The 144,179-nt window shown below is 33.8% G+C and overlaps 1 pseudogene; it reads left to right on the top strand.

Moving 5' to 3' along the window:
* Window positions 1-28,648: 28,648 nt before the first annotated feature.
* Window positions 28,649-127,044, top strand: LOC141540681 (myb/SANT-like DNA-binding domain-containing protein 3 pseudogene; annotated as a pseudogene).
* Window positions 127,045-144,179: the final 17,135 nt, after the last annotated feature.

The following is a 144,179-nucleotide window of genomic DNA, read 5'->3' as shown; positions in this document are numbered from 1 at the left end:
GATTAGTGAGGGTTTGCTAATGATGATAATATCTTTTTCCCCTCAGTAGTATTTTCCCCCAAATATGTCAAGATTCATTTTTGTGAAACTTTGTGTTCCAAATTTTTTCCTCTCCTTTCCCTACCTTCCCCCTCCTTAAGACAGCAAGTAATCTGATATAATTTTAAAATGTGCAATACTTTTAAACATATTTCCATATTCTTCATGTTGTGCAAGAAAAATCTGACTCAAAGGGAAACAACCATGAGAAAGAAAAAAAAATAGTTCTCTCTCTGGACATTATCCATCCCAAGTCAATTGGAATGGTCTTAAAACACGGCAATATTGTGAAGAGCCAAATCCAGCACAACTGATCAGCACATAATCTTTATTGTAACTGTGTGCAATGTTCTCCGGTTCTGCTCATTGCACTCAATATCAGTTCATGTAAATCTCTCCAGGCTTTTCTGAAATCAGCCAGATTTCAGAATAGCATTATTCTGAAACTTCTCCATAGGAATAAATGTGTAAACTAAAGAAAGAAAATAAAACCACTTAAATAGCACAAAGAAAATAAGATTCAATAGAGAAAAATAACATGAAATGATAAAGAGATTAGCGGAAACTTTATTTTAAATGCGCTAGAATCATATAAAGAGTACAGGAATAGGAAATTTAGATTTGTCCTACTCATTTTCTCTTCTAACAAAGTAACTTCTAACTCTTCATTTCTCCCATGAGTTTAAGGCTGATTTTCCTCTTTTATATTTAATCTCACATAAAAATGAATAAGGGAACCTGATTAAAGAAAGAGGTCTATTCTTTTCAATAATAAATAAAAGGAGATCTTCCTTGTGATTTGTTGTATTGGAGATCTACTAAAACATTAATCTCAATTATCTGATTTCTGGTTCTACTCCAAAAATTTCATTGTTTGAACTACAAGATTTACTATGCCTCAGTGCATTATCCTTTTCTTATAAATCAGTTTTCCATAGAATAAATCCAATTCTGTGGGAATCTGCATTCAAAATTAATTTGTTTCATAGCTGACCCTCTGAGTCTTACCCCTGTTCTTGGTATCATTTTAGTCACTCTGACCATACCCATAAATCTGGGTCTATGCTCCATATGTAAAAGGATATATTCCACACTCCTTAAATATTCAGGGTTTTGGAGCAGCTAGGTAGTACAGTGGACAGAGTACCAGCCCTGAAGTCAGGAGGACTCAAATTCAAATTTAGCTTCAGACAACTTAACACTGCCTATCTATGTGATCTTGGGCAAGTCACTTATCCCCAATTGCCTCAGGAAAAAATTAGTCAGGGTCCAGATTCTGAATCTTCATATCAAAAACAAAGTAAGAAAAAAACCAGATGAAGGAAAGAAACAGAAGAAAGGAGAAAAACAAAGGATAGAATGAAGGAAAGAAGGAAGGAAGGGAGAGAGGGAGGGAGAGAAAGAGGAAGAAAGGGAGAGAAAAGAGGAAAGGAGAAAGGAAGAAAAACAAGCCCCAAAATAACAATAATGCAATACTAGTTAATGGGTTACAACTCCCCTTACCCCAAAAAAGTATCATTGATGAAAACTTAAACAAGGGATAAATGATTAATTATTGTTATATATGCTCTATCTTTCCTTTCTTTTTCCTTGCACTGCCTACCTGCCTATCTCCCTTTAATTGAGATGCCTAATATACTTCTTATTAATATTAATTTTCTCTAAAATGCACCTATACCATTGCCTTCTACATGAGGCTTTTTAAATATCCCAAAGGTAATACTTTCCCTCATTAACTAATTGCTTTTATCTCCTATGTATATATTTATATTTCTTGGTCTTGTATTTAGATGATTAGATAGATAGATAGATAGAAATGGATATTTTTAGGATTGGGGTTAGAACTTTTATAGAAATCAAAAATATCACATAAAATTTAAGAAAGATATCGTATAGGTATGTGTGCTGATGAGAGAGGAGAGAGAGAGAGAGAGAGAGAGAGAGAGAGAGAGAGAGAGAGAGGAGAGAGGATACAGACAGATGAGAGTCAGACACAGAGAGACAGAGACACAGAAAGAAAGAGAGAGAAGAGAGAGAGTGTGTGTTCTTGTTTTCTCTTCCATCAGAATATGAGTCTTGTGAGTGGAGATTTTCATGCTGTGTATTTCTGTTCTAATGACTAATCAGGATTTACCAATTCTGAAAGCATCTTTCTGGAACTTTCTCCATAGGAGGGAAATATATATATATATATATATATATATATATATGTATATATATATACCACAGAAATAAAAGAAAGCACAAGGGTAAAAAACAATGACCAGTACCTAGCAGTAAATGCTTGTTGATTGGTTCACAGATCATTTTTTGTTTATATACAATCATTCATGGCAATAAATCTTAGAATCTAACATTATAAGTATCATTACTGTTACCTACATATATATGTACATACAGTAGGGCCAAGAATAAGTTTTTGCTAATTATGTTAAATATGAGGGGCAGAGATACTACTTTTTCATAGCACTACCTTTCTTCATTTCAACTCATAAATCCTGGAGCCTCATGCAGGGTTTTATGCAGGTCATTTCTAATCATAAATTTATTTCTCAACCACACAAGAAATAAATTGACTTTGTTATGGATAACCTTCTTAACTGCTTCATCTGAAAGAAATGAAACATCCTAGATTTAACCTTGCCATCAGGACTGTCACATTCCAAATTGTTAATTTTTTTCTTATAATGAATATTCTATGTGAATGATGTTTCTGCTTTTTAAAAGCACATCACATAGTTATGATGACACAATGTGCTTATAAGAGATTCTTCTCTGTATTACCTTTAATATAACATTTTTTTCAAATACTTTTTCAAAAAAGAATTAAAATTGTATCACACTTGAAAATTTTGGTGTAAAATTATTTGGTCATGTAATAACATAATATCCATTCATGTAATGGATATTTTAAAAATGGAACATAGCTACTATAAATAAATAACAAAGCAAATTGGTCTATCGTTAGCAAAATTGAGGTCCATATTAGTCATAAGATTGTCTCTACATATCATTTCTGGAAACACAGTAGCATTTTATCATGCCTACCATCCAAGTTTTAAGTGAAAAGTTTGATGAATAGTCAATATTTTTATTAAAAATTTTAGTATGTAATTTCCTACCTGCTTCTTCTCAGAGGCAGCAGTAATAAGATTAACCCATATTTGGCTGCATTATTCCTTCTTATTCAATGGCACAGAAACCTTGTAGTATCCTAGGGCACACTCTGTACTTCACTTTCTAGTCCTCTGTCTCTGCTATCACTTAATTGTGAGAACTTGTATGAGTCACTTTCAATTCTCTAGGTCTCGCTTTTTTATATGTAAACTAAAGACATCAGTCAAATATTTTTTCTGCCCAAAGTCCTATGATAATCCCAGTAATCTTGAATCATATTTCACTTATTATATCCTACTGTATAACAATTGATCTTCTGATATTGATAGATGTGTTCTGACGCCCTCTGCTAAACTATAAACACACTAAAATTCATTTATATTTATTTTGTATTTAATTTTCAATGCATGCTTTTCCCCATACTACTCCCCAATAGGCTATAAATTTCTTGAGAACAAGAGGCAGTGTCCCACAACCTCTTAGAAGAGTAATTAACTTTTCAAAGATACTTAGTAAGTGATTGTTAAATAACTTAAAATTATTTGCTCAAAACATTTATATCTATATCTATATTTAGATATAAACATCTATATCTATATAGAGATATAAATATGGGGTGAGGCCCCCTTTTGGTTCATGGATCTTTGGGTTATCTTATTTGCTATTCCTAATCCAAATTTTCTAGGGTTTTTTGTTTTTGTTTTTGTTTTTAACCAGCATCTTCTATTCTCAACTTTGCCCTGAAGTCACCAAGAATCAGTATAGAAAGTGAATTAATTTAGAGAACTGAATTGATTTCTTCACAAATTTCCCCTACCTCTTCAACCTCTGTTACAAATGTTGATTCATAAGTGGCAATGATTTTCATGATTATCTTTTTGTCAATACTTATCATGAGCACTGCAAAGGAAAGTGGGCAAATGTCACATGAAATGGTGTTTCTTGTACATTATAAAACCAACTCTAGCTATTCCATTAATGTCTTCTATAAGGAAGACAAATGAGTCAATGCTTCTTTTTATCTATGACTTCTTTCTCTTGGTTTGTTTATAGTGAGATTGTCAAGATTTGATTTCTAAAAGTATGTCTACTCATTGCTCATTTTACAAGAAACTTGCATTTAGAATACTAACAGCTAAGACAGAGTTCATCCAAAAGTTTGAGGGCAGTTAGGTAGTACAGTGGTTAGAGCACTGACCCTAGAATAGGAGGACCTGAGTTCAAATTTGGCTTCAGTCACCAGTCACATGACTCTAGGCAAATCACTTAACCCCAATTACCTCACCCCACCCAACCCCCAAAAAAGTCTAAAATATGTGATTCTTGATTTTTTCTGCTTTTTCCATCAGTTGGTCAAACAATAAACATGGACTATTATAGTAATCTCCTAATTATTCTACTTTCCTCACTTTCTTCCACCTTAATTCAGTTGATGCCCATATGTAGTTGAAAAAATAATTTTCTATTCCACAGTCCCCACTCCACCACTGTTCAAGAAATATCATAAAGACCCAGTGAATTCTAAGACAAAATTCAAGTTCAGTTTTCTTTTATAAACTCCTTATAATGTGACTTCAGATGATTTTCGCCTGCTTGTAAGACAGTTATTAGATTGTCTTATTCTTCATGACCACACAGACCTTTGTCTGTGAGATTTTCTTGGGAAAGATAATGAAGTGGTTTGCCATTTCCTTCTCCAATGATTCACTGAACCAGAGGCAAACAGGAGTTATATAATTTGTGCAAGGCCACAAATGTAGGTAGTTTCTGAGGGTGGATTCAAAGTTAGTAATTCTAGACTGAGGTCAGCTTTTTATCCACTGTACCACATAGCATTTGAACATTACTCTTCCTTAATTTCAGTCAAAGTGACCTATATGTTGGTTCTTATACACAACATTTCTTCTTCCATCTCCAGAGATAGCTAGGTGGCATGAGGTTTGGATCTAGAGTCAGGAATAATCTGAACTCAAATTCAGTTTGAAACATATTTTGTGACCTCAGACAAGTCAATTAACCTCTGTTTACCTTCAATTCCTTCAACAGTAAAATAAAAATAATAATAGCATTTCCCTTAAAGATTGTAAGAGTGGAACAAAAATATTTGTAGAAGTCTTTATCATGGTGCATTAATCAATCCTTGTTTATTCCCTTCCTATATGTTTCATTGGAGTCCTTCCGGGCTCAGCTCAGGTACTGTCTCCTTCATTATACTTATTATATTACATCAAATTGTCAATATTCTCCCAATTCTGCCAGTCTAGAAATTATCTTGAATTTACTTTGTAAACATGTTATCCTTATGTTTATATATTGCTATATATACCCAATTGAGTATAATTGAAGTCAGGAATTATTATATTAATTAATTTTTATAACAATATTAAGCATCTTGTCTGATGCATAATGGACCCTAAATAAATGTCTATTGATCAAATAAAATATATTATTTATTTTGAAATTTTAACTTAGATTTCCAAGTTATAAAATTTTACATTAAGAATACAAGAGATGGTACAAGATTCTTTTTTTTTCGAATCATTCTTAAACACTAAATACAGCAAAACAGCACTAATGAATTAATCATTAATTTATTAAGTGATAACTTTGAGTCAGAAACTAAATACTACTGATAGAAAAAAAAAAAAGAAAAGAAAAGCAAGTGTAGTCTCTGACCTCCAGAAATTCATATTTTAACAGATATAGCAGCTTAGGACTAAAATTTTAATTCACATTTGAATAGGCTCATTTGGACTTGGAGTCAAAAAGAAGTTAATTCAAATATAGCTCAGAAACTAGCTGTGTGACTCTGGGCAAGTCACTTATTTGGTCTTTGATTTATTTTACTCATCCATAAAATAAAGATAATAATAACATCTATTTCCTAGTAATTTTTTGAGGATAAAATGAGATATTTTAAGTGATTTGATAATCTTTATTCACTATATAAATACTAGCTATTATAATAATTATTATTTTGTATTTAAAGAAGCTTCAGAAATCATCACCTAATCCAACCTCCTAATTTTACATAATAAGAAATTGTTGCTCATAGGACCAAAATAATAAAGAGGCTTAGTATAGAGATTACAGAAAGAATTATGTTCTCTGATTCCTAATCTAGAATTTAAAATAAGGAATAAAATTCAACAGATGTTCGCTGTCTTCATATTATTTTATGTAAAAGAGAATACTAGTGCACATGACAAAAATGCCTCATATGCTTAGACTTACTAGAAATATGACATATTGTCTATTGTGACGCCAGGTAATAAATTGAATTCTCTATAATGATTCAAGTAAAATAGGTCCAAGTTATTTTTATTATATTTATTTATTTACATATATATTATATTAACCTAGATATTTCAGTTTCCCTTCTTTACAGGTGAGCCAGAAAATGGAATTACATAATAACTAGCCAATCAGAAATTGAGACATTGATCTGTTTGCCATATTACTGATACTATTCAACTGACTTTAGCCTATTTTGAAGATTCCTGTAACTACTAAAAACCACAGAATCAACTTTAATCAGCTCAAAAACAATTTTGAGTAGCAGCTATAGAGCTGACACCTTCCTCAGAATTTTCCAAAGATGTTGCTCCCTGTCTTACTGTGTCTACATGTGTTTTCTCCCTTAACCTACATTCCCCACCTGAAAGCTTTTAGAAACTATCATTTCTCACCCCTTTTCCAATCCCCTTTAAATAGCAGAGAACTCCCTTTCTCTCTATTTTGCTTAAGCAAGCTCTTCTCACACAATAAATGCTTTTGTAATTTTTGCAATCTGTGGAGATTCTAGCTCATTTCAAGATGTTCTTTCTGGACCCAGTGGGTCCTTCTTTTAACACTACTAAAATATTACCTCAGCTTTGTCAGAGAAAATCATTTTTGTCATTGCATATTAGAAGAAGTCACAGAACATAGCAAACTTAGAAAGAATTGACATCTGATAAACTGAAATGAAGAGCTCAGCAAACAAGACCAATAATCACTCAACTGGCTGCTCTATAAATTGGAAATGTGAGTTACTCTGAACTCATGAGTGTCTTAGCTGACATGTAAAGAACAAATTAATACATGCATTATATGTATACATGTATTATGCATATATATGTATATATATGCAAATATGTATATGTATATAGGAATACATTCTGAATATGCAATTTTATGTTGATCTGCACATATAAACATGTGGTTTGTATATTACATAAATAAGATGGATGTATGTGCATGTGTATGTATGTGTATACATGCACATGCACATATACGTGTTTATGCAAACATGCACAGATAGATGATCAGGATACATTCAGATTTACCAGTGAATTACAAAGGTATTCTCTTAGCCCATTGTTAAGAAGGCCTTCTCCAACTCTTCCCTTTCCTTGTTTCTTACATTCATAATGTATCTTTATTTTTCTTTTTTTTTTAATTTTATTTATAATTTTTGACAGTATATATGCATGAGTAATTTTTTATAGCATTATCCCTTGTATTCCTTTTTCCAAATTATCCCCTCCCTCCCTCTACTCCCTCCCCTTGATGACAGAAATCCCATATATTTTACATGTGTTACAATATAACCTAGATACAATATATGTGTGTAAATACTATTTTCTTGTTGCACATTAAGTATTAGATTCCGAAGGTATAAGTAGCTTGGGTAGATAGACAGTAGTGCTAACAATTTATATTCACTTCCCAGTGTTCCTTCTCTGGGTGTAGTTGTTTCTGTCCATCATTGATCAACTGGAAGTGAGTTGGATCTTCTTTATGTTGAAGATATCCACTTCCATCAGAATACATCTTCATACAACATTGAAGTGTACAGCGAACTTCTGGCTCTATTCATTTCACTCAGCATCAGTTGATCTAAGTCTCTCCATACATCTCTGTATTCCTCGTGCTGGTTATTTCTTACAGAGCAATAATATTCCATAACCTTCATATACCATAATTTACCCAACCATTCTCCAATTGATGGGCATCCATTCATCTTCCAGTTTCTAGCCACTACAAAAAGAGCTGCTACAAACATATTGGCACATACAGGTCCCTTTCACCTCCTAAGTATTTCTTTAAGGTATAAGCCCAGTAGTAGCACTGCTGGATCAAAGGGTATGCACAGTTTGATAACTTTTTGGGCGTAGTTCCATATTGCTCTCCAGAATGGCTGGATTCTTTCACAACTCCACCAACATTCTATTAGGGTGCCAGTATTCCCACATCCCCTCCAACATTCATCATTATTTGTTCCTGTCATCTTAGCCAACGCGACAGGTGTGTAGTGGTATCTCAGAGTTGTCTTAATTTGCATATCTCTGATCAGTAGTGATTTGGAACACTCTTTCATATGAGTGGATATAATTTCAATTTTATCATCTTTCATCAATTGTCTATTCATATCCTTTGACCAATTATCAATTGGAGATTGGTTTGATTTCTTATAAATTAGGGTTGGTTCTCTTTATATTTTGGAAATGAGACCTTTATAAGAACCTTTAACTGTAAAAATATTTTCCCAATTTGTTACTTCCCTTCTAATCTTGTTTGTATTAGTATTGTTTGTACTCTAGTTCTCCTCTCCTCCTAAATTCCTTCCTTCTCCACAGGTCTGAGAGGTAGACTATTCTCTGTTCCTCTAATCTATTTATGATCTCATTCTTTATGCCTAAATCATGGACCCATTTTGATCTTATCTTGGTATAGGGAGTTAACTGTGGATCCATACCTAATTTCTGCCATACTAATTTCCAGTTTTCCCAACAATTTTTTCCAAATAATGAATTTTTATCCCTAATGTTGGTATCTTTGGGTTTGTCAAAGACTAGATTGCTATAGATGTACTCTTTTTTGTCCTTTGTATCTAATCTGTTCCACTGATCGACTAGTCTATTTCTTAGCCAATACCAAATGGTTTTGGTGACTGCTGCTATATAATATATTTTTAGATCAGGTACACCTAGACCACCTTCATCTGCCTTTTTTTTTTTCATTAGTTCCCTTGCAATTCTCGACCTTTTATTCTTCCATATGAATTTTGTTGTTATTTTTTCTAGGTCATTGAAATAGTTTCTTGGGAGTCTGATTGGTATAGCACTAAATAAATAGATTGGTTTGGGGAGTATTGTCATCTTTATTATGTTCGCTCGGCCTATCCCAGAGCACTGAATGTCTTTCCAAATTATTTAAATCTGACTTTATTTTTGTGGCAAGTGTTTCATAATTTTTCTCATATAATTCCTGACTATTCTTTGGTAGATGGATTCCCAAATATTTTATACTGTCAATATTTGTTTGGAATGGAATTTCTCTTTGTATCTCTTGTTGTTGCATTTTGTTGGTGATATATAAAAATTCTAAGGATTTATGTGGATTTATTTTGTATCCTGCAACTTTGCTAAAATTCTGAATTATTTCTAATAGCTTTTTAGCAGAGTCTTTGGGGTTCTCTAAGTATACCATCATGCCATCTGCAAAGAGTGATAGTTTTATTTCCTCATTTCCTACTCTAATTCCTTGAATCTCTTTCTTGGCTCTTATTTCAGAGGCTAGCGTTTCTAGTATTATATTGAATAGTAATGGTGATAGTGGGCAACCTTGTTTCACTCCTGATCTTACTGGGAAAGGTTCCAGTTTATTTCTATTGCATATTATGCTTACTGACGGTTGTAAATATATGCTCCTGATTATTCTAAGGAATACTCCATTTATTCCTATACTCTCAAGCGTTTTAATAGGAATACATGTTGGATTTTATCAAATGCTTTTTCTGCATCTATTGAGATTATCATATGGTTTTTATTAATTTGATTATTAATATGGTCAATTATACTAATAGTTTTCCTAATTGTTCTTTAAATGTTTGGTAGAATTCACATGTAAATCCATCTGGTCCTGGGGATTTTTTATTCCTGGCGAGTTGATTAATAGCTTGTCCCATTTCTTTATGAAATGGGACTATTTAAGCAATTTAACTCCTCCTCTGTTAATCTAGGAAGCCTATATTTTTGGAGGTAGTCATCCATTTCACCTAAGTTATCAAATTTATTGGCATAAAGTTGGGCAAGGTAACTCATTATTTCTCTAATTTCCTCTTCATTGGCGGAAAGATCCCTCTTTTAATTTGTAAAACTAACAATTTGATTTTCCTCTTTCCTTTTTTTTTATAAGATTTACCAAAGGTTTATCTATTTTATTGATTTTTTTATAAAATCAACTCTTGGTTTTATTTACTAATTCAATAGTTTTTTACTTTCAATACTATTGATTTCTCCTTTTAATTTTAGTATTTAAAGTTTAGTTTTGGTTTGGAGGTTTCTAATTTGGTCTTTTTCTAGCTTTTTAAGTTGCAGGCCCAGTACATTAAACTTCTCTTTCTCTATTTTGTTCAAATAAGCCTCTAAAGATATAAAATTTCCTCTTATTACCACTTTAGCTGCATCCCACAAATTTTGGTATGATGTCTCATCATTGTCATTATCTTGGGTGAAATTATTAATTGTTTCTATAATTTGCTGTTTCACCCAGTCATTCTTTAAGATGAGATTATTCAGTTTCCAATTACTTTTTGGTCTATTTACCCCTAACTTCTTATTGAAGTAGTTTTTATTGCATTGTGATCTGAGAAGAAGGCACTTACTATTTCTGCCTTCCTGAATTTAATTTTGAGATCTTTATGTCCTAATATATGGTCAGTTTTTGTATAGGATCCTTGAACTGCTGAGAAGAAAGTATACTCCTTTTTATCACCATTCAGTTTTCTCCAAAGGTCTATCATACCTAGTTTTTCTAATGTTCTATTTACCTCTTTAATGTCTTTCTTATTTGTTTTGTGGTTTGATTTATCTAATTCTGAGAGTACAAGGTTCAGATCTCCCACTATTATAGTTTTGCTGTCTTATTTCTTCTTGCAACTCTCTTAATTTTTCCTTTAGAAAGTTAGATGCTATACCACTTGGTGCATATAGGTTTAGTATTAATATGGCTTCATTGTCTATGCTACCTTTTAGCAGGATATAGTTTCCTTCCTTATCTCGTTTAATTATATCAATTCCTGCTTTTACTTGATCTGAGATAAGGATTGCAACCCCTGCTTTTTTGCTTTTACATGAAGCATAATAGATTCTGCTCCAACCTTTTAACTTTTCTCTATATGTATCTACCTGCTTTAAGTGTGTTTCCTGTAAACAACATATTGTAGGGTTCTGAATTTTGATTCAGTCTGCTATCCGCCTCCATTTAATGGGAGAGTTCATACCATTCATATTTACAGTTAAGATTACTAATTCTGTATTTCCTGCCATCATATTATCTCCTGATTATGCTTTTATTATTTATTTATTTTATTATCCCTTGACCCCCCCTGAACTCTTTCCTCAATATTTAATTTATAGACCCCACTTGTGATGCTCAGCTCTCCCTTTTTAGTATCCCTCTCACTCCTGTTAAGTCCCTTCCCCTTTCTTGTACCATTCCCTTATTCCCCTTTTCCTTTTCCCTTTTCTTCTCCCTCTTTTTAATGAGGTGAGAGAGGATTCTCTAAAAAACAAATAAGTCAATTACTTACTCTTTCAGCCTACTCTGATGAGAGTAAGATTCACCCAATGTTTCTCCCCCTCTCTAAATTCCCTCAGATGTGGTAGATTTTCTATGCCTCTTCCTGGGAAGTTTTCCTCTTTTTTATCTCTCCTTCCCCTTTTTCTGATACTATCCCCTTCCCTTTACTACTTCCTTTTTTAAAAAATATTATATCAGTAAAATCAAATTATCCATGCGGACTTTCTGTATATCCACAACAGAGATACAGTTCTCAAGAGTTCTTTTTATCTTTTTCTGCTTCTCTTCAGTCTTGTGCATGTAAATCAAATTTTTGTTTAAATCTCATTTTTTTCTTAGAAACAAATGGAATTCCTCTGTTTCACTAAATTTTCTTCCATGGAAGAAAATGCTAACCTTAGCTGAGTAGTTTATTCTTGGTTGCAATCCTTGTTCTTTTGCCTTTAGGAATATCAGATTTCAGGCCCTTTGATCCTTTAATGTGGAGGCAGCCAGATCTTGCATGGCACTCATTGTGGCACCTTCATATTTGAATTGTTTTATTGTAGCTGCTTGCAATATTTTTCCTTAGTTTGGTAGTTCTGCAGCTTAGCCACAATGTTCCATGGAGTTCTTTTTTTAGGGTCTTTTTCAGGTGTTCAATGAATTATTTTAATTTCTATTTTCCCTTCTGTTTCTATTATCTCTGGACAGTTCTCTTTGATGATTTCCTGTAAAATAGAATCTAGGCTCTTTTTTTGATCATCGTTTTCAGAAAGTGCAATGATCCTCAGATTATCTCTCCTCGATCTATTTTCCAGGGCTATAGATTTCCTTAGTAAGTATTTGATGTTATTCTCCAGCTTTTCATTTTGTTTTGTTTTGTTTTGTTTTGTTTGATTGATTCTTGTTTTCTCAATGAATCATTCATTTCTATTTGTTCAGTCCTGATTTTTAATGAGTTATTTTCTTCATTCACATTTTTTAGTTCTTTTTGTATATGCCCAATTGAGTTTTTAAATGAATTATTTTGCTCTGTTGATTTTTTTTCCATTTCACTATTTTTAGTGAGTTATTTTATCTTTTCCAATTCAGAAATCCTACTTTCCTGTGATATTTTAACCTTTTCTAATTCACAAAGTTTGTTTCCCTGCACCTCCTGTGAATTCTTTATTTTTTCCATCTCAAATTTCAGGCCATTGTTATTCTCTATCATAGCTTCTCTTTCCTTTCCCCATTTTTCTTCAAACTCTCTTAAATTTTTAATAGTCTCTTCTAGGATAGAGTTATGTGATGGGGGAGCAGGTATTATTCCCCCTTAGGGTGTTATCTGGAGACTGTCAGCTGTTAGGTTCCTTGGAGTTGGATACCTGCTCTTTCTCTGTCTAGAAGGTGTCAAGCGTTCTCTTCAGCTTCTTACTCATTGTTAAAAATCTGTTGGGGTTTGCCCTCGGGGTAAGAAGTTTATTTATTTACCAGCTTCCTCCCAGATGGGATGGATGCAGCGAGTCCTGTGCCTGAGCTAAGAGAAAGCTCTGGGAAAGAGTTCCCTTCCCCCCTCCCCAGAAATAACTCAGAGGTGGTTAACACTGCTGCAGCTTCAAGGAGTGCCCAGTGAAGGACTCTGCTGTGTGGCCTAGCGACTGCCCTGAGGTTTAAGACTGAACAATGAAAGGGTCACAAACCCCAGCCAATGCCTCCCGTGGGGCCGTGGATATTAGCAGCTGACATGAAAAGCCCCTGCACTCAAACCGGAAGTGTCTGCCCGAAAACCTTGGTCCCTACTTCAAAGGTTCTACTTCTCTGGGAATTCTGCTGCTGCTAGAATTCCATTGCCTCAGGCTGAGACCCATACTATGTGGATTAGAGGCTGCCTTGGGCTGTGTCCCCATTGTTCAGGCTCTCCATTATCCCAAGGAGAAGCCACAGGCAGCAGAAGGCATCTGCACAGCTGTACAGAGATTGGTGTTAGTTCACTTACAGATTGGGGTGGATTTACGATTTAGCTTTATATTTTAAAGTGGCTTTGATTTCTCTTTTGAACTGCTCTTTTATAAGCAGAGACGAGCTAACAGCCTATGCCAGATTCCTCTATCTCAGTGGCTTTTCTGATCCCATAGTTCTCCCTAGTCCAATCGGCACAGTGTGTTAGCACCTAACCCTGTCTGTACTGATCTTTTTTTTCCTCCCCTCAGAACCAACCTTTTCTTTTGAAATTCCAGATTCTCTCCATCTGGTAAGTTGTGCTTCTAATACTTGTGGTTTTTATCAGTCCAGTGTTATTTTTGAGGCTGATTTAACTAATTGGTATTGAGGGAAGAAGGGAGCTTACAAATTTGTGCTTATCTTCTCTGCCATCTTGGCTCCGCCCCCAACTTGCAGGATTCTTTAAGGCCAATTGTATTATGTTGTATATATAGAATTCTTCCATGGAAATTGAATAGGGACCTTTATCATTGTAGTATTTACATAGTTTATTTCCTACTAGTTTCCAGTTATATAGTCCTATTTCTTCTTCCTCTAAGAACCAAGGGGATGTGTGTTCTAATGTACCCAAGAGTCTAGCAATCTGTTCCCAAGTTATTATTAAGCCTTGCCCTTTAATCAACTTAAGCATTTCCTTAAGCATCCTTTGTATAGTTCCCCTTCAGTGTGGGGATGGGGGTGGGGCTGGAGACAGGGGAGAATCTTTTCCTAACATCTGCCCCATTTCAGCTAGAAAAGGTTATTAGTTTAGCCCTTAATAAAGTAAGTTCCCTGTTTGTCTATTAAAATATTCACCTAATTTCCTGGTCATCAGGGGAATTTTTCAGTGAAAGTAGGATCCTTGGTTCACACATATGCCAAAGGTGAAGAGCAAGTTAGCACCCTGGATACCAGAGTCAGGATAAGCAAAAGTCTTTGATCTTTATTGTTGGTCTTTTGGGGTCACAGTCAGGGGAATAGATAGAGGAATCTCCACCTTCTTACTCTCTATACACCGCCAAAATAGTTTTCTGTTTCTTACCACTACAAAAAAGTCTACCATAAAAATTTTTCTTTGCATGTACTTGGAAAATTAAAAAAAAAATAAAAAGAATTTCTGGATTGTGAAGAAGAATTTGGTATTATATATTTTATTATGTTCCTGGTTTGAAAAGAAAATGTAGAAGGAAGAATGAGCTTTCATCTTCATATAAAATGGAGCAGAATGTTTCTCTATTTATTCTCCAAGTTTTTACAACTTCATATATTATACAACTTGTCAACATATTTCTAGATAAAATACCTACCAATCAATTTGACTTTAACACTAAAAAAATGGAAAATGGATAATAGAAATTACATCAATACAGATTTAACAACTATATATAGAAGTTTAATTGAAATAAATTAATTGCTATAAGAACACCAAAAAGTCAAAAAACTTATTTGAGAAGTGAAAAACAATCATGGTTAAAGGCAATACAGATTATAAAATGAAGTACATTAAATATTATAAAAAAGAATGGTAGTTAAAATATGAACACTATTAACTCAAGAAGTTGAGAGAATTAGTAAATGGTAAAATGAACATAAACAAAGCTTGTCATGATAGTCCACTAAATAAAAGCATCATAAATGCATACATGAATGGAAATATGATGGTAAAAACGAAGTAAAATTTTAAAAGATCTGCAAAAAAATACTATAGCAAACTATTTTCATCAATAAATGGAGTCACTTAGCTATATTAATTGGGGAAACTAGAATTGCCCCTGAGGATAATAGAAACATCATTTAAATTGGAAAGAGGTTATATAAGAAAAATATATGTGGAAATTGAGAAATTATTAAAAGATTTTATAGACAACATCTGAAGAATGGAAAATATCAATAGAAAGAAAAAATCTTGGACATTATGGACACACACACACATACACACACACACACACACACACACACACACACACACACACACACAATCCAGACATCAGTAAAAATTACCGACCAGTATGAACACAAAGTGAATATGTGAACACAATGTGAACACAATGTTCATGATAATTTTTATTGGTCAGAATCCTGGTCCAAACTCATTTAGTCATTGTTTGAGTGCTGTTTGACTCAGATTGAATATAATCATAATCATTTCTGCTTTTGCTAGAAAATCTGAGGGTTTGGCTCTCCCAGATTCATTCATTCATTTAGATTATTTTGGACTAGTTGCTCAGTTGCTACCTAACCTTAATCACTTAGAGGGTATTGCCTCAGTCAAACTGAGACCTGTTGAAGAAATTAACTTTAAACGTCCAAGGTCTTCCATTTCATCCAGAGCCACTTTCAGTTGTCTTAATCTATATGTATTCCAATGGTCTGGAAGAGAAAGTGAGGCTGGTGACCTTGCACAACCCTTACTTACTTAAATCCAGTTCAATTGCATACCATGGCAACAGCTCCTCGATCTCATAGTTCTCTTCAAGAATGAAGATCAAATAGCAATTAATAAAGAATAAATAAGTTTCCATGCAAAATATTTAATTTTTATAGACTAACATGATCTCATAGATAGTGATGTATGATTATTGTTCATTGATTATAAAAATAAAAATTTAGAACAAAGTGGTTCCTTACAAGCTCTTTAAGAAAGATTCCCCTGAAATTGAAATAGCAAAAGGAAGTAAAAGTGGTTTTCATCTTAGCACCAGATTTAAAACTGATTGGTTAAAAACAAGAAAAATTAACTGTCATTTTCTATTCCAGGTAAACAGAGGGAAATGGAAAATTTTGTTGACACTGAGGATAGGATTAAGTCAGGTGTCTGTTATGCTGATCATCCCAACTCAGGGAAACACTACATCAGGGCAAGGATAAAAGTTTCAGGATCCAGAATAGAATCTAAATTTGGCTCAGGTACTGGAAAATGTGCAAACTGTCAGCTCATTGAAAAATGTGCATAATGTCAGCTCCACCGATCACTAACCAATTCTAAATCACATAGTTAGGAATGACTAAAGTAAAACCTTCATGTAAGAGTGACATTTCTGGGTTATAAGAGGCTATGGGACCTAAACTGTATAGCCAGTATGAAGTCAGAAGTAAGAGCCACTATGTGAATCAAATCCTAGAAACAATGGAGAATCTCAGTTCCAGTTTCCAGCCCTGTCTGCAACTGACAGAAAAAAAAAAAAATTAACCACAGCAAGAACATCAGAGAAGCCTTTAGCTCTGTCAATATGAAGGATCAACAGACCCTTCTAGCTGGTTGATAATAGTTGAGTATAGCAGCAATCTACTAGAACTCTAAATGATTCAAACCCATAGGCTTGTTGCTCAAAACCAACCAAGTTGGGAGCATGAAACTCAGCATAGGTGATCAGAAAAGGTGATCAGAAATCAGACATTGTACTGGATCTGACCACTTTGTCAGGACTAAAAGAATGCAAGTCCCAAGCAAGAGTTCTTTGTGTGATTAGGGAATAACATAATATTCAACATACCAAAAAATAATAACAGAATAAGCCAAAATCTTCCTACCAGAATTATGAAGAGATTGACTCTAATATAAATCATGAAGTTAGGAAGTTCAGTGGAAGATAAAACAAATGAAAAAATTTTTTCATAAATTTTAAAAAAGTTATTGTGATGACAGGAGTTCTCAAAATACAAACTTAAAAGAAAAAAAATTTTAGAAGAATTTTCAAAAAGAAAAGAACAGCTCCAACACAACTTCACCAGGAATTCTTAGAAGACATGAAGTAATTTTTTTTAATGAGCTTAAAAGAATTTTTGTTTAGTTGGATTTTTTAAAAAATAAATAATGTAAGAATAATAAATAAATAAACAAACAAACAAATAAATAAATAAGAATAGAGATGAGATTTGTGGAAGTAGATTCAAAATGTATCTAAGCAACAAAGTCCCTGGAAATTGAAATGATTCAAATAAAAATTACTAACTTCTTGAGAAAATAAGACAGATTAGACAAACAGAAGACAACGTAAGAAATATTATGAAAAAAGGAAGGAAGGAAGGAAGGAAGGAAGGAAGGAAGGAAGGAAGGAAGGAAGGAAGGAAGGAAGGAAGGAAGGAAGGAAGGAAGGAAGGAAGGAAGGAAGGGAGGAAGGAAGGAAGGGAGGAAGGAAGGAAGGGAGGAAGGAAGGAAGGAAGGAAGGAAGAAGGAAAGAAAGAAAGAAAGAAAGAAAGAAAGAAAGAAAGAAAGAAAGAAAGAAAGAAAGAAAGAAAGAAAGAAAGAAAGAAAGAAAGAAAGAAAGAAAGAAAGAAAGAAAGAAAGAAAGAAAGAAAGAAAGAAAGAAAGAAAGAAAGAAAGAAAGAAAGAAAGAAAGAAAGGAAGGAAGGAAGGAAGGAAGGAAGGAAGGAAGGAAGGAAGGAAGGAAGGAAGGAAGGAAGGAAGGAAGGAAGGAAGGAAGGAAGGAAGGAAGAGGGAGAGGAAGAAAGGAAGAAAGAAAGAGACAGAAAGAGGAAGAAAGGAAAGAAGGAAGGAAGGAAGGAAGGAAGGAAGGAAGGAAGGAAGGAAGGAAGGAAGGAAGGAAGGAAGGAAGGAAGGAAAGAAGGAAGCAAGGAAGGAAGAAAAAAAAAATAAACCAAGGAGAGATGATTTAAGTGTCAGTGAACTAGTTATTGAACCAAAAAAATTATTAGGGGAAAAAAAAAAAAAAGAGCCCAACATCTTCCTTCAAAAAACCACAAAATAAAACCATTCAGAGTTCTTGGAACCAGAAGGCAAAGCAGAAATAGGAAGAATAGCACTGCTTATCTCCTGAAACAAACACCAAATGAAAAATCCCAGTAAGACTATTGCCAAAATTCAAGGACGCCAGATCAAAAAGTAAACACTGAAACTAATCAGAGGGAAAATAGATTTAGAAACTGAGGAGCCACAATCAGGATTGCAACAGATTTAGCAGTTACCAATAAATATAAAGGAGTAGATAGCATGGAATTTGATATTCTTGGAGTCAAAACATAAAGACTTGCAACCAAGAATAATTTACCTAACAAAATTGACTTTAATCCTATGGGAGGGGAATAAATATTTAACAGAACAGAGGAGTTGCAAGCATTCCTAAATGCCATCCTTATTTAGAAGCATCATTCTAGAAAATGTCTTTGAAGATAATCATGAGCAAATTATCAGAAGAGATTAAACAAGAAGATACTGTTTACATTCTATGTAGGAAATGATACATGTACTCCTATTGACATCAAGGGTCATGGAGAGAATCTAAACAGAAAACTTGAGAGTGACTTTTTTATCAGAAAGAAAATAAGGGCTAAGGAAAAAAGAAGATGATACACTAAAGTTAAGGAAAGGTAGAATAAGTTAAAAAAATATCTCACATAAATATGGTATATAAGTAGAAGTTCAAACAAGAAGACTGAGAGAATGGTTGATATTTGAATTCTCATCTGAATTGGTCAAAGGAGGAAAGAATTCACATATACATAAAATTACATACAGAAATACTTTTCATTTATCAAGGAAATAGGAGGAAAAGGAGAATAGGAAGCAGGTAAAAGAAGGAGGAAGATAGATGAAGATAGTGATTAAGCCAACATAAAACATACTCTAATTAAAGATGTATAAAAACATTAATAGCAGCAACAAGAATAAGAAACTAGGGAACACCTTTGAATTGGGAATAGCTGGTATATAATTGTAATAGGACAAAATTGTGCTGTAAGAAATTATGAAGAACAGATTCTAGAGAAAGTTAGGAGGCCTTACACCAATATATAAGACTAAAGCAAATAGAATCAAAAGAACTGATACATTGACAACAATGTTGTAAAAAAAAAAAAAAAAAAACTTTGAAAGACTTAGAGAATTTAATCAGCATAATGACCAACTTGGATTCCAAAGAAGTCATAATAAAATGTACTCAGAATGTAGAATATGTAGGTGTATGTGTATGTATATTACATCAAGTATATAAATACTACATGTACACACACACACATACACACACACACACACACACACACACACACATATATATATATATATATATATATATATATATATATATATATATATATATACATTCACGTAGATATTTTACACACATACATATCATGGAAAACAGCATAAGAAGGTAAGACTTGCTAAGGTTCTTGAATAATAGTTTGTAGAAAGAAACAAAATATATGTGTTTATATGTATATATATATATATTACACCAAATATATACATATATGTGTGTAATGTGTAACAAACATGTTATGACATGATGCACAGCACATGTACCTATGTATTGCACACATAAGTATGTATGAACATATTGTTTTACTCATATATATTTTGGTTATACACATATATATGAGAGTTTGCATTGAAATATTAAATTGCCTTTTTAAAAACCTAGAAAAAATGAGACCAAAAGGAGTTCAAAGTTTGTTGTTGAAATTATCAGGGAAAACAGAGTAGAGAAGATAGGACTTAGGGCCTTGAATAATGACTTCTAGAGAGAACCAGATAAAAATGTAACTATAATAAATAATAGAGACTGAGTCAAGTAATTAAATAATGTTAGTTCTTCATGTGGGTCTTATAAAAACAAGGAACAGTGAAAAAGTACTCCCTAAGAGTCAGAGATTTTATTTTAGAACCCTAATTCTGATATTTATTACTCTCCTGCCATCAGGCAAGTAACTTCACCTTCCCAGCTGCAGTTTCTCCATCTGTAAAATAGGGTAAAGAGTATATGTATTAGATGACCTCCAGATCTTTTGTAATTATAATCTAGGAAAGTATTTAGTAAACCTTAAGTCACTTAATTACTATTATTGTTAATATTATTAATATTGTAATTCCTTCCTAAGTTCTCTATTGCACACTTGTTTGAATATTTTTATAATGCTTTTATTTATTAATGATCTTCCTTGTAATTTAATACTCAAATGTCCTAAAGTGTGTTTTTTCAAATTTTTAAAAACTTCATATTTTCAGTGGGAAAAAATTAAAGCTTATTAAATACAAATATTTAGATCAATATAAACAAAATAAGACAAGGCTAGGATTTCCTGATGCATAGAAATTATTTAATAAAGTACTTGTTGAATTGAATTAAGTAAAAACAACAACAAAATAGCTTAATTTTCAAAGTCTTCCAAATTCTTACATAATTCAAGTAACACACTAGAAACAATTTTAACTCAGCCTTAAGTGTTTCTACAGATGCCTTTAAAAAGTATTCCTCACTGTCTACCATTATGGCAAGTGCTCAGCATCACTAGCTTGCTTTGGATGGCACTGAATTTGCAATGGGATAGGTTTAATTTAAATTAAAAAATCATTGTTATCAGTTCCTGCAGATGTAGGGAAAGTTTACTGTGCCTAAGTGACACCCATAAAGTGCAACTGAATAATTCAACAATAAAAATGAAGGCTGTTTAATTAAAACGTAACCAATGAAAAAATTTCAAATGGAAAGATCCTATTTCTTATCAGAGTCAATTGCTTTTCTTCTTTCTCTATTTCCAAATTCAAAAAATTAAAATGAAATATTTTGTGTTATTTAAATTGCAAATGTAGTTATTTTTATCAATGTCTCCAATGCAGTTTGGCAGCTTTGAATAAATGATGAAAGTAACACCCCCCTTTTCCCCCACTGTTATCAACAGTTTAGACAGTGCAATTAATTATTCCTAGGTGGATATAGGTTTTTTCCTCTTCAAAATTTTGGCAGTTGTTTTTATGTTCAATGTTTCCATCTACTTCCTGGTAGATCTGATTATTTCATAAAAGATAGTGTCCACATGGGGGGGGAGCACAGAGAAGCAAGATTAGTACTGAGAAAATAATGAATTTATATAGAGAATTCATCAACATACCTTTTTCTATCTTTTCCCTCATTGTACAATGAATAATATTTTAAGCTCATAAAGAACATTTTACCCTCCATGCAGATTAATTTGAAATTGAAAGTAATTAAAATTATTTTTAATACAAAATATTACTAAATTAGCACCACTTTTTACTACATGGGACTTTGAAGTCAAAGAACTGTTATCTGAACAAGTCACTTAACATGTCTCAGTCTCAGTTTCTTTATCTGTAATGTGGAAATAATAATATCTTCCCTTTCATGGAGCTGTTATGAGGAAAATGTTTCACATATTGTGAAGTGTTTTATAGATGTGAGTTATTATAATTTGTTAGTGTTCTTTCTTATCACTCCACTCAGAGGGCACATGTCTTTCTATACAACCAGCATTGTCAGTCCTTCTCCATGCAGATTTGCAAAAATAAGCTTCAGGTTTCAGTTATAAGAGAAAAAACACTTTTATCTTGGGTATGTAGTCACTTCACTTTTCTGGTCCTCATTTTTCCTTATCTGCAAAATGAGGCAGTCCAACTGGAGCATCTCTTGGACTCTTTCCAGCTTTGTAGTTTCTGTGATTCTATAATGAAATTTGCATAGCACCACAGATTTGAAGCTAAAAAGAATCCCAGAAGCCATTTAGTCTAGCTTTCCAATTTTTCCAATAAAGAATTTGAAGACCAGAGAGTTGAATAACTTGCCCAAAATCATATAGGTAATGAATATCCTAGAATCTTGTCTTAATTTTTTGTGAGAATATTATTTTATTTCCATTGGGCCCCACTTGAGTTCTAAATCCTGGGCTGTTGTGTCCAGACTAGTTCTCTAGTGAATCTTAGTACCAGTCCTTGGTCTTAGAAGAGGAGTAATGAGGTAGAACTCACATCAATGGTCAAACATGGAGTCAATTTATTGCAAATTCTCTTTTATGCCCTAATACACTTATATAAATCATAGCACACTGCACATGCACTAACTGTACACTGCACAGGTGGGACCAAATAAACAACTTGCTATTGTGTGTAGATGATTCCTTTCCACTTGGTGTGCCACATCCCACACTGCTTTAATTACAACACAGGTTGTCATGACTCCTGATTTCTGAGGAAGATGGAAAGCCCTTAGGGAAGATGGGGAGCTGAACCAGACACTGTCAGCAGGTTCCCTCTAGGCTGAAGGGTCTTATACCTCACCCAGAGTTTCCCCTCTATCTGTGGCCCTCTACACTAGGCTAGTAGATCAATACTTAATTTCTTTTTTAAGATAGATTTTTTTCTTGATAGTGTTTATTTCACAACAACTAGATATTCTTCCATATCCATCCTTTTTGCTTCTTCCAGAAAAAAAAAAAAACACAAAACATCCCAATATTCAATTTCAATGCTGATTAAATTATTTTTACCTGTGAAGGTAGACTTACTCCATTTATTATGTTCCTTTGTCCCTGTACAAACCCTATCTCTGATACATTATACTTTTCCCACTCAATTTCACTAAGTCATTCCTCTCTGTTACAAAGAGAAAAGGTGCACTAGTTAGTATTTCAGATCCCTTCCAATGACAGATGGATTGCCATGTGATCCTAAGCTTCCTTCAACATCTTAGCCTGATGTGACCTCTCTTTCTCTCCTGCAGTAACACTTACCTCCTAAATTTTTTTTGGAAGTGATTAGCATATTATATCCTTTATCTTATTGATATAAATTGTTATTTAAAATAACTTTTTGGTGTACACATATTCTTCAACTAAATTGTAATATTTTTGAGGGCAAAAATTATGTCCTGTACTTCATATTCTCTATAGCACTTGCCCCAGAGTTCTACATGCCATAGATATTGAATCTTTATTGCTTGAACTGATACTTGTGAGAGCTCACAGATATATGTGCCCAATATTACATAAAAAGTAAACATCATGGCAGATATTCAAACCTATGTCCTAAGATTCTGATTTGAATTTTTCCATTTACCTTCTTTCAGGCTGCTATTTGTGAAGGGTTAGCTGGGAAAGCTATCATAACCCACTTACATAGCAAAGATAACTATGCTTCCATCCCACATGAAGACTAAGCTAAGCTTCAATGATCAGGAAATGTTCTTATTGTTTGACCTTAACAGAAAAGGCCATTGGTAAATAGACTTGCTAAAGACTGTTTCATTCACCACAACAGTCATTTCAAGCTTTAAACAAGATTTACCATATGTTCTATGATGAATACATTTATGAAGGTCAAATAAACAGAGACATTTTTAATACTTGTTTTATGGCCTTTTATTTCACTATTTGGATTCCAATGTGTTGACCTTTCACAAAATTTCCAGAACATTTTTAGCCATATATTTAATTTAGATGTAATACAAACCCACAGAGTTATAAAATTGTTTCCCTCTGTGATTAATTTCATTCTTTAATCTGCTTAGTATGACTTTTTAAAACATAATTCAGCAAAGGATGAGAGAGAGTGCTATTGACATATTTAAAATAATGTTAGATTCTTTACTCTTTAGGTCATTTTTAAAGAATAGTTTCTACTTTCCATACTTCCCATTTATGTTTGACATTGAAATGTCATGAATTATTGCAAATGAACAGATGAAGTTAAAAATAGTCTATTCATAATCCAGTAATTTGAAGGAATCATGATTTCATTTTGTGCATACCAATTCCACTAATATAGATAGCAATCCCTCCTTACAAAAATAAGTCTTTATAATAAAATAAATAGCCTTCTGGTAGTGAGCCTCTGTTCATTTAGCAAGGCTGATCCTAGCATATCCAATTGGGTTGGAAATGATAGAACTTACAACTTATTATTAGTATAATCTTTGAGAACCTAGTGAATGACCTCAGTTCCTAATGATAGGAATCAATTCATCAATTAGCAAATTCATTCATTAATTTATTTATTTACTGAATAAATATTTACTAAGCTTAGTAAATATTTATTCAGTAAATAAATAAATTAATTACTTGCCTTATTAATCATTTTGTCTCTTTTGTCTCCAGATAATTATCATTATATCTAAAAGCAAAGCTATCAATAGAATTTTTATTTAAATTAAAAATTCTTGAAAGATAACTTGACATCATATAGAGCAGGGCTTCTTAAACTTTTTCCATTCATTACTACTTTTCCTCCAAGAAATGTGTACATGATCCTGAGAATATATATATATATATATATATATACATATATATATATATATATATATATATATATGTATATATATATATATATATATAATAAGTATACAAATCAAAGATTTACTGATAATAAATCAATCTTGTGACTCCTCACTTCAGTTACATGATTCCATATGGATATCAAATCACAGATTAAGAAGCTGTGATATAGGTAATTGACCTTTGAATCAGAAATACCTGTTTTAAAATTTTTTGTTTTTTTTTTCTTGGACACAAACTAGCTGTGTGACCATTGATAAACTATTTAAAACCTCAATCTCCACTTCCCACTTACATAAAAAAAATTTCCAAGACTGTCATGCTGTGAGTTACAAAGAAGACTCTCAGAGACAGAGAAAAAGAAAAAGGGAGAGCCACACAGGTACAGACAAAGAGAAATAGAGAGACATATAAACACCAAGACAAAGAGATAAACCGAAGAAACAGAAAGAACTAAAAGAACAAAGATCTCTTCCCTTCTCTTATCCTCCCCTCCACCAAAAAAGTAAATCTTGATAAAGTTGATAGTCATTGCTCAAACCATTGGGATTGTGAAAGACAATGGAATTTGGATGTCACAATAATTGAGGAAAACTACAACTAGAAAATTTCTAGCTCTTCTTCACTTTACAATTTAGCAAACAAACCAATCCACCAAGCACTCAGTACTGCCCTTTAAACATTCCATTACACAGTGGAACTAACTTAAGGATAGGGATACTCTTTTAGAACCCCTCAGTGAGCATTATACCCTGAGGATGTATTGTTTTAAGAAAATGTAAGCCAGCACTAAAAAAATCAAAGTACTAAAATCGGAATCTTTTAGAGACATACCATTTTTTTTTTCAGCTCTTGAAATAAGAAGATTTTAAAAACAGCATTCTACTGATATAGATGATGCAAGTGTGTTGTTACCTTACAAAGAAAACAAAACTCTACTCAACTTCATGGTTCATTTGCTTATCAAAAACAGTATTCATGAACATTTATGAATGTTTTTGTACATTCAGGCTTCTGGGAAGAAAAACTGTAAAGTAGAAGTACTGTATATTCGAAAAAGGGGTCTTTTCTCCTTAACTGATCAAAGTTAAATCCAGCCAACATGAATAACACCACATTGTGGAATATTTCCTTAACAACTTAGGCCTCTGAATTTCTCTTTCTGGATGCATGCCCAACTGTCTCAAATTGGTTTTATTATTCTTGTTTCTCTTGAAATCTTTGACATTCAGTTTCATATTTTAACTCTGCTTTGTGTCAAGAAACGATACCTGAATTTCTTATAAGCTGCTTAACTCTCTCAACATCAATTCATGACTTTGTTTGAGGACAGCTGACAGTTTCAGTGATAAACAGCACAATCTATCTGACTCACTTCTCTTCATTTATCCCTTTGAAATAAAATAATCAGTCTAGCCCACTGTGAATCTCTGGAAATGTACATCAGCAGTTTAAATAGAAAGGAATGAGGAAAGAGATTTTCTTGCCCTCAAAGTCATGTTTTCCTAACTGTATACTTAGATTTTTTAAATACATAGAATCCATAATAAAACTTTCCAAGCTTGATGTGAAATGCCATAGAATTGGTTTAGAAGATTAAGGTCAAATCTAATGTGTCACTTTGAAAGTGAAAGGAAGAATAGGGCCAAGCTGCTCAATAGGGGGAAAAAATCTTTCTAACATCATCAGGATTTTGTTCAAGAAAATGTACAGTTGTGCTCAAAGACACTCTTTAAAGTTGATGGATTTCAGTACTAAGCAGTAACTACTTAGACTGTCCTTTCTAAATGTGCCATATGGGTTATCTATCTATTCATGGTTTCTCCCATTTTAATTGTTTTATAAGCTTTCAGTGTTTTGTTTCGTTTTTTTTTTTTTAATTCTTTTGCCCTCTCCCAATCACAGTCACATACTTTTCCTCCCAAGACTTAACTCTATGCCCCAAATTAGTGGGGTTTTTTTAATTGTTTCAATTTATTTGTTTTTATAATTGGATGACTTCTTGAAATTTGAAATTGTATCTGGGGGTTTCCAGAAATATGGAGAAATAGAAAATGTCTTTTCTGAATATAAATCTAATGGAACTTGGGATCTTTTCACTTCTTTTTATCAGCTTTTTAAGGGACAACAATGCAGAAACATTAAAAAGAGGAAGGAAATGTTCCACCAACCTCATAGCTCCACTTCTTCTTATGTGCTCCCAAATATATAACCAATTTCAAGTAAAGGATTGTTCATTTGTTGCCAAGTAGCCCATGTGTTCAATTAAGATGGTGTGCCAAGAATCACATCTTCATCATGAGTATGTATGAATCCTGATTCATACTAATGTTTTGTTTGTTTGTTTTGTTTTTTCAGGGTAAGTGGCCCAAAATATGCCTGTGGCAAAAATCACTAAATTCCCCTCAATTTCTTTGAGTTTGTAATGGAGACCCCGAAGCTATTGCAGAGAAGGATATTTTAGGGGAAGAGTTTACCTGAATTGCAGCAGATGAAAAAGGAAACTGCCATCTGGTAAATTTCAAGTTTATTTTTTAATCTTAACTTTGTTTTTATATCACCTTCATTTCAAATATATCCCTCAGTCATCCACTTACATAATGTCATCTCTTTGAATAACTATTTTAAACAATTATTTTTGCTAAGTGCTAAATTTAGTTGCTTCTATGCTACTGCATAAGTAAAACTACTTAAATTATTCCTCTTAATTTCTGTGGCCTGAATCAAAGCCTCAGTTGTCTTTAAATAACACTTCAATTATGGCTATATAAATCCTTATTTTTTTAAGTGAACATATCATACTCACCATAATCATAATGATATCATGCAAAGTATAGTGCTATTGAAGTCAAATGCAGAGAAAGCCAAAAGTAAGAATAAATGCCATTTTCCTGAAAGCACTGGGCATAGAATCAGGAAGACTCATCTTCCTGAGTTCAAATCTGGCCTCAGTCATTTACTAACTGTGTATTCCTGAGGAAGTCACAGCCCTGTTTGCCTGATTTCCTCAACTATAAAATGAGCTGAAGAAGGAAATGGTAAACTGAACAATTATCTGACAAGAAAATTCCAAATGGATTTTTTAAAAGTCAAACACTACTAAAACAACTTGACAACAAAAACTTTCTCCAAAGTGAACTTTCACAGAGCATTCTCAATAGTACAAAAGCCTTACTTCTGTGTTATAGACTAACCTTGTGTTTTTTACTAGAAACAGCTTGGTGGCATAGATCTAGAGCCAGGAAGTTCTGAATTTAAATTGAGCCCCATATACTTACTAGCTGTTTGTTTGAATCATCTTTGTTTGCCTCAGTTTCCTCAAAGATAAAATGGAAGTAATTAAAGTGTCTATCTCAAGGTGGTTCGTTACAAAAATCAAATGTAACAAAACAACAGTTGTAAAGCACCTACCAAAGTGGTGCCTGCCATATAAGAGGCACTTAATGCTTGTTTCCTTACTTTTCATTCATTCATAAATTCTCATAGTTCTTTATTTTTTTTACTCTAAAATGTATAAAGTAAAATTCATATAAGCTTTTTGCTCTTCTATCAACTTAATATTTTTTTAAGCAGTGGGAATCCCATATATAAAAAGAAAAGCTGTATATAACAATTCTTGAAGTGAGGCAAGGGGGCAAGGAGGAGAGGTGTTGTGAAGACAGATTAGGACAGGAATTATTTAGGATTTTCTTTCTTGCTTAAACAAATTTAGTTCAGGAAAAGAAAGTTCTACTACCTGGAATTATCCAGTCTCTGAGATAAGCCAGCCTAATGGTAATCATCCCTTGACTAATTAATTAATGGATCACCAATAATAGGTCCTAGGTCAAGTCCCATTTGCTCATTGCCTGGGTCCACATTGACTCAGATTGAATGTAAATAGCAACCATTTCTGCTTTGGCCAGAAGTTCCTCTCTTCCCAAATTTATTTATTTAGATTTTTTTTTATTTGGACTTGATGACAGAGGGGATTCTTTGCCTCAATTACTACCTGAATGAGTGTGGTCTAAGACCTGTTGAAGACCTTAAAAAGACCAAGGTTCCCCATTTCATCCGGGATCATTTTGCCACTGGATCAGAGCCAGATGGCTCTGAAGGGAAAAGTGAGGTAAGAAATCTTGTACAGCACTCACCACTTAAATTTATTTCACTTTAATGTCATGGTAGCAACTCCCTGATGGCATGGTCCTCTTTGAGCATGAACAAACAGCAATAACAGCAGCACCAATTGGTTTAGCATTTAGATAGAGGAGCTAGAACTGGAAGGCAGACACACAAGCAAGAGAAAAGTGATGCAATTGAGCTGAGCTAGAGCAGTTAATCCTGATCCACTTTTTTTTTTCTTTTCACTCAATCTAGCAGGAAATATTCAGAGTTTCCTTTCATTTAACCTACTTTTGCCCTGGTGAGGCCAAAGCATAGTCTTCTTTATATGAAGAGTGTTCTATAATGGAAGAACTGGGTTATAACAAAAGAAAGGATTGTGTGACTATAAATCACTTGGTCTCCTGCTGGAAAACTTATTGTTATATCTTAAACCCCAGAGGATGCTCTCCCCCCCAGCTATATTTACTGTTTCAGAGTGGGAACAAAAAAGCATGGCAAGGAGAGAAGGAAAGGAGGATAGGAATGTGCCGGGAAAATCTTTTTCTTGATTCCTCTATCACAATGTTAAAGTGAGGGTAGAGGAATTAAAAGGGGAATATAGGATTTTTTGCATGCTACAGGGGCTCCAACCTTCTTTTTCATGTTGTAAAGAAGTAATTTATGCAGTTTCAGATTATACCTCTGTAACCAGTAGAAGGGAAAATTTTCTGGTGTTCTGATTGCTTTTGGAAAATTGCAGGCTACTTTGACCAGATTTCCCCTTGAAACAAAGTTCCATCTTCAAAAGATAATGTAAAAATATATGCGTGTTTGCATGTATGTGTGTATACATACATTAGTGTTTTTGACATATAAGTGCTCACAATGAAAATTGTGAAATAGGATTTCACAAGCCAATATGAGTTGTTTGAGCACAATACTAGAAAATTATTCCAGCTACTTATCCATTCCACTAAGACTGCATATACTGTGTGTCTTCCTATGTATATGTATGTGTGTATATATATATATATATATATATATATATATATATATATATGCATATATGTATGTACAACCTATGTTCCATATATTATAAAGAAATACATAGAACCTTGGGACAAATATGAACTTGAACAAGGTCAAATCATCATCCTTAGATGGTAGATTTAGGATCTACAAAGAGGAAAAGCTGTTGTGTGGAAATTAATTGCATTTAAAGTTGGTCTGAATATGGACTAATTTACTAATTCATTAATGATATCAACTGGTACTAAGCACTTTATCACTCTGAGTCAGTGTACTCAATGGGGAAATGGGGACATTTGAACACTTCAACATACAGGAATATAGTGAATATTACATGGCAATATGAATGTAAATGTATTATGATCTTAAAGTGTCATAAAAATAAAAATAGGGAATATATTCTCAGTCATTATGTTGGGTCCACATCGTTCTAAATTGTAAAGGGATGAGTCTTTGCTCTGCAATTATAGGTGTTTCTATACATGTGGTGGAAACATAAACATCAGCAAAAAATATGAATATGATTAATTGAGTTAAGCCTGGGTCTAGTCCATATATGCCTTTAAACATAAATTTTAAAAAGAAGAAGGGGCAAGTAAAAACAGAGACTGAGAGATGCAGATAGGAAAGGTGCTACAGAGAGAGATTCAGATTTAATTCTTCCAGGGGGAATCCTCCAAATTGATGAAGTTTGAAGTACATACGCTATTAGGCATTCCATGGAATGTATGTTTTCTTAGGGAAAGAATCATGAGTCTCCTAAGGCGGCAGTGATCAGAAGCAGTAAGAGTATCATGAAAGTTTTTAATTAAGCTGTGAACTGCAAAAACTCATGTCAATTGTAGGAATTCTGGTAAGAAGGCTTCTGGATATTAAGGAAGCATTCCTAGACAATAATCCCTAGACAAAGGGGCCAAAACCTCCTGAAAACTAAGGGAACAGTCAACAATTGAGGGAAGGTTGAATAAATTATGATATATGAATATGTTTCATTACTACTATGTAAGAAATAAGGAATTAAGTGAATCAAAAATCTAGATTCATTTATGGAGAATTCTCAAATGTCAGTCTTTCTCATGACTCTAGTCAAAGTTTTCCTTGGGAATATCAATCAGACTTTTCCTTTTGCATCCTCAGCTATCATGTGATCATAGTTTTAGAGCTGTGATGTTTTCCAACCCCCCGCCATTTTTACAGATGAGGAATCTGAGGTCCACAGATGTTAAATGATTTGTCCAATATTACACAGTTGCTAAATGACCAAGCCAAGATGTGAACACAGATCATCAGACTTGAAATATAGCACTTACTTCATTTGCACTACAATGCTTCTTTAGGACAGAGCTCCTGATTAGGTGTCTAGAGAAAAGGTAAAAAGATCCTGAGCTACTATTGCAAGCTTTAAGATCAACAATACACCAAATGGAAAATAAAGTTATTTTACCCTTAGAGAAAACATAAACACAAAAACCCTTATCCTTGAGCTCATAAAGTCAAAACAGTTCTTTCCTCTCTGTTGGCTTCTTACTCTCCTAAGCATCTGATAGAATCCTACAGATCCATGATACCTCACTAGAGAATTATTCCTTCTTCTTCTTGTGAATCCCATCATGCCATAAACATATATGATCACTTATAATATTACCTTTATGCCCCCTTTCCCCCTCCCCTAGAGAAAATAATTTAGGACTGTTAGAAATTTAAATTGAAACTCCTTTCCTTAGACATTTTCAATACACATAACTCAGATTGCTAGTGTAAAGTCAAAGTTTACCCCATCATGTTCATGTTGAAACTGCTTCCCTTGCTTCTTCTTGGATCAGACTCTTGCTTAGTCCTTGAACTACTAAATTCAATCTATTCCTTATTAATGAGTCTTATTGTAATAGAGAGACAGAAAGAGGCAGAGATAGCGACAGAGACAGAGAAAGGCAGAGATAGAGACAGGGACAGAGACACTCAGAGAGAAAAATACAGAGACCAAGACATAGAAACAGAGACAAATAGATTGACAGAAAGATAGAGGCACACTAAGACAGAAAAGCACATAGAGGCAAAGATACATTAACATATAGATGAATGATCTCTAGACAGAGCATTTGTAGTGTTTACTATATGCCAAGCACTGTGCTAAATTCTGAGGTTAGAAATGTAAGAAAACAAGGCTGTCTCTTTCCTCAGGGAGTTTATTTTCTAATACAAAAATACAAATTGGAAGGGAGAGTTGAAAATGGGGCAAGAGGTAGGAGGAGGAAGAAGAATATAAACATTAGACAAGGTTGCCAGTAAGAAAGCACAATGGTCAATAAGATAGGTTGAGTTAGGAATAAGTAAGGGTGGCTGGAGTCCCTTATAAATTATATTTATATTTATGATATTTACCAGTAGTCATTTGAGACGGGTAACATAAATATTATTACCAGTCTTAGAGATTAAATAGTCACCCATTTTTACTGGGTTGGTAGCACAGTGCTCTAGGGTCTAAGAATATATGATCAAAATGTGACAATGCTAGAAATGCATGGTATAATGTTGGGGACTAGGTCTATCAACACATGATATAATTTCTTCATCAAAGTTTCTTTGCATATATTCATGCATGTGCTTTCAGCCAATGAATATTTACTTAGAAATTACTACATAACTTAAAGAAGGCACCACTTAGCATTGTATTATCACCCAGGAATCTAAAACCTCTTATTAGGGCATATGTTTTGTAATTCTCAGGAAAGTATTTTGGAGATGTTTCATATTCTTGCCACTTCTCTCTACTTTATCCTCTGTTGAAAAACTATAACAATGTTATAGGTATATGATATCTGCCAGTGTGGGAGAATCCATTCTCACAAATACATTTGTTACAACAATTTGTGCAGTTATCCTGCTAAAGTTGGCTAAAGTTAGCACTAAGTAGAAATTAGTTAGCACACTAACTGCTAAAGCAGAAAAAATTACCAGATGTAGTAGAAGGTTGCAAAAAAATCAATTGGAATTTAATTTTTTTCAGATGTTTGAGTAGATTAATTAGTTTCAAGCAGCCAATTGTGGAGCTGCTTTACCACTAAAACTTTTCGTGAATATCATTGGATTTCTTTAAGACTCCAATTCACATCTCTCTTTTTTGCAGCTTACTTTTGTTTTTTTCTTTTGTTTTGTTTTTTTAATACAGTATCCAAAAGCATATGTTTTGATGAAGCAGAAAATCTATTAAAATGTCAATTTGATAAAATGATAGTTATTTTTTATCTAGATGGCTAAAGTATCTTAACACAAAATTTCATAATTATATTACTATAAACTTACATTCATATAATGTGAGTATGTTTACAGGAAGGTAAAAATAATCAATTCAGTTCAGAACAAGTCTATTCTTAAAATATCACATAATCTCTTGGATAAGCTCTTTAATTTTTTAAAAATATAAAATATGGTCCAGTATCTGAAAAGTATAATATTTCCTCAGCCAAATTGATACACTAAAGACATATGTAATGGAATGCTCATGGAAACACTGAAAACTTTCAAAATAAAATTTACTTTGGGTAATATAAATATCCTCCTCCTACTGTTTTTGTAGCAACTTTAGTGATAGCAATCAGTTTTTGTTAATTGCATCACATTGAATTAGTGTCATGATTTTTATCAAGGAGGAATGCCACAGGTGAAACACAATACAATGTGAAGTCAGATACTAAAAAGCAAATATTCAATTGCAGATCCAAGCAAATTGTAGGGAATTTGAGCTAATGTTAAATAGAAATTATGGTGAAATCAATGGGTGAACTTTTTCTTAAGTCGCTTGATAATATTAAAAAATCAGAAACTACTGGTGCATCACTAATCAGGAGTTACTAAGGGATTCAAAAGAACTAAGAGAGTGAGGCAAATTTGCACGCTAAATAATAAGTATGAAATTATTTATGTATGATTTCAATCTTAATTGGTTCTGAGAATTAATTGGCTGGTAGAAAAAGCTGGCATCATGTTTTACATTTGAAAATGACAATTAAAAACCCAAAATGTTTAGAGTTGATGATAACTGCCATTTATTAGATTTATTCCTGAGGAAATTTAGAGGTTTTGTTTTGTTTTGTTTTTTGAAATATTGATTCGTGTTCCAATAACTACTGTAAGTTATCTAGCTGTCTACATTTATCCTTTAAAATTCACTTTCATTTGAGTAAGCTAAATTTTTGTACAAGTTTTATACAATCATGATTAATTTTCAGTATTAGTGATTTTTTAATTGAAAGGAGGCAATTATATAAAAATAAAAATCATCCTCCAATATCTACCCCATTACTGAAATATTAGGTTTACTATATATTATAAGCATAAGACCATAAGTTCTCTGTAAGTAGTCATTTGTTAGGATTACAAGGTGAGAACTCAGGTTGTCTGGACAGTTCTCTGGCTCAGAATTCACACTTTTGGTTTGGGCGTTAAAGGGGGTTTACACCTTTGGAATTCTGAGGGAGAGAGTTCATTGGTTGAAGTGTTTCTCACAAGCCCCGTTGAGTTCTCACTACAGTCTCTGTGAGGATAAAAAAGGGCAGCATTGGGTCTGGAAAGTAGTCTAGTCTGGGATTGAGTTGAGATGGCAATTCCCAAGGACAACTTAGAGAGGACTGGATCTTTATAATCATTGTTTTATTCCTTGCTTTTATATTCATGTGTCTGACACATAATAGGGCTGGTGGAAAGTCAGCAAATGGGTATATTGCACCAAAATTGTTTATACAAGAAACCTGAATGTACACTTTTTTTAGGTAATCACATATATTGTTCTATTTATTCCAGTGAGCTTTTCCATTTTATTAGGCAAATATTGTTTTGGTAAAAATTTAGACAATTATGAAACACAAATAAAAATGAGAGAAACAAGACTTAGGACATTATAGAAAGCATGATAGGAGAACAAATTTAATTTTCTGCCTATACTCCAGATTTATTTAATACAAGAATGAACTCTATCCTTTTGTTTGAATGCTCCTGCTCAGTAGATTTCAGAAAAACCTAAAAAGACTTACATGAACTTATGCTAAGTAAAGTAAGAAGAAGAACACACATTAACTATGATAGATTTAGTTCTTTTCAGCAACATAGTGATTATAGACTGTTCTAATAAACTTGTGTTGGGAGGTGCCATATGTAATCAGAAAACTAAAGAGATTGAATGCAGATCAAAACATAGTATTTTCATTTTCCCCCTTTTTTTCTTTCTCATGTTTTCCCCCATTTCTTCTGAGTCTTCTTTTACAACATGACTAATATGGAAATATGTTTTTAAAAATACTCCTGTTCACTTGACTGTGCCAAGAGCAAGCTCAGAGTAACAAGCTCTAGAAATTGCTTTCTTCCAAAAATAAAATATGTATTTTATCCATGATTTTTTTTTGAAAGGGGACGGAGAAAAGGAATGGAAGGCACCTTTATGAAAACATATCAATTCTCAGACTCCATAATTGTGATCTTCCCAGCATATGCATATGGTTTAAAATTTTTCAATGGACATACTCTCTTTCCATGTACATGTTGCCCTTGCTTTACCTATCTCTTTGGGTGGTTTAAGTCAATTCAACAATCATTTATTAAACAACCACTCCTATATGCCAGTCATTGTACTGGGTGCTCAGGAAATAGACACTTTCCTCCAACATCAAAAATTAGCTCAAACACTTTTATCAATCTTCCCTTTCAATCTAGTGGAGGGAGAATTATGGGACATATACAAGAAATTTGTAAGGTATCATCAAAGATAAATCCAGCAAAATTCTCAAAAAAAATTAAAGAGAAAAAAGAACACTTTCATCTGAGCCAGGGATTCTTAACCTGAGGTCTATGAAGTTTTAAAAAGAAAAATATGCATCTTTGTTTTAATAATTTTTAAAAATTATTCTGATAAAGAGTATATACTGTTCAACAGACTGCTAAAAAGCTTTATTGCCACAAAAAAAAAATGTAAAGAACTCCTAATCTAAGGGAATCTGGAGAGATCCATAAGGAAATTAGCAAATAGAATTAGTCTTGAACACTGAAAGGATTTCCATTAACTGAAAAAAATCCCCATAGTCCTGGGACTAGTACCACAATGACATGCAAATGCTATGAGTTATTTTTATGACATATTAAATACACATTTTAAGAAAAATTATATTTTTGTTATTAACTAATGTCACATCTATTCTTCTTAATGAACTTTCTTTGATTCTCACTAGTTGTCTATATTTATTATTAGCAAAATAGATGTTTGCAAAATATGTTACACTTTTAAACTTCACAGGAACCCTATGAGGCTCTTTACAACAGGTAACATTTTCCTTTAACTTATCAACAAACTAGCATTCTGAAGGGTAAAGCAATCACATGCCTAGTTACTACTAAAGGCCAAAAATCAAACCCAGATTTTTAGAACTACAAATTAGCTCTCGTTTATATAGACATCAGATCCCTCTCCCAGCTTGGAAATTCTATGAAAGTGAGCACTCTATCTTGTCTAAATTTTCTTTGTCTCCCAATTTTCTATCCTGGTAAGAAGATAATATATATTTATTCAATTTGATATGAAAAGTTAGCATATAAAAAGTGACAAACACATGAAGCTTGTTCAGCCTCTACACCCTTCTGAATTTAAAAGAAGTTAAATATATGGCATCTGTTCACTAATATCTAAATTGAAATTATCAAACAAATACCTATAATAGATACTCCTTGGTGTTAGAAAAAAATCAGACTACGTTTAAGTTAGCAATTGAATGCAGAAAACTCAGTTAACCCTCACCCCCTGGCTGAGCTGTTCAAATTCTACTGCTCTTTTATATCTTAATTTAATCCCCTTACAGGTTATTTGTTCACATAACTGGCATTTTAATCTCCTTCTCCAGTTCCATAGTAGGTATTTTCACTGTCTCCTAAGTCTTAATGTTTTTAAGGAGGTATGTATATAAAGACTAGTTTGCATAATATTTTGAAATAACAGACTAAAGTCCTCTTCAGAAATGTTCAGGGTTTTTTTCTTTTCTTTTTGTATTGAGTGTGTGTGTGTGCTTGTGTGTGTGTGTGTGTGTGTGTGTATGTGTGCGCGCATTTGCTAAACAGGCAGATATATATTCATTCTTTTGAATATCTTTTCACTCTTATGGAAAAGGCTGTTCTAGGAAATGAAAATACATGGATGAATTATTTTTTCAATGTTCCCTCAGCTTGACTTCCTTCAAGAGAGGGCAGAGAACACACCTCTAGGTATTCCATATAGCTTCTGCAGAAGTGGGTGAGTTTCATGATCCCACAGGGCTCTCAATAAGTAGTTATTTATTCATGAGGATTATACTAAGCAAAGCAGACACTGCTGATAAAATTGTGATAATTTACTCATAATCAAATGGCATGAGGATAGAAAAGGATGCTTTGAATGTACACAATTTTCTTATCCAGATATAAACATATGTCTTTTGTTTAAAGCACTGTATGAAGCTGATATTTGGCAAGAAAAATAGGGAGAAGGGAAAGGAAGGACATTGTTGCCTATTGAGCACATGTGAGAAAACCCCTGTTGTTTTCAAGATGGAACATTAAAAAGAAAATTCTCTAGTCTACAGATGAAACATTGATAAATGCAAACACATCCAATTTACCATTCTTGACTTGCCCATTGCGAGGCAGCCGATGGGAATAAGTCTCTGTGGCTAATCTTGGATAAGTCACAAAAAATGTATAGGTTTACCATAAGGTATGTTTCCTTTAAGGCTAAAGGCAAAGTCTCTTGATTTTGTTTGGCCAGATGACATTTGGATCTAACTGATCAGAAAAAGATGGCTAGTAAAGCCCTCTAAAGACTTTTTTTTTGGGGGTGGAAGTTTGCCACTCTTCAGTGGCAAATACTGCCTAACAGCAGGTGCCTTATCAGGCTGGCTGCCTCTAGCTATTTTTAAGTGTCAGGAAAAATGCTAGAGGTGCAGAATTGTAGCTCCCATCTGCTATTGTTGATCTTGTTATTTTATACTGCAAGCTCAAATTTTGGTCCCCTAAAAAAGAGAGAAGAAAAAAACATCGTAAAAGCCTCTTGTAGACTGTCATTCCAAGAACTACCTTGGCTTTTCTATATCTAATTAATTAATTCATCAGTCCATATGGATTTTATATCTACTATGTGTCAGTTTCTGTGCTAGATTCTGAGGATAGAAATGAAAAAAATAAGTAAAGTTGCTGTTTTCAAGAAGTTTATATTCTATGAGAAGAATATACATTCACTTGAATGTATACAGGAACAATATACTCATATACCAACATATATATATATACATATATATAAACACAGACAACTACATACATTTGAATATATTTGCATATGCAAATATACAAATCTGTATATGTTACGATCTGCAATAGTGGAAGCAGTATACATGCTGACAAGTTCACGAATATATTGACTTTTGTTGTTTATTTAGTATTAATAAGTGAACCAGCAATTTATTCAAAAATTTCTCCATACAAGTGAGGGTAAGAAGGCAACCATAGAAGTACTTGTTGGTTTAAGTATCTAGAAATTAAATAAAATCAAGATGGATCTAGATTTGTAACTTCATTAGTATAGGGACATCCTAGTTGGGGAAAATATCTTTGAAAAATTGGCACCTTCTATGTAATTTCTAGCCTGTTTCTCAGGAAACTGAGAATTTAAATGACTTATTCAGGGTTATACTCCCATTGTAAGTAAGAGTAGGATTTCAACGCATGTCTTATTTTGTCAAGATTTCATTTACTGTATTCATGTATATCTAGCTTAGATTGATGTTATTGCCAAGAAGAGGAGAAAGGGTCCCAGGATAGAGAAATGAGATATATCAGATAATAAGAAGAGGAAGGGAGACAAACAATAAGAAAGAGAGAAAGAAAGTGACAGAGACAGAGAGAGAAAGGAGACAGAGACAGAGACAGAAAAACAAAAGAGATAGAGATGGAGATAATAGACAGATAGATAGATAGATAGATAATAGATAGATAGATAATGGAATAGTTACTAAGCATTATTGTGCTTCAGACCCTGTACAAAATAATGAGAATTATATAAACAAGAAAGAAAATCTCTACCTTCAAGAAGAGCACATTCTATTAGGGACAGACCATACTTCCTTTTGTAAATAAAACATGTAAATTTGTAAATATTAGGTAGATGAAAAATAGAAAAAAGAGAGACAGCCATGATAGATAGATAGATAGATAGATAGATAGATAGATAGATAGATTAGATAGATAGATAGATAGATAGATAGATAGATAGATAGATAGATAGATAGATAGAGTGAGTGAGTGAGTTTAGAGGAATGAGTATAGCAATTGGGGTCAGAAGACCTGGGTTCTCTCCTTGTGGCTTTGGATAACTCATGTCAGTTGACTGAATCAGAGATCCCTTACTTGTGGTAAAAAATATTAAGAGGATTTGGAAAGGAAGGTATTTTACATATAGAATATAATGGGAAAGGGCCTGAAAGTATAGATGCCTGATGCCAGGCAAGATAACCTCCACCATCTGAGCCAGAAGACAAAGAAACTGAGTCCAAGGTTGAGGTGGGAGAGTGAGAATGATGGCTAGAATGTAGGTAGTAGTATGTTAAGGTGATGACTAGGAAAACAGAAGGTGCTATGGAAATTCTATGCAAATTTTTCAGGATAAATAGAATTTATGTGAGCTAGCTGAAATTAAGTCACTTTCCCATAGTCCCACAACAATATATGTGTTAAGTATCTGAGACTGGTTTTGAACATAGGTCCTCTACAAATCTCTATTAATATAAAATTTATTGTGATGATATATTGAAATAATTTTGATTATTTTTATGTAAAAATTTTCCTTTGAAATTGATTCTGTGGTCTATATACTGGGTTTTTGAAAACTGAAAGAATAAATAATTCCTTTCCCTGCTAAAATATAATTGAACATATTTCATGGAAATATAGATGTTTGTATATACTGGGGAAATAGCAAAAGAATTGCCTATTGAAATCAAACATAAAGAAAAAGCACCTACTTCTCTAGTGCAGTTTAAACTACATTTTCAGACTAAAATCAGATTTTGCTACATTGAGGTTTCTTTTTAAAATGCTATTTTGTGACCATCTCAGGATTAGAAAAAGGAGGAGAAGATTATGAAATAAAAGAAGATAAAGTTATCATAAGGCACTTTCTTCTTTGGATCAATGCTGAAATAACTTCCTCAGTTATCTGACCAGAGTGGGAACTACAGACTCTGGTTACATTTATTTTAAATGGCAATGGGAAGCACTTTCAACCTTGGTAACTAATCACATTATATTTACTTATTTTAAGTTTCTCATCCTCTCTTATAAAAATTGAACAATGAAGATTATAGGTTCATAAATTTGCAGTCAAAAGAGACTGTGGAGGATATTTAAGCTAGACTTCCTTTTTTATAGATGAGGAAATTAAGACTCAGAAGTTTATTGATGCATCTAAGTTCATACAGCAGCAAACAATGAAACTAGAATTCAAGTTAAATTTCAGTAATGGCAAATTCAGCTAATTAATTCTGATATTCTTTCTACTGCACCAAATTTAGATAAATATCAACAATATCAAAATAAAGTTAAACTGTCCCATATGATCACATTTACTTTTATAAAGTATACATTATCATGAAAGAGAGAGAAAGAAGAGAAGAGAAGAGAAGAGAAGAGAAGAGAAGAGAAGAGAAGAGAAGAGAAGAGAAGAGAAGAGAAGAGAAGAGAAGAGAAGAGAAGAGAAGAGAAGAGAAGAGAAGAGGGTGGAGTAAGAGAGGAAGGGAGAAAGAGAGGGAGGAAGGGAAAAACAGAAAGGAAGGGAGGGAAGGAAGAGGGAGGATTTGCAATGCACTGAAAAAACTTCAAATATTTAATTAAATGATCACCATTCAGTTAATATATATATATAGGCCTTCTTTCCTAATATGAAAAACATTCTGTACTCAGAGGATTTTGTGGCACTTTTAAAAAATCCATTGATTCACAGCTGAAATAGGAATAGTTTCATAAAAAAAATGTGACTCTAATAAAACATGTGAATAGTATGTAGGGCATGTGTTTTAGAATAGGAAGAGCATGCTATTAAAATATTCATTCATTTTGCTGTGGTTTGCCTGACATAACAGATACTCTATATGGTTCAAAATGATACCATTTCTCCTATTCTTGGGCACCTAATCTCTTGGTGACAGTGACAAAGAATTGATGAATGATTCAGTAGAGAATTACATGGTATTTAGCTCTCCTCTGACATATGACATTTTGGGTTTGGAATGATATATCATGGGATGATATGTCAGATTTTCCTTGGGGACCCTCATCTTTCCATGGAAATTCAATGGCACTATCAAAAGTACCTCTAAAACAAGACCATAAACCTATCTGGCTTCCAGAAGTGACTGGATATGTAGTTTGACATTTCCTCAAATTCTCTATAAAGTGAATCCACTCAAATAGTATATTTCAACTACTCTATATTCCATCTTACTCTGGTTACCTTCTTATTAGCGATCATTTTCTTTCTAATGCCTCAATATTTTATATTCAACTTTTCCTTAATGATATGACTTTTAGTGGTTGGATATGGCAGACATTTTAGAATCATGAGACATGAAATTCAAGGAAGGCTAACCCGAAGTCAAGTTATCATTGGAGTATCTATTACTTTACCATGTTAAGGTCTATTTTGAAATATTTCCAATCCAAATATATACACAGAGATATGCAGATGCCTGAAAGGAAATTATATTCTCTTGTATGTGCAGAAAATAAGGAATGATTTTCATGATAATGAGTTTAGGACCAGCCCTTTTCGTAATGGCAAGAAAATGGAAACTAAATGGAGGCCCATCAGTTGGAGAGTGGTTGAATAAGTTATGATATATGAATGTTATGGAATATTGTTGTTCTATAAGAAATGATTAGCAGAATGATTTCAGAGGGCCTGGAGAGACTTACAGGAATTGATTGTAAATGAAGTAAGTAGAACCAAGAGAACATTTCTTTACATTAATAACAAAATTATATGATGATCAATTCTGATGAATTTGTTTTTCCAACAGTGAGATAATTAAGGCCCATTCCAATGATCTTATGAAGAGAGCCATCTGCACCCAGAGAGAGGACTGTGGGGACTTGAGTATGGATCACTACATAATATTTTTACTTTTTGTTGTTGTTTGCTTCCATTTAATTTTCTTTCTCATTTAATTTTATTTTCTTTTTTTGAAATTATTTTTCTTGTGCAGCATGATAATTGTGGAAATATGTATAGAAAAATTTCACATGCTTAACATATATTGGATTATTTGCCATTTAAGGGACAGGGTTGGAGGAAGGGAGGAGAAAGAAGTTTGGAGCACAAGGTTTTGCAGGGGTGAATGCTGAAAATTATCTATGCATATGTTTGAAAATTTAAAAGAAACTTTAATAAAAATCAATTAAAATTAAAAAGAATTTAGGACCTTCCTTAGTGAAAAAATATCATATACTCTACTATCTCTGAGTCAATAGGAGTTTAAAGTAATGTTGGAAGGCAATTTCACTGAGAGCTCTTTCTTATAAGAGAAACCCATTTGATCTGCTGAAGAAAGGTCATTTTAAAGTAATCTAAAAAGACTACTTTGGTTTCTTCATTGCATTTTGTGTGTAAAGCGTCTCTTTGATATGGAGGTGTTTTGTGGATCTCTACAAGTATGATGGTGGACAGCTAGGTGGCACAAAAAGAAATAGCAAACCACTTCCAATAAAACCCCAAGTAGGGCTACAAAGAATCGGGTATGGCTGAAACAACAGAATAACACCAAAGACATGTAGTAGAATTCTTAGCCCTTGGGAAGAAAATTTATTGCCCAGGATAGTTCATCACCAAAGACACATCCTAAATCTAGTCAGTAACAAAGGCTGGGCAGCGATCCTATGATTACTGACAGAAGTGAGGAAATTTTTCTTAACCTTTGAAATATAGCAGAACCTTGTACACACATCTATGTTAAGTCTTTTTTTCATAAGTAATCACCTATTCAGCATCCTTTATGTGCAGAAAGCTGATCAAATGATTCAGGGAAAGGAAGGATATAGAAAAGAGAGAAGTCACAATCCTTATCTTTAAAGAATAATCTAGTTGTAGGAGGCAATACATATGTCCATTGGAAAAGTGGTTTCAACCTTCATCACAAGTCACTATTTAGTAAACTGGAACTTATCCAACCAAAATTTCTCAGAATGGTTAATAAAAAGTTTATCTCAAAGTTATAGTTTTCTTCTGATTTACTTTTGATTTTAATTTATTGAATTATGATACTTGTTATTTCTCTTGATTTCTCTGTTGATATCTCTTGAAATATCTAATGATGTTTTATAAAAATTTTTTTTACAAACTAACTTAATATTTTAAATTTTTCTTCTAAAATAGAATATAAGTTCAGGACACTGGGAAGTTATATAATCATAGTATTATAAATATAATGGTAGATGGGACTTTAAAAGTCAGGTAATCCAATCCTCTCACTTTATTGATGAGACAAATGAATCTAAGAAAGGTAAGTGACTTGCAAAATGCCAATAGATAGTCAGTAATAGAGCATAAATTCAAATTCAGATCTCAGTTAATTTCTTTTCCCCAAACCTTATTGAACAAACTTAACAGTAAAATCAGAGAGATTTCAAGTTAAAATAGTGTGAAAGAACATAGAAAAGTCCAAATTCTCCACATATGTACCAGCAATAATCTAAAAATAAGAGCAAAGTGAATAATGATAAATTATTTTAAAAATAATTAAAGTACACACCTTCTTGAAATCCAGCATTAAATAGAACAATAGCTGTTATAAGCCAGAACTCTGAACTGAAACAAAGGTGGAATTGATAAAGACAATAGTTATTTAGCATGATGCTTAGCAGTACTCTAGTTCAATACATGTACTTAGTACTTAATATAGTTCTATAAAATACCCAGGATAATGGAGTATATAACAGCCATCAAGGACTGGGCATCCATTCCATCTTCAGTCAGACTCCTGGTGGTTCTCCTGAGAGCGTGAGGGATGGATTCATTCCATCATCCACCTTTGTGGTGGCTGGAGGCAGAAGCACAAACCTTTGGATTCAGGGAGATTCAGAAGCCAGAGAAGGCAGGCAGGAGCTCAAGCTCTCAGAACCAAGGAAAGAGATAGACATTTAAGAAAGCTAGTCCAGCCCCAAGAAGGAAATAATAAAGTATTTGGACTTTAAAACTGGCTGTACTTGTCGTGATTACTGAACTGAAACGAAGGCTGCTCCCAGACACCCCAAGAAAACCAACAAAGAACATTACAAACAGCCATAAATTGTAGGCAATGAAATAGAGATCACATCTACAAAAGCAGTAGGAAGTCAGATGAATAAGGAAGACTCCTGAATTAGAACATTAACCTATAATATTATTGGAGTGGAAATAGAAGCCTGAAACAGTAACTTTACATGAAGACATGAGTTTGAACAGCCAACAATAAATCCTTGTCCAATGATGTCTGCGGGAAAATAGAATACTGCAGAGCTATGATTAGGGATATCCACAAAGTGAACAGAAGAACGGAACAATTCCTTCACCAGAGATACAGCATAAAATCAGGAATACCATTGTAATAATCTGAACGGTAGAAACCTGATTTCATAAAAACTCAGAGATCTGGCAAGAAAAACTACCAGTTTTCTGAGTAAAAACACTGTCTACTGTCCTGGAGATGGAAATTAGTAGCATAAACAAAAAAAAAAAAAAAAAAAAAAAAAAAAAAAATTGAAGTTGAAATACAATAGATCTTGACTACCCATCCAGTGGTACAATTTGGAAAAGAAGCTATCCCTGGCAAATGTTTCATACATGGAAATGAGTTTTAGATATATGAGTAAAGAAATGATATCACTAAACTATGAAGACATAGAGAAAGAGATACTTAAAAACCTTAAAAAGTTAATAGGCCCCCACCGATTATAAGCAGAGTCTCAGGATGGATGTAGGAAGTGAGGGAAAGTGCCTTTGCCACAAGAACAAGAACAGTTGGAAGAATTGAAGCCCAAAATAATGGTGGTAAGGATAATTTTTTAAAATGTCTGGAAAATGAATTAAGGGGAGAATAATTCTTTTAAGTAAGTAAAAAATAAATAAGGAAATAGCTTATTAAAAAAATCAGAAAATTTGCCATAGTGGACTTGCTGAAAATGTAAATATATCTAACATTATTCTATGATTATTGATGGCAAGGTACATTAGAACAAAACAATTTGAATGAGCTAAAAAGACAAAATTTAAAGTTATTTATTGTCAAAAACAAGCATTGATAATGTTATACAAAAACCAAAACAAAACAAAACAAAACAAAACCCAAAAAACAAACAAACAAAAAACCTGGATATCATATTTCAATAATGAAAACTGTCCAGATTTATTAAAATCAGAAAGAAAAATGAAAAAAAAAATAGTCACTTTCTGAAAGAACTCTTAAAAGGAAAATTCCCAGGACTAATGGGCAAGTCTATAGCTTTCTGATCAAAGAGAAAGAAAAGCTAAAAGGTGCTTATATCTGTTGCATAATAAATGCTTAGTAAATTCTTGTTATTTGACTTGTAATGATTAAAATTATAATGGTGACCACATGGTCTGAGCTTATTCAAAAGAACTTTGTGTCTTTTATTTCTAAGTTACCCCCACCCATAGGTAATCTACTGAAAGAATTTTATGCCCACCCAAAATGGAATAGAGCAGAATGGCTTCCTCACCTGGGTGTTATCTGAACATGAAATTTAGTCCAATCTCATTATCAGTAAAATCCTTCAAGAAATTGAGCTTTTGAAATCAGGCCTTAAGGAGAAAAAAGAGGGGAACTAGTCAGGATCTCCACAGATCATTAGTTATTAATAATCTAAACCTCAGACTGATTGAATTTTAATTAACAAGCAATGAGTATCTTTTGAGACAACAATGTCCATAAAGGGAAAAAAATAATCTTAGATTATGATATATATGTGTGGGTATATGAGCACACACACATGCACGCACACACACATACACACATACACATAAAATAGATTATATACACAATAATATCTGAGTATAATATTAAAAGAGGGAGAATATAAATCTTTAACAAAATAGAAGATTTTTTAAAAAAGAATTCCTTATAAAAAGACTAGAGTTGATTAGAAATTTTGAACTTCAAAAACCTAGAAAGTTAAATATATATGAGCATTTGAAAATATATATATATTGATTAAATGTTTTTTTTTTTTGTTTTGTTTTGTTTTGTTTTTCCTGAGGCTGGTGTTAAGTGACTTGCCTAGGGTCACACAGCTAGGAAGTGTTAATTATCTGAGACCAGATTTGAACTAGGGTCCTCCTGAATTCAGGGCTGGTGCTCTATCACACACACATCTAGCTGCCTCCTAAATGTTAAATTTCAATAGAAGAGGAAGACTATGATTCTTTAAAAATATGATGGTTTCAAGAGAGACAGGGAGAGTGAATAACAAACAAAATGTGTGTTCTATTTTGATGAATTTTAATGAAGAAGTTAGGCAGGAGATAATATGTTCTAAGATAAAGATGAGGAAGAAGGGGAAGAGTGAATAAACCATGAACTTCTTAGTGACTCTAGTAGTAGACATGAATTGCAGAAGTTGCCAATTTTCCTTGGTAAGGGGAGTTTATTCACTACAATAATAAAATCCTTAGTCAATCCTACTAAAAATAGCCTAGTTATTGTATATTGTGTATTGCATTAAGTCCACAATGAGAGAATTTCTCTTAAATATAATTTTTCCAAGAAAACATAGAAAATATTGGGATTAGCTTATAAACTCAAAAATAATGATATCTTGCTGTCTTTGCTTGTGTTCTCTATTCCATTTCCTAAAGCAAAAAGGTAAGAAAATAAGGGGAAAAAAAGTGTTGTGCTTGTGTGATTATTTCTAAAACCAGCAGACATAATGAGGTTATGGATGCAGTCAGACTTTTCCTATATCAGGTCACTAGAATGATGGAGTTAGCCTTCAAAATGATGGGATTTGGAGTGAGACCCCCAAAATATATTGGAGTTACAAGTTGGTATTTTAATTCATATCAAAAAGTTTTTGTAGGCATAGTTCTTCAAATAAAGTGGCAAAAAATTTATTGTACTACTAAGAGTGGACTAAATCCATAAGGGATTTTTAGGGTTGTTGTTTTTTGTTGTTGTTGTTGTTGTTGTTGTTGTTGTTGTTGTTGTTGTTGTTGTTGTGTTTGTTTATTTGTTTTTTTAAAGAAGCTTTAACAGTGAACAAGAGAAAAGAAAGTTCTTTAGCAGTAGCCAGGAGAAAGACATCATAAAGTAGAATTACAGCATTGATGAGTATACTAAATTTAAAGAGATTAGCAAACACTAGGAGCAGATTTTTTTATTGGGGAAATATATGCTCTGGAGTTGACATCATAATTTGGCTTTTTGATTGAATAAGTAAAGGTGGAGTTTCTAAAGATCTCTACCAGGGGTGGGATTGCAATCAAAAACACAAACTTGAACAAAAGGCTTACTTAATAAAAAAAAAAAAAAAAAAAAAAAAAAAGCCCATTTAAGGCTGAGATTTTCCAATCAGTGTTCCTCCCAGCTTGCTCTGGAAGTATGATATTCTATAAATGGTTCAGGTTTTCTCTGCCAAGATCTACCTGTCTACCCAAGACTACATCAGACAGACACAGAAAAAATAAATAATTGGAATAAAAGGTTTTCTATTAGTGAATCCCTTTGCCAAAATGGTGCTTATTATCAAATTATTTCTACATCAGAATGTAGAGAACTACAATTATAACTGTACATATGGAGATACAACTTTATTGGAAAATGTCTTTAAAAAAGGTCTCATTTCCAAAATATATAGAGAACTGACCCTAATTTATAAGAAATCAAACCATTCTCCAATTGATAAATGGTCAAAGGATATGAACAGACAATTCTCAGATGATGAAATTGAAACTATATCCACTCATATGAGTATTCCAAATCACTACTGATTAGAGAAATGCAAATTAAGACAACTCTGAGATACCACTACACACCTGTCAGATTGGCTAAGATGACAGGAACAAATAATGATGAATGTTGGAGAGGATGTGGGAAAACTGGGACACTGATACATTGTTGGTGTTGTGAAAGAATCCAGCCATTCTGGAGAGCAATTTGGAACTATGCCCAAAAAGTTATCAAACTGTGCATACCCTTTGACCCAGGAGTACTACTACTGGGCTTATATCCCAAAGAATTACTAAAGAAGGGAAAGGGACCTGTATGTGCCAAAATGTTTGTGGCAGCTCTTTTTGTTGTAGCTAGAAACTGGAAGTTGAATGAATGCCCATCAATTGGAGAATGGTTGGGTAAATTATGGTATATGAAGATTATGGAATACTATTGCTCTGTAAGAAATGACCAGCAGGAGGAATACAGAGAGGCTTGGAGAGAATTACATGAACTGATGCTGAGTGAAATGAATAGAACCAGAAGATCGCTATATACCTCAATGCTGTATGAAGATATATTCTGATGGAAGTGGATATCTTCAACATAAAGAAGATCCAACTCACTTCCAGTTGATCAATGATGGACAGAAATAACTACACCCAGAGAAGGAACACTGGGAAGTGAATGTAAATTGTTAGCACTACTGTCTATCTACCCAGGTTACTTATTCCTTTGGAATCTAATTCTTAATGTGCAACAAGAAAATGGTATTTACACACATATATTGTATCTAGGTTTTATTGTAACACATGTAAAATGTATGGGATTGCCTGTCATCGGGGGGAGGGAATGGAGGAAGGGGGAGGATAATTTGGAAAAATGAATACAAGAGATAATATTATAAAAAAAATTACTCATGTGTAGCGAGCTGTCGTCTCTAGAAGCTGCCGGATTACTCTCTGGGAAGAGATCTGCTGTGTCTACTCAAATCTCTCAGACAGATTCTTCTTCCTGTAACGAACCGTTGTCTCCAGGCAGTTGCTGTTAACTCTTGTCCTTAGAAGTGACTTCCCTTCCTGCAGAGAGCCTTAGGAGTGACTTCCCTTCCTGCAGAGAGCCCCGTCAGGCCTGATGTAATGCAGAGAGTCTTTCTCTTGAATCCTGGCTCTGAATCTCCTCCAGCTCTTATCCTTCTCCAGGCCGATCTGCCCTCTGCGCTCATTGCTGTCTCTTTTTATCCTCCCAGAGAATGGGCGTGGGATAATGCAAGGGCTTCTGGGAAGAACCACCCCAGCCAATGAGCTTGCCCCCTCTTATCAAGTCAACCTGAGTTCTCACCTTGTAATTGTCCAGAAAACCTGAATTCTCACCTTGTCACCCTCCAGACAACCTGAGTTCTCACTTAGTAATCCTAACATCTCCCCCTTTCTTTTGATTTAGAACATAGGACAGTCATGACCTTGAAACATAAATCCATCAATATGGGAAGTATTACAGATAATTACATAAATGACCTTGAAACATAAATCCATCAATATGGGAAGTATTACAGATAATTACATGAATTACATAAGCACATAGTAACATAGTAACATAACACATGCTAGAAGTATATAACATAATCATAAATTGAAAATTTATAAATGTCCATAAGTCCATTGTCCATTAGTCTCATCTTGTGTGAGGAAGTCCAATGATTCCTGCTGGTTTTTAAAGTTCTTTAACAGTCTTCTTATTATCCATGCTCTTTCAGTGTCAGATGTTTCTTAGATCTTCTCCTTTATTTTGAGGCCTTTCTCTTTTTCTGTCTCTCTCTGGTGGACAAGGTGAATATGACTCGTTGGCACCCATCTGATTCCTTCTCCTGCTGAAGAAATACAAGCAAACCCTCTCTCCCAGGCAGTTAACCTATCTAATTACCTTCTATTTACCACTTTCTAAATATCTTCTCATCATTTGGCAATTACATTGGAATTGTTTGCACTGGACACAGCCCTGTTGGTTTAAAAGGCCTGTATTCTCCCCAAGTGTAATCCATTTTTGCAATCTGATTGCCTTTTGGCTCACTTATCAGGTAATCCCTTTCTACCATGTGATTACTTTTCTGCTGGTTGATCAAATCAGAGTCCTGACCTTCTAAAGGCTCTTTAGGTGTAACATCAGCTGCCATCATGCCCCAAGTCTTTTTTGCCTGGGGCCCTGGATCTGGGCCCCTCATCCTATTTCCCTGAATTAGTTTACACTCTGATGCCCAATGGAGTCCTCTGTTGCATTTTGGACATGGGGTTTTAGGTCTTCTCTCACCCTGTCTTCTCACTGTATCTCCATACCTACACTGAGCTCTTAGATGCCCAATTTTTCCACATTGAAAACATCGCCGAGTTTCTCTAGAAGTCCCTTGCCAGGAGGGACCCTGTCTTTCCACGTTCATCATTGTCCGGGTGTAAAAAGCATTTGTTCCCACTGTAGCACAGCGTCTTATGATCTCCTCTAAAGGAGCATCTTTGTCTAATCCCCATATAATTCTTTTGCAAATCTCATTGGCATTTTCCTTAGCCAGATGTCTGGTCATTATTTCTGTAGCTGCATTTTCTCCAATAGTTCTTTTGACAGCAGTTTGCAAACGTCCCACAAAATCTGCAAAAGGTTCATTGGGACCTTGCTGTATTTTAGTGAAAGCCTCTCCACGATCTTTCTGTCCAGGAAGGACACCCCAAGCTTTTATTGCAGCCTTAGCAATTTGTTCATATATTGTCATGGTATAATCAGTCTGTTCTGAATTCTCTCCATACCGACCTTCACCAGCCAAGTGCTCAAAAGTGAATTGTGTGTTAACTCCTATTTCCAAATTGCATCTGACTTGAATTTTACATAATTCATGAAATTCCGAAAGCCATAATAAATTTTCTCCAGGTTCCAGGCATATCCTTGCTATGGATTTCCAATCATTTGGGGTTAGGACTTCATAAGACAAACCATCTAGTAACATTTTAACATAAGCTGATGTAGCCCCATAAAGGGTACAACCTTTTTTCAAATCTTTAATTTTATTCAAATCTAAAGGTGCATATCTTCTCCTTTTTTGACCTACAGAGTCAATATTTTCAATCACAGGATATGCATGTATAAAATCACTTATATCCTGTCCTTCTCTCTTAGCTTTAACCAATGCTTTTTCTAATCTTGTCATAGGCTTAGGCTGCTTCACAGGCAATTCTGTTTGTGTTTCTGCCTCTTCCCCTCTTTCTTCCTCCATCTCTGAAGGTGGGGTTGATGTGGGCCTGTCAATAATCTGTTCTCTAGGCAGGGTTGAAGCTTCTTCAAGAGAATCATACCATAATTCCTCATTTAAATCCTCTTGCTCTAGGGAAAGATCTTGATCTTTCCTTTTTTCCTCACACTTCCTCCTCTGTTCATTTTTAAAACTTTTCCTTCTCCTACAACTTGCTTGATAGTTTAAGGCTAATTGAACTATGTTGTAGATATAAAATACTTCTGCAGAAATTGAACGAGGCCCATTTTTTGCTTGAAATTCTTTCATTTCATATCCCACTAGCTTCCATTTATCTACATCTATCTTTTCTTCCTCTAAGAACCAAGGGGATGTGCGTCTTAATGCAGCCAAGAGTTTAGCAATCTGTACCCAGGTTACAAGTAAACTCTGCTCCTCAATTATGTTGATTATACTCTCTATAGTACCACTCCTGAATGGAGCTGAGGTTGCGTCTGGGGCTGAGGTTGAGTCGGCTGAGGTCCAGGGATTGAATATAGCTAACATCTGCCCCATTTCAGCTATAAGAGATTCCTGGTTTAGCCCTTAACAAGTTAAGTTCCTTATTTATCTATTAGCACGCTCACTTAATCTTTAACAAAGTTTCCTCGTTACTCACGGTTCTGGGTCAGAGAGACTGAGATCTAGATTGGAAGCTTTTCCACTGGAATCAGGACTGTGTCTGTCCCTGTTCAGGCGCCAAATTGCGAAGGTCTGGTCTAGCTCCTCTTGTCAGGATAAGTTAAAGTCCTTGCCCCACGTTGGGCGCCTATTTGTAGCGAGCTGTCGTCTCTAGAAGCTGCCGGATTACTCTCTGGGAAGAGATCTGCTGTGTCTACTCAAATCTCTCAGACAGATTCTTCTTCCTGTAACGAACCGTTGTCTCCAGGCAGTTGCTGTTAACTCTTGTCCTTAGAAGTGACTTCCCTTCCTGCAGAGAGCCTTAGGAGTGACTTCCCTTCCTGCAGAGAGCCCCGTCAGGCCTGATGTAATGCAGAGAGTCTTTCTCTTGAATCCTGGCTCTGAATCTCCTCCAGCTCTTATCCTTCTCCAGGCCGATCTGCCCTCTGCGCTCATTGCTGTCTCTTTTTATCCTCCCAGAGAATGGGCGTGGGATAATGCAAGGGCTTCTGGGAAGAACCACCCCAGCCAATGAGCTTGCCCCCTCTTATCAAGTCAACCTGAGTTCTCACCTTGTAATTGTCCAGAAAACCTGAATTCTCACCTTGTCACCCTCCAGACAACCTGAGTTCTCACTTAGTAATCCTAACACTCATGCATATATACTGTGAAAAAAAATTCTAAATAAAAAAAAAGGAAAATGTCTTAGAACTTCATAGGATTGACTTCTTGGTTTCACCCATTTCCCATTTTACACACACAGAGAGAAACACATAGACACACACACACACACACACACACACACACACACATACACACACACACACACAAAGTCTCTATTCCATAGATAAGACGATAATTTGCCTTAGCCTGGAATCATTCATTGTTTTTCAACAGCAGAAGATCCTTTGAGTTTTTTGCAAGTCTGGCTATTTTAAAATTAAAGATGAGTTCTTGTTGCTTTCAGTCATCTGGACAACTTTATATTAGTTCTGTCATTATTTTTTTTCTAATTTACTTTATCAGAAATAAATAGCTACATCTCAGAACAATGAAGTACAACTATGATGAGGAGAGAAAAAGAGAAAAGGGAGAAATTAGTATTGGTGCATTATAATAAGTGAACAAATTTCAGTTATGCTTTCTTGTTCTGGCAAGTAATGTATTACCTTATTCATGGAAAACACTCAATAGTTCTTCCTGAAAAATAAATGAATATTTATTTGCAAAGATATAATTCTCATTTCTTTATGTATCAAGAAGCTTATTAATTCTGAATTTAATTGTGGAAGAGAGGAAAGCACATTGCTTTAAGTGAGAGTTCAACTAGATAAACTCTAATATATATTATGCTAAATACCTGCTTCACCTATTCAAATAATTTAAAACCTGTCGTGACAGAACTAATATTTACCAGAATTTCTTTGATATAATTTATTTCTCCTTATCTGTCACATGGAGAGTCGGTCTGGATCCCACTTCTTTCCCTATTACTTAGAGATAACCATTATTAAAAAAAATAAATAAATTAAAAAAAAAAAAGACAAAACTGTCTCCTAGGACGGTGACCTTAGCTTCTCTTAGGGCCCCTAATGAAAAAAAAATCCTTTGCAATTGTGGCTTCTTAGACTTCGTTTTTTCTAGTCTTTCATCACATACTGCTCTGTGTCTAGATATGTGACCATATAAAAGTGAATGGGCTGCATCAAGAAAAGTTGTCAAAGAAAAAAAAATTATAAGTGATTAAATACTCCAAAAATATAATAAGATGTCGGACAGTTTAGCAATCTGGAAATTATTAAAACAATCTGGATAACAATTCATCTGAAGTTTCAGAAGAGTGATAACTGAATTGTATAGAAGGTAGAAAAGATAACCTTTAAAAATCCCTTCCACTCTTAGGACAACTGATTCCAGAAACATATTGTTTCCACTAAATCCTGTTTTTTCATATTTCATAGTTGAGGAGGTTTTTATGATAATATCAATTATGTTAATGATTATAATAATACAGTAATAAAACTCTAAATTATTTATGGCATTTTGTAGTTCATAAAAACACTTTCACATATTTTGTTTAATGTTTATAACAATGCCTAGTCAACATGGAAAAAGTTATTGATAGAATGAATTATTTCATTTTTCTTATAAGAAAACAGTCAAAACTCTCACTTCTGAGACAATTGTTAGAAATCTGGGATCATGTGGGAGTACATAAGATATGAATAGTTAGTCATTTCAAATAACAGTAACAGTAAGTGCAGTGAGAGGAGGTTGAATGGGAAAATGGAGAGTCAAAGGGAGGGAAAGAGAGACCTTTTTTGTTGCAAAGCATATAATCAGCCTGGAGAATTTATAGCAGCAAATATTTTGGCTAGCTGTTTGTGGAGGAAAAGCCTGACAACTTTTATGACAAGCTGTATATGTGGTTCTACTTGCTGAGATATGGATAATCAAATCTCATGCTTCAGAAAATAAGCTCAGCACTGCAGGGGTCAGGAATGTATTTATTCCTGCATTCCTCTATAGCATTTGACAATTTTCCAGCTGCATTATGGGTTCTATTTGATCAGCATCAGTTTGGTTAATAGGTGTGATGAGGCACAGTTCTTATAGGGAAGGATAAATGATACTTCTATTTGGAAGAGGTTAAGTAAGATTCTGAAGGTTTATTTAATTGTTTCTTGCAGCTTTCTTATTTGCTTTAAATTTGTGAGAACAGAAAAATATATATATTCTATAGATTTAAAATCGATTATCTACACTTTGAATGAAAATTTTATTTTTCTTTTCTTTAAGACATTTATTTTGTTACTCAGGTTTTTCTTGACATCAACTCATTTTTATGTTGGTTGAAACAAATGGAAAAAAAAGTATCATAAAGGATAAATCTTTAATCATCTCTAGGTCTATTTAGAAGAAAACTTGTGGTTCCCTCTAAGAGTAAGTTGAAAATAGCTTAGAAGTATGTCTGCATCATGCCTACACTCAGTAATGACCTGTAAGGGATAAATGTGCCAAAAGGGAAATCCATGCATCCTTTTTGATTTACAACATCATTTTTAATGACACAGGACAAAGAAACAGCAACAGAAAGCCATTGTAAATCCTTCTATTTTTCAGCCTCAGCTTTCAGAGGGTGAGAATAATCAGATAATTTAAAGCTGCTTGAGTTTCAATGAGAAGGGCAACAAGGTTAGTGTTTTTACATACCTTACAGACCCTTGTTGAAGGTCCTATCCTTAACATACTGTCTTAAAGAAGGAAAACCTGAGCAGAAGCACTCCTTAAATAGGAAGAGTAAAAGAAAAGATAAAAGGTGAGACATATATTTTAGAATACTGCTATCAAATTTATATTGGGTGGGATGTTCAGAAAGACACATCCCAGAAAAGCCTGAGAAGGTACATATATGGTATAAGTTTATGCTATTTACCAGCATCTAATTGAGATAAAGGACAAATATGATGATAACAATCAGGAATAGTCAGCTGAGCTTAAAGTCTATATTCTCAAGATTTCTGTTGGATCAGAAGACTATGAAGAAGAAGAAATCTTCATAGAGGCAATCTCTAGAGGTATCAGAAAGCAAGTGATGGAAATACCCCCTAGTCCCACCCCAACCCCAAGGTTAAAATGTCAAAGATATCAAGAAAAAAAATATGAAATAAAAGCTCAGGACACAAATAAATATGTATCACAATCAGAAGTTATAAGATAAATTTTTCATATTTATAAGTCATTCTTAATGAATCAATGAAAAAACATATATGTAAACACTACATACAGAACTCACAAGTAGAAGCTAAAATTTTGTCTTCTAACTCTGAGAAGCTAAAGAGACTATCATTTAGCAAAGAAGATGACATTTGAGGTTGATTCTTTAACATGTAACCTAATTAAAAGAAATATAGTAAAAAGATTACAGGGCAGATTGAGGCAACACCTCTTCTCACATTTTGCAATATGGTTAGTGGGTTCCCATTATTTGCCATCTCTTGTTCTTAGGTGTCTGGCCAGTAGTCCACATTTTTTGCTCTCTTTTCATGAAAACCTCAAAACAGGTTCCTGTACCTTTCTCTTATTCCCCAACCCCTTCTTTCCTCTTCAAACAGAATATGATGTAGTCTCCTTGTATTTTCTTTCTTAATAAAATCTACCAAATTCAGGAAAGTCTTGCATTCTAAGAAAATTTACATTACTTGATTGTCTTTTCCTGCCTTCCCTTCCTCTCTTTTTCTCACTTCTAATCCTTTTTTTTTCCAACATTCCTTTCTTCCCCCTAATTCTCCTGTATCTTTCCCTCCCTCCTTTCCATTTCTTTTCACTTGTCCATCTATTCCTGTCCTCTCACCACTTATTTGAGGATTTTATTTTGTATCTTGGAGTCTTAGGACACATGATTATTTAAGCCAATTCAGTTCAATGAAGGCAGAAATGGAAACTCATTTCTATTCTGTGTTTTTTGCAGGAATAGGTATATCTTTAGACTTAATGTTTAATATCATATTTGATCAAAGAAGGTATGCATTTATATATTTACATTCCACTAAAAATTCCTTGAAAGTCCTCATGGTTACTAGGTTATTAGATAGAAGGTCAGTTTTTTGAGATGGATTCATATATAATCAGTCCTTTTTCATGTCTGATGATAAGCAAGAAAAGGTCTTGAAATAAATCTGTAGAGGTAGAAACTGAAGAATTCATTTATCAAAAAGATTAAAAAACAGAGCAAGTAGAAAAACCAAAACACACTGGTATAAGATAGTTATAGAAAAATCAAATTTTACTATGTCAATTTTGCCTCAAGTATAAAAGCAAGAGATTTTATTTTTTTGCAATTTTTTGGAATTTATTTAGAATTTAATTTTTTGTCTCAGATGGTTTGGGCATTGGTATGAGAAATATATTTGGGCAAAGATGTTAGTCTCACATCTGGAATACAGTTTGTTGCCAAATTTTCTATTTTTCTTTCTTATTTTTAAGCAGATAATTAAGAAAATCTTGTCATTTTTTGGAAAAGAGAATGTCCAAAGATCAAAAAATCTTTCATGAAGTAGCAACATAGCATTTTGTTTTAACATAAGATGGTTTTATCCATTTGTTTTTTTATTAACATACTCTGGCCTATAATTAATGTTTCATCTCTCCCTGACTACTGGTATTATATATATTTTGATTCTCTTTGAAATGGATTTCATAGGGTTAGCATTAGTAAGAGAAAATTGCATTAGAGCAATTTCAGAAGATTCAGTATCCTGAGATAGGGACAGTGTTAATGCCCAATTTTGGGACATTGGGAGAGAGCAGTCAGTTTTATCCTTTTCTGAAGCATCTCTAGGCATATACTCCCACCTTATTTTTCCCCTCTTTTTCTTCCTTAGAACCAAAATTCCATAGTTTTCATTTTAGAGAATAACAATAACAGATAGATTTTTGGAAATGCAGTGCTATAAACTTCTAGGATTTTTAATGAAAAAAACAACAACAACAACAAATTAATGCATTCATTTTATATTGGCTAAGTAAAGTGTTCCTGCCCTGAACGAGTGTGAAGAATTTGGCTGGATTGACTTATCACACTGAATTAAATTATGTGCAGACCTAGTTGTGAAACATAAACTAAGACATTTGAGAAGCTATAAGGTGCTAGTAATAAATCAAGATGTAAAAAACCCTGGACTGAAGGGAAAACAAGAAACAATGCACAAATTAAAGACTACTTTACTAAACTGCTTGGGAAAAAGAAGTCATTTATTAGTTGGAGTATCTATGTATGGTCTTTCTTTGTTTGTTATTTTAAACTTATTAAGGCAGGATTAATATTATGTGAAGACTAGTCAAATATTTACAAGATAACACGATCAAAGAAAAATGGAAGAGATCATATTTAAAAAGCTGACTAGATCAGAGCAAAAACTGAAAATAGTTATTTGTACACAAAAATTCCATGAAGAATTGTGTCCATCCTTTCCCTGAATGAGTTGTTTGTCCTGAGAATTAGATTGGATTCAGTTTTAGGGAAGAAAAGGAAGGTTCAGAGGAAGAGGCAGTATGCTTATAACACTGTCAGCTGTCATATCCTTGCTCTCATATAAACTCAACCCTAACTCTTCTTCAGGTTCTAACTTCCACTCCTCTCCCATACCACTGTATCTTTTAAGATTTTCCTCTGTTTTTGGTACCTGGGAAAGACTATTGGGTTTAAAGTCAGATGACTGAGCTTGAATCTCAAGTTTGCTACATGCTATCTTCAGGATCTTGGAGAAGTTCTTTCAACTTTTAAACTACAGAATGAGGGGAAAGTATTAGATATTATAGCATAGTATATGGTATTATAGCATATACTAGCAGGATCCTATCTGAATTCAGCTAAAATTGTCTTAGGTGTCAATATGTCAAATTATAACTTTAGAAGAAACTAAAAATAAATTCAAAGAGGGTTAAAAGTGATTTTTTGAAATTGGGTAGAGTAACATTACAATTGTTTTAAAAGAGATAAAGAATGGCAGGTATAGTTGTGAGATATTAGAAAGGAGTCACAATTACAGTAGAAATATGTGAAGATCCAGGCTAGCTCCTCTGAAGGGCTCAGAATCAGTCCTGGCCCCACGTTGGGTGCCAAAATTGTGAAGGTCCTGTCGTCTCTAAGTTATAATCCTTCTCTGGGAGATCTCTTTTCTGTAAAATCTTTTCTTCTGTGAGCAGGTTTCTTGGGAAATTTCTGGAACCTCCAGCCAGAGTGAAGGTAGAATCTTTAATCCTCTTCTTCCTGAATCCTGGCTCCTTCCAGACTGCAGTCCCAACTCTCTCTCAGACTAGGCTCTATGTTGCCTCTTTTTATCCTCGCAGAGAATGGGCTAGTGAGAACTCAAAACGGGGCCTGGGGAAATACTTCAGCCAATGAACTTGCTCCTCTTAAAGGTGCAAACTTCTTTTAAACATGTAAATTCTACCTCAGAAGTCCAAAGGTGTAACCTCCCTTCAAAGGCGTGAAGCAAAGGTGTGAATTCTGAGCCAGAGAATTGCTTAGACAATCTAAGTTCTCACCTTATAATCCTAACAGAAATAGAATGTTACATTTATACTTATTTTTAAATCTATGTTATTTTTGGTCCAGGGACAAGTTTAAATGTTCAAATGATAAACAAGAGCATAAAGCAAGAAAATTAGAAAGGTGAACAAAGTGGGAGAAAAACCCTGTTTTATACTGAATTAACATCTATTAAAAAGATGGGAATGTTGATTCTAAAAACACTATTTCAGCATTTACAAAAACACTCTTGTTTCTGTGACTCTTTTGGAATATCTTCAAATATCTCTCATGGACTTTCCTTGCTGCCTTCAATTTTAGAGTAATCTTTATACTTTTGCTTCCTTTTTTATTTCTGCATATTTTCATATATTAATTCCTACATTTCTTTTGATTCTTCATACATACATATATATATATATATACATATATATATATATATATATATATATATATATATATATATATGTAATTTCTTATGACACTCATTTGCTCTATTTTGTTCAGTCTTTCCCTAATATGAGGAACTCACACTGGAGTTTTGAAGTAATTATGAATAGTTCTCATTAGGGAGGGAAAATAGGCTGGGACCTCAAAAGAAATGACATAAAAAGGCAAAATAAGATTTGAAAAAAACTTCAAAATGAATGAGGCAGCATAAAGCATTGGGTAAAAGAATAGAACTGGAGTCATAAAGTATTTGAATCCATGTCAAATACCTCAGAGTTGTTTTGGTACACATAAGAAGCTCCTTAATTTCACTGGTTCTCAGTTTCCTCATATGTAAAATGGAAAAGGAATAAATTATTTTCTAAGGTCCCAGCTGTAAGTCTATGATCCTGTAACCCTATGAAACTGAAAAAGAAGAGGTGCTATGTCAGGAGATAAGTACTATTGGGAAGGCAAATCTCTAGATGTCACTTGCTATGTTTTTATTTTTATTCAGTCATTCAGTGATATCTTGTTTTTTTATGAACCTGTGGACTATCTGTCATCCTCTTTCTCCTGAAATCTGATCAAGCTCATGTTCTTTATCTCCATGACACTATATTCAACTCATCTTCTTCCATTCCCTTCTTTTTTGACCTCAGTCTTTACCAAGATCAAAGTATTTTCCAGTGAATCCTATTTTCTTATTATTTGGCCAAAGTATTTAAGTTTCATCTTCAGTATTTGTTTTTTTAATGATTTTAATTTCTTTTTTTAAATTATAACTTTTTATTTACAAGATATATGCATGGGTAATTTTTCAGCATTGAGCCTTGCAAAACCTTCTGCTCCAACTTTTTTTTTTCTTCTTCCTTCCACCCCTCCCCCAGATGGCAGGTAAACCAATACATGTTAAATATGTTAAAGTATATGTTAAATACAATATATGTATGTAGTGAGCTGTCATCTCCAGAAGCTGCCGGATCGCTCTCTGGGAAGAGATCTGCTGTATCTACTCAAATCTCTTGGACAGATTCTTCTTCCTGTAGTGAACCGTTGTCTCCAGGCAGTTGCTGTTAACTCTTGTCCAGAGAAGTGACTTCCCTTCCTACAGAGAGCTCCATCAGGCCTGATGTAATGCAGAGACTTCTCCTATCTCTGGAATGGTGTCCTCTTTTATCCTCCCAGAGAATGGGCGTGGGATAATGCAAGGGCTTCTGGGAAGAACCACTTCAACCAATGAGCTTGCTCCTTCTAGGATTCCTAAGGTGTAAACTCCCTTTACAGGTCTGAGCCAGAGAACTGTCAAGTCAACCTGAGTTCTCACCTAGTAATCCTAACATCTGTATACATATCCATACATTTATTTTACTGCACAAGAAGAATTGGACTTTGAAATAAGGTAAAATTAACCTGAGAAGGAAATCAAAAATGCAAGCAGACAAAAATAGAGGGATTGGAAATGATATGTAGTGGTTCCCACTCATTTCCCAGAGTTCTTTTGCTGAGAGCAGCTGATTCTATTCATTATTGAACAAACTGAACTGATTTCTTTCATCTAATTGTTGAAGAGAGCCACATTCATCAGAATCAATCATCATATAATATTGTTGTTGAAGTATATAATGATCTCCTGGTCCTGCTCATTTCATTCAGCATCAGTTCATGTAAGTCTCTTCAGACCTTTGCAAAATCCTCTTGCTGGGCACTTCTTACAGATCAATAATATTCCATAACATTCATATACCACAATTTATTCAGCCATTATTCAAATGATGGACATCCATTCAATTTCCAGTTTCTACACACTACAAAGAAGACTGCCATAAATGTTTTTTCACATACAGGTCCCTTTCCCTTCTTTAAGATCTATTTGGGATATAAATCCAGTAGTAACACAGATATTCACAGTTTAATAATGTTTTGAGCATAGTTCCAAATTGCTCTCCAGAATGGTTAGATGTATTCAAAATTCCACCAACAATGTATCAGTGTCCCAGTTTTCCCACAGCCCCTCCAACATTCAGCATTACCTTTTCCTGGCATCCTAGCCAATCTGAGAAGTGTGTAGTGGTATCTCAGAATTGTCTCAATTTGCATTTCTCTGATTAATAATGACTTGGACAATCTTTTCATATGGCTAGAAATAGTTTCCATTTCTTTATCTGAAAATTGTCTGTTCATATTCTTTTGACCATTTATCAATTAGAGAATGGTTGGATTTCTTATAAATTAGAGTCAATTCCCTATATATTTTGGAAATAAGGACTTTATCAGAACTTTGGATTGTAAAAATGTTTTCCCAGTTTATCGCTTCCCTTCTAATCTTGTCTGCATTCGTTCTGTTTGTACAAAAACTTTTCATTTTGATATAATCAAAAATTTCTATTTTGTGATCAATAATGATCTCTAGTTCTTCTTTAGTCACAAATTCTTTCCTCCTCTACATGTCTGAGAGGTAAACTATCTTATGTTCTTCTAATTTATTTATAACCTCATTTTTTATGCTTAGATCATGAACCCATTTTGACCTTATATTGGTGTACAGTGTTAAGTGTGGGCCATTGTCTAGTTTCTGCCATACTAATTTCCAATTTTTCCAGAAGTTTTTGTCAAATAGTAAATTGTTATCCTAAAAGCTGATGTCTTTGGGTTTGTCAAACACTGGATTATTAAAGTTTTGATTATTTTTTCCTGTGAACCTAACCTATTCCACTGATCAACTAGTCTATTTCTTAGCCAATAGCAAATGGTTTTGGTGACTTCTGCTTTATCATATAGCTTTAGATCTGGTACATCTAGGCTAGCTTGATTTGATTTTTTTTTTCTTTCTCAGTTTTTGATCTACTTGGTTTAGGTATCAGTACCATGTCTGTGTCATAAAAGGAGTTTGGTAGGACTCCTTCGTCCCCTATTTTTTCAAATAATTTATATATCATTGGGGCTAATTGTTCTTTAAATGTTTGGTAGAATTCACATGTGAATCCATCTGGCCCTGGGGATTTTTTCCTGGGGAGTTGATTAATAGCTTGTTCTATTTCTTTTTCTGAAATGGGATTATTTAAGCAATTTATCTCCTCCTCTGTTAATCTAGGGAGCCTATATTTTTGGAGGAAGTCATCCATTTCACTTAAGTTATCAAATTTATTGGCATAAAGTTGGGCAAAGTAACTCCTTATTATTTCTCTAATTTCCTCTTCATTGGTGGAAAGATCCCCATTTTCATTTGTAAGACTATCAATTTGATTTTCCTCTTTCTTTTTTTGATCAAATTTACCAAAGGTTTATCTATTTTATTGGCTTTTTCATAAAACCAACTCTTGGTTTTATTTATTAATTCAATAGTTTTTTTACTTTCAATATTATTGATTTCTCCTTTTAATTTTTGTATTTCGAGTTTAATTTTTGGTTGGGGGTTTATAATTTGGTCTTTTTCTAGCCTTTTAAGTTGTAAGCCCAATTCGTTAATCTTCTCTTTCTCTATTTTCTTCAAATAAGCCTCTAAAGATATAAAATTTCCCCTTATTACTGCTTTAGCTGCATCCCAAAGATTTTGGTATGATGTCTCATCATTGTCATTATCTTGGGTGAAATTGTTAATTGTTTCTATAATTTGCTCTTTCACCCCAGTCATTCTTTAAGATGAGATTATTCAGTTTCCAATTACTTTTTGGTCTATTTACCCCTAATTTTTTACTGAATGTAGCTTTTATTGCATTGTGATATGAGAAGAAGGCATTTATTATTTCTGCCTTCCTACATTTAATTTTGAGATCTTTATGTCCTAATGTATGGTCTATTTTTGTATAGGATCCATGAACTGCTGAGAAGAAAGTATATTCCTTTCTATTGCCATTCAGTTTTCTCCAAAGTTCTATCATACCTAGTTTTTCTAATGTTCTATTTACTTTTTTAATTTCTTTCTTGTATGTTTTGTGGTTTGATTTGTCTAAATCTGAGAGTGCAAGGTTGAGATCTCCCACTATTATAGTTTTACTGTCTATTTCTTCTTGCATTTCTCTTAACTTTTCCTTTAGAAAGTTAGATGCTATACCACTTGGTGCATATATGTTTAGTATTGATATGGCTTCATTATTTATGCTACCTTTCAGCAGGATATAGTTTCCTTCCTTATCTTTTTTAATGAGATCTACTTCTGCTTTTGCTTGATCTGAGATAAGGATAGCTACCCCTGCTTTTTTTGGCTTTACCTGAAGCATAATAGGCTCTGTTCCAACCTTTTACCTTTACTCTGTATGTATCTCCCTGCTTTAAGTGTGTTTCCTGTAGGCAACATATTGTAGGGTTCTGCTTTTTGATCCAATCTGCTATCCGTCTCCATTTGATGGGATCGTTCATCCCATTTACATTTACAGTTAAAATTACTAATTCTGTATTTCCTGCCATCATATTATCCCCAGATTATGCTTTTTCCCTTGACCCCCCTGATCCCCTCCCCGATATTTAATTTACAGACCCATCTTGTGACGCGCAACCCTCCCTTTTTTTTTTTAATATCCCTCCCCCCTCCCTCCAAGTCCCTTCACTTATTCTCCTTTTCCTTTTCCCTTTTCCTCTCCCCCCTTTTAATGAGGTGAGAGAAAATTCTCTGAAAAACAAATATGTTAATTATTTACTCTTTGAGCCTCTCCTGATGAGAGTAAGATTCACACAATGATTCTCCCCCTCACTAAGTTCCCTCAGGTATGGTGTATTTTCTATGCCTCTTCCTGGGATGTAGTTTCCCTCTTTTTATCATTCCTTCCCCTTTTTCTGAACCGACCTCCTTCCCTTTACTACACCCCCCTTTTTTTCTTTTATATCAGTAAAATCAAATTATCCTTGAGCACTTTTTATATACCCACAACAGAGTTACAGTTCTCAGGGGTTCTGTGTACCTTTTTCTGTTTCTCTTCAGTCTTGTGGATGTAGATCAATTTTTTTTGTTTAAGTCTGGTTTTTTTCTTAGAAACATCTAGAATTCCTCTGTTTCATTGAATGACCATCTTCTTCCATGGAAAAAGATGCTAAACTTAGCTGGGTAGTTCATTCTTGGTTGCAGTCCTTGATCTTTTGCCTTACGGAATATCAGGTTCCAGGCCCTTCTATATTTTAATGTGGAGGCAGCCAGATCTTGGGTGACCCTTATTGTGGCACCTTGGTATTTAAATTGTTTTTTTCTATCTGCTTGCAGGATTTTCTCCTTTGTGTGGTGATTCTGCAGCTTAGCCACAATATTCCGTGGTGTTCTTTTTTTAGGGTCTATTTCAGAAGGAGTTCGATGAATTCTTTCCACATCTACTTTCCCTTCTGTTTCTATTATCTCTGGACAGTTCTCTTTGATAATTTCCTGTAAAATAGAATCTAGGCTCTTTTTTTGGTCATAGTTTTCTGGAAGTCCAATGATCCGCAGATTATCTCTCCTAGATCTATTTTCCAGGTGTATAGATTTTCCCAGTAAGTATTTGACGTTGTTCTCCAGCTTCTCATTTTTTTTTTTTTTTGTTTTGTTTTGTTTGACTGATTCTTAGGTTCTCTGTGAGTCATTCATTTCTGTTTGTTCCATCCTGACTTTTAAGGAGTTATTTTCTTCTTTCACAGTTTTTAGTTCTTTTTGTAAATGCCCAATTTCGTTTTTAAATGAATTATTTTGCTCTATTGAATTGTTTTCCATTGACTATTTTTTTTGAGAATTATTTTCTTTTTCCAATTCAGAAATTCTATTTTCTTGAGACTTTTTTATCTTTTCCAATTCAGAAATCCTACTTTCCTGTGTTTGTTTTTAACCTTTTCTAATTCATAATTTTGTTTCCCTGCATCTCCTGTGAATTCTTTATTTTTTCCAACTCCAATTTCAGGACGTTGTTATTCTCTATCATAGCTTCCCTTTCCTTTCCCCATTTTTCTTCAAACTCCCTCAATTTTTAAAGAGTCTCTTCTAGGAAAGAGTTATGTGATGGGGGGCAGGAATCGTTCCCCTTTAGGTTGTTATCTGCTGATTCTCTGCTGTTAACCTCCTCGGGGTTGGATACCCGCTCTTTCTCTGTGTAGAAGGAATCTATAGTTTTTCTGGCTTTTTTGTTCATATTTAAAAAATCTTTTGGGGTCTGTCCCTGGGGTAGGAAATTATTTATTTACTTCTTTACCAGCTTCCTCCCAGACAGAATGGATGCAGCGGCTCCTGCGCCTGAGCTAAGATAGAGCTCTGGGAGAGAGTTCCCCACCCCCTCCCTGGAAGTGCCTCAGAGGTGATTAGCACTGCTGTGCCCCGAGGGCGCTGAACAGTAAAGGCAGCACAAAGCCCAGCCTATGTGTCCGGGTGGGGCGTGGATGTCTGCAGCAGGTGATGTGAAAAGCCCCTGTGCTCAAACTGGAAGTGTCTGCCAGAAACCACAGTCCCTACTTCAAAGCTTCTGCTTCTCTGGGATTTCCTGGAGCTGAGTTCCACTCCCTCCAGCTAAACTAGGCTGTGTGTGTTGCCTTGGGCCGTATCTGCCCACTTGTCAATCTCTTAACTATTCTCAGGTGGTAGCTGAGGCCACATGCCCTGGTGCCGAGATCTGCTGAGTCACCTCCAGGATCAGGGAAAATTTGAGTTTTTAAAGTATTTTAGCTTTCTCCTCTGAACTGTTAAATAATTAGCAGAGAAGAGCTAATAGTCTGTGCCAGATTCCTTTATCTCAGTGGCTTCTCTGATCCCAGAGCCCTACCCAGCGCGATCTGCAGAGTATGCTATCACCCAGCCGTCTGTGCTGGCCTCTCTTCTTCCTCCCCTGGGGACTGACCTTTTGTGTTGAAACTCCAGATTCTCTTCAGCTGGTAAGTCGTGCTTCCAGTCCTTGTGGTATCTATCAGTCCTGGGCTTATTCTGAGGCTGATTTATCTAATTGGTTGTGAGGGAGTGAGGACCTTTACAGAGTCGTGTGTTTCTTCTCCGCCATCTTGGCTCCGCCCTCTAGAGACCTATGCTAAAATCTTAAAAAAGATATTAGCAAATAGACTTCAGAAAATAATCCCCAGGATAATATACTATGACCAAGTGGGATTTATATCAGGAATGCAGGGCTGGTTTAATATTAGGAAAACTATTAGTATAATTGACAATATTAATAATCAAATTAATAAAAACCATATGATCATCTCAATAGATGCAGAAAAGGCATTTCATAAAATCCAACATCCATTCCTACTAAAAACGCTTGAGAGTAGAGGAATAAATGGACTATTCCTTAAAATAATAAGGAGCATATATTTAAAACCTTCAGTAAACATCATATGTAATGGTGATAAACTAGAACCTTTCCCTGTAAGATCAGGAGTGAAACAAGGTTGCCCACTATCACCATTACTATTCAATATAGTACTAGAAACTCTAGCCTTGGCAATAAGAGCCGAGAAAGAGATCCAAGGAATTAGAGTAGGAAATGAGGAAATCAAATTATCACTTTTTGTAGATGACATGATGGTATACTTAGAGAACCCCAAAGACTCTGCTAAAAAGCTATTAGAAATAATTCAGAATTTTAGCAAAGTTGCAGGATACAAAATAAATCCACATAAATCCTCAGCATTTTTATACATTACCAACACAATCCAACAGCAAGAGATACAAAGAGAAATTCCATTCAAAATAACAGTCGATAGTATAAAATATGTGGGAATATATCTACCAAAGAAAAGTCAGGAATTATATGAGCAAAATTACAAAACACTTGCCACAAAAATAAAGTCAGATTTAAATAATTGGAAAGACATTCAGTGCTCTTGGATAGGCCGAGCGAATATAATTAAGATGACAATACTCCCTAAACTAATCTATTTATTTAGTGCTATACCAATCAGACTTCCAAGAAACTATTTTAATAACCTAGAAAAAATAACAACAGAATTCATATGGAACAACAAAGGGTCGAGAATTTCAAGGGAAGTAATGAAAAAAAAATTAAGTGATGGTGGTCTAGCTGTACCTGATCTAGAACTGTATTGTAAAGCAACAGTCACCAAAACCTTTTGGTATTGGCTAAGAAATAGACTGGTTGATCAGTGGCATAGGTTAGGTTCACAGGGCAAGATGGTGAATAAAAGTAGCAATCTAGTGTTTGAGAAACCCAAAGATCCCAAATTTTGGGATAAGAATTCATTATTTGACAAAAACTGCTGGGAAAACTGGAAATTAGTATGGCAGAAACTAGGCATGGACCCACATTTAATACCACATACTAAGATTAGATCAAAATGGGTCCAAGATTTAGGCATAAAGAATGAAATCATAAATAAATTGGAGGAACATGGGATGGTTTACCTCTCAGACTTGTGGAGGAAGAAGGAGTTTGTGTCCAAGGGAGAACTAGAGACCATTAATGATCACAAAATAGAAATTTTCAATTACACCAAATTAAAAAGTTTCTGCACAAACAAAACTAATGCAAACAAGATTAGAAGGGAAGTAACAAATTGGGAAAACATTTTTACAGTTAAAGGTTCTGATAAATGCCTCATCTCCAAAATATACAGAGAATTGACTTTAATTTATAAGAAATCAAGGCATTCTCCAGTTGATAAATGGTCAAAGGATATGAAGAGACAATTTTCAGATGATGAAATTAAAACTATTTCCACTCATATGAAATAGTGTTCCAAATCACTATTGATAAGAGAAATGCAAATTAAGACAACTCTGAGGTATCATTACACACCTATCAGATTGGCTAAGTTGACAGGAACAAATAATGATGAATGTTGGAGGGGCTGTGGGAAAACTGGGACACTGATGCATTGTTGGTGGAGTTGTGAAAGAATCCAACCATTCTGGAGAGCAATCTGGAATTATGCCCAAAAAGTTATCAAAATATGCATATAGTTTCTTGGGAGTCTGATTGGTATAGCACTAAATAAATAGATTAGTTTGGGGAGTATTGTCATCTTTATTATATTTGCTCGGCCTATCCAAGAGCACTGAATGTCTTTCCAATTATTTAAATCTGACTTTATTTTTGTGGCAAGTGTTTTGTAATTTTGCTCATATAATTCCTGACTTTTCTTTGGTAGATATATTCCCACATATTTTATACTATCAATTGTTATTTTGAATGGAATTTCTCTTTGTATCTCTTGCTGTTGGATTGTGTTGGTAATGTATAAAAATCCTGAAGATTTATGTGGATTTATTTTGTATCCTGCGACTTTGCTAAAATTCTGAATTATTTCTAATAGCTTTTTAGCAGAGTCTTTGGGGTTCTCTAAGTATACCATCATGTCATCTGCGAAAAGTGACAATTTGATTTCTTCATTTCCTACTCTAATTCCTTGGATCTCTTTCTCGGCTCTTATTGCCAAGGCTAGAGTTTCTAGTACTATATTGAATAGTAATGGTGATAGTGGGCAACCTTGTTTCACTCCTGATCTTACAGGGAAAGGTTCTAGTTTATCACCATTACATATGATGTTTACTGAAGGTTTTAAATATATGCTCCTTATTATTTTAAGGAATAGTCCATTTATTCCTCTACTCTCAAGCGTTTTTAGTAGGAATGGATGTTGGATTTTATGAAATGCCTTTTCTGCATCTATTGAGATGATCATATGGTTTTTATTAATTTGATTATTAATATGGTCAATTATACTAATAGTTTTCCTAATATTAAACCAGCCCTGCATTCCTGGTATAAATCCCACTTGGTCATAGTGTATTATCCTGGGGATGATTTTCTGAAGTCTATTTGCTAATATCTTATTTAAGATTTTAGCATCAATATTCATTAAGGAAATTGGTCTATAGTTTTCTTTCTCAGTTTTCGATCTACCTGGTTTAGGTATCAGTATGACCATGTCTGAGTCATAGAAGGAATTTGGTAGGACTTCTTCAATCCCTATTTTTTCAAATAGTTTATATAGCATTGGAGTTAGTTGTTCTTTAAATGTTTGGTAGAATTCACCTGTAAATCCATCTGGTCCTGGGGACTTTTTCTTAGGAAGTTGGTTAATAGCTTGGTCTATTTCTTTTTCTGAGATGGTACTATTTAGACTACTTACTTCTTCCTCTGTTAATCTGGGCAAGCTATATTTTTGAAGGTATTCTTCCATTTCATTTAAGTTATCGAATTTATCAGCATAAAGGTGAGCAAAGTAGCTCCTAACTATTGTTCTAATTTCCTCTTCATTAGTGGTGAGTTCACCCTTTTCATTTTCAAGACTATCAATTTGCTTTTTCTCTTTCCTTTTTTTAATCAGGTTTACTAAGGGTTTGTCTATTTTGTTGGTTTTTTCATAAAACCAACTCTTAGTTTTATTAATTAATTCAATAGTTTTTTTACTTTCAATTTTATTAATCTCACCTTTTATTTTTTGAATTTCAAGTTTTGTGTTTGTCTGGGGGTTTTTAATTTGTTCCTTTTCTAGCAATTTTAATTGTAAGCCCAATTCGTTGACCCTCTCTTTCTCTATTTTATGCAAGTAGGCCTGTAGAGATATAAAACTTCCCCTTATTACTGCTTTGGCTGTATCCCACACATTTTGGTATGATGTCTCATTATTGTCATTTTCTTGGGTGAAGTTATTAATCATGTCTATGATTTGCTGTTTTACCCAATCATTCTTTAGTATAAGATTATTTAGTTTCCAATTATTTTTTGGTCTATTTTCCCCTGGCTTTTTATTAAATGTTATTTTGATTGCATTATGGTCTGAAAAGGATGCATTTACTATTTCTGCCTTACTGCATTTGATTTTGAGGTTTTTATGCCCTAGTATATGATCAATTTTTGTATAGGTTCCATGAACTGCTGAGAAGAAAGTATATTCCTTTCTGTCTCCATTTAGCTTTCGCCAAAGATCTATCATATCAAACTTTTCTAGTATTCTATTTACATCTTTGACTTCTTTCTTATTTATTTTGCGGTTTGATTTATCTAATTCTGAGAGTGCAAGGTTGAGATCTCCCGCTATTATAGTTTTGCTATCTATTTCCTCTTGCAGCTCTCTTAATTTCTCTTTTAAGAATTTAGATGCTGCACCACTTGGTGCATACATGTTTAATATTGATACTGCTTCACTATTGATGCTTCCCTTTAGCAGGATATAATGCCCTTCCTTATCTCTTTTAATTAGATCAATTTTTGTTTTTGCTTGATCTGAGATGAGGATGGCTACTCCTGCTTTTTTGGTTTTGCCTGAAGCATAATAGATTCTGCTCCACCCTTTTACTTTTAGTTTGAATGTCTCATCCTGTTTCAGGTGTGTTTCCTGTAAACAACATATAGTAGGATTCTGACTTTTAATCCAGTCTGCTAACTGCTTCCTCTTTATGAGGCAGTTTGCCCCATTCACATTTATGGTTAGAAGGACTAATTCTATATTGCTTGCCATCCTATTAACCCCTGCTTATGCTTTTTCCCTTTCCTTCCCTTTTACCCCCCTACCCACCAGTATTAAACTGGTGAACACCACTTGCTTTTCACAGCCCTCCCTTTTTAGGATCCCTCCCCCACCTTAAAGATCCTCCCCTTTTTTTACCCTTTTTCCTCGAAATTTCTGCTTTCCCTTCCCCTTAGCTTACTCCTTCCCTCTCACTTTTCAATGAAGTGGAAGAAGTTTCACCATAAATCGAATATGTCTATTGATACATGCTATGTTCATCTCCCTCCTTTCTTTCTTCCAGATATAATAGGTTACCTTTGCCTCTTCATGAGATGTAGTACCACCACTTTACACTTTTTTTATGATATAATCTCCTTTCCACCACTAGTTTCTAAGACAAATTGTACATATGTTCTTTACATATTTTTTTGACAGAAGTATAGTTCTCAAGATTTCTTTTTACCTTTTTAGAATTCTCTTGAGTTCTGTATTTGAAGATCAAACCTTTTATGTAGGTCTGGTTTTTTCATCAAAAATAGATGGAATTCATTTATTTCGTTAAATGTCCATCTTCTTCCCTGGAAAACGATGCTCATTCTTGCTGGGTAAGTTATTCTTGGCTGCATACCAAGTTCCTTAGCCTTTCGGAATATCATGTTCCTGGCCCTGTGTTCTTTTAATGTGGACGCTGCTAGATCCTGGGTTATCTTTATTGTGGATACTCCATATCTGAATTGTTTTTTTCTATCAGCTTCCAATATCTTTTCCTTTGTCTGATGGTTCTTGAACTTGGCCACTATATTTCTTGGCGTTTTGATTTTAGGGTCCCTTTCAGTAGGTGATCGATGAATTTTTTCAATGTCTATTTTACCCTCTGTTTCCAAAACGTCTGGGCAGTTCTCTTTGATAATTTCCTCGAAAATGGTGTCCAAGCTCTTTTTTTCCTCCCATTTTTCAGGGAGTCCGATTATTCTCAAATTGTCTCTCCTGGATCTGTTTTCCAGGTCTGTTGTCTTTCTGGTAAGGTACTTGACAGTCTTTTCAATTGTTTCATTTCTCTGGTTTTGCTTGACTCCCTCTTGGTTTCTCCTTGAGTCATTCATTTCCACTTGTTCCAGTCTAATTTTCAATGATGTATTTTCTTCACTCACTTTTTTTATATCTCTTTGTAATTGTCCAATTGAGTTTTTATCTTCTATGGAATTTTTTTCCATTTTATCCATTTTATTTTTTAGAGAGCTGATTTCTTTTTCCAGCTCACTAATCCTGTTTTCCTTGGAGTTGTTTACCTTTTTCAGCTCACTAATCTTGTTTCTCAATGATTTGATTTCTTTATCCTCTCTGTCTTTGAATGCATGGGATGACTTCTCCAGGCTCTCTTGCCAAGCTTCCCTTTCCTTTTCCCATTTCTCTTCCAGCTCTCTTGTGAGAGCCTTTTTGATTTCCTCTATGAGGTTCTTTTGTATTGAGGAGCAGCTTATATCCCTCCCAGGGGATACATCTGGGGACAGTCTGTTCCTAGTCTCCTCAGCATTTGAAGTCTGCTCCCTCTCCACACAGAAGCTGTCAATGGTTAGAGCCCTTTTGAATTTTTTGTTCATTTTGTCAGAGTAGGAATCAAAGAAAACAAATTGACAAGAGAAACAATTGGTCTGTTTTGCGGGGGATGGGGCTGGATGGTATTAATGGGCTTCTTCTACAGACTGGGGGTAGGGCAGCAGAGAGGCACTAACAGAACAGCAATGACTGTACTGAGTCTGCGCTCTGAGGCTCCGAGAACACACCGAGTCAGTCCAGGTGGGGGTTGGGGGTGGCCGGGCTCTGAGAGACGCTGGCTTTCTGGGGTTTTAATCTTCACCTCCGATGTTTACACCCTTTCCACTGCTCCTGGCTTGCTGCCAAGACGGAGCATCCACACTGGGGCAAAAGCCCTTTCACAGAAACGGCAAAGATCACACCCCTCCCCCTCAGGTCTGAGCTGTGTGAGCTGCCTGTCTTGCTCTGGCTGTCTGCCCTCAATCTGCTCCCACTCTGATTGACCCTCCCCCGAGCAAACACAGACCTTTTCTGGCGACTTTCAAGGATGTCTTCTCTTGGTGATAATTTGTGGGTTTCTTTCTGGGTCAAGCATTAAGTCAGAGGCTTGTCATGAAGTAAGTTCTGAGAGAAAATGAGGAGCTCAAGCAGCTGTCTGCCTCCATGCCGCCATCTTGGCCAGAAGTCCTCTTGTAACTCTCTTAATTTTTCCTTTAGGAAATTAGATGCTATACCATTTGATACATATATGTTCAGTATTGTTATTACTTCATTGTCTATGCTACCCTTTAGCAAGATAAAGTTTCCTGCCTTATATCTTTTAATTAGATCAATTTTTGCTTTTGCTTGATCCGTGATAAGGATGGCTATCCCTGCTTTTTTGACTTCACCTGAAGCATAATAGATTTTGCTCCAGCCTTTTACCTTTACTCTGTATGTATCATCCTGTTTTATATGTGTTTCCTGTAAACAAGGTATTGTAGAGCTCTGGCTTTTCATCCAGTCTGCTATCCTGCCTAGGCTTTATGGGAGAGTTTATTCCATTCACATTTACAGTTAAAACTACTAATTCTTTATTTACTGCCATCTTATTATCTCCACATTATTCTTTTCTTTTTCTTTCTCTGCTTATCCCCCTCCCCAGCATCAAATGCTTTCCCTCTTTAGAATCCTTCCCACCTTTGAGTCCCTTCCCCTTTCTTATACCTTTCCCTCTCTTACTTTTTAATGAGGTGAGAGAAGTTTCTCTGTAAACCAAATATGTCTATTATCTTTTTTTTTTGAGCCAAATCTGATGGGAGTAAGATTCACACAATGTTCCTCCCCCTCCCTAAATTCCCTCAGATATGATACATTTCCTTTGCCTCTTTGTAGGATGTAATTTCCCTCATTTTATCTCCCACTTTCCATTTTTCCATTACTATCCCCTTTCTACTTCTACTTCCCTTTTTTATATCATTAAAATAAAATTATACATGCACTCTTTATGTATGCCCATAACAGAAATACAGTTATCAAAAATTCTTTTTATGATTTTCTGATTTGCTTGAGTCCTATAATTGAAAGTAAAATTGTTTGTTTAGCTCTGTTTTTTTTTTTTTTTCCATTGGAAACAAATGGAATTCACCTGTTTCATTAAATGTCCATCTTCTTCCTTGGAAGAAAATGTTCAGGTTAGCTAGGTAGTTTATTCTTGGCTGCATTCCAAGTTCTTTTGCCTTTTGGAATATCAGACTCCAGGCCCTTTGATCCTTTAATGTGGAAGCAGCTAGAGCAGGGGTTCTCAAACTATGGCCCATGGACCAAATGCGGCCAGCTGAGGATGTTTATGTGACCCGAAGGGTAATGGCAAATGGGCTGAGGGACGGAGACAGAGTGTGAGTTTTTGTTTTTACTATAGTCTGGCCCTCCAACAGTCTGAGGGACAGTGAACTGCCCCCCTATTTTAAAAGTTTGAGGACCACGGAGCTAGATACTGAATGATCTTTATTGTGAATCCTCAGTATTTGAATTTTTTCCTGGCTGCTTGTAATATTTTTTCCTTAGTATGATAGTTCTGAAATTTAGCCACAATATTGCTTGGAATTTTTATTTTAGGGTTCATTTTCAGAAGATGTTTGATGAATTTTTTCAATGCCTATTTTACCTTCTGATTCTATTACTTCTGGACAGTTCCTTTTGATGATTTCCTGTAAAATAGTGTCTTTTTCATCATAATTTTCACGAAGTCCAATAATCCTCAAATTATCTCTCCTAGATCTGTTTTTCAGGCCTGTTGTTTTTCCAAGTAGACATTTAACCTTTTTTTCTATTTTTTTATATATATATTTTTTTATTTTGCTTTACTGATTCTTGATGTCTCATTTCTATTTGTTCAGTTCTGATTTTTAATAAGTTATTTTCTTCATTAGATTTTTTAACTTCTTTTTGTATATGTCCAATTGGTTTTTTAAATGAGTTGTTTTGCTCTTTGGAATTTTTTTTCCATTTCACTATTTTTTTTTAACTGAGTTATTTTCTTTTTCCAATTCACAAATCCTACTTTCCTGGGAGTTTTTTTTATCTTTTCCAATTCACAAATTCTGTTTCCCTAGGAGTTTTTACCTTTTCAATTCACATTTCAGGAAGTTGTTTTCCTTTTTCCACTTTATCAAATTTTTCTTTTAGTGAATTATATGCTTTTTCCATGCTCTCTTGCAGAGGTTCTTTTTCCTTTCCCCATTTTTTTCTAGCTCTCTTTTAAAATATTTTATAATTTCTTATAGGAGAGCCTTATGTGATGGGAACCAGGCTACATCGTGCTTTGGAGTTTTGTCTGGAGACTTTCTGATATTAGTCTCCTTCCAGTTGGATACCTGCTCTATTTCTGCATAGCAGCTATCTATAATTAGAGTTCACTTGGGTTTTTTACTCATTTTTTTAAAAGCCCTTAGGGTCTCCCTTCAGGGCAAAGAGGCTACCAGCTTCCTCTGAAGAATAGGTATAGATAGATGGACAGTAACTGTCCTGGAAACAGGCCTGTAAAAAGCTGCTGAGCTTCAGAAGTGCTCTGGGAAGAGCCCCTCAGTGGAAGTGTCTCTGCCCTAGTAAATGCAGCTATGCTGCAGAAGTTCCACTGCCCCAGGTAAAGACTCCCACCCCCATTCCCCACTGTGCAGAATTGTGGCTGCCCCGGGAGAGACCCCTGCTGTGCTGATTTCTGACTACCCCAAGCAAAAGCCCTTGCTGCACAATGTAGCTACACAGCTGTGCTGTGATCCATGTTGAATCACTTCTGGTGTTGGGTGGGTAAAGCCAGATCCTGTTAAATTCTGGTATTTTTTGGAGTACGCTCTATCTTTGGCTTTTGTGTAATTTCTCTGCTGATCTCCTACTTCGTAACCAAAGCAGAACATCCAACCTGTAGTTGAGTCCTCTGTGTAAATTCTCAGACCACATCTGTCCCATCTGCTCAGTGTGCTAGCCTCAGTGTTCTGCCTCCCTGGCTGTGCTAACCTGTTCCCGGATCAGAACAAACCTTTTCTGGTGATCTTCCAGATTATCTTTAGCTGGTCATTTGTTGTACTCCCAATATTCGTGTATTTTACCAGTCAAACACTATTTCTGAGGCTGAATTTGGTAATTAGTAGTGAGGGTAGAAGGGGAGCTTAGAATGATGTGTGTGTCTTCTCTACCATCTTAATGATTTTAATTTCTTTATGTACTGGTTAATTGTTTGTCCTTACTGCCCAAAGAATTCTCAGAAACCTTCACCAGAACCTCAGTTTGAAATTATCAGTTCTGTAGTGCTCAATAAACTGAGTCCAGCTATCTCAGCTATATATTGTTATAGTTATGCAGTTGTTTTCAATTAAATCTGATTCTTCATTAATTTATTTGAGATTTTCATGGAAAAGACATTGGAGTAGTATGCCATTTTTTTTTCTGCAGCTCATTTTACAGAGGAGGAACTAAGGCAAGCAGGATTAAGTGATTTATTCAGTATCACATAGCTAGTAAATATCTGAGGTCAGATTTGAACTCAGAAAGATGAATCATTCTGACTCCAGCCCAACATTTTATCCACTATGACATCTAGCTTCCTAATTATACAAACGGGCCTTTGTCAACCAGGGGATGCCTCTGCTTTTTAATATGCTATACAGATTTGCTATCGCTTTCCTTCTAAGGAGCAAGTGTCTTTTAATTACAAAACTATAGTCACCATATGAAGTGAACTTTGAGCCCAAGAATATAAAAAGTGACATTGTTTCCATATCTTCTTCTATTTGCCAGATAATAATAATGGGACCAGATGCTATTATCAAGTCAGTTTTTACAGTTTCCTCTTTTATTCTTATCAAGAGGCTTCCTAATTCTTCTTCACTTTCTGCCATCAGTTTAGATCATTTGAATATTTGAGATTGTTGGTATTTATTTTGGGACCTTAATTGTGATAATACATTTATTCATTCTGGTATTTCTCATGATATTCTGAATATAAGTTAAATAAATAAGGACAATAGGCAGCCTTGTATTCCTTTCCCAAATTAAACCAATCAGTTGTTTGATATTCTGTTCTAACAAATGCTTCTTTAATCATATATGGATTTCTCAAGAGATAAGAAAGATTAGTACTCATCTCTTTGAGGTTTTGCATAGGCTTTAGTGTAGTCAATAAAGCAAAAGATAGATATTTGTTTGTTTGTTTTTTTCTGAAACTCCCTTGCTTTCTCCACAATCTAGGAAATGTTTATGATTTGGTCTCTACTTCCATTTTCTCTTTGAAAACCAGTCTGTACTTCTTTCTGTTAATTCTATATTTATATATTGCTAAAGTTTAGTTTGCAGAATTTTCAGCATAACTTTACTAGCATGTGAAATAAGTGCAATTGTTCAGTCCTTTGAGCATCCTTTGGCATTTTCCTTCTATAAGATTAGAATATACACTAACCTAAAATGCTGAAACTTTTTTTTAATTATTAAAATGGGTGAAATACCAAATTCAAGTTTCTAAGCGCATTTGTGAAATCTCATCAATCATTTTGCTTTTTTACTCGTCTTTTTCTTTAAGATACCTTTGTAGCTGTTTCTTATACCAGATATAATCCTTTAAATAATTTCATCACTTCTACTACATATTTTTAAAGGTTGTTATTTAGGTGATAGTTTTATGGTCTGATAATTTCCCCTGTGCTTTCCAATTTAACTCTAAATTTTGCAATAAGTTCATTATGTAAGTAGCAGTCAGTGCTAGATCTTATTCTGACTATTTTGAGTTTCTTCAACTTTGACTACAAAATATATAATTAATTTGATTTTGGTATCCACATATAGATTCACCTTTTGGCTTATTGGAAGAGTATTTGCTATGAGCAGCAATTTATATCTTTACAAACTGTTAGTATTTTCCCTTCTTATTTTAGTACTCTAGGATGAAATGTCTTTGTTATTACAAGTAGTATTCCAATCCTCTAGGATTAATGTGACATATTTTTATCAATATTATTTCTAGAAGATATTGTAAGTTTTAACTGATACCAATAACTTTGACCTCTTCAGCATCAATGGCTGGAAAAAAGAGTTTTATTATCACAATGTTAATTGTTGAGTGGTTTACCTTGGAATCAAACAGATTATTTTTTTCCCTGCAGAGAGCACCCCTGTTACCCTGTTATTATGATATCTTCTCCAAATATTCTTAAAGATTCTTGCCCAGAGTAGTAGATGTAATGATTACCTGAATTAAATTTACCATTCCCATCCATTTAAGATCACTGAAAATTAAAATATCAGTGTTTAAACTTACCCTCTCCTGTTTGATCAAATCCAGCTTGTCTTGGATCTTTCATAGATCATACATTTCTGGTTCCTATATGTTACTGATCTTTAAATCATTGGATTTCCTATTATCAAGAGCATTTACCATTGAGCTATTTTGGTTTTGACTCGGCTATTTAATCCTTTATGGATATATTTTTAGTTATCCTTGGCTCTTCCTCAATAATGTGTTGTATATTTTTCAACCTGAGATGCTCTTGGTATATAATCCATCATTAATGGGTATCCCTATTACAAATAAAAATTTTGTTTCTGTCAATCATGAGGGTTCGTGATGAGCTTATCTATGATGCAGGGGACCAAAGATAAATGGAAAAAGTCTACTATGGATAGGAAAACAAAGACCATTTAACCATTATGAAGAGATTAAAGATATGTCATAGAAGGAGGAAATTGTGCAGGAGCCTGAATACATTCAACTTATAGTTCCTTGACATATAGCCAGATGGAAATACTACATAGGCTGCTGTCTAGGAAGAAAAACAGTCTCTGAAATTGGAAATCTTTCCCATAGAGTGAAATATATATTTAATGATTTTCAAATTTCATTTCAAAGACATGTGGAAAATGTAGGTAAAATCACAATTCTATAGTACCAAATATCAGGCATATTTGTCACCCTCCAGTAAAGAATAAATTAGTGTTAGATTTTCCATTTTGAATTAAATTGATTTTATCTGAAATTAAATTTCATATTAAAACTGAGTAGAAACTTAAGTTACCATTCTTAATTGCATGTTCTAATTATTGTTTGGAAATTCATCTCTATGATATAGCAGGAGATATTGGAATGTATGCTGCTGTTGTTCAACCTTTATTTTGAAAAAGGACTTCATTTTGACAGGACAGGATAATATATTGATTTGGATGTGAATTGGATGTAAGTGAGGCAGAATTGCCCAATTGTTAGCCTCACTCTTCCAGAGTCATTGAAGTCTAGTAGTACCAAGACAAAAGTCAGGACATTGGTGATGACCCAGGATGCAGTAGATGACCTTGGCATCTTGTAGGTCTGATTATGCCCTAAGTGCTCCACAATCCCTGCTTCAGATGCCTTCATGGCTGCTTCATATAATCTCTGTCTTCTTTTTTAACTCAACTGAGTTACTATTATTTACATGAGAAGCCTTTCCTAATCCCACCCACCTTTCAACCACTATTACTCTTTTCCCTAAATTACTTTCCTACTTCATATATATTTGAATTAATTTCATTTGTAGTTCTGCTATGTAGGCACTTCTCTTCTCCATTAGAATGTAATCCTCTTGCAAATAGATACTGTTTAATTCACTTTATTTGTACACTCAGAGCCTAGCTCAGTGCTTTATATATAATAGGTGATTACTAAATCATTTTTTTCTTTGATTGGCTGATTAGCAAAAAGGGAAGCATGAAACCAAGGCCTATGACTGGTAATACATCTTTCCAATTTTAAATTGATGTAATACTAGATATAAAATTGATATTTTTGCATCTTCAGCTCATTTTGTGTGTAGTCATGGTTTACTTGCTTTAGTTATCAGTTTCATATGCATTTCAAGCAAGTGGGATATTAGTTATAGTTTGCTTTTCTATGGTACTAAAACACAAAAGACTGCCATGCATTTTATTTTATTCTATGTCAAGACTACAATTAAGATGTTTTCAAGTAGGGTTAGATTAAAACCCTGTGTCAACCCTTCTATTTCTTTGAGTCACATGACAGCAGTTATATCACATTGGTGAGGATAATAATACAATCAGAGATATTTCCAGTGCCCTGTTGTCTAGTGTTTTAGGCTTTCTGCCAGACATCTACAGCCACAATCATAGTCTCAAGGCCTATAATGACCTTAATGTAAAACACTCTGGCTGGCATTCCCATATGGGAATCACAGGAGAAATTACTGTCACGAACATCATCATCATCATCATCATCATCATCAACAATAATTAATCTTATTATAATATTATTTTGTTATAGCAGTACACGTTTCTACTGAAACTCAGATGATTCAAAATATCACAGCTTGACCAGATCAAACATCTATGATTTCCTGTGATAAGTGTGATTTTCATTTCATTGTATTTAATTTATACTTTAACACATTAAACATATATTCATCAAGCTGCCCTCTGGAGGGGAAAGGGGGAAAGGAGGGGAAAAATTGGAACAAAAGGTTTGGCAATTGTCAATTCTATAAAATTACCCATGCATATATCTGGTAAATAAAAACTATAATAAAAAAAAAAGGAGTAGAGAACCAAATATTAGAAAAAAACATAATTCCTGTGAGAATTTTTTTTCATTCAGTGCCCCCAAATTTTCTCACTAGTGGTCCAGGTGAAGTTTATAAAATCTGGGCATCTTCATCAAACTATAAAATATTCACCTTCCATCCTCTCCTGCCCCCACCAAAGAAATATATTTCTGGGATTTATTACTTCTAGTGAATCTGGAAGTCCTAAAAATAAGCTTTCCTGACACCAGAATCCACACTCTATCCATTTTACCACTTAGCTGCCCCAACAAAGAAAATTTCGACTAGAAATATACCTTGTAATCTTGACAGCCCAATATTACAGTGCATCAAAAGTATACTCTTTATATCCAATGGTTTCTTAATGAAAAATTAAAAAAAATATGTTTCAAATTCTTGTGAAGTCAGTGCCAAATCTTGTAAAACAAATGACTGCAACTCAAAGAGGATACATTTCACATTAAAAGATTTATTTAAACTATGTCTTTCTTTGCTACTCTGATCAAGATAATGATACAAGACAGTTCCAAAGAGCCCATTATGAAAAATGATATCCACCTTCAGAGAGAGAACTAATGAACTCTGAATGTAGCCTGAAGCATAATTTTTAAAAACTTTCTTTAGTTTTCTTATTTTATTTTCATCTGCATTTTCTTTTGCCACAAGGCTAATATGAAAATATATATTTTATTATTTCATATGTATAATGTATCATATCAATAGTATCAAATTGCATGAGAAGAAAGGAGAGGATTTAAAACAATGTTTTTTTAAATGTTAACATTTTTGCATGTAATTGGGAAATACTTATTGAAATAAAAAATATATTTTTAAAATTAATACAATAAATTAAAAGTAAATTTGTCTATAATTTGGCCCATAATAAATTTTCTTTTTCTTTTTTTTTCACAAAAAAGTTATTTATATTTTGCCACAAATAATTCTTCATATTTTTGGTATTTTATCAGAAGTATAAAGAAGTTTGAGAAACTTTGGGTCACTAACTCTTACCAAATAAACTTTAATATTCTAATATATAACATAGTCTCTGTTTACCCAGATATCTCTTTCATATTTATATAATATTTCATATTCTACAAAGTGAACTTCTCATAGACAATTTTGAAAGATAAGTATTAAATGTATTTTTAGTCTTCTCATCTCACAAATTAACATAACTGAGCCGAAGAGAAATAGGTAGCTGACCTATTTTCTCACATACAACTAAAAGAGCAAGGATTTGAACTTAAGATGGTACAGAAGCTCAATTAGAGAAACTAGATTTAGATTTCATCTCTACTTCTTGCTATCTACGTGTAAACTTGGTGATATCATTCCTCAGGTCTTGATATATAGATATAGATAGATATAGATAGATAGAGCTATAGATGTATTGAATAATATATATATATAATATCCACAATTATATTATAGTTGTCTCTAGTATCTGTGTCTTCTGATTCAAAAAAAAACAGAAAACCTTCCATGATTCCTTACTCTAAAACTGATCTCAGCACCTGTCCTTAAGAAATTTATCAATCTAAAGGACCCTCAAAAGACTCTCACACACACACAAAAAAATTCCCCAATAAGTATATTTTAATAAAGGAGGATATTTTATTTGAATTTAAATTTAAAAAGAAATATATTATCTTGCTTACCCCTCAGTAAGAAAATTGAATGTTTACAAGTACAAATTCCAAAATTTAAAAACAGCCCAACTTTCTTGCTTCTGATTCACCTTAAAACCACAGTAAATGCAATGTAATATACCTTATGGAAAATAGTTAATACATTCATGAAGGAAAAAGAAGTTATTTTAATTTACATAAAGTGGAGATTTTCTTATTTTATTTCTGTTTTCCACAGATAATTCATAAAATTACAAATTAGTTTCCAATGTAAAAGTAATCACTGTAAAATGACTAGATAATTTAAAAACACAAAATAAATAGTGCAATTAGAATGTAACAACAGATGTGTCTAAAAGATTAGACAATTAATCAACCTAAAAATATAAATAGTATTATGAATGTAAAAGAAGACCATTAAATTAAACTTATCTTCACTGTATTTCACTATAGTAGGAAGTGCTTCATATTCAGAACCTAGAGACCTATATTCAAATTCCATTTCTGACAATAGCTACATGACAATGCATAATTCAACCTCTCTGAACTTGTTTCCTCAAGTATAAAAAATGGTACTTTCTAGTCACAGTCATTATGCAGAAAACACTTTGAAATATTAAATTGCTATATAAAGGTGATTGCTTATTGTTAGTAATAATAACAAAGAAACAATATGGTGTAGTTGTTAGAGAACTAGGTTTAGAGAAAGAAAGATAAGAATTCAAATTATGATTTTGGTACTTCCTAAAATATGTGATTAAACCTCAGAAACTTCTTTCACTCTGAGCTGTAGACAGGTTGCAATCATTGTTGATGAAAAGAGTTTCCACAATAAAGAAATCAGTCCCTTGGTGGATTGATATAATAATTATCACAAATTAATGTTATTCAGCATATATTTGTTTTGTCACCCTTGTGGCTTTATATACTTGTCCATGAAAATACCTTGTTTTACTTAAATCTCTCCAAAAGGACACGATACTTGACTCATAATGACAACAGATATTTATTCAATGTGTTCCAACCAAATCATTCTAATAAGAACTCATTACGAATATGCTGTTCTAGGCACTATAGTCATGACTACAACATAAATGTAAATAGTTATTGCCCTCAAAACCTTGCATTGTGGGATATAAAGGTTGTGGAATATGCATTCTAGAGGAAAAATAAAGTTTTCCTATTTGTTATCCCTTATTACCTGAACAATTTCTACTTACCCCCAGATATGCAGGTATATAAAATGGATATATAAACCAAACATTGACTGTTAATAAATCATAGTTTCCTCATATTCTGTTATATAATTCCATATGGAATAACAAACCACAGTTTTAAAAGCTTATTCTAAAGGGAGTACTAACAACTGAGGAAATCAGGAAAGGCCTATTGTAAGACTTAATACTTAACCATATAGAATATATAAAGCCAGGAGATGAGGTGAAATGGAAGAACATTCTAAAGAAGAGGGTCAACCTGTATAAAATTAGAGGTGAGATGTGGACTATACACACAAGAAAATGCATGCATAGTAGTCTAATTAGAGGCTAGGAGGCTCATAGGGGAATGATAAGAGCTTGCTTGCAAAGGTATATCTTAATCATCATGAATCAAATATGTTATAACAATGGTTTTAAAATGAATCAAGAACAAAGATTCTGAGTTAGAGGAAGTAGCTCCAAAGTTCATAATATTCATCCCTTAATTTCTCCCTCCCACTCATGCTAAATCTTGTAATTTCTACCATTACAAGAATTCTTATTCTATCCACTTCTCTCCACTCATGTCATTACTTCTTGCCTTGAGTTATTCAGTCTATTTATCTCATTTCCCCACCCAAATCCATCCTCCACAGTCACCAGTAAGTCTGTCTAAATTGAATTTCTTTCTAATCATCCTTCAAACTTCTACCATTCAGTGAATTCTATTGATTCCCTAATATGTCTATGATGACTATGATTAAATAGAAACTCCTCTGTTTGACGTATAAAACATTTGGCAATCTGATTCTTCCAATATTTCCTTGCCAAAAAATATATATTTTATGGAGAACTCACATAGGACAAACTCTCACAAGGTGGTCAGAAAAAGTGATATATGAGTGTTAGGATTCTTATAAGGTGCTGTCAGTTGTCTAATTTAGCATGGTACTTAGCAGTTCTCTAGTTCAGAGTTCACACCTTTCACACCTTTAAAAGAGCATATAAAAGGACAAACCCACTCATGGACTTCCAGGAGATTCACAACTAGGAGTGACTTCTGTGAGATTCACAAGTTCAAATCCTCCTGGCTGCATTTGGGATTATTGAACTGAACTGGAACTAAGGCTGCCTCCAGAAGCTCATGGGATTATTTATGTCCAACTTGTGGCAGAGCATGCTGACCTCATATTAGTCTGATCAGTAATAGTTGGATACACTGTAACTCGACTCTAACTTAGTGATGTCATTTTAGTTCTCCTCAAGAAGAAAATATAGCAACCAACTAACCAAGCAACCCTTCCTGTTCTCTAATTCACATTGAACTATTTGCTGTTCCATATGACATCAACACTGCATCTCTTGATAATATATATTTGGAACAGCTGCCCCTATGTCCCTATGAGGAAAAGAGTTTTGTCTATATTCATTATATATGAATATATGAAATATATTATATTATTGAGTTGGAGTTTTAGTACCTTGAAGGCAACAATTGCATCAGAAAAGTAAGTGTTATGAATAAGGTGTTAATCATAGAATTAGGATGACCTGATGTTTAAATATATTGACAAGCCTGGCAAGTCATTTGACTTTTGTGCGTCTCAGGTTCTTTATCTATAGATAAATCTATAGAAATCTTTATCTATAAAATGAGGAGATTAAACAAAAATATATAGGAGAGTTATATAAAACATTGCTTTCAGAAACTCTCTTCCTAATCTAATTTTTAATTTATGCTATTTTTTTGTCAAACTGAAATATACACAGATAATTAAATATAATATAATTTGAGGAGGCAAAGAACAACAAGCAGGAATCTAAGGAAGGGATTCTTTTTAAAGTTGAATTTTACTTGAATCTTGAAAAAGACAGAAATTCTAAGAAGTAATAGGGTGTATGCTAGACATGGGATATAGACTATGGTAGAGTCAATGATACAGGAAAGGGAACACAATTTAAGGAACAGTAAGACATTTTGACTAGAATGCAGATCACAGAAAGAGAAGTAATGTAAATGCTAAAAAAATAAAACAAAACAAAAAAAGTAAGCTGAAGATAGATTATTTAAAAAAATAACTTTACTTAGTTTTTAAAGTTAGAACATTTAGATCTCTTGTTCACATATACTTAGTATGATATAATGATGTAATCACTCTAATTGACATAGACTTAGTGTGATATGGTGATGTAATGGTTCTGCAATTGGCATATGCTTAGTGTGCTGTAATGATGTAATTGTACTAAGGTATTTAAGGGCTGAGAGGAGTGGAGATGAGAGTATGTGCTTTAGCACGATCTCAGACCCAGACTCGAGACTCCATTCTTGACCATCCTCATGGTGGCTTTCCTGCCTTCATCACTTCTCCACCTAAAACCAAGGCCCATCCAGTGATCCTCCAGAAAGCTAGTCTGGGTACTAGATCCCTTAAGTGAAATAATGATGGTTTGAAGATGAGCATGTTTAGGGAATAAAGGGAAGGGAAGGGAAAGTAATAAGCATTTTTATAGCACCTATTATATGCACTGTGTTAAACACTACTAATAGTTTATTCATTCTTTACAATAACTCTGCAAGGTGGTAGCTATTAATTTACAATTGAGGAAACTTAACCAAAATAATAGTTTCTTTCCCAAGGGAACATAGATAGTAAGTATCTAAGGTTAGATTAAAACTAAATTCTCAGGCCCAGCATTCTATTGGGTTTGAGATTTTAATAGGACATCCAGATGTGTACATGCAACAGGTACTGGTAATATGAAACCAAATCTTGAGCCAATAATGTTACTACTTAGTAACCTAAGATTTAAAAAGGTCAGTCCATAAAGAGTCTGTGTCCTTCAGACTTGGCAAATGTTTCATTGCTAAATAATATTTCTTACTCAGCATAAGCTTTTGACCAATCATGCTTTCATAAGGAGAAGGGGAATTGCATTTAACTTAGCCAGTGTTAAATCTTTTTTGAGATCCTTTTCTTGCCATTCTTAAGCAATTTTTTTCAAATTCTTAGTTGGCCTGAATTAGATTAATTTAGGGGGAAATGATCAAATTAGACTCCCTGGAAGTCATAATTTATTGAAGAAATTGCTTATTAATATTCATTTTCAGGTAATTTTAAGGGTTGTCTTAGTAGTGAGCACAATACACTCAAAGATTCACTTTAAAGAGGTAGGTAAAAAGCAGGTAAACTAAATCAATCTATAATAATTTCAAAGAATATCATGATTTACCTGAATAATAGAACATTTGCAAAGACAGAAGCAAAGGCACTCATCTTTGTGAATCATCACATTCACAAAAGATACTTGAAACAAACATCATAATGCTTTACAGTGTACCAATAACATGGTATAATACAAAGTATGAATAGCTTGTAGGCCCCTAGGGTTCCCTAATATTTTGTTTAAGAGATCTTCAATGTCAAAATTATGGGTGAAAGACTTCACTACTATCATAAAGATTGAGTTAATATTTTGTCTGTAAAATTCTACTTTTATGTTACAAATGGACAAATCTATAAAAATGGCTGGATGTGATGGTTTTCTTAAATTTATCTAGTAATTATTTTATTTTACATGACTATATGACAACAAATGTGGTGCTAAAATATTTGAAATAATATTTTTTAAAATCTCATCATTTATCTAGAAATTGTGTTAACATTTCCACTAATGGTATTAAAAAATGGTGGGTATAATCAGAGCACTTCATCAAGAATCTTCAATAGCATCAAACTACATTAGCAAAAATCATGTTATTGACTACTATAAACCTGATTTTTAAAAGCCTATATTACCAAATAATATTCATGATGAAGTAATAAAAACTATTATTTTATTAAATTGCTACTCTTGAGTATACATACCTTTAATAGTCTGTGTGAGAAAATGGGAAATTTGCCTACAGTATTTCTGCTATATATGGAAGTGTGATGGTTACATAAAACACTTGTGGATTGAATTTTGAACTCAACTACCTGTCTTTTTTTATAGGACATAATTTTAACTTGAAAGAACAAGTGACAGGAAAACTATGGTTATTCAGACTTGGGTATTTGGGAGAAATTTTCTCAAAAATGAACAAAGAGAACCTGTCACTTCAAGAAAACAACTGACAGTATTTGTTTTTAATGATACAATTTAAGCTTTCAAGAAAAATTAGAATTTCTGAAAACTTGTATCAATCATACATGTTCTTCAAAGTTTTGGATTGTGATTATTTATTGATGTAATTGGTCATTTTATTTATGAATGTGATTGTCTTATATGATAATATGTATTAATATTTCAAAGATCTTTGTTAAACCATAACTTCCAAATGAACACCATGTTATAAAGTCATATATAGGTAAAATATCTGTTTAAAGTTGCTTTTAAGAGATCAGTTAATTTTAAGGTAACAAAATATAAAAAGATCATTGATATGATTTTAGTTTCTACATAACAACCAACCCTAAGAAACTTTCACTTGTTTAGTTTTAATATCAAATCAAAGTAGAATATCCATTATTTTCTGAAAAAGCTATTTAAAAATATTCCTCCCTTTTCTGATTAACACACATACATATATGTATACAAACATATACTTATACACATACATGCATATCTATAGTGTGTACATATGTATGTATATATACATACATACATGTGTATATGTGCATATATGTGTGTATATATATATGTATATATATATATATATACACACACATATATATGTAGTTTTTGAAAATGTAGACAGTTACTAATACCAAAATATTTGGGAATCTTTTATATGGTGGAAAGCAAGCTGGATTTTGAATTAGCAATAGCCTAGTTTTGATCTCCGTTCTGATACAAAGATGTTGTGATATCTTGGACAAGCCTCTTAAGCTCTCTAAACTTTACTTTCCTTGGATATAAAATAGGAATAATATTGTCTATATCTACACCTATCCAATAGGATTATGGTGTTCATCAAATGATATAATGGATAAAAATGGGGGGAAAATGAATAAAAATGAAACTTTAAACATTTAAATTAATATCTTTGCTTTTAGAAATTTTAGTTTGTTTTAATATTTGTTTTTTAATGTTGAAAGTCTTCTCAGTCTTAAAAATAATCAAAAGGAAATTTTACTATGAAAGATAACAGTCTAAGTCATTTTCAGTTCTCATTTAAGATTTCCTAAGGAAATTAAATATATTTACAAAATACAATTTTTCATGCACGGAGTACAGGAACTTAAGAGAAAATCTACCTCATAGTTTATCCAAATTTCTCTTTCATGGGTGTATTGCACATGCCTACAAAGTATTTCTAATAGGCTAAAGGGAGAAGCACATGAAGCATTGGGACAATTTGTTAAATATTAAAATCTTAACAGTTTCCTTTCAATGTCTCCCTATCTGTGGATAATTCAGGTTTTCAAATACCTCTCTTTTTAAATAGTTCATTCATCTCAGCCCTCTCCAAAAGGTTCCATCTTTAAAAATAACTTAATCTCTCCTTTTTCACCATGCATCATTTTTTTTCAGTCCTTCAATGTGTTTTAAGGATTAGTTGAAAACTATGTTTGGTTTGTGAAGAAGTATTAACAGGAACATGAGAGATGTTTTTAAATACATGAAATACACAAAAAATTTCCTAAGCAGTAGAGCAGTTCCAAAGATCAGGCAGGCAAGTTCCCTGGTTTCCTTACCCTGGAGGTGTTGAAAAGAAGTCTTAGTGGGTGTTTCTTCAAAATACAAAAGGGATGTTCATTTAGGAATAAGCAAGTCTACATGAAGTCCAAGGTACCATCTACCTTTCAGATTCCGTGATTCTATTTCTTAATCCCAAATCTAAGACCTTTCCCATTGTACTGGGTCCATATGCAAATATATATAGGTCATTGGTCCTCTTAACTAATAACAACAGGTTCACTCATCTCTATCGCAATTGCTTGAGAAGTTTTCTGTAACTTTAAAAATGTATTCTTTCATCTACACGTATAATCCATGCATATTTCTCTGTACCACATTGCAAACTGCTTTAAAATAACCAAGGATGAGCTGTCTTTGTGTGTGTGTGTGTGTGTGTGTGTGTGTGTGTGTGTGTGTGTGTGTATGTGTGTGTGTGTGTGTGTGTGTGTATGGTGTAACTTTGATCTTTCCATTGGGCTATGGTAGATGTTATAGCAATAATTTAATTTTAGGGGAAAGCCAAGTGGTAACAATAAGACATTTACTTTTAGTCCTCATTGTCCTCTCTCTGGGTGCACAAGACCATTGGAACTGGTCTGCATCACCTCCTTGTTGAAAAGAGCCACATCCATCAGAATTGATCATCACATAATCTCATACAATGTTCATCCTCCTCCTTTCTTTCCCTCTATTGTAACAGGTCTTTTGTACCTCTTCATGTAATCTAATTTGTCCCATTATACTTACCCTTTCCTCTTCTGGAAGTACAATCCTTGTTCCACTCCTTACTGTCTTTTTCTTTAATATCATCACATCATAGTCCATTTACAATCACACCTTCAGTCCATGTGATCCCCCCTTCTAAATGTCCCAATAATAGATGCAGTCTCAAAAGTTACATATATCATTTTCCAGTCTAGAGATAGCTTAACCTTGGAATTTGACCCTTTATTGTAGAAGCTACCAGATCCTGGGTAATCCTGACTATTGCTCCTTGATATTTGAATTGCTTTTTCTGGTAGCTTGCTGTACCTTTTTCCTCAAGAAATATATAATTCTGGAGTTTTACAACAATGATTTTTGAATTTTTCCTTGTGAAATCTCTTTTGGGATATGATTGATGGATTTTATTTTCAATGACTATTTTTTCTTCTGTTTTTCGTGTAACAGGGCAATTTTCCTTGATGATCTCTTGAAAAATGCCATCCAGGCTCTTTTTTTGGTCATGACCTTCAGGTAGACCAATAATGTTTAAATTGTCTCTTCTGGATTTATTTTATAAAATTTTGTTTTCCAATGAAGTATTTTACATTTTCTTCCAATTTTTCATTCAAGTTTGTTTGATTTATTCTTCATATCTCATAGAGTCATTAGCTTCCATTTTCCCCATTTTGGTTTTTAATCTGTGATTTTTCTTCACCTAGTTTTTGTATTTCTATTTCCATTTGATTAATTCTACTTTTTATAGTATTATTTTTATCAGTGGATTTTTTTTTTTTGCATGTGGTCAATTGTGTGTGTGTGTGTGCTTTTTTTTTTTAAGGAATTACCTTCCTTTTCCAAGCTGTTGAATTTCTCACATACCTCTCAATTCTTTTCTCATTTTTTTTCTTTTACCTTTTTATTTGCTTTTTGCAGTTTCTTATGAATATTTCCAAGAAGCCTGTTTGGGTTTAAGACCAATTTATATGTCTCTGAGATTTCCTCTATGGACATTTTGTCCTTGTCTGAGTTGGTGTTTTGCTCTTCTCTGTCATCATAATAGCTTCTATAATCAAGATTATTTTCTGTTTCTTGATCATTTTCTTTCCTTTTCTTTCTGTATTTCTGGTTTTTGTTTGTTTGTTTTTTACTTTTATGATCAATCTTGATTTTGGAGCAAAGGGGAGAGCTGTCCTAAGTTTCCTATCTAACTCTGAACCTTGGCTCTGAGCACCAGGGCCCCTTTTCTTTGCAGGGGTTAGCTTTGCTTGCTCTTTCCAGAATTTGCCTTCAGAACTAGGACTGGATGCCACCCCATTGGTCCGGTCTGCTACTAAAGCCAGGATCAAGAGTATTAGTTGCTGATCTTTTGTGATTAAGACCCTCTCACTGACTTTTCTGACTCTGACTGGGATGATCTGAATACCTCTTTTCACTCCACTGATAATGACCTTTCATAAAGTTTTTCTAAACTTTCTTGAACTAGAGAGTAGTTTCATTGCATCAGACTCTGTTCAGAGGCTTTGTTCCATGAGGTTTTTTAGGGAAACTGGGACAGCTTGAGCAGCTTCCTAGCTTCATTCTGCCATCTTGGATCTTCTCTCAGAAGTTCCAACTCTTATTTGTTCTAGAAACAAGCCTCTATGTCATATCCTGGTCATCTATGTTACCTATTTTCTGAACTTTATTTTCATCCCTTTCCCAATAGAATCTTGAATTCTTCTCCTGAGTGGCTAAGCTGTTATAGGTGAACTTTTGCCGAATCATGCCAAGTCCATGTCATTTCCCAGCCTTCTCAAAACCATACCATCAACACACACATATATCTCTTCTTCCTTCCATATGTGGTCTTCTCCCTATAAACTCCTAGAGGAAAAGAACTATCTTTCTTACTTAAAGCTATGCCCTTTTTATTTATGATATCATTTATGATAGAGTGAACACTTAAATTGGGAAACAGGTAAGCAGCTGAATGGTTAGAATCTTGGACTTGGAGTCAGAAAGACCTGAGCTCAAATATGATCTCAGATACTCATTAGTTACTGTAATCTTGGACAAGTCACATAACTTCTGTTGGCCTTAATCCACTGGAGAAGAAAATGGCAAACTACTCCAGTTATCTTTACCAAGAAAACCCTATGGACAGCATTTCAATGTTATGGTCTATGAGATCACAAAAAGTTAGACATGACTAAAAAACAAAATACTTAAATTCTCTAAGTTACCAAAATATATCTGAACAATGAGATAGCATTTCCTCCAGTAGATAGAAAGATTGATAGATAGATGGATGGATGGATGGATGGATGGATGGATGGATGGATAGGTAGCTGGATAAATAGATGTTCTCAGAGGAGGATTTTAGAGTTTTAATCTTGTTCTTAAGCTGTCAACTTTTGTGTCAATGATTTGGATGGAGACTTAAGGGGCATTCTTTTTGTAGATGAATACAGAGATATAATTAACACATTGAATAGTAAGTCAGAATTCTCTTCCCTAAAAAACACTGACAGGCTATGTAACATTAGTCTGAGCCAAGTAAGATGAAATTAATAAGGATACAAGGATGACCTTATAATTTGCTTCTAATAAAATTCATAAGTACAATATGGTAGAAATATGGTTATAAAAATTTGTCTGAGAAAGATATGAAGGCTTTACTGGACTATGATTTCAGTATGAGGCAAAAAGTATGATAGAATTGCCAAAAATGCCAACTATTATGAACTTAGGCTATATTTAAAAATGAGTTATGCATTCAGAATGAAGTTCTTATTCTGCCTTTGTAAAACCATATTTGGAATATTGTATTCAGTTCTGTAAGTCACAATGTTAGAAAATATTGTTGAGCTAGAGAGATGCCAGAGAACAGTAACCTAGATGGCAAAGGACTTTGAAAGCATATTACAAAGGGATTAATAGGAGAAACTGAACATGTTTATCCCAGAGAAGGGAACATAGGGGGCTAGTTAGTATAATTATTTTCAATGGAGTGTCATCATATGGAAGAGCAATTAAACTTGTTCTGTTTGTACTCAGAAGAATGAAATATGGGCAATGACAATGTAAGGGGAGGTAGAGAAGAAAACTTGATTATGGTGTAACAAGAAAATTTATTAATATCATGAGAGCTAATCAAAAGTAGAATGAGCTAACTCAGTAAATAACAAGTTTTCCTTACTATATAATACAAAGTTACATTTCTAACATAATATGCTGTTTTCTGCTGAAACTTCTTTCCAACAGGTATTATTTTCCATTGATCTAGATATTGTCTCTCAACTGTTCCACGCTATTGTTATATCTCAATTACTTCCCATGGGACATGCCTGGTGCTTCAAATGGTCTTCCATTATTCAGATATTTTCTAGGCTGCCTAATACTTTATAAATTCTCTAGGGAGTCTATGATTAGTAAGCCTTTTCACTGCAAGGAGTCCTACAGCTCTATTGACTAGTTCCCTCTGCCAACTCCACCATCCACTAGAAAAATCTTGCATTTTTTCCAGTTGAGACCCATTTTTTTTGCCTGAGAAATTTTATGTGATTCTGGGTATATAGGTATATAAAATTAATATACAAATCAATCATGTCCTATTAATAAATCATAATTTGATGACTCCACATTCATTTTTAAGCCCCCTTATAAGGTCACAACCCACAGTTTAAGAAGTTTTTCACTAGAGAATGTAGTGGTTCTTATATTTTATGCTTTAGGAGAAGCTCTTTCATATTCCCACTGTGCCAAAGGAAGAAGCAGACATTCTTCATTGATGTCCTTACATAAAGGCTAGATGGCTCCTTCTCTAATATGTCATAGAGAGGTATGTGTTCAGGTATGGTGGGGACTGGATAGTCTCTGAGATCTTCTAACTCTGAGAGCCTTAATTTTTTGAACTATTTAGAATACATACCAAAGTATATGTACTTACATTTTTGTACTGCTCTAAATTTTGTCAAATGTTTTCTTCATGGAAACTTAGTAGACAGGTGACACAAGGCATTCTTCTTTTACCAATGACAAAAAGGATTCAGAAATGTAAAGTGCCCCAGGATAAAATATTGGTGAAATGACAGATGCTAGAATTAAAATGTGATCTTCTGGTTTGAAATAAAATTCTTTCACTATACCAAATTACCTTTAAGGAACTGTTTAAAAATTCTTCATAATCATGACTATTTCAATAAGGATTTTTAAAACATAGGACTTAAATCTAAATAATATGTTGCATAATTTAGCATAAGTTTTATAAGAATATTAAATCTGTGGATGGGGAGTGTAAGACAAGTGCCAATATGCACTTATCTATCTCCACTTCATTTAATTGGGCTGGGTTAATTTTATCACAAGATTTCCAGGGAAATTCAATTACAGATCAAGGATATGAAATCTGTCATAGTTATTCAGGCAGCAGAGATAGTTGATGATCCATTGCAGAAAGCATAACAATCTTTTATTTCAAGGTCTCCTGGTTCCAAGAGAAAGCAAAGTGAACTTGAAAGTATGTATGGTAGAGTAGATTACATTTGTGCAATCCACCATTGTCATCTTTGCACACTTATTCAGTTGCTCTTAAGTTCTCACTGATTGAGTTTAATGTTTGCAGTTGCAAAGGTTCACAGACAAAGATTTGAGTAAGTCACTTTCTCTTTGGCAAAAGATTGGAGTATTTGCCTATAACATGATGCTCAGTTTTAATTAAAAGAACATTGCTAATTTAGTCCCCAGGGAAAAAATATTTATTTTCAAGGTGTGTATTTCCAAGTTTGCCTTCATGTTTTGTCAATTTTGCATGCTCAAAAGTAAAACTTCTAGTATTTCACTGTATTGATGTGCAAAGTATGGAAAACAATTCCAAAAATTTATATATGCAATAAAAACACATAAATGATGGAAAATATCCTTATTACAACATAGCACCTTGCCAACAGAGATTTGACCTATGTATTATATTTAAAATATTCAGGATAATATTTTAGGTAACTCAATAAATGATGATCAAGAAACCTCCATGAATTTCTATAATCTAATATATTTAATAGTTAGGAATTTTTTTCTAATTCCTACTTATTTCATTTCATTATTCTGAACTATGGATTTAGAAACAAGAAAAATTTATATATGTAAATGTTCATGTGTATAAATGTATATGTGTGTGTATCAAATAATGACAATCAGATCATCTCCATCTCTCTGTTTCTCTATCTCTCTGACTCTCTGTCTCTCTATCTCTGTCTCATCTCTGTCTTGTCTCTGTCTCTGTCTCTCTTTCTCTCTCTCTCTTTCCTCTTTCTCTGTCTTTCTGTCAAATGTCGAGCACTCTAGTTCAGACTTTCTTCCTCTCTAAATGATCGATATTTCCCTAGATCATAGTCTCTAGCTCATTTCTCTCCATACAAATCCTTCCTCCACATAACTAATAATGTGATAATAAGGTGATATTTCTAAAATGTAGGTCTAACTATTTACATTACCTGCTCAATAAATATCAATGACTCATTATTTTTTTAATTTATTATTATATATATATATATATATATTATAATATTATCCCTTGTATTCATTTTTCCAAATTATCCCCCCCTCCCTCTATTCCCTCCCCCCGATGACAGGCAATCCCATACATTTTACATGTATTACAATATAGTCTAGGTACAATACATGTGTGTAAATATAATTTTCTTGTTGCACAATAAACATTAGAATCCGAAGGTACATGCAACCTGGGCAGACAAATATTAGTGCTAACAATTTACATTCACTTCCCAGTGTTTCTTCTCTGGGTGTAGCTACATCTGTCCATCATTGATCAACTGGAAGTGAGTTGGATCTTCTTTATGTTGAAGATTTCCACTTCCATCAGAATACATCCTCATACAGTATTGTTGTTGAAGTGTACAGTGATCTTCTGGTTCTGCTCATTTCACTCAGCATCAGTTGGTTTAAGTCTCTCCAGGCCTCTCTGTATTCCTCCTGCTGGTCATTTCTTACAGAGCAATAATATTCCATAACCTTCATATACCACAATTTACCCAACCATTCTCCAACTGATGGACATCCATTCATCTTCCAGTTTCTAGCTACAACAAAAAGAGCTGCCACAAACATTTTGGCACATATATGTCTCTTTCCGCTCTTAGTATTTCTTTGGGATATAATCCCAGTAGTAGCGCTGCTGGGTCAAAGGGTATGCACAGTTTGATAACTTTTTGGGCATAATTCCAGATTGCTCTCCAGAATGGCTGGATTCTTTCGCAACTCCACCAGCAATGTATTAGTGTCCCAGTTTCCCCACATCCCCTCCAACATTCATCATTATTTGTTCCTGTCATCTTAGCCAATCTGACAGGTGTGTAGTGGTATCTCAGAGTGGTCTTAATTTGCATTTCTCTGATCAGTAGTGATTTGGAACACTCTTTCATGTGAGTGGATATAGTTTCAATTTCTTCCTCTGAGAATTGTCTGTTCATATCCTTTGACCATTTATCAATTGGAGAATGGTTCGGTTTCTTATAAATTAGGGTCAGTTCTCTATATATTTTGGAAATGAGACCTTTGTCAGAACCTTTGTTTTTAAAAATATTTTCCCAATTTGCTACTTCCCTTCTAATCTTGTTTGCATTAGTATTCTTTGTACAGAAACTTTTTAGTTTGATGTAATCAAAATCTTCTATTTTGTGATCAATAATGATCCCTAGCTCTCCTCTGGTCATAAATTCCTTCCTCCTCCACAAGTCTGAGAGGTAGATTATCCTCTGTTCCTCTAATCTATTTATTATCTCCCTCTTTATGCCTAAATCATGGACCCATTTTGATCTTATCTTGGTATATGGTGTTAAGTGTGGATCCATATCTAATTTCTGCCATACTAATTTCCAGTTTTCCCAACAGTTTTTCCGAATAATGAATTTTTATCCCTAATGTTGGTATCTTTGGGTTTGTCAAAGATTAGGTTGCTATATATGTATCCTTTTTTGTCCTTTGTATCTAATCTGTTCCACTGATCTACCGGTCTATTTCTTAGCCAATACCAAATGGTTTTGGTGACTGCTGCTATATAATATAGCTTTAGATCAGGTACACTTAGACCACTTTCCTCTGACTTTTTTTTCATTAGTTCCCTTGCAATTCTCGACCTTTTATTCTTCCATATGAATTTTGTTGTTATTTTTTCTAGGTCATTGAAATAGTTTCTTGGGAGTCTGATTGGTATAGCACTAAATAAATAGATTAGTTTGGGGAGTATTGTCATCTTTATTATGTTCGCTCGGCCTATCCAAGAGCACTGAATGTCTTTCCAATTATTTAAATCTGATTTTATTTTTGTGGCAAGTGTTTTGTAATTTTTCTCATATAATTCCTGACTTTTCTTTGGTAGATGGATTCCCAAATACTTTATACTCTCAACATTTGTTTGGAATGGAATTTCTCTTTGTATCTCTTGCTGTTGCATTTTGTTAGTGATATATAAAAATGCCGAGGATTTATGTGGATTTATTTTGTATCCTGCCACTTTGCTGAAATTTTGAATTATTTCTAGTAGCTTTTTAGCAGAGTCTTTGGGGTTCTCTAAGTATACCATCATGAATGACTCATTATTTTTAAGGGAAAATACAAAAACCTCAATGCAATATGTAAAGTCCTTCATATCTTGTCTCCAGTTTGTCTCCCTATAATATACATTGCTTCTTTTCAGGAACTTCTTTGTTTGGCCAACTGAGTTTCTTGCTTTTCTTCACATAGCATACTAGATCATCCTTCCCTGTAATTTTTTTCAGGTTATACCACATGTCTGGAATGGACTATATCCAGACTCTGATAAGTTATGGCTTACTTCAAAGCTTAAATCAAATGCTACCTCTCATACATTTTCCTAATTTCCCTGAGCTGTTGTTTCCCCTCAATAATAAATTAATAGTTTGTTTTTATGTGTCTATGTGCATAAATGTTTTAAATCTATTATGCTTGTTTGAATATATTTATATGTGCAAATATTATTATCTTCCCCTATATTCCCTCTGGATGTTCCCTGAGGACAGGAACTGTTTCTTTTTTGTCTGTTAAATGCTTAGCCTTAGGACATTATGAGTGTTTAATTACTGTTTTCTGACTACTTGTTAGTGATATATACATAAAAGTAATGTCTCAGTATCAAATGATGTAAATATTTTAGGGACTTTGTAAAATAATTCCAAATTGGTAACCAGAATGATACCACATTAATTCATATCTCTAACCAAGTACATTAGTTTATGTGTCTTTTTCATATCCATGGTATTATTTATATATTTCATCATATTTGCTACTTTCATGGCATAAGGTAAAATCTCAAAGTTGCATTTTAAATCTCATGTTTTTAATACCAGTAGTCACTCAGGGATGATTTTCTAAAATGAATAATGTAGAACTAGAGTAACTTATGGATTGAAGTTGATGATGAATTAAAGGATAATATGAAAGTTCTTGGTCTACATGAACAAGTACCAAGTATGCATTGTAAATTTTTTAACAAAAAGGAATAATGAAGAAGTCCTGTAAAAAATTTTATCAAATAAAAATATGATTACAAAGATTACAAATGATTACAAAGGTTGGACAATGGTATGCTTATGATGCCTGTAGAACTTAGAAATGTTTCTCAGTATGTTGGATAGAAACTTGTGTTGTAAATTTAAGAAAGTACATAACCAGGAAGTCACATGGAATGGCCAGCATAAATGCATGATATGCATTGTGAGAAAGATTATGCACATATATAATCAAAAAGCCATTACAGAGTATTGCAAAATTCTCTATTAGTAAGGTAGGATAATTTTTCATATAGCTTTTTTAAAGTTTCTAATTATTTTGAGTACTATTAATATCATGATCACTGTTTTCTTAAGGAAATGACCATTGAATTAGATATCAGAGTCAATTTCCTACAAATCATAAATATCAGAAGCTTTTAATTAAAAAGTCAATATATTTTCCCTTTTAATATTTTTCTTGACATTGGCTGCATTGCTTTGGTTTATGAATATTTTTTTAAAAGTATGTAATTTCAAGGTCTATTTTATCATCTGATATAATTTCTGTTCCCTTTTAAGTTGATGTTTTTTTTTCTTTAGCAATAGTCTTTTTGGGGGGGAACTTTGTACAATTTTTTTGTGATTAACTTATTTCCATCATATATTAACTTAGAATTTATTGTGGAAAATGGGAAAAGATGCTGTTTCGCAAAGTGTTTTCCTTTTCTCTTTATAATTCTTGATGACTTAGGGAGTTCTACTGCAAATTATTTATATTTTTAGTATTATCAAATATCACCATGCTATAATCAATTGCACCTGGGTCTTGCAAATCTGGCTATTTAAGTAACTTACTCTTCTATTTTTTTTATTAATTTATAATTATAACATTTTTTTAACAGTACATATGCATAGGTAATTTTTTTTTACAACATTATTCCTTGTACTCCCTTCTGTTCTGATTTTTTTCCCTCCTTCCCTCCACCCCCTCCCATAGATGGCAGGCATTCCAATACATATTAAATATCTTATAGTATATCCTAGGTACAATATATATATATATATATATATATATATATATATATATGCAGAACCAAATTTTATTATTGTTGTTGCAAAGGAAGAATTTTATTTGGAAGGTAAAAATAATCTGCAAAGAAAGAAAAAATGCTCACAATTTACACTCATTTCCCAGTGTTCCTTTTCTGGGTGTACCTGATTCTGTCCATCATTGATCAATTGGAATTGAATTAGCTCTTCTCTAAGTTAAAGATATCCACTTCTATCAGAATACATCCTCAAACAGTATCATTGTGGAAGTGTATAATGATCTCCTAGTTCTGCTTGTTTCACTCAGCATCAGTTGATGTCAGTCTCTCCAATCCTCTCTGTATTCCTCCTGGTGGTCATTTCTTACAGAACAATAATATCCCATAACATTCATATACCATAATTTACCCAACCATTCTCCAGTTGATGGACATCCATTCATTTTCCAGTTTCTAGCCACTACAAAAAGGGCTGCTACAAGCATTTTGGCACATACAGGTCCCTTTCCCTTCTTTAGTATTTCTTTGGGATATAATGCCAGTAGTAGCATTGCTGGGTCAAAGGGTATGCACAGTTTGATAACTTTTTGGGCATAATTCCAGATTGCTCTCCAGAATGGTTGCATTCTTTCACGACTCCACCAACAATGCATCAGTATCCCAGTTTTCCCACATCCCCTCCAACATTCATCATTATTTGTTCCTGTCATCTTAGCCAATCTGATAGGTGTGTAGTGGTATCACAGAGTTGTCTTAATTTGCATTTTTTTGATCAATACTGATTTAGAACACTCTTTCATATGAGTGGAAATAATTTTAATTTCATCATCTGAAAATTGTCTGTTCATATCCTTTGACCATTTTTCAATTGGAGAATGGCTTGATTTCTTATAAATTAAAGTCAATTCTCTGTATATTTTGGAGATGAGGCCTTTATCAGAACCTTTAACTGTAAAAATGTTTTCCCAATTTGTTACTTCCCTTCTAATCCTGTTTGCATTAGTTTTGTTTGTGCAGAAAATTTTTAATTTGGTGTAATCAAAATTTTGTATTTTGTGATCAATAATGACATCTAGTTATCCTTTGGACACAAATTCATTCCTCCTCTACAAGTCTGAGAGGTAAACTATCCTAAATCTTGGAACCATTTTGATCTTATCTTAGTATGTGTTGTTAAATGTGGGTCCAAGCTTAGTTTCTGCCATACTAATTTCCAATTTTCCCAGCAGTTTTTGTCAAATGATGAATTCCTATCCCAAAAGTTGGGATCTTTGGGTTTGTCAAACACTAGATTGCTATTTTTATCCACTATCTTTCCCTGTGAACCTAACCTATTCCAATGATCAATTAGTCTATTTCTTAGCCAATACTAAATGGTTTTGGTGACTGTTGCTTTACAATATACTTCTAGATTAGGTACAGCTAGAGACATTCATTTATTTTTTTTTTCATTACTTCCCTTAAAATTCTCGACCTTTTGTTGTCCCATATGAATTCTGTTGTTAATTTTTCTAGGTCATTATAATAGTTTCTTGGGAGTCTGATTGGCATAGCACTAAATAAATAGATTAGTTTAGGGAGCATTGTTATCTTAATTATATTTGCTTTGCCTATCCAAGAACACTCAATGTCTTCCCAAATATTTAAATCTGACTTTATTTTTGTGGCAAGAGTTTCGTTATTTTGCTCATATAATTCCTGACTTTCCTTTGGTAGATATATTCCCAAATATTTTATAGTATCAACAGTTATTTTGAATGGAATTTCTTTTTGTATCTCTTGCTGTTGGATTGTGTTGGTGATATATAAAAATGCTGAGGATTTATGTGGATTTATTTTGTATCCTGCAACTTTGCTAAAATTCTGAATTATTTCTAATAGCTTTTTAGCAGAGTCTTTGGGGTTCTCTAAGTATACCATCATGTCATCTTCAAAGAGTGATAGTTTGATTTCCTCATTTCCTACTCTAATTCCTTGAATCTCTTTCTCAGCTCTTATTGCCGAGGCTGGCGTTGCTAGTACTATATTGAATAGTAATGGTGATAGTGGGCAAACTTGTTTTACTCCTGATCTTACAGGGATAGGTTCCAGTTTATCACAAATACATATGATGTTTACTGAAGGTTTTAAATATATGCTACTTATTATGATAAGGAATAGTCCATTTATACCTATACTCTCAAGCGTTTTTAGTAGGAATGCATGTTTGATTTTGTCAAATGTTTTTTCTGCATCTATTGAGATGATCATATGGTTTTTATTAATTTGATTATTAATATGGTCAATTATACTAATAGTTTTCCTAATATTAAACCACTCCTGCATTCCTGGTATACATCCTACTTGATCATAGTATATTATCCTGGGGATTATTTTCTGAAGTCTTTTTGCTAATATTTTATTTAAGATTTTAGCATCAATATTCATTAAGGAGATTGGTCAATAGTTTTCTTTCTCAGTTTTCAATCTACCTGGTTTAGGTATTAGTAACATGTCTGTGTCATAGAAGGAATTTGGTAGGACTCCTTCAGTCCCTCTTTTTTCAAATAGTTTATATAGCATTGTAGTTAGTTGTTCTTTAAATGTTTGGTAGAATTCACATGTAAATCCATCTGGTCCTGGGGATATTTTCTTGGGAGTTGGTTAATAGCTTGGTCTATTTCTTTTTCTGAGATGGGACTATTTAGACTACTTGCTTCTTCTTCTGTTAATCTGGGCAAGCTATATTTTTGAAGGTATTCTTCCATTTCATTTAAGTTATAGAATTTATTGGCATAAAGTTGAGCAAAGTAGCTCCTAACTATTGTTCTAATTTCCTCTTCATTTGTGGTGATTTCTCCATTTTCATTTTCAAGACTAACAATTTGCTTTTTCTCTTTCCTTTTTTAAATCAGATTTACTAAGGGTTTGTCTATTTTGTTGTTTTTTCTTTCATAGAACCAACTTTTAGGTTTATTAATTAATTTAATAGTTTTTTTTTTTTTACTTTCAATTTTATTAATCTCACCTTTTATTTTTAGAATTTCAAGTTTCATGTTTGTCTGGGGGGCTTTAATTTGTTCCTTTTCTAGCAATTTTAGTTGTAAGCCCAATTTGTTGACCCTCTCTTTCTCTATTTTATGTAAGTAGGCCTCTAAAGATATAAACCTTCCCCTTATTACTGCTTTGGCTGTATCCCACACATTTTGGTATGATGCTCATTATTGTCATTTTCTTGGGTGAAGTTATTAATTATGTCTATGATTTGCTGTTGTACCCAATCATTCTTTAGTATAAGATTATTTAGTTTCCAATTATTTTTTGTTCTATTTTCCCCTGGATTTTTATTAAATATAATTTTAATTGCATTGTGGTCTGAAAATGATGCATTTACTATGTCTGCCTTACTGCATTTGATTTTGAGGTTTTTATGTCTTAGTATATGATCATTTTTATAGGTTTCATGAACTGCTGAGAAGAATGTATACTCCTTTCTGTCTCCATTTAGCTTTCGCCAAAGATCTTTCATATTAAACATTTCTAGTATTCTATTTACCTCTTTGACTTCTTTCTTATTTATTTTGTGGTTTGATTTATTTAATTCTGAGAGTGCAAGGTTGAGGTATCCCACTATTATACTTTTGCTGTCTATTTCTTTTTGCAGCTCTCTTAATTTCTCTTTTAAGAATTTAGATGTTGCACCACTTGGTGTGTATATGTTCAATATTGATACTGCTTCATTATCTATGCTACCCTTTAGCAGGATATAATGCCCTTCCTTCTCTCTTTTAATTAGTTCAATTTTTGTTTTTGCTTGATCTGAGATGAGGATGGCTACCCTTGCTTTTTTGGCTTCACCTGAAGCATAGAAGATTCTGCTCCACCTTTTTACTTTTAGTTTGAACGTATCACCCTGTTTCAGGTGTGTTTCCTGTAAACAACATATAGTAGGATTCTGGCTTTTAATCCAGTCTGCTAACTGCTTCGTCTTTATGGAGGAGTTTACCCCATTCACATTTATGGTTAGAATGATATTCTATATTGCTTGCCATTCTGTTAACCCCTGCTTATGCTTTTCTCCTTTCCTTCCCTCTTACCCCCCTGCCCAATATTAAACTTGTGACCACCACTTGCTTTCCACAGCCCTCCCTTTTTAGTATCTCTCCCCCAACTTAAAGTTCCTCTTCCTATTTTACCCCTTTTTTTCTCACAATTTCTGTATTGCCTTCGCCTTAACTTACTGCTTCCCTCTCACTTTTCAATGAAGTGGAAGAAGTTTCACCATAAATTGAATATGTCTATTGATTCACACTATGTTCATCTCCCTCCTTTCTTTCTTCCAGATATAATAGGTTACCTTTGCCTCTTCATGAGATATAGTACCACCACTTTACCCTTTTTTGTGATATAATTTCCTTTCCACCTCCAGTTTCCAGGACAAATTATACATGTGTTCTTTACATATCTTTATGGCCGCAATATAGTTCTCAAGATTTCTTTTTACCTTTTTAGAAATCTCTTGAGTTCTGTATTTGAAGATCAAAAATTTTGTGTAGGTCTGTTTTTTTCATCAAGAATTGTAATGTGCTCTCATCTCCAGAGACTGCCTATTACTCTCTGGGAGGAGATCTGCTGTGTCAACTCAAATCTCTTGGACAGATTCTTCTTCCTGTAGAGAGCCCTTGTCTCCAGATAGTTGCCGCCAACTCTGGTGACTTCTTCCTCTGGAGAGCTGCCTCAAGTCTTGCCCAGATAAGAGACTCACTATCTCTCCAGTGCCACCCTCTTTTCTCCTCCCAGAAAATGGGCATGGGATAATGCAAGGGCTTCTGGGAAAAATTACTTCAACCAATGAACATGCTCCTCCTAAGCATGCAAGCTCCTCCCCAGGAGTTCAAAGGTGTTAAACTCCGAGTAAAGACCAGAACTAGAGAATTGTTAAGTACCAACTTAGCACTTAGTAAGAACCTAACAAAGAATAGATGGAATTCATTTATTTCGTTAAATGTCCATCTTCTTCCCTGGAAGACATTCCCTGGAAAACATTTTTGCTGGGTAAGTTATTCTTGGTTGCTTAGCCTTTTAGGAATATTATGTTCCAGGTCCTTGGTTCTTTTAATGTGTGTGGCTCCCTCTATATCTAAATTGTTTTTGTCTAGCAGCTTCCAATATTTTTTCCTTCATCTGATGGTTCTTGAACTTGACCACTATATTTCTTGGTGTTTTGATTTTAGGGTCCCTTTTCAGTAGGTGATTGATGAATTTTTTCAATGTCTATTTTACCTTCTGTTTCCAAAACGTCTGGACAGTTCTCTTTGTTAATTTCCTGGGAAATAGTGTCCAGGCTCTTTTTTTCCTCACATTTTTCAGGGAGTCTGATTATTCTCAAATTGTCTCTCCTGGATCTGTTTTCCAAGTCTGTTGTCTTCCCAATAAAGTACTTGACATTCTTTTCAATTGTTTCATTTTTCTGATTTTGCTTGACTACTTCTTGGTTTCTTCTTGAGTCATTCATTTCTACTTGTTCAAGTCTAATTTTCAATGATGTATTTTCTTCACTCACTTTTTTTATATCTTTTTGTAATTGTCCAATTGAGTTTTTAAGTGAGTTTTTTAGTTCTATGCCATTTTTTTCCATTTTATCAATTTTATTTTTTAGAAAGCTGTTTTCTTTTTCCAGCTCACTAATTTTATTTCTCAATGATTTGATCTCTTTATCAACTCTGGATGACTTCTCAAGGCTCTCTTGCCAAGATTCCCTTTCCTTTTCCATTTTTCTTCTAGCTCTCTTGTGAGAGCCTTTTTGATTTCCTCTATGAGATTCTTTTGTATTGAGTAGCAGATCATATCCCCCTTAGGGGATTCCTCTGAAGACAATCTGCTTTTAGTCTCTACAGGGTTTGAAGTCTGCTCTCTATCCATACAGAAGCTGTCAGTGGTTAGAGCCCTTTTGAATTTTTGTTCATTTTATCAGAGCAGGAATCGAAAAAAAACAAATAGGTAAACAAAACAATTGGTCACTTTCTGGGGGGGGGATGGGCTGGATGGTGTTATGAGCTTCCTCTACAAACTGAGGGAGACAGTGGCAAGTCATTAACAGGACAGAGATGGCTGCGCTAATTCTGCACTCTGAGGCTCTGATAATGCTCTGAGTCACTCCAGGTGTGGGTGGGGGTAGCCAGGTCCTGAGAGATGGTAGCTTTCAGGGGTTTTATTCTTCACCTCCTGTGTATCCTCTCCACTGCTCCGAGCTTGCTGCCAGGACGGACCATCCACACTGGGTAAAAAGTTTTTTGCAGAATTGGCAGAGATCACACCCCTGCCCCCTCATGTCTGAGCTGTGTAAGCTGCCTGTCTCACTCTGGCTGCCTGCCCTCAGTCTGCACCCAGTCTATTCGACTCTCCCCCAAGCAAACACAGACCTTCTCTGGCGAATTTCAAAGATGTCTTCTGTTGATGATTATTTGTGGGTTTCTTTTCTGGTCAAGCATTAATTCGGAGGCTTGTCATGAAGTAAGTCCTGAGAGAAAATGTGGAGCTCAAGCAGCTGTAGGCCTCCACGCCGCCATCTTGGCCGGAAGTCCCCACTCTTCTATTTTTTAAGCAGTACACAATTTAAAAATTATCATTATTGCTCTATAAGCTTTGATAGCATTAATGCATGGGACATCTGCAATTATGCAACATATGTGGCCAAGGAGCCTACCCAAAGAGTTACATGTATGAGGACCATATGTGACCACAACATAGGCATGGAGAAAAGTCTCAAGCCTCCAATGATATAAAACTGCTGATGTCTTTGACTGAGGGCATTTTTCAGTTCTCTGTTGAAATAGCTCCCAATCAAGTGCTACATTCCACTGACAAGTACTGTCTCAGCTGTTCTATGCTGATGTTGCAACACACACACACACACACACACACACACACACACACACACACACACACACACACGCAAAAAGAGAATCTTTTAAGTTGAATTGATTAACTGGCCATTAAAGAAGCAGGGACCATCTGCACCATATTCTGTGTAAACCTTCACACATGTCAAATATTGGCCTCCTCGATATCATTTTATAGACCTTGTTTGTTTGTTTTTTTCTTCTGACCTCTATAGAGGTATAACTTTTGTAAGTGGACAGTCTTTGTAATTTAATTTGTAATTTCCAAAAGCAAGGTGATTAGCAATGTGTTATTTTTGACTCCTTGACCTATTTTGTATATGTAACTAAAAAAAGACAAAAATAGGCTCATTTATTTCTATAGAAGCTTTACATGTGGAACAATTAAGGCAACTATAATATAAAACAAAGGTATAATGAGATCTGGAATATGTTGTTGTTCTTGTTATAGTATATCTGGCTATATTCTTGCAGTATGGAAGGATCTAAAAAGAGAAGAGAAAATATTATGGATATCTCCCAAAAGTTACTGATTCATAATTAATTTCATGCCAGTTGCCTCTAGGACCAAAACCTACATTCTCTGTTTGGCCTTCATAATTTGAACCCTTATTATCTTTCACTCTTCTTAAACTTTATTCCTCTGCATATACTCTACTTTCTAATAACTCTAATTTCCTCCTACTAAACACTCCTCATTCATGTCCAAGCCCATTTGAGGCTTTCTGGCCAAACATACTAGAGGTTATTGCTATATCCTTCTTCAGTTCATTTTACAGTTAAGGAAACTGAGGCAAATAGGATTAAGTAGTTTGCTCAGAACCACAGAGCTAGTAAAAATCTGAAACCAGATTTGAGCCCTGAATTCCTGAATAGAGGCTCACACTTTAGCCACTACATCATCTTGCTACCACATAAAACATCTCCTGACAAACACATTTTCTCTAGTTTTCTCCAATACTTAGAATAACCTCACATCAACAACCCGTGGTTGCCTTCAATTCTCAGATAAAATCCTTTCTTTTGAAAGAAACCTTTCCCAGTCCTTCTTTATGTTAGTTCCTTTCCTCTGAAACTATCTCCAATTTATTCTGGTTATATTTCATTGTTTAAAAATAGTCTTCAATATTGTATTGTGATATTCTATATAGTAAGGATTATTTTTTGCTTGTATGTTTTTATTTCTGAATATTGCTTTTGTTTTTTGTTTTAGTTTGTTTTGCCATTCTTTATATCATCAAGCTTAGAATAGTGTATGGCACATAGTAAACAATAAATTCTTGTTGATTAAACTTAACTACATCCTATAACCTAGTTTTCCAAATATGAGAGCATGGTGGAACCTTGAAATTTAGAATTTTAGAAATTCAAGTAGACATGTGACTTCTTTATTATTTGGTAAGTATTAATATTATTTAAAGCCAAATACCATAAAATCATCATTTTTAAATTTATTTTCACTCTACATTTAGTGGTATTCCTAGGATGTAGAATACTTGTAGGCAGAGATATTGTCTTGATTATCTTTGATCTTTTTAAATAATCAGCACAGTGCATAAGAGATAAATAATAAATTAATTTTGAATAAAGAATATATAGTTGAAATATATACATTTGTTCTTCTTGACTCAAAATAGAAAAGGAAAATTAGCAAGATGTAAATATGAAAAAATTGAAGAAGAAATTTTAGGGATAATGTGGTCTAAATGAATTAGAGCTGGCTATGGTATCACAGCCTTCAAATCTTAGCTTTTCTGCTTGCAATTTTTCAACTGGAAAGGATATGATATATTAGATGGTCTGAGCTCTTCATATAACAAATGTGGAAGTTTGCTAGCAACCTGCCTTTAGACAAGTCATTTTAATTTGCTCCCCTAGGTCTTAAATTTTATGTTTTATACCTTGCCATATATTTTATCTTTCAATATAACTTCATTTTCTTTGTATCTGTATGCTCAGTATCTATTAGAGTACTGAGAATAGCAGAGCTTAAAAAATTTCTTGTTGGTTGCTTGTTCATAGCTTCAACAACTGATCCAAAGATTCAATCTTAGTCTCTGGGGTAACTCTCTCCTAGAAGAGAATACTAAAAAATTAAGAGAATTTGAAGAAAAAATGGGGAAAGGAAAGAGAAGCTATGATAGAGAATAACAACATTCTGAAATTTGAGTTGGAAAAAATAAAGAATTCACATGAGATGCAGGGAAACAAAATTTGTGAATTAGAAAAGGTTAAAAAATCACAAGAAAGTAGGATTTCTGAATTGGAAAAAGAAAATAACTCTCAAAAAAAATTAGGGAAATGGAAAAAAATTCAATAGAGCAAAATAATTCATTTAAAAACTCAATTGGGCATATACAAAAAGAACTAAAAACTGTGAATGAAGAAAATAACTCCTTAAAAATCAGGATGGAACAAATAGAAATTAATGATTCATTGAGAACCCAAGAATCAGTCAAACAAAACAAAAATGAAAAGCTAGAGAATAACATCAAATACTTACTGGGAAAATCTATAGACCTGGGAAATAGATCTAGGAGAGAGAATCTGAGGATCATTGGACTTCCTGAAAACTATGACCAAAAATAGAGCCTACATTCTATTTTATAGGAAACCATCAAAGAGAACTGTCCAGAGATAATAGAAACAGAAGAGAAAATAGGCATGGAAAGAATTCATCAAACACTTCTGAAAAAGACCCTAAAAAAAAAAAAAAAAACTCCATGGAATATTGTGGCTAAGCTGCAGAATTACCACACAAAGGAAAGAATATTGCAAGCAGCTAGAAAAAATCAATTCAAATATCAAGGGGCCACAATAAGGGTCACTCAAGATCTGGCTGCCTCCACATTAAAAGATCAAAGGGCCTGGAACCTGATATTCCGAAAGGCAAAAGATCAAGGATTGCAACCAAGAATAAACTACCCAGATAAGTTTAGCTTTTTTTCCATGGAAGAAGATGGTCATTCAATGAAATAGAGGAATTCCATATGTTTCTAAGAAAAAAAACAGACTTAAACAAAAAATTTGATCTACATCCACAAGACTGAAGAGAAACAGAAAAAGGTACACAGAGCCCTTGAGAACTGTATCTCTGTTGTGGATATATAGAAAGTCCGAATGGATAATTTGATTTTACTGATATTAAAAAGGGGGTGTAGTAAAGGGAAGGGGGTAGTATCAGAAAAAGGGGAAGGAGTGATAAAAAGAGGGAAACTACATCCCAGGAATAGGCATAGAAAATATACCATATCTGAGGGAATTTAGAGACGGGGAGAAACATTGTGTGAATCTTATTCTCATCAGAAGAGGTTCAAAGAGTAAATAATTGACATATTTGTTTTTCAGAGAATTCTCTCTCACCTCATTAAAAGGGGGGAGAGGAAAAGGAAAAAGGAAAAGGGGAATAAAGGAAGGGACGGAAGGAGTGGGGAGGGATACTAAAAAAAGGGAAGGCTGAGCGTCACAAGTGGGGTCTATAAATTAAATATCGGGGAAGGGGTTCAGGGGGATCAAGGGAAAAAGCATAATCTGGGGATAATATGATGGCAGGAAATACAGAATTAGTAATTTTAACTGTAAATGTGAATGGGATGAACTCTCCCATCAAATGGAGATGGATAGCAGACTGGATCAAAACTCAGAACCCTACAATATGTTGTTTACAGGAAACACACTTAAAGCCGGGAGATGCATACAGAGTAAAGGTAAAAGGTTGGAGCAGAATCTATTATGCTTCAGGTAAAGCCAAAAAAGCAGGGGTAGCCATCCTTATCTCAGAACAAGCAAAAGCAGAAGTTGATCTAATTAAAAGAGATAAGGAAGGAAACTATATCCTGCTAAAAGGTAGTATAAACAATGATTCCATATCAATACTAAACATATATGCACCAAGTGGTATAGCATCTAACTATCTAAAGGAAAAGTTAAGAAAATTGCAAGAAGAAATAGACAGTAAAACTATAATAGTTGGAGATCTCAACCTTGCACTCTCGGATTTGGACAAATCAAACCACAAAACAAATAAGAAAGAAATTAAAAAAGTAAATAGAACATTAGAAAAACTAGGTATGATAGATCTTTGAAGAAAACTGAATGGTGATAGAAAGGAATATACTTTCTTCTCAGCAGTTCATGGATCCTATACAAAAATTGACCATATATTAGGACATAAAGATCTCAAAATTAAATGTAGGAAGGCAGAAATAATAAATGCCTTCTTCTCAGATCACAGTGCAATAAGTAAGAAGTTAGGGGTAAATAGAACAAAAAGTAATTGGAAACTGAATAATCTCATCTTAAAGAATGACTTTGTGAAACAGCAAATTATAGAAACAATTAATAATTTCACCCAAGATAATGATAATGATGAGACATCATACCAAAATCTGTGGGATGCAGCTAAAGCGGTAATAAGGGGGAATTTTATATCTTTAGAGGCTTATTTGAACAAAATAGAGAAAGAGAAGATTAACGAATTGGGTCTGCAACTTAAAAAGCTAGAAAAAGACCAAATTAAAAACCCCCAACCAAAAATCAAACTTGAAATACAAAAATTAAAAGGAGAAATCAATAATATTGAAAGTAAAATAACTATAGAATTAATAAATTAAACCAAGAGTTGATTTTATGAAAAAGCCAATGAAATAGATAAACCTTTGGTAAATCTGATCAGAAAAAAGAAAGAGGAAAATCAAATTGTTAGTCTTTCAAATGAAAAGGGGGATCTTTCCACCAATGAAGAGGAAATTAGAGAAATAATGAGTTACTTTGCCCAACTTTATGCCAATAAATTTGATAACTTAAGTGAAATGGATGACTTTCTCCAAAAATATAACTTTCCTAGATTAACAGAGGAGGAGACAAATTGCTCAAATAGTCCCACTTCAGAAAAAGAAATAGGACAAGCTATTAATCAACTCCCCAGGAAAAAATCCCCAGGATCAGATGGATTTACATGTGAATTCTGCCAAACATTTAAAGAACAACTAACTCCAATGCTATATAAACTATTTGAAAAAATATGGGATGAAGGAGTCCTACCAAACTCCTTTTATGACACAGACATGGTACTGAAACCTAAACCAGGTCTATCGAAAACTGAGAAAGAAAATTATAGACCAATTTCCTTAATGAATATTGATGCTAAAATCTTAAATAAGATATTAGCAAAAAGACTTCAGACAATCATCCCCAGGAAAATACACTGTAATCAAGTAGGATTTATACCAGGAATGCAGGGCTGGTTTAATATTAGGAAAACTATTAGTATAATTGACCATATTAATAATCAAATTAATAAAAACCATATGATCATCTCAATAGATGCAGAAAAAACATTTGACAAAATCAAACATGCATTCCTACTAAAAACGCTTGAGAGTATAGGAATAAATGGACTATTCCTTAGAATAATCAGGAGCATATATTTAAGACCGTCAGTAAGCATAATATGCAATAGAATTAAACTGCAACCCTTTCCCAGTAAGATCAGGAGTGAAACAGGTTGCCCATTATCACCACTACTATTCAATAAAGTACTAGAAACGCTAGCCTCGGCAATAAGAGCCGAGAAAGAGATTCAAGGAATTAGAGTAGGAAATGAGGAAATCAAACTATCACTCTTTGCAGATGACATGATGGTATACTTAGAGAACCTCAAAGACTCCGCTAAAAAGCTATTAGAAATAATTCAGAATTTTAGCAAAGTTGCAGGATACAAAATAAATCCACATAAATCCTCAGCATTTTTATATATCACCCACAAAATGCAACAGCAAGAGATACAAAGAGAAATTCCATTCCAAACAAATGTTGAGAGTATAAAGTATTTGGGAATCCATCTACCAAAGAATAGTCAGGAATTATATGAGAAAAATTACAAAACACTTGCCACAAAAAATAAAGTCAGATTTAAATAATTGGAAAGACATTCAGTGCTCTTGGATAGGCCGAGCGAACATAATAAAGATGACAATACTCCCCAAACCAATCTATTTATTTAGTGCTATACCAATCAGACTCCCAAGAAACTATTTTAATGACCTAGAAAAAATAACAACAAAATTCATATGGAAGAATAAAAGGTTGAGAATTGCAAGGGAACTAATGAAAAAAAAGTCAGAGGAAGGTGGTCTAAGTGTACCTGATCTAAAGCTATATTATATAGCAGCAGTCACCAAAACCATTTGGTATTGGCTAAGAAATAGACTGGTAGATCAGTGGAACAGATTAGATACAAAGGACAAAAAAGGGTACATCTATAGCAATCTAGTCTTTGACAAACCCAAAGATACCAACATTAGGGATAAAAGTTCATTATTTGGAAAAAAACTGTTGGGAAAATTGGAAATTAGTATGGTAGAAATTAGATATGGATCCACACGTAACACTATATACCAAGATAAGATCAAAATGGGTCCAAGACTTAGACATAAAGAATGAGATCATAAATAGATTAGAGGGAACAGAGAATAGTCTACCTCTCAGACCTGTGGAGGAGGAAGGAATTTATGACCAGAGGAGAACTAGAGATCATTATTGATCACAAAATAGAAGATTTTGATTACATCAAACTAAAAAGTTTCTGTACAAACAATACTAAGGCAAACAAGATTAGAAGGGAAGTAACAAATTGGGAAAATATGTTTAAAGTTAAAGGTTCTGATAACGGTCTCATTTCCAAAATATATAGAGAATTGATCCTAATTTATAAGAAATTAAACCATTCTCCAATTGATAAATGGTCAAAGGATATGAACAGACAATTCTCAGATGATGAAATTATATCCACTCATATGAAAGAGTAGTTCCAAATCACTACTGATCAGAAAAATGCAAATTGAGACAACTCTGAGATACCACTACACACCTGTCAGATTGGCTAAGATGACAGGAACAAATAATGATGAATGTTGGAGGGGCTATGGGAAAACTGGGACACTAATACATTGTTGGTGGAGTTGTGAAAGAATCCAGCCATTCTGGAGAGAAATTTGGAACTAGTCCCAAAATGTTATCAAACTGTGCATACCATTTGATCCAGCATTGCTGCTATTGGGCTTATATCAAAGAAATACTAAAGAAGGGAAAGGGACCTGTATGTGCCAAAATGTTTGTGGCAGCTCTTTTTGTAGTGGCTTGAAACTGGAAGATGAATGGATGTCCATCAATTGGAGAATGGTTGGGTAAATTATGGTATATGAAGGTTATGGAATATTATTGCTCTGTAAGAAATGAGCAGCAGGAGGAATGCAGAGAGGCTTGGAGAGACTTACATCAACTGATGCTGAGTGAAATGAATAGAACCAGAAGATCGCTGTACACTTCAATGTTGTATGAAGATGTATTCTGATGGAAGTGGATATCTTCAACATAAAGAAGAACCAACTCACTTCCAGTTGATCAATGATGAACAGAAATAACTACACCCAGAGAAGGAACGCTGGGAAGTGAATGTAAACTCTTAGAACAATGTAAACTCTTAGAACTACTGTCTATCTACCCAGGTTACTTATACCTTTGGAATCTAATACTTAATGTGCAACAAGAAAATGGTATTTACACACATATATTGTATCTAGGTTATATTGTAACATATGTGAAATGTATGGGATTGCCTGTCATCAAGGGGAGGGAGTAGAGGGAGGGAGGGGATAATCTGGAAAAAATGAATACAAGGGATAATATTATTTTTAAAAAATACTCATGCATATATACTGTGAAAAAAATTATTAAAAAAAGACATTATACTTGGAGGGAGAAAAAACCACATTCAACATTGCTCTCAGGTACTTAGTAGCCCTCTGACTATAGGCAAGTCATTTAACCTCTCAAAGCTCCAATTTCCTCAGTTACAAAATTTAGATGATGACCTACCTCTTACAGTTGTTGTGATCAAATGAGATACAGTGATTTACAAACTTTTAAGTGTTACATAAATGTTAGCTACTATTAATAGAGAAACATGGTAAGGCCAAAAGCTAAGTGTTTTGCCAAGGATTTTGGAAATTTTGTGGTTTTTCCTATTTCTGTTGTGGTGAGACAATGGGTTCTAAAGTAGTACTTCTAGGTCATTGTTCTTCATTCTTAAAGGGGATTAAAAGGGGATTAAAATGTCACTATTTATAGAGTCAAATTATAATGACTAACTGATAGACCAATATGAGTTCAGAATGCTCTACCAAGATTGGGCAGAAATAGCCTATTTGCAATGGATTATTTAACTGTATGTGTGCATCTTGTGTTTCTTTTGAGTTACTATTATGTTTTGCTTCTTCTCTAATGAGGGCACCCTATGCTGGACAGTTTTCTGCCAGTGTCTCCCATATCATGCAATTAATTCTAAAGTTCTTAAGAGAAACTTTGAGCATGTCCTTGAATTGTTTTTTCTGATCACCAAGTTAGCACTTGCCCTCCATGAATTCTCCATAAATAATCTTTTTGGCAAGTATACATTTGACAATGGAATAATGTAGCCAGCCCAAAAGTTGCATCCTTTACAGTAGAGTGTGAATGATTAGCAGTTTCATTCAAGAAATGACTAATTTCTCATATTTTATCCTGCCATGTAGTCTTCAGAATCTTTCAAAGACAATTCAGACAGAAGCTATTCAGTTTCCTGGCATGGCTGCCACATTGTCCAATTTTCATAGGCACATAAGAGTGAGGTCACCACAACAGATTTCTAGATCTTCAATTTGGAAGTCAGTCTAATACCTCATCTCTCACACACTTTCCTTCAGAACTTCCTTAAATTTGAGCTAGTTCTGGCAATGTGCATGTCTACCTTATTATCAATATGTATATCCCTGGAGTATACTGTCAATGTAAGTGCTAAGAAAGATGCAGAACACTTGGCTCAGTAAGAAGTCAGCCTAAATTAAATTGTATCCTGATAATAATTCAAAGCACTTTTATGAGCCCTGAAAGTTATTTATGGACCAAAAACTTATGTTGCATATCAACTGCTCAGTACTGGTGGAGTCACATTGATTAGTGATAGGGACCTGATTCTAGAGAATTGGGATGTTTCAAAGAGACTATCATTAATTACTTCTGAAACCTCTGACAATTTTATCTTAAGTTGAAGTCTCTTCTGAAGAAGAGGTTTTGAATGCCATTAAAATACTTTCCTTTAGCAAATCATCTGGAGCTACTTCTATTCCAGTTGATATGTACAAGTAGGGGGATCCATTGCTCAGACAAGAGATGACTGAAATTTTCCTTATTATATAGAAAGAAGACATTAGCCTCCAGTTCAACAGTGCCTCCATCATTCATCTCTATAGAAATAATAAATTGTCCTGTGACAATCACAAGGAATCTAAAGTGGGTAGTGTCTCTCTCTTAATTAATACCAGCAAGATTCTTGAAAGAGTCCTCCTTACTAGGCTGATCCTATACCTGTAAATAGGTCATCGATCTGAGAGACAGTGAGGAATCAGAAGAGGCTGAGGATGTAGTTCTTGCTACTTGACAACTCTAAGAGAAATGCTCAGAGCAGAACAGAGGTCTATACACAATATTTGTAGATCTGACCAAGGTCTTTGATACTGTCGATCATGAAGGCTTATGGAAAATTATGTCAAATTTGGTTGCCCAGAAAAGTTCATCAATATTATACATCAATTTCATAATTATGTACTTGTCCAGATTCTGGATAATGAATGATGATATTGTGCTTTCCCAGTCACCAATGGAATGAAACAAGCTTATATGTTTGTTTCCATGATTTTAGCATGATATTTTCAACCATCTTGGCAAACATCTTCAATGAGGACAACTATGGTATTTTGGTCAGCTACTGCATTGAAGGTAAATCCTTCAATTTGAAAAAGCTATAAAATAAAACTAAGATGGAGGGACGGTTGGTGCAAGATTTTTTTTTTTGGGAGATGATTGTGCACTCAATACATTCTCTGAAGCTGAGATGCAACTAACTATAGATCAGTTCTCTACTGTTTGTGCTAATTTTGGCCTAACAATTAACACCAAGAAAACAAAGCTTTTCCATCAGTCAGCACCACTTCAGCAATATAGAAAAAAATTTGTTACAGCAAATGAAGGTTGAATGTGACAGTACTGTTATAATGCAGGAAGGTTTCATTGCTCTTTGAGAATCCTGCATGGAAAATTGAAGTTAATTCCTACTCTTCTAGATGTGGGAGAACCACAACTTTGCATTAAAACAGAGTTCCTCGGTTTATCCATGTTCTTGGACAATTATTTATATTTCTCCCATCTTTAATTTATCCCCATTCTGTATATCTCCTTATGGAGACACATAAATTATTATCCCAACATTTATAATGTTGTATATATTACATTTATAAATAGGTATATTATGAATAGTTTGTACAGATTATTAATTTACTAAGAGTATGATAAGTGTTCATTATAATTTTGGTTATATTATTAGAGATGAAAGAATTAGAAGTAAAAGGATGATTTATTTTTTCTATGTATATGTGTGTTTCTGTACCTTATACAACATATGATATATGGTACTAAATTAATAAAATGGACAAAACTTGCTTATTAAAAATACACATTTAGCTTAAAATATATCATGAATATTTTAGTACAAATTGCTGCCCACATTAAAGAATTATTGTGGGTACATGTTTTCCAAGTTTTTCATAACAACAAATTAAAATATTCAGTTATGTGCAATTCTTCACTAAATAAAATGCTAATTATGAATGATGTTAGGATTCTTACAGATGTTATGGGCCAGAACTTGAGACAAGGTAATATGTTTAGTTCACACCTTTAAAAGGAGTTCATACCTTTAAAGGAGTTTACATCTCACATCTGTGAGAATCCTAATAGTACCTAAAGTCTGAGAATCATGCTTTTCATCTGATATCCATTGTCTATACAGATGAGAGAAAGCAAACTTAACCCTGAGTGATTAGGAAAATAAACAACTAAATTGGTGTCTTACTTGGTCTTACTTGCTGGAAGTACTTGCTGCTGATGTTTTTGATGGTCTGACCATAATTATTCCCTTTTGACTGAGTTTTTGGCTATCAAAAGTCTAAGTGATTTCACAGTGGAATGTAAAAAAATAAAATTAAATTAAAAAAATAAAAAAAAAACTTGGAATTTCCCTTATGTAGGTGTAAAAAATGAACCAAAGAGTACATCAGAACCTGATGACCTGATCATAAAAGGAACTACATATCCCATTTCTGACTATTTGTGGTAGTGCCCCAGGACATGTAAAATGAAAAACTGGATTGCAAGGTCTCTGAAATCCTCTTCTGTTCTACATTGTATGATTCAGAGTATATATCCTTCAGTCTAAGCAGGGAAAAGTAGGTGAATAGAAGTAATATATTGGCAATCATCAAATTTAAAGCACAATTGCTGAATGTTAATTAATCTTGAAAACTGGCAAAGCTTAGGTGAGAAAGAGAACACAGTTTTAAAAAAAAAAGGCCTTCAAATTAAGAATAAATCAAGTTGAAGAGGAGAAAAAAATGGGTGAAACCATTTAGGAATAAATCTGAGTTAAACCATCAATACTTAAAAATAATTTTGAACTTTTTAGATTACAGGAGTACTTCCTAAATTGCTTCCTTTGTCAAATAAAAAAGCATGCCTATATATACTGTATGTGCATATATTTAAATATGTATGCATACATACATATATTTTAAAAGTAGTGCATTATAAACAAAATCATTATTGATTAAGAACATGTGATAATTAAGCTCTTTTGTTTTATTTTGCTTCTGAAGTATTAAATGACAGCATCATGAAAAAAGGAACTGAAACTAATGTCATTATCTAACAATTGCTGAGTGAAGAATAATCATAAAATAGAAAGGAGTTTGTTGTGACTGAGTTAGTCACCTGGAAATCTTAGAATCAGCCAGAGTCAGGATAAGCAAAAGTCTTTATTTTTGGTCTTTTGGGGTCACTGTCAGGAGATTAGATATAGGAATTTCCACACCCCCTCTCTCCCTCTCCACCACCAAAGAATGATCCTGCTTGTCCTACTCCACCCTCTGATCTGTTCTCCCCTTCTTTGTCCATACCCACAGATCAAGCCAGCACAGAGTTGAATAGGGTCATCCTCCAAGCATATGTTAATAGAGAATTGTCCAATTGGTAATTAGCCTTAAGTGCTAGGTTATCTTATGTTAAGTGCATATGCTCAGTTCTAGCCCTTTACAGGAGTTATTGGGGAAAACAAAAGTATAATAATGATCAATAGACCTTTTATAAAGCTTATTTAAGAAATCTAAGAAAAAGCCTCTATCTGAAGTGAGAACTTATAGAAAGTAAAAATATTATCTGGAAACATTTCATAAAATTTGGGACAGGAGAAGGCTTCAAAGTTGCATGGGAACAATCAGCATAAAACTTTATCAGAAAACACACTGATGGACTATAACTATCAAATAGGTAATAAGTTATCATTATGGAAATTACCATCATTTTTCATAATGTATAGAAGCGAGTGATCATAGATTCAGTTTTTCCAAGATTCAAATACTGGAGAAAAAATTAAAGATAAAGTTCAAACAGAAACAATATGTACTTACAAATTGGCTTTTGTTGGAAAGTGCTTAGAGAATTAAATAAGAGAAAATAAATCATTTTAATGTTATCAAATAAGAAATAGAAAATGTGTGCTTTTTTATAATATCCAACATAGAAAAAAATAGATTTTTCATAAGGCAAACATTTTGTACACTCCCTAACAAATAAAAGATAATATATTTTGGCTAATATAATCTAGACATTTCTTTTGTTAGTCTATTGAGCCAATAGTGTCCTTGACAAGCTAACCTCCATATACCAGAAAATTCAGATAATATTTCTTATTTTACGTTGGTAATTCATGGCAGTGATTTTTTTGTAATAAAAGCAAATGTGAAACCAAATAACTTAGCTGACACATAATAGAAACACATTGAATGATTGTTGACTGATTAAATATACAACAAATATTGTCAATAATACTGAACTAATCAAGTTGCTATAAATGTGCAAACCTAAAGATGCATGGTAATTTCTTAATAAATGCTTGTTGATTGATTACAAGTAATGACACTTCCTAGAACTGTTTCTTCATTTTTTCATTCATATTGTCTAATGTATCTTTTCCCAAAGTGTAGATACTGAGATGTTGTTAGGGGATCTGCAAAGTCAAAACTTTTTTTTTATAATTATACTGTTTTAGTTTTTAATACAGTAAATATTAACAGCTATGACCCATCCAAAAAATTCTCTATAGAGTCTTCAATAATTTTAAGAGTATAAAGGGGTCATAAGATGAAAATGCTTTAATTAAAAGAAAAATAAATACTGATATTTAGATTTTCAAAGTTTGATGTACATTATTTGGATAATAGATTCTCCAAATCTTCCAAAATACAGTTTCTTTTCTACATGCATATTGTGTATGTCTCATTACAAAATATTTGACTAAGAAAATCAACTGAATTTGCTTTATGGAATGACAAATGAAGATTTCCACTTTAATCCTTTTGTTATTTGCCACATTCTATCTCTAAGGAAAACTGGGGGGTCAGAAAGGTGTAATAATTTTACAAGATAGCACAAACAGTAAATGTTACAAGCAAGATTTGAAGTCTGCTGCAAGGTGCTTTTCAAGTCCTTCCATATGCAATGGTCAATTATATAGATGAAAACAGTGAGGATGTATAGTGGGAAGAAATTAATACTAGTGAAGTGGAATTTGTTTTTAATTTCACCTTATTAACAAACATTTGCTGTTGTTATTCAGCCATTTCAGTTGTATTGCACTCTCAGTGACTCATTATGTGACGTAATTTGGCAAACATACTTAACATTTTCATTTTAAGAAGAGAAAACTGAGGCAACCTACAACTAAGTGTCTGAGGCTGGATTTGAACTCATGAAAATGAATCTTCCTGATTCTGAGCACAGTGCTCTATTTATTGTCCCACCTAAAGATTCATAAGCATGTATTATGTGCCAGGAACTGTGCCAACTACTAGGGATACAAAAAACAGCAAAAGAGCCATTCAACTCCCAACAACAGGAACTATGCTCATCTTGTCATTCTCCCTAATTATCTTACTTACAAGCGGTTTAGCATATGAGTGGTTCCAAAAAGGCCTTGAATGAACCGAATAGGTTTTTAATCTAAGTAAGATAATTGATTTCGACTCAATAAATCATGGTTCTACCCCATGAATACCTTATGCTTCCCATCAACCTAAACCTAATCAAGTGGCTTTCCTGTTAGCCCTAATAGGAGTCCTAATATATAGATCCCACCTATCAACCCTCTTATGCCTAGAGAGTATAATGTTATCCCTTTTTATCCTCAAAACCCTCTTAATTACCCACTTCCACATATTCTCAATATCTATGACCCCCTTGATTCTCTTAGTCTTCTCAGTTTGTGAAGCAGCCATTGGTTTAGCACTGCTAGTTAAAATCTCCACCACCCACGGCTCTGATCATGTCCAAAACCTTAACCTCCTACAATGCTAAAAAGCCTTGTATCAACCTTCATACTAATCCCTCTAACCTGATACTCAAAAAAGTCCTGAATCTGAATTAACACCACAACACACAGCTTAGAGGACAGGTGCTGTCCTCTAAGAGTTTACAAATCTCTAGCTAATGGGAATATTTTTAAGTATTAAAATTTACCACTCACCAGAATGACTTCTAAATTCAAGGTTACACCAGTTTGTGTAATAAGTGATGATATAAATAGAAATACAGAAATAAGATTATTTTTGCCATCCTATTACAGGAATTAAATATTAATATGTGTGTTATAATATGTTTAAATATGTGTATACATAAGCATATGTGTGTATGTACATGAACAAGTATACATATATAAATACTATTTTTTAAATATTAGAGGAAATCTAAAATGTTATTTGCCTAGTTAAAAAAATCATCATAATTAACAGAAAAGGAAAAAGAAAGGATTTTAGTCTTAATTTCCTTGAAAAAAAAAGGACAAAAACTTTTAAGAAGAACCCTGGAATTGTAAAATTGTTTAGCAGGTTGGTTAATCTATGACTATTGCCTTGTAGAGCTGATCACATTCAACTCTGAATTCTTCCATGTAAACAGAGTAGAGCAAACATGTTTGGAGCAAGATTTCTTTCAAATTGAGTTTTGAAAAATATTGTGCAGAAAATGAAGGTGAAGACGATGAAGGAGTTGAAATATCATCAATCAGTAGTCGAGTAGGAGGACACAGAGCCACAGACACTTCTTTGTGAAAACTGTAATCAACGAAGCATTCTTCTGTCATCTAAATTTAACCAACCAAGTGTAGCGTGCATCTGACAGTGATGAAAATAGGGATTACTATCTAGAATAAATCTACTTAAGCAGCCACAAAGAACATCAAGACAAGAAAGGCAGCCTTTGATGCAATCAAAATAAAGTTACCACTGGTGATTGGCAATGGTAATTGAAAATGTTAGTACTTCCCTGATATTTAGAGCTAAACAAGCTTCAGATCTATATTGCCTGCTCTCTTTCCTTACAGGCAATAAATCAGAATGGTCCACTTTGTCACCAGCTGTGCACAATTTTATAAGGAGTACTGTACTGAAACTCAGAGTGAATCTTCAAATCCCTGTTTGATGTTTCCTGATCTAAAAGCTCATATGTTTTTGTTGTTGTTGTTGTTGTTGTTTTTTATTAGATCAATAAATTCTCTCTGCTAGTTTTACTATGACCTACTAGGTGCTACTATTAGATAGTATAATTGAATAGCACTGTCCTGCAAATATTATGTTCTTTTTTTTTTTTTGCTTTTAAAGGTATTTAGAATTGCAAAAGCTTATTATTACAATTTCAGTTAAAGCCAATTATAGGGAACTAAATGAAGATAGCTTAAAATATCTATAAGATACTCAAAGAACAACTAAACTGGGGTATATGGGTTGTATATAAATTCAACCAGCACAAGCTTTATTTTGAAATATAAAATAGATTCCAAATGCTTGGGGAAAGAAACTAATTCAACTGAAAGGATTTCAGAGATTTTGAAAGGTAAATTGTATGATCATGAACACAATGTTTGGGCTGCTTAGTGGTTAAATTAACTATAAAATTAGCATTAACTGTCATTACATTTGTAATTATTACCACCACAGGAGCCTAACTATGCATTCATTTCCAAAAGTAAATTGTGGAATTTTGTTTTTTCATTTCTTCTTAGAGGACATATGGCACTGGAATCAGAAAGATTCTTCTTTTTGAATTCAAATCTGGCCTCCCACATTTACTAGGCATCCTGGGTAATTCACCTAACTGTTTATGTCAGTTTCTTCATCTACAAAATAAGTTGAAGAAAGAAATTATAAACTTCAATATCTTTATCAAGAAAACTCTATATGGGACCATAAGGACTCAAATATAATTGAAATCATGTACTAAAAACCACCCCATAGACTTAAGTTCTGTTCAATTCAGTTCAACTCAATTTATTTCAATTCAATCAAACAAATATTGTTAAGTAATACTTATGTGCTGGGTAAATTAGTAAATTCTGGAAGTACAAAAAACAAAATTAAAAGTCCTGGTTTTCAATGGCCTTACAGTCAACTGAGAGGAAACAATATTTACTCAAAGAAAATACAAGTTATTTACATAAATATGGGTAGAAGAGAAGGAATGCTGGGAGAAGTTTCTTAAAAGAATTGGCCATGAAGATGAACCTTGAAAAGAGCAAAACATTCCAAGATTTAGGAATGAGAAAGAAGTATATTCTAGGTATGTAGACAGATAGGAAAGTCTGTACAAAGGCTCACAGTTAAGAAGTACATCTATTACAGGAAACATGATGTAACATATTTTGTTAAAAAAAAATTAACAACAAAGAAATAAAAGCAAACCATGAAGGGCAAAAAAAAAAAAATGAGCACCTACAATATGCCAAACACTGCTGAATAATTTACAATTTTTCTAGCATGTGATCCTCATGACAATCCTCAGAGATCGGTGCAATTATGATCCTTATTTCATACTTGAAAAAAGTAAGGTAGACAGAGATGAAGTGACTTTATTCACACAGCTAATTAGGTAGGATTTAAACTCAAATCTTCATTACTCCAGCCCAGAGCTCTGCTCCCTATGAAGTCAGTTAACTCCTTCTAGGAAATAATATGAAATAAGTTCAACAGCAAAAATATATGAAAAAAAAATTAAATGCCCACTATGAAAGTTTAGCCTTTTATTCTACAAGTAAAAAAGTACAGACATGTTTCCAAATTGAATTTAATAACTTAAATGACAATTATTTTGGGGGTTTTTTGTTTGTTTTAGATTTTAAGTTTACATGTACTTTCATTTTTTTTTTTTAATGTGAGTCATGTCTGTAAGAGAACAATAAGAACAATGGGGGGGGGGAGAAAAAAAAGGTGAATATAGTATGTTTTAATTCACATTCAGTCTCCATAGTTCTCTCTCTGGATGAAGATGATAATTTCCATCCAAAGTTTATTGGAATTGTCTTATATCACTGATTTGCTGATGAGAACCAAATCTATCATAGTTGATTATCATACAGTTTTCTTGTTTATATGTACAATGTTTTCCTGGTTCTACTTGCTTCACAAAGCTTTAGTTTACATAAATCTTTCCAGGCTTTTCCTAAACCAACCTGTTCATCATTTTTTATAGAATAGTATTTTATTACTTTCATGTACTATAATTTATTTAACCATTTCCCAATTGATGAGCATCCTCTTATTTTCCAATTCTTTTCCACAACAAAAAAGAGCTGGTATAAACATTTTTGCACATGGATCCTTTTCCCTCATTTATGATTTTTTTAGATAAAAATCCAGTACCAACTGATTATTTTCAAAGGAATCAGAATGATCATCAAGTTTTTAAAAATATATATGTTGCATGCTATACACTAAGCTAAATGCCAGGTATATAAAAAGTACAGAAAAATCTTTCTCTTCAAGAAATTTGTTTTCTTGGATGAAACAACATGTACACAGATGAGTATTACCCAAATATATAACAAAGTAAATTTACAAACTTTTAAGTGATTTAGAAGAAGAGATAAGTCAAGTCATTACATCTCTATGAGTCAATTCCCTGAGGATGTTCTCAGTATTTTATGTGTATTATCTAATTTCTTTTCCTAAAAACTCTAATTAATTATGACAACTTATTTATATAGTGTTATACTGTTAGTGTTTTCAATGCATTATCTCATTTTCTCTTAAAGCTTCCCTATGAGATAAGGTCAAAGTATTTATATTCTTAATTTGCTGATGAAAAAATTGAATTATTCACATAAAATCAACAATGTAGCTAAAATTCTGACTCAGTCTCCCCAACTTCTAACTCATTGTTTATGTTCAAATTTCATAGATAAGGGTTGCATAGTTTCTTGCTTGGGAATACTTAATTCAGATTTATTTACCACAATCTATGATTAGTAATCCATCTCTTTTATTTTAGCTGCACATTAATAGCATTTTCTATTGCAAAATCATTATGATGTTATGGTTTTGGATTTAAGTACATACAACAAGAAATGAAAGTATCAATCACTTGGGGTTTTCAACAATGGCAAGATAAGAACTGCATCCATGAACTATTTTGTCAAGTTTATGAAGACCCTTGCTGTGACTTTGACATTGTATTTTGTTTTATTTTTTTCTATAAGATAATTGTAATTTCTCTGTAATTATGTAAATTTTTGGATTTGAATACCTATATAACAAAACATAATGTGACAGCTTACCATAAAGGCTTTGGAATATCATTTAGCTCATTTAAAAAGTAACTCAGGTTTGATACTTATTTTAAATCCTATAAAGATTAATTGGATAGTCTGTCTTTTTAAAAAGGCATATACTCCTATAATCAATGAGAATTTAGATATAAATAAGGGGATGTCTTATCCAATAATTCTTTTGAATGAATAAGGATAAAGAGAGCTAAAAATATACACTGACAAAGGAAGAAAAAGGATCAAGTATTTATTTTGGTTCTCCATTTTAACATGGCCCCCAAATTGGTAAAACCTGGAATATATAGTTTTTTGAATTTTATTAAAAGGTTTTTAGTGTTAAAAACTCCAACCAAATCTCATCACAATTCATTTCAGTCTATCAGCAACTGAATGTTTCTTTGCAAATTTCTGTGCTATTTAATATCTTCTCATTTTCTATAAGTTTCACTTAATCTCTTATAGTGAACATGTTTCCATAATTATTTCATATGGTGAAACTGTATTTTTTCCCATGATATCATTTGCATGTAAAGTTTATTTTGTCTTAACAAAAGTAAAACTTTAAAGAAAGATCATTCTCCTATCTAATGGTGGTATTCAGCAAACATTATCTTCTTCTTTTCTTGAAACATGGTCCAGGCCATTAATCTTATCAATTTACCCCATATAATATGCTCCAAAAACCAACAGGAAGGGAAAAGATTTTAAGGCTATTTTGGCTGGATGCTCTGAGTATCCTATGGTATCTAACCCATAGTTAGAAGTTAACTGATTTCTCTACCTGTCCTTTGATAGGTGGTGCTATGCCAACCCTAATAGCAGAATCACTATTAGCAAGAGCCTTTTATTCTCCACCCCCTGGGATTTGCATAATCAGACCTCACCATCATTATTCATACATGCAATTTGTCAGGAAGAATAACTCATAAAATGATTATAAAAGTTTCTAAGGACTAAGTATTACTGAAATATTAATGTAATAGAACACTTATAATATGGCTTACATTATAATATGGATGTGAGAATGTGGTGGGTGACAAATCCTTCTGAAAGAAATTCATGCACTAAAATTCAATTCAACAACATATATTAAATACACACTATGTACAAAGCATTTATAAATGATTTTAAGGAAATAATGATAGAAATGAATATAGTTCTTGATCCTAAGAAGCTTACAATAGAATAGAGGGGAGCAGTTGTGCACACATATGTACTACAGAGTAGAGGAGACAACTTGGTAAAATGTTGAGAAGATAATCACTTCCTCAAGAAACAGCCATTTCATTGGAAAGGTACCTTATCCTGGAGATAATCAATTAGAAGGTGGATAATCACTCCTCTGGAATACTGTTGAAAGAATTCATGTTTCATGTGGCTGATACATTAGATGATCTGTGATATACCTTTGAACTTTATGACCTATGAATCTATAACTTAAAGGCAACATGAGATAGTAAAAAATGCTCTGCATTTATATTAAGCAGAACTAGCTTCAAGTACAACTTCTGATCATATAGTCAGAGGTTCTCCAATCTGGGATCTATAAAGTTATTTTTTCTAAAAGTATTTTGGTCCTCTCCAGCCCTCCCCGCACCACCCCATCCCACCCCATCCCATCCCATCCCACCCCATCCCGCCCCCAGCTTCCGCGGCGCCGCGGTCCGGATGCACTGCAGTATCAGGATTCTTACTGCCCAGAGGAAAAGCATAGAAAGTGCAAAACAACAAAATTATAAAACCTGCCAAATACTTTTCTGAATTGGAAAAGAGTATTTTGCTTGCATTAGTGGAAAAGTATAAATATGTGCTTGAATGTAAGAAAAGTGATGCAAGGACAATTGCCCTTAAGCAGCGGACCTGGCAAGCTCTCGCCCATGAGTACAATTCTCAACCAAGTGTCTCACTGCGGGATTTCAAACAACTGAAGAAGTGCTGGGAAAACATCAAGGCACGGACAAAAAAAGATAATGGCACATGAAAGGAGAGAGAAGGTAAAACGGAGCGTTAGTCCACTTCTAAGCACACAGGTAATAGGAAAAGAGAAGATTGCCAGCATGCTATCTGAGCAAATTTACTTTTTACAGAGTCCTCCAGAGGAGTCAGAATACCACCCTGACACAGCAAACCAAGAACCTTTTCCTGTTTCAAATCGAGAACTATGTGAGGAGGAGAAGGAATTAATTCACTTTCCATTTTGTGAAGGGACCTCTCAACCTGAACCTTCGTGTTCAGCAGTCAGAATAACCACCAATAAAAACTACAGGAGCAGAGCCTCTCAGGAAAGTGCTTTAAAAAAGATGCATGAAGAAGAACACCATCAGCAAATGTCCATTTTGCAACTGCAATTGATCCAGATGAATGAAGTGCATGTGGCCAAAATTCAGCAAATTGAAAGAGAATGTGAAATGGCAGAAGAGGAACACAGGATAAAAATGGAAGTTCTCAACAAAAAGAAGATGTATTGGGAAAGAAAACTGCAAACTTTTACCAAGGAATGGCCTGTGTCATCATTTAACAGGCCCTTCCCCAATTCACCATAGAGGATGGGGAATGAACATACATGTAAATTCACATTTAACTAAGCTGTTTGGAAGAAAGAGTGTGTAAGATAAATCTGTGAATCTATGACTTGTCAAAGTTGGAATGAAGCCAGTTAAATGTCTGAATCAAATGGAAAGTAGTAATTTTTCTGAGATTACATTCAGGTAACACACACAACTTGCTCCCTTTCTGACTCCTTTATCTATAATCACCTCTACTAAGGACAAGGAAAGAAGTGATTTTAGTTTTTGAACATTGTAGCTATAAGTGTGATCATTCTGAACATGATGTTTTTAATTAGGATTCATACAAGAACTCTGTGGGTTTGTTTTTTGGTTGTTGTTTTTTAATCAAATACAAGGTATTTATAATGTGACCATTTATTATTATCATTTGGATTATTTTTTTTTCAAACATTCAAGAATTTGTACATGCAAATGAAAGTTGTTCAATAAAAAGGGATCTTCTTGGAGGGATTAAATACTTGGTTCAGTGATCCTACCATTGCTCTGAAAACATTTGAAACTCTTCTTAAAGATATCAGCTACAGAGTTGTGGCATGGTCTTTTAAAAAAAATCTCTTCCATTTTCATCCAATGGAAGTGAATTTAATTTTTTATAATTGTCAGAAATCATCTGAAAATCAATCTAGTGTTTGGGAAAGAATAGTACAAAAACAAAGTATATAACAAGGATCTCCGTCAAGAGATGTAAATGACAGAACAAACTTGAGAATTTACAGAGTAATGAGGAAATGGAGACAAAGTAGGCCAGGTAGACAGTGCAATGAGATAGAATGTGTGCTAGCTCTGGAATCAGAGCACCTGGGTTCAAATCTGGCTTCTGACATTTAATACCGCAGTTGGAGTGTGATCACTTGTCCTTCTTAGGCCTCAATTTCCCCAACTTAAAATAAAAGTTGTATTAGATGACCTCATATCCTTTTTGGTATATGTCTAGGAACTGAAATCTGAGCTTTTCTGATCATGTGGGTCAGGGATATGAAAGAGCAACTAACACAATATAATCTCTTCCAGAGAGAGCCAGGATTTTGTGAGCATATTAAGATGGACGGTTGTATGAGGCAAATTTTGAATAATGGGTAGGTTTTTTTTTTTTGAGAGAGACAGTTGAGGGAGGAATGAAAAGAGAAAAAGATGACTATAAAGTAATGAGTTTATACCATTATAACATTGAGATAAATAGAAAGAAAAAGTCTTGGTAGAGAGAAAGAGAGAGAGTGGGTTTTGGTAAAGAGAAAGAGTTGAGAGAGAGAAGACTATAAAGTCATAAGAAGATATGACTATAATGTTGAGAGAGAGTTTTGGGAGAGAAAGAGAAAGGGAGAGAAAGAGGACAAAAAAGTCAAAAGAAGATATGACTATAATATTCAAAGGGAGAGACAGAGAGAGAAGGAGAGAAAGAAAGAAAGAAAAAAGAGGGAGGAAGGAAGGGAGGGAGAAAGACAGGGAGAGAGAGGAAGGGGGAGAAAAAGGAAGGGAGGGAAAAAGAGAGAGAGAGGGAGAGAGATGACTATAAAGTTGTGTGATTAATTGTGTTGGAAGAGTACTCCCAAAGAGAAGCTTGGATTCCAAACTGTTCTGAGCAGTGCTAGCTCACATCATTGAATAAAGTGAGTGGCCCCAAGGGTAATTGAGGAAGGAAGTGTTCACTTGGATCTGAGCACATTTGTTTCATTTCCTTATTATTTTATAATCATGCCTTGTATGTTTTAAGAAGGTACTGCCCTCCTGGCAGCATTCCCAAGGGCTCCCACCTTTTTTCTGAATTTCCTGCCTACTTATATAGAATTAAATTATTGATTTCCTTTAATTTGGGCTGCCATGCCAAAGGTGCTAGTTTATAGGAATGTGATAACATGATGCATTTAGACAGTCATGAGCTGGGTGGTTGCCTTTCCATCACCAACCTATCTCACCAACATGGACTGATTAAACAGAAACTTTGAGAAGTTTTTCTTGACAATGTGGAGAAGAAAAAGCTAAGATAAGCAGGTGATAAACACTCTAAGAGACAGCAAAAATTCAGTGATTGGAAAGCCAACCAGAAGATTTGAGTTTCTGCTCTCCTTACTAGTCGTATTCCACTTCACACACTAGCCCCAATTTCTTCATCAATAGAATGAGGGGGTTGGACTTGATGACCTCCTAAGATTCCTCCTAGCTCCAAAACCACAACCCCTCTGAACCTCAGTTTCCTCATCTGTAAAATGGGGGTTATAACGGTTGTACTATCTACCTCACAGAGTGGTTGTGAGGAAGAGTGTTTTGTAAACTGTGAAGCACCGTATAAATGTGAGCTACTATTATTATAAATTCTTAGGTGTATTTCTTTAGTTTCCCATGGCAAAATTTCCCAAGGTTACATGTGATGAGGTAAGGAATGAAAAATGGCAGGATAATGAGCAGAATGCAATTTATATGAGAATTATATTGGGGTTAGGAGACCTGGCTTTGAGTCCTCCTTGGACACTCACTGTCTGTGTGATTCTGGGAAAGCCACGTAACCTTTACGAGCCTCTATTTCATCATCTGTAACATGAGGGTAATAATACCTATGTCACCTACCTCACAGGGTTGTTGTGGGGAAAGAACTTGGCAAACCTTAAAAAATATAAATGTAAATTTTTGTTATACTTAAAAAAAAAAGTATTTTGATAACTTTTTAAATAAAAGTGTTTTTTCTTTGTAAGTGATGTCATTTCAAAGATATCATTGAAAAAACAGGTCCATAGATTGTAGCAGTATACCAAAGGGATTTATGACACAAAGATAGGTAAAGAAACTTTGATTTGAAAAAAAAAAAAAAAAGAAAAGAAAGAAAGAAAATCTTTGATTTGATGGTTTCTCTGTGTCACTTTGGGGGAATAATTTAATCTTTTTATAGAATTAATTTCTAATTTTCAAATCAGTATAATAATAACAATCATATTAAACACTTCTTTGGGTTATCAGGAGGAACAAATGAAATAATGAATATTAGGACTTTTTTTAGTTATCTGGTTCTTCTAAAAATAAATTCAATTCAGTTCAATAAAGGAACTACCTATTATATGCCAGTCATTTTAAGGCAGGTATTAATTGTTATCCCAATAGCAAAATTATAAGGGAAGAGGGTGTGTACATTGTGACAAGTATAATAACAATTATAAATTATTACCTTATGGTTACACATAAGCATAGATTATTGCAAAATTATTAATATTTAAGTAATGTAGTCAGAAACTGACCAGTTTTGCACAATTAACCATGCCCAAATTTAAGCTTCATTTCAGGTCACTCAGAGTTGTCATTAACAACCTTTGACCCAAGAAAAGGTAAAATCAAATTACCTTTGACCTCAAATTACATGAACATTTGTGGAAGTTGATAAAGCAACCAAAGGCCTTGCTATTTTATGAAAGCCCAGTTGCAATAGTCTCCTCTTCTTACAAGCATGCTCTACTGAATTTTATAAATTTGTTCATTTTGCTCAGTGAAAATACAGGCTTAAATCATTCTGGAGGGGCAGCTAGATGGTGCAGTGAATAGAGCACCAGCCCTGAAGTCAGGATGACCTGAGTTCAAATCTTGTCTCAGATACTTAACACTTCCTAGCTGTGTGACCCTGGGCAAGTTACTTAACCCCAATTGCCTCAGAAAAAAATGAATAAAAAAGCTTTAAAAATAAAAGAGAATCACCATAGAATCATAGGTTTAGAACTAGAGGGACCCTTAGAGGCCATGTAGCTCAACTCTTTCATTTTACAGATGAGGAACTGAAACCAAGAGAAGTTAGAGATAATTAAGTGGCAGAGATAGGATTTGAATTCTGTTCTTCCCCTTTTACGTTTGTAGTAAACATCTTCCAAAATGGGTTTTATTTTAGACTGGTTTTGCTATTCCCTGAATATTTGGTATTATTACTGTTGTGATTTTTCCCCCTAAACTTGGTTAGATCACAATCACATTGACCCATATAGAAGTAAGATTCTTGTCTCCCCATAGTAATCACTATATATATATATATATATATATATATATATATATATATATATATATATATATAGGCCAATTCCACTGAAATGTTAAAATGTTAAATGGACTAGTCTGGGCCTCCTTCATAGCTAAATAAAAGCCTTCAGCCTCTGAGACTGGCAATCAATAAGCAATGACATTAACTCTCACTTCTGTTAGGAAAAAATAAACATGGACATTTGCAAAATGATCTTGACTTTGTGTAATTGTGTATCACTGATGTAAAGAGGTAAGGGAAATAGGGTTTCTCCAAGAGCAGTGGTGTGCATCATTTCCTTCAGGAAAACACATTTTCTATTACCTGCTGGTTTTATAACCTCACATACAACAGAGATATCTATTATTTGTAAAGTGTAAATGACTCACATTTGGCTTAAAGAGTTTTCTCTATTGCCTGGTCAGGTTGACCTCACTCTTAAAGAATAAGAAATGAAGCCCAAGTACAGTTGTGAAAAAGCATATGGGTCTATGTTTATTGATAATGAATAGTAGACATGTGTATCTGATCTCTGCTTAAGTTTTCACAGGGAACACAGTGCATCCTATGATTTTTTTTTCTTTGATCTCATCAGGATGCAAACCAGTTTCATATTCAGTGGCTGTGATGTAGTCCTAATTTTTTGATAAAAATATGCATCAGTTTGAATTATCTAATGCATCATTACCTCTAGAAATTACGTGACACAGTTGGTTGACTTATGCCAATAACATCATCTGCCATTCTCTGAAACTGCCATGTCTACTAACTCTCAAAAGAACTAGAAAAGTGTCACTCAATTTCTACCATCATTTTAATTGAATTCCCTTGTGGACCAAGACTCAGTGACTCCTCCCCTCCCCCCAAAAAACTAGTTAGTTTTATTTTACTATCTACTTCAATTAATCATATTATGAGGCTCCCAGCTACTCAGGCCTAACTCTTCCTTCCAAAACTTCTCTCTTTTTTAGTGCCCTGCCAAAATATCCTGACATCAATTAGCAAATTCTATCCATCCTTACCTTACATTGTCTTTTCAATTCAATTCCCAAGCTCACTCCCTAAATTCAGGGTTTTATTGAAGTACAACTGAATTATACCAACAGGCTCCTAATCAGGATTCTAGTCTTTAGTTTTTCTCTGTCCCAAAACATTCTGCATAACAATATTAGGTTGATTTCTCTCATCTATGTTTTCTTCAATTTAAAAAAAATGTTTAATAGGTCTGCATTACTTAAAGGAATGTCAACTAAGTGGTAAAGGGGATAGAGTTCTGGGTCTGAACTAAGGAAGGCTCATCATTATGAGTTCAAATCCAGTCTTAGACACACATTAATTCAAAGTGTACATTGATGGTTTTACTTTTAAGAGAAAATCCTTGATCAACTATGCCATTTAATTAATCTTCCTGACACATTCTAATTCCATATTTGCCACTTGTGAATCCTTACCTGGAACTTCCATATCATGACAAAGTCTAGGCATAGTGTTCACTCTCTAACCTGCTCAACCTTCACACTGATTTCCTGGCATCCCTGGGGTAATAATCAATATTATAAACATACTCCTACCACTTTGTTACTTTCCCTAAACTAGTTATTTTGACCACCTATGTCATGATATAAATTGTGGAATTCTAATGCATTTTCATTTATTCTCAGTCTCTCAACCTGACCCTTCCAATTTATAACTCCAGATATACCTATCACTTTCACTGTGTTTTCAAGACTACTTGCTAATGAAGTTGCAAATTCCTTTCATCATAAAGCTTCCTTTCTTATTCTTTCCATTTTCTTGCATTCACTGAAATACGTTTCTCACTTTATGAAACTGTATCTTTAGTCACTTTTTTCAGCACTAGTTTTACTTTAGTTCATGTGCCCTGATTCATTGGTCATGATATGGAAGTGAAAATACTCCTTATTCTTCACTGCCATATCCAAACTCTTCTTACCACCATAACTTCTCTTCCTTTGAGGATCATTCAATTCACATTAATTACTGAATCAAAAGTCTTGTATTATTTTCCAATGTTCATAACATATATTCCCTTTACACAGAACTAAGTACCTAGTTCATAACGTTTTACTTCATCCTAACTATTGTTCTCATATTAGAGGACTTCACCATATAGACTGAAACTTTCTCAATCAGTTCCTTAACTTTCCATGAGATATTCTTCCCCTTATCTCTGCCACACACAGACATAATAACTTTGGTCTTTCTATTATCCACAGATGTTCCATTTCCATGTTCATGAACTCTAAATCCCTTTATCTGTCATTTCATCTGTTATTTTGACATTTCAGATTTCTTTCTTCCTTAAAATCCCTAAACCTGTTTGTTTATAAATCCTCAAAATGATCTTTAATCCTTTAAAAATCTCAATTCTTTCCTAGGCTACCACATCTGTACTACTAAAACCCTCATACTATCTTCATCTTGATTTCTGAGAAAATAGTTCAAATCTACATTATTTTCTTCTCTTTAATTCCTTTCTCCATTATCCTAATACTAGCTTTGTCCTGTTAAATCACAATTTGGATTGATTCCATCCTATGATGCCTTCACATCCATTCTTGTGCAGTTAAACAAACTGATTAGTGATCTTACACATTGATGTTATATAATCACACCTGGGACCTCACTGTGGCAAGATGATCCTCTTTATTCCCCAATCAATTCACTATCTAGCTGGCCATGATAGCTTTTCCATGCCATTTTACCCATCTTTAAACAGCCTCATGCTCCCCTTTCCCCAACCTTCTCAGTTGAGAACCTTGACTTACATTTCAATGAAAAAATAGAAGTCATTTACCAAGAGCTTCTTTTCCCAGCCCTACACATCTCACAGCAATCAAAATTTTTCTACAACTGTCTTCTGCTTTATCTCTTAAATACCTGGCCCTCACATAATAAAGTCCTCTGCATGCATAAGTGGTACTATTCTATCCTGTCACCTTAGATAGTTTGTCCCTTACATCTTCCCGACATTTTTACTGTAGCATCAATCTTTCCCTGTCTTCTGGATGTTTCCCTGCTGTCTACAAATATGCTCATTACTTCCCCATCCTCAAAATATTCTCATTTGACATAGCCATCCTTGCTAACTTTTATGGCACATTTGTCCTAACTTTTGTATTTAAGTTCTTAAGAAGACCACATGCAATAAGATTTTCTACTTCCTTTCCTCTTACTCTTTTTAACTCTTTGCATTCTGGCAGCTTACGTTATCATTCAATTGAAAATGAGAGGAGCTTCCTTTATTATTTTTATACTGGTGATTGGCAGATCTGTTTATTAAACCTAGTTTTCTATTTTGATCTCTAGAATCTCTGCTCCAATTATCAGTTGAATAACTTAAATATAATGTGTTATAAAATTTTAACTCAATATATTCAAAATCAAATTCATTTCTCCCCTTCCCCAAAGCTCTCTATGGTTCCTAACTTACCTAGTATTTTTAGGGCACAATCATCTTCCAAGTCATTCTTAATTTCTCACTTTCCCCTACTATGCACAATTTACTATCAAAATCTATTCATTTTACCTTCCCACTGTTTCTCATATACACCCCCTTCTCTAACAACTATCACTTTAAAGCACAATTATGACCTTATCACCACACTACTTAAAAAACTCCAGTGACTGTCTATCCTATCACCTTAAGAAAAAAATTCTATGGTCTGTAGATTTTGAACACTACTTTCTCCCTTAAAAAGTTCTCTAACTTCCATCTCATTAATCAACATGTCTCAATGATTATTGATAGCAGCTCAATCATGTCAGCCAATTTTTTTTCTTTTTTTTCAGTCATTTTTTAAAAATTAATTTTATAATTATAACATTTTTGACAGTACATATGCATAGGTAATTTTTTTACAACATCCCTTGTACTCCCTTCTGTTCCGAATTTTTCCCCTCCTTCCCTCCAGCCCCTCCCCTAGATGGCAGGCATTCCCATACATATTAAATATCTTATAGTATATCCTAGCTACAATATATATGTGCAGAACTGAATTTTGTTGTTGTTGTTGTTGCAAAGGAAGAATTGTATTCGGAAGGTAAAAATAATCTGGGAAGATAAAAAAAATGCTCACAGTTTACACTCATTTCCCAGTGTTCCTTTTCTGGATGTAGCTGATTCTGTCCATCATTGATCAATTGGAATTGGATTAGCTCTTCTCAATGTTGAAGATATCCACTTCCATCAGAATACATCCTCATACAGTATCATTGTTGAAGTGTATAATGATCTCCTGGTTCTGCTCATTTTACTCAACATCAGTTGATGTAAGTCTCTTCAAGCCTCTCTGTATTCCTCCTGTTGGTCATTTCTTACAGAACAATAATATTCCATAACATTCATATACCATAATTTACCCAACCATTCTCCAATTGATGGACATCCATTCATTTTCCAGTTTCTAGCCACTACAAAAAAGGCTGCCATAAACATTTTGGCACATACAAGTCCCTTTTCCTTCTTTAGTATTTCCTTGGGATATATGCCCAGTAGTAGCACTGCTGGGTCAAAGGGTATGCACAGTTTGATAACTTTTTGGGCATAATTCCAGATTGCTCTCCAGAATGGTTGGATTCTTTTACAACTCCACCAACAATGCATCAGTGTCCCAGTTTTCCCACAGCCCCTCCAACATTCATCATTATTTGTTCCTGTCATCTTAGTCAATCTGACAGGTGTGTAGTGGTATCTCAGAATTGTCTTAATTTGCATTTCTCTGATCAATAGTGATTTGGAACATCCAGGTTTTTCAATGCCTTCAGATATTCATGTGCTTTTGATTATTTGAATTTATTGAAGATATCTACATATATTCTCATCATGTTCTAAATTATGTTTAGATAGACATGGGGTTCATTGAGAAAGACCACTGGACATGAAATTAGAATGACCTGAATTCAAATTTGATCTAAAATATTTGCTGACTATGTGATCCTAGAAATATCATTTGAAGTCTCTCAATTTTAACTTTCCTTATCTGTAATGTGGTTATAATAATAGCATCTGATAGGTAGTTGTTTGGAGATCAAATAAGATAACTATATGATAAGATGGTAAATCTTTTATCACCACAATAATTATATTATTGTTATCATTATTATTATTATTAATCTTATTTTGTGCCCAATCACCAAGCAATTTTATGCTAACCTTGCAAGTCCAAAGTATTTTTTTTGGTAGAAAAAAACAAAAACATAAGCCAACTAATTTTTGAGGTAAAAATCCTTTTTTTATTTAATAAATTTTAAACAACCGTATTTGTGTTAGTTTAGGTACTTGTATAGTACCTCAACTTCTATAGATAATGTTAATTATATTTCACAATTTATGAGTTTTCCATAATATGTACCTATAGAAAATTTCTGTATGCAAAGATAGATTTATTCAGACTCATGAACATATACATATTAGCTATTATATATTGTCCTCAAATCAAAGAGATCACTTGGGTCTTGATATAATTTGCTATTTCAATGTGTCAGGTGGAAAGGGGATAGTGCATAGTAGATGTAAAATAATATATTTCATTTAATGTCAGTATGACTCTGAGCCTGAAAGGTGGGAAGAAAATTCTTCTTAGAAAAAAAGTAAACAAATTTTAAAATATAGACATTGCCCATGGAAAGGTCAGTAACATAAATTAACTAAGTGATTGGTAGTGGTCTTTTTTTCCCTTTTAAAGTGTCCAGATTGTGTGCCCAAATCACAAAAAAAAAAATCCTTATTTTCATAGACATAATTTACCATATGTGCCACAGTTGCTGTAATGTCCAATCATCATATGCTCCCAGTGATATATTAGGAAAGCAAATGTTCAGGACAGTAGGATGTTGTAAATGAATAATTACATTCAACTTTGACAGTTGTTTTTTTTTTTTTGTGGTTCATTGAGATTGTTTATTAGAGTCAATTCATACTGTGGGGAGTCTTGAGAGATAGTTACTTTCTAAGCTTGAAAATATTATAAATCTTTTATAATTGGAAGTATTCAATGTAACATCAGGTGACCCCTTGTTGAGCACTCTATAGGGGGCATCCATCTTTTGGGTAAGGCATTGATTAGATGACTCTTAAGTACTTTACAATTCTAGACTTCTATGACTTTAATGCATTCCTTAAGAAGCTTAAAAACAGAGGACCACAATTTACAATAGGGTACCCAATTGTGATTTTCAGGCAAACTAAGAGTGAGTCATTACTTTTGTTATACTTTCTACAAAAAAAGAGTCTTTATTATCAGAGTATTCAGTTTCCAATTCCTCATACTCATCAGGTTGTGTTTTGTCTTGGTCTAGAACAGGAGGAATATCCAGTTCATGAATCATATAAGATCTGTGGAATCTTTTGCTAAGGAAACTGCAGGTGATGGTGAGCTGAAAGTAGGTACAACAACCCTCCAGCATTTGAGTTCTATAAGTTGATAATTGTGTATGGCTTGTGAATGATATAAATATCCAAAAGACTCTTTGTAGAAAAAAAATGTCTAGACCTATGTTTTCAGTGATGTAAAGAATTCCTACTGGGAGGACTCATGGGATCATCTTCTACTAATTCGGACTCTGAAAGTAGGTTATACAAATAAGATCACTCAGGAGAGGGACTTGAAATCAGATGGTCCTCATTCAGAGCTTACTCTCTAACCATTAAGGAACAGTGCTTCCTTACAAGGTTGAAGTAGAAAGCAAAAGTACTCATAACAGAAAGTAATTGTCTCATGAACTGAATACTTATAAATATTTATATTTATAAATATTTTTGTTGTTTTTACTCTTTCTGATTTTTGATGATGATTGTTATTCTTCATTCTCCAAGAGAACAAAAATGATATCACCATGCTAGATTCAAGTCAGTGTGCTGCCTGGCTGTGATGAACCAGACCAACACAAGCTGAGATTGCTCTTTCTCAGGTCAGGCACAAATATTGCTTATGAACATTTGGGGTGAATTCCCTAATTTTGTGCATCTCATATGTCTTCTGAATTAATTCAATTTTGCTTTGCTCATAGAGCACAATATTTTCTCTGATGAGAACATGCCATATTGGGTGGTTCTATGCCAGTATCTCTAATGATATATAATCAATTCTAAAGTTCTTAAGAGAATCCTTGAGAGTGTCCTTGTGCCACCTGTTCTGTGTGAGTTCTCCAAAAAATAATATTTTTGGCAATTGTACATTTGACATTCAAACAATATGACCAGCACAATGGAGTTGGGTTCCTTGGGTTCCTTGGAGTAGAGTTTCAATGCTTTGCAAATTATTTTGGAAAAAAAAAACTCAGTATCTGGTATCTTATCCTGCCATGTGATTTTCAGAATCTTCCTCAAACATTTCAAATAGAAGTGATACAGTTTCTTGGCATGGTATTTGTATGTTGTCCAGGTTTCACAAGCATACAACAGTGCAGTCAGCATGAAAGCTTTGTAGACCTTCAGTTTGGTAGTCAGTCCAATACCTCTCCCTTCTCACACTTTCCTTCAGAGACTCCATGTAATGGGACAGAACTCTGCACAAGGATTCTTATAATTTGCTAACTCAGTGGAATCGATAAGACAATGGTTATCTAGTTTAGCATGGTGATTAATAGTTTTCTAGTTCCATACATGTACTTGATACAAGATTGACACCCTATCTCACATTTGTGGTGACTGGAGGCTAGAGCACAAGCCCTTGGACTCATACATTCATTCCATCTTCCACCACCATGGGGGACTGGAACAGACTCAGGGAAGACAGAGAACTGGAAGCTGGAGCACAAGCTCCCAGACTCAGGGAGACTTCAAGACACAGACCATTGTGGTGGTCATCCTGCCTCCCCCACAGAAACCAAAACAATTCCAGAGCACCTCCAGAAAGCTAGCCTGGGCCCCAGGGCAAGGAAATCAGACTGTGAAGGAGACGATAAAGATTTTTTGACTTTATCCCTGGCTATTCTCGTGGTGATTACTCAGCTGAAATGAAGATTGGTCCAAAGACCTCCAGAAAACCAACCAGAACACTACAACTCCAAAACACTGATCTATCTCTGGCAATGTATGTTTGTCAGCATCATTATCAATATGTACATTCCTGGATGCACAAAAGGCTATTTATGGATCTAAGACTTATGGTGCATCTCAACTACTTAGTGCTGACGAACCTTCATTGATGAGTGATAAGAACATGATCTTAGAGAGATGAGCTGAATACTTCTTAGTTTCCTCAAAAGACTATCATAAATCAGTACTGAAGCCACTGATCATCTATCCCAGATGGAAATCAAGTCTCTAACTGAGGTCCAACTACTTTCTAATTACTTTTGGGTGGCAAAGCACCCAGTGCTGATTCTATTCCAGGTGAGATTGACAAGATTGCTCTTAAAAAAGGTGATTGCAATTTTCTAAATTTTTAGCAAGAGATGACTCAATGATTCCTCTATTGTTCCTCTCTGTAAAGGTAAAGGAAATAGATTGTAATGTGACAATCAGAGTGGGTATCTCTCTTAGTCATTGCCCACAAGATTCTTCTCAAGGTCCTCCTTAATAAGCTGATCCTATAACTAGAAAAAAGATCATCTCTCTGAGAGATAATATAGCTTCAGTAGGGATCAAGAAGCAGACAATATGGTGTTTCCTGCCCAAAAATTTCAGAAAATTTCAGAAGCAGAAAATAAATCTTTGTAGATTTGACCAAACCTTTTGAGTCATAAGGGCTTATGGAAAATAATATCAAAATTTGGTTCATCAATATAGAACATCAATTGCATGCTTTCCAAAGTTCTAAATAATGGACAGCACTCTCAAACTTTCCCTGTCATCAATGGAGTGAAACAAGGCTGTGTGCTCCCATGCACAATATTTTCAGATATTTTGCCAAATGTCTTCATTGAGGACAAAAATTGCATCAAAGTCAGCTACCACACTAAAGGTAAATTCTTTGATTTGAAAAGGTTATAAGACAAAACTAAAGAGGAGAGAGTATAGGTGCATCATTTTTTTTTTGTTTGCAGATAATTGTGGACCCAATACAATCTTGGAAGCTGAGGCAATAAAGTACAGATAATTTGTGATAATTTTGGCCTAACAATTAATACCAAGAAAACACTTGTACTCCATTAGCCAGCACCACATAAGCCATATGTAGAACCAATGTAGAACTAATGTGTAGAAGCCAATAGGCTACAACAAATAGAGAAGTTTTGACTGTGCATAAGTTCACTTCTTGGAAGTATACTGTCCAGAGAGCTTCACATTGATGATTGCTGATTTTTAGCAGGTGCTTAAAAACACAACAAAATACACTTTAAAATAAGTGATGAGCAAGATGTTGACAGCAATGTCCCCCTCACCTCTCAAAAGTTACTTCTTAATATCATGATGCATAAACCAAATATGAAGGAAAGAATATTGGATCATGCTAGCCTATAGTTTTGTCAGAAAAATTGCATTAAAAACTCTCAACAAAATTTCTTTTTGTTCATTCTAGGCATCAGGATATAGCTAAAATGTAACTTATCTTGTCTAGCATATAAGAGAAATAAAGTTAGACTCACAATTTAATTCCATTTTTCAAGATAAAAATCCCAGTTTTTCGCTATTAATAAAAAGGGTTATTCCTCATTCACTTTAAATAGACATTGCATCTACAATATGCCAAGCAGTCTACTAAGTCATAGATATATGAAGAAAGGCAAAAAACTGCCCTTTCAAGGCCATCAAATCATCTTTTTATAAGTATTAGAGTCAATATTACATTGGATTTTCTTTTCTAGAAAGAGTTCACACATACCTGAGAAATTGTCATAAAATAGAAATGCATTTCCTCTCATGTTCAAGCATTTAAACTGAGTAGTGGATTGATAAAATTCTGGTAAATTTTTAAAAAGTTGAAGATTTGAGAAAGAAAAAATAGTAAAATATAGTCTAAAACCTGCACATCACTTATTTTAAAGTATATTTTTGTGTGTTTTTTCCAGTATGTTACATGCTATTTAATTTGTATTTACAGAATATCAGCAGAGGCATTAATTTTATCAGTTACAATAGTTGAAAATAAAGAATAAAGTGAGCAATTTTACAATTGAATGTCACAGTTGTAAAGGAGTAAGCATAAATAGACTTCATTTGAGTAAGGATCAGGTTAAATGAGCCTGAGATTCTTTCCATTTCAAAGATTCTTTGAGTCTATGCCTGGTCATCAATGGAGTTTAGATTGAAGTTCTCATCTATTCCTTACTACCAAGCCAATGCATTCCCCCTTTTCTAGATTCTTTTCATTCCTTCTACCTCTCCTAAGTTTCTACTTCTACCTATCGATGTTGCTTCAGATACAATCATGTTGATAGAGGATGAGGAGAAAAACAGATGGAAATATCCTAATCATAATATTAAATATTGACCTAATAATGGCTTTCACTTTTTTTTTTTTTCAACTATTTTGTAACATGCCCTCCTGGCAGTAACAATTACTAGTCTGTCCTAGGCCCAACAGAGTACCTTTGACCATTGACCTTTGCAGTGTCAACTCTACCCAGCTTGCCTCCTCTGAGGCCTTCAAAGGTCTCTGGCCACAATTTTTTGAATAGTAGTTTAATAACCAGTAGCGCACTCAAGAACAGCCACCTGTAATTTTAAAAGCCTTTATTATACCTACTCACATAATGCCCTGACTTGATGCCCTGACTTGTTAGTTCCCTAATGAACACCTGGTCTGAAGACCCACGTGTTCACTACCAAACTTCTTACCTCTCTTGGCTATCCATCAGTTTGGCTTGGCCACCCAGGTTAAAGAGCACTAGGTTAAAGAGAGTGACAGCTGTCTGCAGTGGGCTTATAAAGGGCTTGTGAGGTCACACACACAGCCAACCAGCAACAGAACTGTCACCCATTATGAAGCTATCTCAATATGGACAGGATCCAACCCACAGGGCAGTCCTATATCCACAGAGATTACTTCTGAGCCACTCAAATCTCCTGTGGCGCTGTGGTGCCACCCATTTAAAGGGTCCTTACAATTCCCTTCTCTTGTTTTGCGGGAACTGCATCCTTACACTATTTGAAACATGTATTTCACCCTGAATTCAAAGGGAAAAGCATGGAACTTTTACTTTTATTAATTCTCACATTGAAAAACTATATTTTATGGTTTATAAATGAAAGAATATAATGTAAGGCTTCCAAATGAGGTTCAGTTTTCCTGTTCATTAATTTCCTTTTTTGCATACAAAGGAATGAAAGGAATACTTTTCTAATCAAATCTTATTGAATAACATTTTCTTAATTAATGCAGATTAGCATAGGTTCTCAAATCTGACCAAAATTTGTGTATGTTCCAAACCCACAGAATGCTATAAAATTATGTTGCAACTAAAAGTCTGGATCCATATATCACATCTTTAAGTTTCATATTTTCTGTCATCATACATAATCCAGTTATAACATTAGTAAGTGAGAGAAAGTTATTAACAATACATGAGTTATTAAAAGTTTGGAAGATGGAGAATTGTTAAATGTATCTTCCATAATATTGAATTACATATACTATTCATCATTTCTTTAAAAAAATTTGTAGGCTAGAGATGATGATCTCTTAATATCTGGGCAATGTACATGCTTTTAGTACAAATAATTTTCCCACTTACTTCTTATCTTAGTGATCCTTCATCTTTCCAGAACACTCTCAGAAATGTATTAATCTGATACTCAACTCGGTCTCTTGGAGATCATGAAAATAAGGAAATAGCTACAAGGTTCCAACTCCAATTACAGCTTTTAGCACTATTAAACAAAGCTCAGAGGGACATAATGTTGTTGATACTTCTTGTGATATTATATGGTATTATATCAATGACAAAAAAACAACAACAAAAACATAAGGTCTAGGCCATAATTTGATCTGTAACAAATGCTGACCTGAGAAATGTTGAGAGTAGGGAAGGCTATTTAAATTATCAAGGGTCCTGTTGCCCTTTATTTAGCAGAGGCTAAGCTAATAAAAGTCAAAGGTTATTGAAAACATATCTACCCATCAGTAAGATTTTCCTGTAACAGTTATCACCTATGGGTTTAGGGGCTTTGACAAAGGAGCATTTTAACATAGAATAAACTGAAAACAAAATTACAGCAGGGATAGTTTTAAAAAAAGTGTGTTTTTCAAAAAAATAGGAATTCAAATACAAATAAACTTATAGTTCCTTCTATGAAACATATAAAAGATAAATGTTTGTGTGTGCATGCACATGATTCGTGCATATGTATGTGTATACGGTGTGTAGTAGCACCGTAGTAGATTAAATAGTCAATACCATCAAGTAGCTTACATTTTGTGGTAGGGAAAAGAATATGTACAATAAAAATAAATACAAAATAAACAATAGATGTTAACTACGATTTCTGGGGAGAAGGCATGGGTCAACTAAAGAACTGAGATTCTAGAAGGGATCTTGTAAAATGGGGAAATTAGAGTTGTGAATGGGACATAGATCCAGTTAATAGTGGTCAGGAAAAAGTGTTTAAGTCTAAAATGGCAGGGTTTCTAAATGTGGAGTTAGAGGGCAATAGATTATTGTATCATTCACAAAAGCTAAAGTAAAGTTGATTTGACTGTACATCCCTGAGCTAAATGAGAGAGGTAAAAATACAAGTGTACTAGTGTAGGTTGTTCAGGCAAAGTTGAAAGGAAAGAAGGCATATCAACAGTCCTTCAGAGTTCTTTCTTTATTTAATTAAGGTGAGAGTGGAATCATAAGAAGGTTGTATTCTATTTTAGCTTTCTAAATAGAAAATTGTCTATTTCTTTCTATTGTCCTTTAATAAAGCTTTACAGTAGGATGGCTTTGGAATAAAAGGGTTTGGTAAAATCAAATAAATATATGACCTAGAAATAAAGATACTGAAAACAGAATGCAGCATACATTAAAAAAAATAATAATAAGATACTTTGTATCTAATTGGCACATAGTGTGTGCTTGATAAATAAATGTTTAGTAACTTACTGACATTTAATATAAACTGGAAATTTTTCATTTAGAATTAGAGATAAATTTCTCTGGAAATTTGTTTATTTCGCTATCTCTCTTTGACTTAACTTGTAATTTTATTCCAACCTGAAACAAGAAAGTTGCCTATCTATGGTATCTATTATTTCATTA

Source organism: Sminthopsis crassicaudata, chromosome 4 (genome assembly GCF_048593235.1).
Source record: "Sminthopsis crassicaudata isolate SCR6 chromosome 4, ASM4859323v1, whole genome shotgun sequence".
Taxonomy (NCBI): domain Eukaryota; kingdom Metazoa; phylum Chordata; class Mammalia; order Dasyuromorphia; family Dasyuridae; genus Sminthopsis; species Sminthopsis crassicaudata.
This window is presented reverse-complemented; position numbering and strand designations above follow the sequence as displayed.